At 42.3% G+C, this 144,179-nt stretch overlaps 3 protein-coding genes, 1 long non-coding RNA gene and 1 other non-coding gene across 16 annotated transcripts in view; 3 read left to right on the top strand and 2 right to left on the bottom strand.

Annotated features, from left to right (window-relative positions):
• CRHBP (corticotropin releasing hormone binding protein) overlaps positions 1-6,816 on the top strand; it is a 12,821-nt gene extending 6,005 nt beyond the window's left edge. Inside the window, exons 6-7 of the mRNA XM_070569794.1 lie at positions 2,539-2,656; positions 6,102-6,816. Of these exons, the coding sequence (XP_070425895.1) occupies positions 2,539-2,656; positions 6,102-6,256 (273 nt within the window). The 3' untranslated portion in view covers positions 6,257-6,816. The remainder of the gene's footprint in view (positions 1-2,538; positions 2,657-6,101) is intronic.
• A 42,547-nt stretch (positions 6,817-49,363) lies between these two features.
• On the top strand, positions 49,364-109,775 carry AGGF1 (angiogenic factor with G-patch and FHA domains 1). 3 transcript variants are annotated; one of them, XR_011525715.1, is made up of 17 exons: positions 49,374-49,947; positions 52,428-52,530; positions 53,534-53,736; positions 54,592-54,756; positions 57,143-57,331; positions 60,916-61,243; positions 62,107-62,218; positions 63,304-63,355; positions 67,757-67,858; positions 69,232-69,397; positions 70,541-70,623; positions 73,588-73,715; positions 75,364-75,463; positions 76,714-76,916; positions 106,375-106,467; positions 106,577-106,822; positions 107,369-109,775. XR_011525715.1 is itself a non-coding variant. In XM_008514101.2 (15 exons), exons 1-14 carry the CDS (start codon positions 49,738-49,740, stop codon positions 76,912-76,914), a joined length of 2,142 nt encoding a protein of 713 aa, XP_008512323.1. In that variant the 5' UTR covers positions 49,364-49,737; the 3' UTR covers positions 76,915-76,916; positions 79,308-79,617. The 3 variants fall into 3 exon arrangements, 2 of the variants coding, with proteins under 2 accessions (XP_008512323.1, XP_070427693.1); XM_008514101.2 differs by lacking the exons at positions 106,375-106,467; positions 106,577-106,822; positions 107,369-109,775 and adding an exon at positions 79,308-79,617 and having other exon boundaries at positions 49,364-49,947; XM_070571592.1 differs by lacking the exons at positions 76,714-76,916; positions 106,375-106,467; positions 106,577-106,822; positions 107,369-109,775 and adding an exon at positions 79,308-79,617.
• On the bottom strand, positions 87,016-99,844 carry ZBED3 (zinc finger BED-type containing 3). Of its 8 annotated transcripts, none has more exons than XM_070571594.1 (5): positions 99,568-99,844; positions 97,328-97,383; positions 96,118-96,219; positions 92,435-92,529; positions 87,016-91,747 (listed from the first exon to the last, which is right to left on the bottom strand). In XM_070571594.1, exon 5 carries the CDS (start codon positions 91,733-91,735, stop codon positions 91,064-91,066), a length of 672 nt encoding a protein of 223 aa, XP_070427695.1. In that variant the 5' UTR covers positions 91,736-91,747; positions 92,435-92,529; positions 96,118-96,219; positions 97,328-97,383; positions 99,568-99,844; the 3' UTR covers positions 87,016-91,063. The 8 variants fall into 8 exon arrangements, with proteins under 8 accessions (XP_070427695.1, XP_070427694.1, XP_070427696.1 ...); XM_070571593.1 differs by lacking the exon at positions 99,568-99,844 and adding an exon at positions 99,290-99,380; XM_070571595.1 differs by lacking the exon at positions 99,568-99,844 and adding an exon at positions 98,647-98,779.
• LOC139075455 (small nucleolar RNA SNORA47) lies at positions 94,471-94,608 on the bottom strand. Its single transcript, XR_011525817.1, has one exon. It is a non-coding gene; the product is annotated as a small nucleolar RNA SNORA47 (small nucleolar RNA).
• Positions 109,776-121,055: 11,280 nt separating the features above from the next.
• LOC103547098 (uncharacterized) lies at positions 121,056-131,923 on the top strand. 3 transcript variants are annotated; one of them, XR_543858.2, is made up of 3 exons: positions 121,056-121,419; positions 125,278-125,507; positions 131,351-131,923. It is a non-coding gene; the product is annotated as an uncharacterized lncRNA (long non-coding RNA). The 3 variants fall into 3 exon arrangements; XR_011525717.1 differs by having other exon boundaries at positions 121,065-121,419; positions 125,289-125,507; positions 130,266-131,923; XR_011525716.1 differs by having other exon boundaries at positions 121,123-121,419; positions 130,266-131,923.
• The last annotated feature ends 12,256 nt before the right edge of the window (positions 131,924-144,179 follow it).

The raw sequence follows: 144,179 nt of genomic DNA, 5'->3' as shown, positions 1-144,179 counted from the left end.
TTCCAACAGTGGTGAGTGCCCTACAGAAACTGGGTGCTGTGATAGGCAGCGGCTGGGGATGGACGGGGTGGGGTGGGCTGGGGAGTTACCTGAGATAAGGTGGTCAGGGAAGAAACCTTCTGGGAAGGAGACATTTAAAATGAGACTTGAGTGGTAGATAAGAAGGAGCCAGCAGCCACAAGAGGAACCAGCAGCCACAAGAGGAGCCAGGAACACAGGGAAAAGTATTGTAGAGGCAAGAATGGACTTGGGTTCCAGAAATGGAGAGAAGGCAAAGGAGAGGGGGAGTGGGATGAGACAGCATCAGGGAGATGGGCAGGGCCTGGTGTGGAGAGCCTGGCAGGCTGTATTAAGGAGTTTTTTTGTTTTTGTTTTTTGAGCAAGATTAGCTCTGAGCTAACATCTGCTGCCAATCCTCCTCTTTTTGCTGAGGAAGACTGGCCCTGGGCTAATATCTGTGCCCATCTTCCTCTACTTTATATGTGGGACACCTGCCACAGCATGGCTTGACAAGCGGTGCCATGTCCGCACCCAGGATCCAAACCAGTGGACCCCAGGTGGCCGAAGTGGAACATGCGCACTTAACCGCTGCGCCGCCCGGCCAGCCCCAAGGAGTCTGAGTTTATTCTAAGTGAAGTGGGGGACCACTGAAGGGCTGCAGGAGGGAGGCAACATGATCTGACTTAAATTGCCTTCCATGTGGTGAACGGGCTGTAGGGGCCACAGTGGTGCAAGGAGAGCACCTAGGGCCACTGTCATAGTCTAGGCAAGAGACGCTCATCCAGGCTGAGGCCAGGGAGGCAGAGCCTCAACGAAGAAACCTAGGGGACCGCTGCTGAGGAGCTGAACCCCAGAGATGTCCTTCCATAAGTCAGCTCTGCCATTGTCTCTTCTGCTAACAGCTGAGAGGGTTGGGAAGAGGAGAGAGAGGTCATTGAACGCCGAGGAACAGGTGCACCCACCTTCCTTGTTTCTATGTTTTGTTCCCCTCATTTCAGCTCCTACTTCTTTCCATCCTCTTCCTTCCCACTTCTCTCTCCTGAACCTGCCTTTTCCCTTCACCACCTCCCGCTGAAATTTGGAACCTAAAGAACCAAGTGGAAAGTTTTGTCTTAAGAGATGTTCCCCCTGGACATCCTCTCCTCAGGGGAAAGGCAATTACAAGTTTTTTTCCTTCGCCCCTAAATGGCTTATTCAACTCTTTATTGAGAACATGGGCCCTGTACACCGTGGGCTAATTAACCCTCTGTTTCATCATGTGATGAAATGATGTGTAAATCACCTCAACATAGAACCCAGCACATAGTAGGTGCTTTAAAATATATCTGCCCAGCTTCTTCCTTTCATTAGTCAAATGGTTGCTATTACAATACTTTCTAATTTGTGGTTTAGTTCCAGTTGCATTTCAAGTCTTCCAAGTGTTTGAGTGTGTGTGTTTATGTAAGTGTGTGTTTAGAGTTCTCTGTTTTACATTTTGGTCCTGATGTGGCAGGGTCTGTCTGGTTAACTTCTGAGCACCGTGCCACACTACGTGGGGTCTCTTGATGAGTATGCCTCAGTGAAGGCAAGGGTCACAGGCAAACCTGTTATAGAATGTGTGGGGGTCAGTGCAAAAGGAAAAGGGGGGGGTGCTTATTTAAAACTTATTAAGAATTTCAAGACGGTGACAGCAGAGCATTAAACCAAGCACCAGGCCCTTGTAAGTGTGGGCCCTGTGGACACAGGGGCCCTGCCCGTGAGGCCAGCCCTGATCACAGGAGAAGGGTGGCACTTGGGAGTGAGAGAAGCTGCTTTGTTTGTGTGGGAAAGTGAGGCACAAGGATTGCTGTGGATGAGACAGTGCGGGAAGGGTGAAGGGAAGCAGAAATGGGTGGTTACGGTGGATCACAGAGTCAGAAGGGATTCTTGTTTTAAATAGCTTGGAATGAACTTGCTTTAGTTGGAAGGAGAGTGATGGTGATAACTCTAGCTAACTTGAGCCCCAAATTAGGATTCTCTTCTTTCTTCAATATTCTTATAACTAATCTAAATCTTTATCAGTAGAAATGATAAAGATTGTCCCAACTGCATAAAAAGTCCTTTATAAGGAAGAGGAAAAGAGATGAGTTGAAGGAAAAACTGATGTGAAAGCCCTATTTATAAATACTCTGACTGCATGCATTAAGAAATTCAAATAATTCAGTCTGTATGTCCAAATGATTTAAAAAGCACAGCATTTTCGGATTCAATTTTCATATGTCTTATATGGCGTTTACAGATTCCCATTTCATCATTCCAGTCCTTGAGCTTATAAAAATTTTTAAAAACCGTGCACATACATTTGAAAAAATGATTACTCAACTGATTTAGAAAAGCAATCCTTTGCATTTTTTGCTCTTCTAGAAGTCTTTCAATTTCCGGAGTCCTGGATGTTAAATTAATGGCCCTGCCACGATGTCTAGGGCTGAGTGAGTGAATTCACCAACCTGCCGTTGGTCAAATGGCTTGACTTCCGTGATCGGTTTAAATATATCTTTGTTCGCTGCTTTCTTCCTGTAGAAACCCTCAGCAGGCTGCGGGGGCAAAGGAGACTTTGTGGAGCTGCTGGGAGGAACAGGACTGGACCCTTCAAAGATGATGCCTTTAGCCGATCTCTGCTATCCCTTTCGTGGCCCTGGTGAGAGGTTTCTTTGATCATTATGTGGCTATCTGGATTATTTCCTTAAATAAAACAACTCAAATTTTTTTATACATGGGAAGGCAAGTTCTACCAAAAAAAACTTTAACTTTGCATGTTGAGCCAGTGTGAGGATTTTCCCTGTGAGTCTAGGCGCAGCGTCAAGGATGCGTCTCCACAATGCCCGACGCTGGGAGAGAAACCTGGGAAGTAACAAGGATGCCTGTTTAAGGGTGGCCCTAAGTAAAACCATGAAAAAGACAAGCTTCTTTATTCTGTGCTTTCTCCACCCTCTTGAAGGTCCCTGCTTTCATCCTCGAGCGATTAAAGAGCTTGCTTACTAAGTGAAAACTATGGTTCAAATAGTAGATGTTTCATCGATTAGTAACAGTAAAATAATGAAGTCATATCCTTAAATAACATTTCCCATGTATATGTATATATGTGTGTATTACTGGTAGTAAATAAATTAAAAAGTGATACACTTTATTAGGAATTCTCAGAATTGCTGAATGTCTCCAACTTCTAGCAGCAAAGCCAGCTTCTGAAAGGCCGCTACAAAAACAGAAGGAGGGGCCAGCCCGGTGGTGCAGCGGTTAAGTTTGCACGTTCCACTTCAGTGGCCCAGGGTTCACTGGTTCGAATCCCAGGTGCAGACTTGGCACCGCTTGTCCAGCCATGCTGTGGCAGGCGTCCCACATATAAAGTAGAGGAAGATGGGCACAGATGTTAGCTCAGGGCCAGTCTTCCTCAGCAAAAAGAGGAGGATTGGCAGCAGATGTTAGTTTAGGGCTAATCTTCCTTAAAACACACACACACACAGAAGGAAATTCTGAAATCTACAAGTGGTAGCCTGTGATAAAAGACCAGTTTAGCTCACAGCATGCCAAGCAGAACCGGATCTTCTCTGCTGGGGATCCGTGAGGATTTTCCCTCTGATTATGCTCAGGTGGGGTGAGGGTGGGTGGAAACTACTCACCTCATGACCAAATTAATTAATGAAGCCCAAGGCAGGAGGGAAAGGATTACATAAAATATTTCCATAAAGGTCACTCTCGTACCTGTCCTTCAGAGGCAGGAATCAGAGATTATCTTTAGAGACAAAGATAAAACAGAAGAGGAAGAAGCACAGCCTCTAATCTCATGGCGATTTCTTAGGTAGCCCCTTCCTCTCCTCCCCACAGGTCACTAACCAACCAGGTAACGAAGCTGCAAATCAGACATCCTTTTGATCTGCTGTTACCTGTTCTAATTAAAATGGGTCTGCCCACCAGTATTCTCTCTCCCTGAGCTAATACTGGGTGCTTAATAAGCAAAACATCTCTGAACTGGAATTTAAATGTACAGGTAAACACCGAGGCCTGATATGCAGTCCACTGAGCCCAGATACACCTGTATAAGAAGTTTCAGATGAGATTTGAGGAGGAATGGGCCCAAGGCAAGCTTTCTAATCAAGACAAAGGCAACACACTTCTTTTTGGTTTGTTTTTTTTTAAAGATTTTATTTTTCCTCTTTCTCCCGAAAGCCCCCCGCTACATAGTTGTGTATTTTCAGTTGTGGGTCCTTCTAGTTGTGGCATGTGGGATGCTGCCCCAGCATGGCCTGATGAGCGGTGCCATGTCCCCGCCCAGGATCCGAACCTGTGAAACCCTGGGCCGCCACAGAGGAGCATGCAAACTTAACCACTCAGCCAGGGGACCGGCCCCTAGGCAACAGGTTTCTAAAAACTCACTTTGCTGAAAATTCAGGGATTCTTTTATGCTACTTAACGCTGGAGCCCTGGTTTGGACTGTCAGTGCATGTGCCTTCTCTGGCCTTCTGCACGTGCTCTCTGAGGTCCCGGGTCCTAAGGGAAGGCACCTGTGGGGAGAAGTATTTGAGCTGGGTAAGAGGATTAGGTAAGGACTAAACAACACTCACGCCTTAAAGTTTAGAGAATTGAAGCCAGGGTAATTTGGGTGCTTGAATTATAGGACTTGAATTTGGGAAAACGTAAGACTTGGGCCAAAAAACCACTTTTGCCTAAATTATCTAGATAATTGAAACCAGTCTTAAGATAATTTGAAGGCTTGAATTATATGACTCATTGCTTCCTTTTAGACTTCCTTTTTTTCTCTTATTCACCATGTTTCCATGAGCGCCTCCTACGCTATTCAGACAATGAAGAACCATTAGGGACCCTGCCCTTTCAATTGGATTTTATTAGGAATTATGTCAAAATAGTTAATAAACAATACGCACAGCAGCTAAAGGAAAGAGGGCATGTTATGTACATTGAAGTTCAGAGTAAGATCAGAAAAAGAAGACCGTCCGAATGATTTAAAGAAAATTAAGCTTGGCCCTCCTCATAAAAGCTTAAGCTAGACTCCCTGGTGCTTATATTAAAATAATTATAGGGTTTGTATTTGTTATGTCTCCAAATTAACTTTTCCCTCACTGACTCTGTCTGGCTGTTTCACTTCCTTTAAACCTAGGTGCATGTTGGTGAAGTGCCTGTTCTATAAGGTTAATGCTAGCGTTTCTCAGAATTTAGGCCTTACAGAGACAAAGTGGTGGAAAAGTTGAGAAAATTAAAACAGCAGAACGGATTACTGCCGGCAGATAAATCTTTCCTCAGGAACCAGCTGGAGGCTGGAAAAACAAAAGAAAAGTAATTTTTAGTAAAAACGAGTTTCGGTATCTAACTGCTCAGGCACGTCAGCACTAGATGCTTGTTCCGATAATGAATGAGACTGGATTTAAGAGACGCAAAGCTGTCAAAAGCCGTTCCATGTAAGAAGCAGAGAAAGAATGAGAGAGAAAAGGTGCAGGTGAACGATGGAACAGAAAGGAGTATATTCAGTGCGTATCTAAACCATGCAAATGATTTTTTGTTTATATGTAAAGCAGAATCATTATCTAGGCTCAGAAAATAACAGACAGGTGATGTTTTGGTCTATATGAATGTCCAGGAGTCCATTCCATCCTCTAGCCCTGCCCGCCACAGGCCACTTGCACCGTCAGATGTTATGACAACCAAAACCTGTCCCTGCAAATTCCCCACCTGTCCCTAGGGGGCGGTACTGCCCCCACTGAGAACACAGCTAGAAACGGGTGCTGGGTGGACAGACGGCTCGCCCTCACCTGGCTTTACCGCCAATGCCTTGCAGGTAGAACAAGAAAAGGGCAAGGAGGCATCTTCCTGCCTCTTTCCAGCCAGTTTTATTTGCCTACAGTGTTCTTGCACAGGAAGAGAAAGGCTGAGTTCAGTTTCCTCTTCTACAATTGGTTATCTATCATAATGAAAATGAAAACAAGAACGTTTCACCTGAGGGCAGATGCATGGCTGGAGGATGTGAGAGGAAGAGACATGCCCTCGCTTTCTTTGTGTTTAAATGATCTCACTGACAGAAATGTGTGGTTTCTAACCTGCTGGGAAACTTTTACTTTTTGCCTGAATTATAGCACAAATGAAAATTGGCTGTGACAACACAGTGGTGCGCATGGTCTCCAGCGGAAAACACATCAATCGTGTGACTTTCGAGTACCGCCAGCTGGAGCCATACGAACTGGAAAACCCAAATGGAAACAGTATCCCGGAATTCTGTTTGTCTATCTAGTCTTTGCATAACCAACGCCATGATTTCCATGCTGCTAGCAAAGTGAGTTTTTAATGGCTGTTATATATGATTTTGATGACCAGCTAGTTAAAAGCCAGTCAGTATCCCTGCCTTGAGCATATGTCACACACACACACATGAATTTTTGTACCTTGCTTCTTTTTCACTTATAATATATAAATGACCACATAGCAGGAAATAAGACCCCCTTTGGTAGAAAAACATTTTTCTGTAATTCTTTGGTATGCTATAAATCTGAATTGGTAAGACAAGTGCAAAGCTGTGTGCAATAAAAAAAATTGTCTCAAGGGAAAATACTACAAAGAAATAAAAATGGTGACAGTCATATCAGTTTCATAACGGAAAATGATCGAATGTCTGTGTATACCAAAGTAGTTGCATCTGTTTGTTTATTTTTTGCTTATTATTCTGTTTACAATTGATAATAGTTGTAGCTACTATTTAGTATTTGTAACAACTTGTTTTTAACAAAACTTTATAGCATGGAAAAAATTTTCCATCCACAAATACAAACATGAATAAATATATTCAGAACCTTGGCACCTTGACATTGTGCTTTGTTTTCCCGAGTAGTCCCCTCCTTAGCACCATCAGCAAGTAATGTTCTCATGTGGTACAGAGCCAAATGCTGAACTAAATCATTTTAGACTTCTTAGCACGAGTAGGACTCTGGGCCACCGAGGGAGAATTATTTAGAGCACCGGGGAGCGTTGCAGTGTTTGTACAAACATCACTAACGGACTGGTCCTGACAGGGAAGCAGGATGCAAGAATCCCTCTCCTACTGTCGCCCAAGAAACCAGAATACATGTCTTTGTCACAGTGGGTGTACTGTTCAATAAGGACAGCAAAGACCGTACAACTCTCATGGACCGCAATGTGCAGAAATCTGAGTACTTCTTTGGTACCGAAGGCAGTTTACTGTTGACTGAGCTTTATCCACGTTTGGTTTGAGACGAAGCATGTGGTCTGTAAAAGACACTGGGGCAAAAACTGAGGTCCTGGGCAACAAAGGGAATACTCCTAAATGAACTCTTTAGTGTGTATTAGTGGATGGAAGCTGCAAACTGTGCCATAGTTAATGGCCTGATTATGATTCTGAAAACATATTTAATATAAACTTTGTTTTATAATGGAGTTTACTGGAATCCCATACACCGAGCTTGTTAACAAAATCTGAAAACCAGGCAGAAAGAAAACTACTGATTGAAAGTGATAAAATTACCCAGGATTTAGCACAAATTTTGGCTCTGTAGGTATTTTGGAATGAGTGGACTTTGGCAAATGAATGAATAAATGCCTGAATGGGTGGATGGATGGATGGATGAATGAATGCTGGGATGAATGAATAAATGTGTGAATGGATGTATGTATGTATGAATGAATGCTTGGATGAATGAAGAATTGGCTGAATGGATGGATGTATGATTCCCCATTAGTTATATGAGATGTTGGATTCCTTATTTCATAGAAAATAAATTCTATAAAGTTGAACCCTTTTATCTTTTTCACAGACCCTCTCACAACCTAAATAACATGGTCACTTATATCATTGTCTGAAGTTTCTAGATTTTAACACTCATGATCCCCTCATGCTGAATGGAGAAAATGGGCTGAGGTAAGGGGGCACGTATTTTACCGTGGAAGTTAGGACAACCTGCCTTTATTCCTAAGGGCTATTTTGCAAGCTATCGGTCTCTGCCCTAAAATGGGTAGGACTGTAGCTCCTAGGGTTCCCTCCAACCCTGCCACTCTGCGGTCATTCATCTGTGATGTTTTACTTCAAAGCTCATACTGCACAGTAGCGTACATCCTCTGAGAGGACAGCTACTCCTGTGGGCTGTCCATGACTTGTTCTTTGGAGATCTGTGACTGAGTCTTCATTCCATACAGCTGAGCCCTATCTGTGGGCTCCATGCTGCCCCAGGACAAATCCTGGCCTCAGACAGGAGGCATTTGAACAGCTCTTGTCCAGCATGCTGGTCACGAAGGAGTCACCTCATAAAGAGCGTGTCTTGACTCTCTTCCTGATCCTACACTCATCCTCACTCCTAACTCTGGGTCTTCCAAATACTAGCAGGCGACTCAGGCTCTACCACTGATCACTGGATTCCCAAATTCCTCCTGCCTCCATGTCTGAAATGCTGAGCCATTTTACTCATAGGTTTTATGTCACTGTACCCACCACAGCCTCTGGACACTTTTCTACCTCCTGTACGCCTGCCTCTTCCGCCACGGTCTTCCGGCCTATGGTCTGTGGAATACGGACACTGGTCCGCCAATGACAGTGGACTTCCTCCCAGTGTCTGAAGCAGCGTGTCATCATCCCCAACCTCTTGCTAGTACTGTCAGGGCAGAAATGCTACGTGTGCCCCAAAAGTCATTTCTTCTACCTCCTGAGGAGGCAGCTAGACTACTTTTTCCAAACTCCCTTACAGTTTGGTTATGTGACTGAAGTTTGACTGGAGGAATGTGGGTAGAAACGATGTCCAACCCTCATGTGATCTTCCATACCTTCTTTCTTTTCTCCTGTCTACTGGCAAGATACTGAGGTTCCTCTAGGACTCCAAGGCCACACAAGGAGACAGAGCCATAGGGTACAAGGATCCTGGGTCCCTGAATGCCACAGGGAAGGCTGCCTATGGACCAGGAACTGGACCTTGTGTGAACGAGAAGTAAACTTTTAGTTTCTTAAGCTACTGAGGTGATGAGAATGATGACGATTTTGGCATAGCATTGAGTGTTACTGTAGTTCATACAATGGACGTGTCTGAATCCACTTCTCAGCTATTCTCTAATTTTCCTGTCTGGTTTTGCTGCATTTACCCAGCCAGGCCTGATCTGATTGCCTTCCAGAGAGAAATTTCTCAAATGCACATCTTCGATCTCATGAACGGAGGCTTGAACTGCTATCATTATATCCAACTTTTCCATATTCCTTAAGGAATCTTCTAGTAATAGGGATTCTTAGATTAGATTCCTTGGAAAATCTGATGGACAATAGGTCATCTCCCCCCCCCCCACCAAAAAGCCCATATATGCAAGAACACCCCCACATTTCTGAGAATTCACAGAGCCCTGAAGACCCAGGCAAGCTTTCAGGATAAGAATCCCTGCTCTAGGAATAAAAAATGGATAAAACCACATTTTATACCAGTCTTCTCAAAGTGGTCTGCCCTCTCTTCAATATTAAAAATATTCATTGGTTAATTTGGCTGCAAAGTAAGTTGATAATAACAACTTAATGTTTCTGCTTTCATATTGAACTATTTTGTTTTGCCTTTTACTACGTGAGTTCTTCTGGCCTGCTATGTAGTTTTCCTCAGGGAGGAAATACATTTGACACAGACAAACTTTTGTGACAAAGCTTCTTCCAGATGTCTCCCAACTTCAAACTTTCCTTTCTTGCAATTTTAATAGGGAAGAAACATTGCCAGAGTTTGCCTGCAAAGTAGAATCTTCATGAAAGAAAAATAAAGCTTTCATGGGCAGGATTTACTTTTGGGCATTTTGTTTAAGTGCTCAACACCTGACAGAGAGTTGCGGCTGGACTCCGGTGACAGGGCAATCACGAGGAGGTCTATCTGAATCCGCTCTCATCCGTCAGTGCAGAATTTCAGGAGAGAGAAACACCTTTGTTTGTCCAAATAAGCAGATCGAAGGCCTCGGTTCTGACAGGTCATTTTTAATGATTGCCATCCATTTTTCTCTTTGCATTTAAAAGCTTTTCTTCATGTGTTAAGAGAAACTGTTCAAAGAAGCAGCTGAGATGTGAGCAAGGAAACGTGGGAGAGGGAAAGAAGGCTTGATTCGAGGGTCCGAAAACACCGTGAAAACCAGGGTCTCCAACAGCAAAGCTGTTGTTGGTAGCAATAGTGTGCTCGATCTTTCTGCGGCTGAAAAATTGAAAACGAGGAGTGTCTGTGTTTTAAGGAGACAATTTCAATGCTAGGACGTATAGTCGGATGAGTTAGACAGAACCGCAATCTTTGTAACCAGATGGATTATCAGACATTGGGGTTTCCTAGTAAGAAGATGGACTCCTCCCTGATGACTTCCTTCCCCTCCCCAGGTTTCTAAAGTATACAAGAAAAATGTGTCCTGTGCTATTAATGGTTCAGAAGGAATCAAGTCAGCCAAACGCACGAACAAGGTCGATGGCTGCCTATGTGGTGTGATTTGAAGGACAGCAAAACATCCACTGGACTGAAAATATCACCAAAATTTACCCCCTTAAAATCCTTTTCCTTTCGTTCTTTAAGATGTATTTTTAATTAAGCAAGTAATTCATGAGTCCTTTACTGTTTTAAAAGAGTCAAACCATACGGAGGTAACTAGTTAGTGAAGTAACTTACGAATCAGTAATTAATTTGGCCATATACAGTATTGCTAATCATTATAATGTGACATAGAATTGGCAGGTAAGCTCTGAATAAAGCAGAGTGTGGTAGATGAAATTAAGAGAGTGAGAAGCTGAGAGGGAGACAGACTCAGATGAATGCCCCATCGAGGCTATCAGGAAAGCCAGCAAGGAACTAATGACACCACTGGCTGGCTGAGAGTTTGCAGGGGTAAGCAAATAGAGCTTGCTATGGAGGTGGGGGTGTGGTCAAAGACAAACTCTGTACACTTCCCCAGTATTGCCTAGGACCAGCTCGGAATGTAATCTTGCCTGTGTAGGATGGATGGGACCAGAGATACAGCTTTAGAAATAAGATCTACTCCTGTGAGTACAGGCATCATAATGGAGAGGGAGGAAGCCAGAGACTGGAACCAGACATGAGGTTGAGTTCTGATTCGACTACTAACCCCCCGTGTGTCCTTGAGCAAGTCACTGCACCTCTCTCAGCATCAGCTTCCTCAAGTGTAAGGTATAAACAGGAGCACCTACTCCTTTAATGTGAGAGCTTCCACGAGTGCCAAGCACCATTCTAGGCACATGGCACCTATATAAATATAAATTTATATAGGCTATAAATATGAGTGTCGTTTTCCTGGAAAAGTTGTTTATCAGTCAAGGCTTTGGTAATATAGTTTCATCTTAAATGCTGTAAAGAGGTGTGCTATGTAAAGGAAGTAAGAGGTGGCTCTTCTAAGTGATAAGAATTTATTTGGTGAAAAGAAAATAGCTGATTGTTTTTGTGACATCAAATTGTTGTGTGTGTGTGTGTATATAGAATGTATATATATATACATATAGAATATATATAGAGAGAATATTTATATATATATTGGCCTTACCACTACAGCATTTTCTCATCAGTTCATGAAAATGAGGTGGTCCATTTGCAAGGTTCATAAAATGGTCGCTCCACCTTGCCATCTGCCCAGTGAAGCCAGTCTTCCACCCACCGTGTCTGGGCTTATTAACAAGAGCCTCTACAGTTCTTCCCTCTCCTGCCTTCCTAGTGAAAAACAACTTGCTCACACTGAGTGCCCCTTAAGGGACACTAAAATGCCAGTCCCAGGGTAAAGGCAGGGAGGGGTGAGGCTGGTGGAACTTTCTGTAAGGCTACAGGTTTAAAAAGAAAACAAATAAACCAAAAAACCTCTCTCCAAGATGGACAAACATTAAGAAAATGTTTGGCTTTATTGTTAATTTAAGTAAGAATCAAAGCTAGTATTTATTGAACACTTACCATGGTCCTTGTACTGTTCCACAAACTTCCCATGAGTTAGGACACTTTAACCTATCTCCATCTTGTAGGTGGAGAAACGGAAGCAGAGAGAAATAGAAGGAAGTGGCCTCGAACCACTCAAGAAGCAGCAAAGCCTGGAGGAGACTCCAGCCTCTGACCTCAGCACGCATCCACTTTATCACTGCTCCACGGGCTGCTTTCACAGAGGGTTTCTGCCAGCATAGCAGTGACAGTGAAAGCTTTCTGGTCCTTATTCCTTTACCAAAACACACCATTCAAAGCAATTTAAGGCATTCATGTCTGAGGATATTATAACAAATTAATCCCAATTCCAACTCTCAGAATGGCCAAATGTGATGGCTAATTTTACTTGGTGAACTTGGCAAGGCCATGGTACCCTGATATTTGGTCAAGTACTCATCAGGATGTAGCTGTGAAGGCATTCTTTACATGAGATTAACATTTAAATCAGTAGACTTTGAGTAAAGTAGGTTATCCTCCATGATATGGGTGGGCCTCATCCAATCAGTTGAAGGTCTTAAGAGAAAAAAGACAGAGGTCCCTGAGGAAGAGAGAACATTCTATTGGTTCTGTTTTTCTGGAGAACCCAGACTAACACGCTAAATACTATGAACTAACTTTTTTTTTTTCCTGAAAAATCTTTCCCTTATAGCCAGACATAATGTGCAAAGCAAAGGTGTTGCTAAATTCCCTGTTTACCACTGAAGGGTCTGAGGGGATGATGTCTTTTCTCTCTCCACATAGTCCTGTGTGACCTCCTGGTCACAAGCAGACTGGCTTTCATACACAGGGCACAAAAGGGCAAAGGAACGGATGCCAACAGATTCCTTAGCACCTTCCCCACATCACCTCAGTCCGCTTACCTGAGAACCAGGTGCTGAAGACCGCAAGGCCAAAATAAAACCCAGTTCTCACCCAGAGAAACTATCTCTGAAAAGAAAGTCCAAAATAACAATGGTTGAGAGATGTCATTGTCTCATTTTTAGGAGAAACTGCAGAAAGAACAGCCAACAGTTACACAGAAACTTAAGATTGTGCATACGTCAGTTCAGAGCAATATTCTATTTATAACCCACGCTAATTAAATGTTATCACTTAACATTCATGATTAACAAAGGTTTCCTGGCTATTGTCAAATCTCAAGTGAAAGGCCTTTAGCTTCCTTCATTTCTTCCCCATGAAACCAGTTCCAAAGTCTCCTTCGAAGCAGTGTCTTTAATTGGAAAGCACTTCCTCATGCATGAATGAACAAGGTGTTTCCTCAGGTCATTGATAAAACGTGCTCTATCCAGGACTGCAGAAGCATCTGGCACGTAACTATGTAACAAGACAGGAACAGAACATTATGGGGAAAAAAAACCTCAGAAGATTCATTTTTTTTAAAATGTAATAAATTTAAGAAATGAAGAAAAGAATCAGTAAAATATAAAGCTCAGAGAATGGGCTCAACAGTAGACTGGACCAGCTGAGAAAATCAGTTCTGAAAGAAGTGAGGAGGCAGGAAGGACAGAATGAGATGACGGACAGGCATGGGAGAGGGCCCCTGGATGTCAGGTGTTCAGTTTCTCCTCCCCATAAAAGATGAATATTCTCAGATACTTTGCAGATTTTTTAAATAGTTCTCTTGAAAATTACTGTCTCAGAAGGTAATATCCATAAAGATGCTGTGAAGAACCACTCGCTCGTATGAAGTGAATGTAGGTGAACAAACTTAGTAATTCAGGGTAACCCCTATGCTATGGACCAAATGTTTGTGTCCCCCTCAATTCATATGTGGCATCCTAACCCCTAATGTGATGGTACTGTAGGGGAGGAAGACATTTCCTCTACTCGCTCTGGGTCCTTCTGGCTGGACAACAAATTAAATTCACCTGAGACAGAATAATAGGAGAAAATCAAACAAAGCTTTATAACATGTATACATGGGAGAGGCTCAGGAAAACTGAGCAACTCGCTACCATGGTGGACGTTCTCACCTTAAATACCATCCTCAGCTAAAGACAAAGGAGGATGTATGGGGGGAGTCAGTTATGGGAGATTACCAGAAAAGCACAGTAAACTACAGTAAGGTGCAGACTTAAGTCCTTGCCTTCTGCACTGATAAGAGTTGCTAGAGATAAGGTCATCCCCCTTCTTCCTGGTACAGAGAGGGAGACATCTTTACAGATGGAGATTTCCTTTACAATGTAAATGTCTCCAAACAAAGGGTAACTTCTACTTCTCAGAGTTTCTCTCATGTTTGCAGTTTTTAAAAGTAACCAGCCCGAAATAATCCTCATGCCAAAGAGACATGTCTTGGGGTGGCCAATTCTAGTCCTAGTACTAGTCTAGTACTAGTCTAGTCTAGTACTTTGAGAGGTGACTAGAATTAGCGCTCATATCAAAGAGGCACTTCTGCCGCTTCAGCCACGTGAGGTACAGAGAAAAGATGGCCGTGCAGGAATGGGGCCTCATCAGATGCTGAATCGGCTGGTGTCCTGATCTTGGACTTCCCAGCTTACAGAACTGTGAGAAACAAATGTTTGTTGTTTCTAAGTCACCCAGTTTATGATATTTTGTTATAGCAGCCTGAACGAACTAAGACACTCTCCTGGGCTTGATCGGTCTGCTAATTCCCCTTATAGTCATTTTGTTTTGTTTTTTATTCTTTTTTTTTTTCCCCTGCTTTTTCTCCCAAGATCTCCCCAGTACGTAGTTGTATATTTTAGTTGTGAGTCCTTCTAGTTGTGTGTTTTTTATTCTTAAATAATCCAGTAAAGTACCTCAATTCCACATTTCAGTTCTTTATGTATATAGATTTTAATTGATACTCAAGTTTTTGCCCTAGCACATTCTTTTAGCCCCAGAATTGACCTCATCTCTATACAATAATAAATCTAACATTTGTTCAGTGTTTATTATATACTAAGCATTGTAAAATGGTTTACATATATTATCTCATTTAATCTTACAACAACCCAAAGAGGTTGGTAGTATTATTACCCTCATTTTACAAATTAAGGAACTGAGGAAGAAAGAGGTTAAGACACTTACCCAAGGTCACACAGCTGCTCATCCATGATGGGAAACCAGTCACATGCCTTAGTCAAGGTGACGTCGTGGCAACAAGGACACATCTCCTTCCGAATTGTCAATCGTTCTTTCATTCTACCAGTTTTACAGTCCTGTCTCTCCTCTTCCATTACAACCCATCCTGCTCCATCCTCCCTCCACCCAAATAAAAGAGTCCAAAGTCTGGGAAAAAATACTGAGATAATTCAATGGGTTTGCTTTTATTATTTGCTTTTTAATAGAAGCATGTGGGTCATTTCCCATTTTCATTCGACTATAATTGCAATACATGGCTTGTGGTATATCATATGTCTGGAGGATGAAGTAAAGTCCTTCAGACTTGGTGTTTGGGCTATCTACATGCTTTCGTAACGTTCCTCAGGTCAAGGTTTGGACAAGAAATTCATTGCTGTGATGAATAAGAAGCAACAGCATGACCCTGTGTTCTGGCTAGAAGAGGCAAAGTTTGATTTTGAGCTTGCATTTGGCAGAGTTTCCAAGCAGTATTTCTAGAACAAAAGCCGCCTCCATTTGGTTCTGCTGGAACGTGGTGGCTGATTCCAGACTGGAGTCTCTGAGCTGATGGGGGAGCTCAGAGACAGAGAGATAGGTCTCCCAAACTAGACAGCGCACGAGAGAAACCAGTGGGCCCAATACCTGGCACAGCCTGGAGGCATTTTCTTAAGATAAACTTAGCTTAAATTGCCAGGCCTTCCTCTGACTGCAGAGAACAGTGACCATTTCCCACTTTTTTGGGAAGTCTTATCAGGTTGCCAAGGCTGATGAGAAAAAGTGGTGCCCCAGAAGAGAAACTTGTTGGCAGCTGCTGGTGGTGTTATTATTTAAAGGGAACTCTCTATTTGGCCATGCTTCCTAAACTCTAATGTGAACATGAGTCTCACAGGGCTGTCATCGAAGGTCAGATTCTGATTCCGGGGTGGGAGCTGGGGTTCTGCGTTTCTAACAGCTCCCGGCTGATGCTGACGTCCCAGTCGGTGAACCACGAGGGTGTACAGACCTGTATGGAGGAGGATTACCTCTCAAAGCAGGAAGCTGATGGTTGGTTTATTTGTTTTTGCTTTTCTTGAAGGCTTATGCTTAATTATAAAATCTACCTCACTTTCTTTCCACCTTGTCACTTGTGTTTGGAGCAACACAATGGAAGGAGCAAGCCGTAACTTGTGAACAGCAGCCACATTAATAAAAGAAAGCTCCAGAGGGAAAACCCACGACCAGCCTGTTGCCATGACGCCAGGTTAATGACACTGCGCTGGAAGGGCGATTCTCCCTGGAGTAGGTATCAAGTGACACCATCTTAATTACCCACGGAAAAGACTGCCATTTCCAGCAAACAATTATTTCCTGATCGATCTAGTGTCTTGTTAAGTACATTTTCTGGCTATTTATAACCAAACATCTGATGTGCTTTCTCTAAGGAGAGCCACCTTCTCTGCTATCTCTACGCATCAGCAGCTGCAACTCACACCGCACACAAAAGCTTCTATTCTGAATTGTTTGAAACTCCTCATTAATCGTTACGCTTCTGTGGCTTTTGACTATAGATGGAGAAATGAGAAGGGCACGCAACGTCTCTTCCAGCAACTTGTGTTATGTTTGTGGATAAGGCCTCACTTGGGGGAAGACAAGAGGGTTGTCTCCCGCCCTCTCTGAGGCATCTTCTTGACCTCACCTGCCTGCCGCTCTCCACTCTCCACAGGCCTGCTCACTTCGCTTTCGGTTGTGGCCTAGAAGACCCGTGGACTGCTGTCCCATCTGACGCCTGACAAGACACCTCCCTTCACTAGGTCAGGAGGCCAGTGCAGTCTCACTTCCACTCTTGGTTCTCTCCTTTACTTCCCTCCATGACCGCCACACTGAGTGGAAAATCTTTTCATGAGTGTAGCGGGTTGAACAGTGTCCCCCCAAAGTCTACTCAGAATGGGACTTTATTTGGAACAGAATCTTTGCAGTTGTAATTAGTTAAGACGAGGTCACGCTAATTTAGGATGAGCCCTCAATGTCCTTAGACCAGGAAAGGACACACAGGTACTCAGAGAAGACACAGAGAGGAGAAGACCATGCGACAACGGGGGCAGAGATTGGAGACGCAGTTACAAGCCAAGGAATGCCAAAGATCACCAGCACCCGCCAGAATCTGGGAAGACAAGGAAGGATTCTCCCCTGGAGCCTTTAGACAGCGCGTGGCCGTGATGATAACTTGACTTCGGACTTCTAGCCTCCTGAACTGTGAGAGGATAAATTTCGAGTGTTTGAAGCTGCCCAGTTTGTGGTACTTTTTTTATGGCAACCATAGGAAATCAGTACAATGAGTGAGGGAAATCACTCTCATTAAAAGGTATGCAGGAAAGTATTTAAAAGCGTGTGAAAAAATATGACTACTCCTACTGCCTGAAGAAAAAAGTCTCAGAATGAAGCCCTTCATGAGGCCCCACCGTGTCCTCACCTTGCTCAAATCTCAAGCCTGGGCTTCCCAGGGAAGCATCTTCTTCAAACCTCCACAGTTCGAATCTCCAGCCCCTCTTGGGAAATCCCACACACCACTGTTAGGGACAACTCATGATCGTGGCACCCAGCTGTGATTTTCCTAATTCTGAATTATCCAGCCCAGAATCACACGGCAGGCGAAGGGGCCCCATCGTATGAGCAGTGACCCTGTAGATTATTCAAGATCTCCTACCTGTGGGTGCTGTGGACCTGCTCCTGCATTCTTTTGAGTGTCCATTGGGTGACTCTGGGATGGCAAATGCATGCAACAGCACACACACACGCACACACACCACCGAAGGACAGACACCCATTCTCAGATACAGTACCATCCAGTGGAGGAAAGAAACAGCTATATAACTGCCCCATAATTAGCAAAGCCATGCCCACCTGTAGTGGGCTTAGAACTTTATATGATGTAACCTTCTCATTACTGTTACTGGGTAGATGGAGATAATGGGGGATTTTCACCTTTAAGCAGAGGACAAAAACATGATCCTCACTGGGTATTGCTTGGCGCTGAAAAAAGGGACAGGAAATCCCTTTGGTCATTCTCTATCTCTTAAATCATAACACTTCATTTCTTTGCAGTTAAAAAAACAAAAACAAAACAGAGTTTTGGCACAAAGAATGAAGCCAGCACCCCTTTTGGCTGGTCATAAAACAAGAAAGAAAGGTAAAAAGAGGAAAGGAATTGAATGGAACAGAAAGGAATGGGAAAAAAAGGAAAAGTTGATGTGTGAGTTTGGGCCACAGATGCTGCATCAAAAAGATAAGAAGGCTCAGTTGCTCCCTCTCTCTCTTTGGAATGCTGACGCCTTAGCTGGGTTTTTCCTTCAGAAAAAAAGAATGGCTTTTGACAAGAGGGGTTTGGGGGAGAAAGACCTGCCACTGGTGTTGAGCAGGATTACTTCTCCTGCTTTATCATCAGGAGTGTTTTTGTGTTGTTTGAGCTCAAAATTCATTCAAATAGACTTTCAGAGTTTTCAATTGATTAAGGTGGCTCAGAAAAAAAAAAATTCCTGAGTTTGTGTCTTTCTGCCGTGCGAGTCTTAAACCACTTTAAAAACTTTTCCTTTGTAAGCATAAACAATGCAGGTTGACTACAGATGGATAAGAAAAATAAGTAAGGAAAATAAAAGCTGATAGCATCAATGCAGAAATAACTACTAATATTTTTACTGCTATTGCTTATATTCTTCCTGGCTTTTTCTATATTTACAAATATTACTAATATGTTAAGAAATGGAATCACACTATATTTTCTGCTTTCTAATCTGCTTTTCTCCCTAAATATATTGTGTGAATATCTCCCCTTGTCAATAAATGTGTTTCCATATTTATTTAGTCAATCCTGTGGTGCATTCGCACTGTGTCAACTTAGCTGGAACTACATTTCCCAGAATCCCCTTTCCTGGATGGCTCTTGGTAAGAGTTGGCCACAGAAGTGTATGTGAGTGGAAACTGATGGAAGGTGGAAATGAAGCTGCAGCCATTTTGTTACTTGGTGAAGCATGCAGCTCCCGCACGCCATCACCAGTCTGCTAGCTCACCTCGTCAGTGTGAGGCGACTGACGGCCCACAGCAACTTTGAGTCCTTTGGCATCTCTGAATCCTGAGGTGGTTGTATTTATAGCACCATGTAGACGATCACGAGCTTACCTGGCAGGTTATCTGCATCATTAAGGTTGGAGGTCTTGGAATTCAGTTTGTCATCCTGAGTTTCAGGTTATTCTCACAGATTCCAGTTCATCCTAGCTTCATGTCCATCCTTCTTTCCCAGGTGCTGGGTCTGCCAATTTCAAACCCAAAACCAGAAGCAGAAGTTGCAGGCTTACAGAGATTGCTTAACCGCCTCCCATAATTGCACAATGTCTAATCACTATGTACCACTCATGGTGGTGCTGCTTTTCCTACTGAACAGTGATTGATCCAGAATTTGGTACCAGACGTGGGACATCCTGGTTACCTATCACCGTGTAACAAAACATCCCAACACTTACTGGCTTAAAACAATAATCATCATTTCATTAACTCTCATGATTACTGGGGGTTGGGTATTTGGGAAGTACTTCGTGGGGTGGTTTGGCTTGGTTCTTGCTTTTAGACTTCTGCTAATGATTTTCTCAAGGCCCTTCCAGTTTTGCCAACCACCTAGTCCCAAAGCCAGTGCCCCTTTCTTTAGGCTTTTGTTACGATAGCGCTCAACTTCCAGGCACCAAATTCTCTTCTGGTTATTTACAGCTGCTTTAAAAATCACCCCAGAACAATGACAATCATTTTGTTATTGCTCACAGTTTTGGTGTAAGGATTTGGGGAGCGCTCAGCTGGCACGTTCCGGCTCAGCATCTTCACAGGGTTGCAGTCAGAAGGTTCTGGCTCAGCATCTTCATGGGGCTGCAGTCAGAAGGTGGCTGCAGCTGCGACAGCAGGGGGCTGGTTGGGCATCTCTCTCTTTACCTGTAGCCCCAGGGGCTTTCCATGTGGTCTCTGTGCCTGGGTCTTCTCCCAGCGTGGTGACCTCAGGGCAGTGAGGTCATTTATATGGCTGCTGAAGCCTCCAAGAGCAAGGAGTCCTGTGAATAAGGCAACACCTTTAATGACTTAGCTTATTTTTGCTCCAAGAACTTAATATCCCTCCAAATTTTTTGTTTGACCTCTATCTTTCATAAGTCTAATTATTTTAATTTGCATGTCTTTCATTATTAATGAGGTTAAACCTTTAAAAGCTACTTACTGGTCACATGCATTTTTTTCCTTTTTGAATTGCCTGTTCATTTCTTCTGCCCATTTTTCTATTGCAGTGAAGGTCTTTTCCTTAAAGGTTTTTAAAAACTCTTTATATGCTAATAACACCAAATGTTTGCCATTTATACTGCAGATATTATTCTCCAATATAGTTGTCATCTTTTCCACACTAAAAATTAGGATAAATGCTATATAAAAGGATGTTTACCTGATCTACAAATGTATGTGTATAAAAAGATTTACAAAAATGTATAAAAATAAATTACAGTTAGTTGTAATTTAATAACTTATCTTTAAAGAAAATAATAAAATTTCCTAAAATAAGAACTGTTCCTGGAAATCCATACCTATGAGATAATGGCTCTTGATCCTGGCTGCACTTTAGAATCCTTTGAGGAACTTTCAAAAAGAACCATTCCTGGGCCCCATCCACACCCAAGATTGGTGTGGAGATGCTAATGAGCAACGAGTGTTGAAACCCCTGCTCTGTATGATCAGTCCTGTTGATCAAAGCAGGCTTCCTGTGAGTGAAGATGCCCTTGGGAGCACTTGGAGCAGAGCAGTGCATGTGGGTCTTGTCTTTCCTGGGCTGCTTCTCAGCCAGCCTTCTTATTTAAAGGTTACGAAAAGTCCATTTGCTCATATGTGTCTCCTCTTCTTTCTGCCACCAGCTGCCTGAAATTCCCAATATTATCCTCAGTCCTTAAGGGCTCTTCTCTTAAGAAGGAGGGTATTGTCACTTAGCTAAGGCATCATGTTGCTTGCAAGATTAACACATGGGCTATCTAGTTTCTTGATACTCAAAGTGGCGTTCCGGACCAGCAGACCCTCAGGCCCAACCCCAGACCTAATTAATCAGAATCCACATTGAAATCAAATTCCTAGATGGTTCATGTGCAGGTTAAGGCTGAGAAAGAAGAATCTACAGGGAATTGTCTAGCAGGATGTAAGCTCCTGGAGGACAGGGACCTTGTCTATCTTGTTCTCTGCTGTCACAAGAAAGACTTGTAATATATGCTGAATGATGAATTTGATTATTAAAGGAAGTTAAACATGTTATGTAGTATGAGTCATAGAATATGGGTCAACAGGGCTTTCTTCGGGTGCCACTGTGACAGGCAGAATCATATTCTGGATCTATTGGCTCAATGTAGATGGTATTTACATATGCTAATAGGATGACTTTATAGGATGGCTTAGGTTGCTTGGCACACACACGGTGCTCTAATAACTATAGCGATGTATTACTGCTATTCGTATTTCTTTTAACGCTTCATAAAGGACTTTCGTATTTTACTTCATTTCAGCCCTACAGTGCGTAAGGACTCAGTCAACTCTATGAACCAGGAGAATGTGGGTACCTTCACTTCGTACATGGGCAACCACAAGATGGAAAGATTTGTGGAAGGATTGACAGTGAGTTAACACCAAACTAGAATTTGTGCTCAAAATGCCCAAGTTTCTATAGTGCTGGTTAACCATCTACCACTGAAGGCTCATCTTTAGAACTCAGCGCTGCATAATGCAAATGATGTTCAAACTTCTGCGGGATGAACATGAAAAAATTATAATATGAGAGGTAATAAAACTTTTTAATCTGAAAGCATTTTTCCCCAGTTTTATATACTATTTTTGGTTTTGAGTAACTAATTAACACCTACCGTAAACCCCCAGATGAATACCGGCAATACAGACCTGTAAAGATTTCTTGAAATAAAATTTAAAATAAAATCTTACTAGGTATTCATCAGAGAGCTAACATCTTCCTTTTACAGCTCAATATCCTTGTGAGCTGGGAAAGAGAACACGTTCTATTTTATGGAACTGTCACTTTATTTTTTGCGTCCGGAAATAAACCTTCATTTCTTTTTGACGGCACCCAGAATAATCTCTGATCATGTAATTTACTTCTCAGTTCACCAGAGGATATTTGTAGCGAAGTGAACCTCAGAGATGGATGTTCAGGATAATGTTATGACGTTAAAGGCGAATGAGATAAGAGGCATTTGGAAGGAATTCGTGACAATGTGGTAATCTTTTATAAATGTTTCCTTCCTCACCTATTTTTAGACAGGAATGTCATTAGAGGCATTCAGCTATCTTGTTCAGTAGACTTTATTGTTTAAACCCAAGAGTGGGAACTGTTTCCTAGTTGTCTTCACGTCCCTCGGAATTTTGTATATGACACTGCCTTGCATTTGGTATGAGTTCCACAAATACTTGTTTGATTGAACTACTCAACTGTATCGTGAAACTCCCTGTTTATATTCTCTAGATGAAGACCCCCCAAAAACCTAAAGTGATAATGATAAATACTAAACTCAATCTAGATTCTTAAAACTATCCTCAAATAGATTAAAATGGGAGTGTTATTAAACTGTAAATTTAACTTCTACAAAGTCTGCCCTTAGAGTGAACACCATACGTGCCCTCCCAGCACCATTTTCTCCCTGGAGTTTTCCCCATCCCTCCACTCTTGGTCAAAATAGAAAGACAGTAAATTTGGATGTGGTGAATGGGTCATACACCACAGATATGGATGTGTTTTATCCTAGAAATAAGTGACAAATGTAAGCTAAGTTTTACTTGAAGAGACCTGGAGAGAAAAAACAGTGGCTTCCATACATGGAGAACTTGTAAGTATCAGGTGCTGTACTGAATTCTTTATGAATGACAAACTCCTCTGTTACTGCCTCCCATTTACAGACAAGGACAGATGGGGAAATTGAGACAAAGAACTATAGAGTAGCTCTCCTGAGCTACTGAGTGGCAAAGCTGGGGTTTGAACTCAGGGTGTCGGTCTCCAGAGTAATTTCTCTCTACGCTATGCTGCCTCTCCAAAATGATTGTTAAACTGTCTTTTTCCTGTACAATGAATGAAGGCCTTTTCCATCACCACTTAGAACTAATTTGTCCTGCATCCCATTCTCAGTTCACTGGATAAACTTATTCATAAAACCTGTCATTAAAAACCCTCACCCTTGGGGCCAGCCCAGTGGTGTAGTGGTTGAGTTTGTGCACTCTGCTTTGGTAGCCCGGGGTTCGCAGGTTTGGATCCTGGGCGCAGACCTAGCACGCTCATCAAGCCATGCTGTCGGGGCATCCCACATAAAATAGAGGAAGATGGGTACAGATGTTAGCTCAGTGACAATCTTCCTCAAGCAAAAAGAGGAAGATTGGCAAGAGGTGTTAGCTCAGGGCCAATCTTCCTCATACGCACACACAAAATCCCATCCTAAAATGAATATGGGAAGCAAAGAGTTTAAGGGATTCCAGTAGCAATTAGCTTTCCCAAATACTAGACCTCATTTGACTAGGACTCTGGAAAGCCAAAGGAATGGCACTAAATCAAGTGGGATGCTCCATGGGCTCCCAGACAGATGGTTTCTCTTTCCTGGATCTGTGTCCCTGTCTATGTAACAGGGAATTTGGACTATGTGATGGCTAACATTCCTTCCACGCCTGTACCACTGGCCTCAGCTTATAGCAGTTTTCCAGGGATGTGGGTGGGCACCTGACTCCCCAGGTCTCCATGATATTCATCTGCAATTCCAGGCAGCTCTTGAAGCAAGTGTGAACGACGAAAATGCCAATAAAGCGAAACATATATATGTAGTGACAAAGCAGGACACCATGGATGAAAAGTAATGCAAAGAAATTTCATGAAACCCAAACAAATGGATGGATGATGTAAGCATTTGTTGGTCCTCGTCTGTACGTGAAACGAAACAGGCATTAACATGGAGGACAAAGCCCATTGTAGCCTTTGTCGATGATCCTGAGGAGTACTGGCTCCTACTCTTGAACAGGGCACCATTCTTTTCTATACAGTAAATACCCATAGAGGACGCCCTATGTGCCAGCACTGTTCTAGGTGCTGGGGATAGTGTGTGTCTTATTCTTTTCAGGCCGCCGTGACAAAAATACCACCAGCCAAGAAGCTTACAAACGAAAGAAATTTATTTCTCGGAGTTCTGGAGACTGGGAAGTCCTAGGTCAAGTCAGGCAGATTCCATGTCTGATGAGGCCCATTTCCTGGTTTACAGACACCTTCTTTTCATTATAACCTCACATGTTGGAAGGGGGGAGCTAGCTCTCTGGGATCTCTTTCATATGGGCACTAATGCTGGGCATGGGATGATCTAATCACCTCCCGATGGCCTCACCTCCTACTGCCGTCACCTTAGGGGTTAGGATTTCAACATATGAATTTAGGGGGATGCGAACATTCAGTCCACAGCTGTGTAATAAACAAACGAACAAAGATCCTTGTTGTGGAGCCTATATTCATTCTAGAAGGAGCGCCCCTTTGTCCTTTTTGTTCAGATGCTTCTTTATATTTTTAGTCCTCTTAGTAGGTAACATATGGTAAGTCACATAGAATGAGGCAACAAAGATATTACACCCCAAACGGCCCCCATTCCCTGACCATCCAGCGGCACTGGAGAAGCCAGAGATGGGCTGAGGCCCTGAGGCATCTCCTGTGTGAACTTCTGCGTTGGTCCTGCTTGTGTTCAACTCGGGAGGCTTCTTTCCTCCTAGGACAAAGTGGCCTAGGAATGTAGATTTTTAAAAAAATGATCTAAGATATTTTAAGACCAGGTTGAAAAACAAAACACCAACCCACCTCAGCAGGTGGAAGCTGGGCTTCCTCTTGGTGTTTCTCCTCACAAAGCGATGGCACGTCAGCCGCCTCCCCCTCCCATTCCTGCTCTGTCCTGTCTTCCTCACCCTCTCTTTTTCCTTCCTGCTGCCAAACGGAGGTGACTGTAATAGAGTGTGCAGAGAATAAATAGTCCTCCAGACTTCCCCACTGAAGAGCGGTGGTCAGTGGAGGAATGAAAAGGGAACACTCAGGGGCAGTCGCTGTTCAGGTGGTCCCTCAGTCTCTGAGCTTGCGGCTGAGCTGACTCACTGCCGCCACATCCCACCCCCCACCCCCACCCGCCTCTCTCGGCTGCTTTCCTCCACAAGCTCTGGGAAAGAGCTTCTCAGAGTGCTTTCAAAGTGTGGTGCTTACCCAGTCCGAAGATCTAGAAAACATGCACGGAGCAACACTTCCACTTTCTGTCCCCACACCCTAGGGCAGGGGACCAGGGAGTTTGGAACAGAGGGTTAGGCACGGGAGAGTTCTATTCCTTTTAGCAAGTAAGGAGTGATGCCACCACTCAGCCGCCTACAGGACAGGACTCACAGGGAGGACATTGTAACGCTTCCCTCCCACGCTCCTCTCCTCTGAGGTGTCCACTGTTACCCAGGGCGATAAGCAGCACTGTGTTCCCCAGTTCCTCCTTTAGCTCAACCTAAATTCATCATGTCAGGTCTCATTCCTTCGGACCCCCTTCTGTGTGACGGCAGTGGACCACCTAGGAATTTATTATGGGCGTGGGTGTCAGCAAAACGGGCAAGGATCTGTACTTCCTCATCTGATTACTGTCCAGTCAGGATTCTGAGAATAGACCATGCATCTGTGGGTCAGAGAGCCTGAAGAGGCTGCTATGTGTCAGGTAGTCTGAAAGAATCTTGTTGGAGCTGTAAGGCCAGCCTGGATGTTTGCTCTCGAGAAAAAGAAACATTGGATTTATTCAGGGGTAAGGCAGTTCATTTTCTATTACCAGATGCACGATGTTAGGAAACACGTAAGCTGGTCTCGCAGCAATTCCCAGAGGTAGATTCTGAGGCTTCTCCACAGAATATTTTGATTCCCTAAGTGAGGTAGGACCTGGGAGTCCGCCTCCCTGCACCTTCCAGGTGATTGTCATCAGCAGCAAAGCAGAGAAAAAGTTGATTTCAACCAGTGGTTCTCAAACTGTAGCCTTCGTCAGAATGACCTGAAGGGCTTGGGGTTTTTTTTTTGTTTTTTTTTAGGAAGATTGGCTCTGAGCTAACATCCATGCCCATCTTCCTCTACTTTATATGTAGGATGACTGCCACAGCATGGCTTGACAAGCCGTGCCGTGCCTTGGATCTGAACCTGCGAACCCTGGAACCCCAGGCCGCTGACGCAGACTGCATGAACTTCGCTCTGCCACTGGGCCAGCCCATGAAGGGCTTGTTAAAACACCCTTCCTCTCCAGAGCTTCTGATTTGGTGGGCCTGGATGGGCTTGAAAACCTGCATTTCTAACGAGTTCCCAGGTGACGTTGATGCGGCTGGCCCCGGGACCACACTTTGAGAAGCACAGATTTAAACAACCCAGTTTCCCGAGGTGGGTCCTTTGCCCTGCCAACTCTTTAATTCCTCGATGGGCCTGAGGGTGAGTGGGGCTGACTGGGGCCCCAGGGGAGGGGGGGGGGTCAGGGGGTGTGCTCATTCCGATGGGGACTCAGCAGCAGCTTTCACTGCCCTCTCGCCACAGCTCCCTCCCCTGAAGGGTTTGCAGCAAAGCCTGGGGGGAGCTTCCTGGAGCCAGGAGGGCGGAGTGGGCCTCCCTGTGGTGGTCTGCGTGCTCTGCCTTGCATTTTCTGTACTCCACAGACCTCTATACGGGTCGCTCTTTGCCCACCTATAGCATCATCGTCTTCTTTGTGTTGCCTGCAGTTGTCAGGTGTTCTCAGCAGCAGCTCATTTGCAATACGAGAAAAGATCGTTTAATAAAAGAGTCAGCTTTTAATCAGAGTCTTGACTTGCTAGAACCATTGTGGCATAGTCGCCCTTGAAATCACAGCAGAAGAACTTCCATTATGTTCAAGAATCTTTTAAACATTGGTTCCTGAGGGAAGGGGAACTCTGTACCTAAGGTGGGAAGGAAATTTTCCACCCTGTGCTCTTTTTTACTGTCTGAATTTTAACCTTGAATGAATTCTTAAGAAAATAAATTAATCTCAAAACAAAAACACAAACAAAAACCTCCCTCTAACATTGCACCATAGCATTGACCGGCATAAACAACGTTAATCCAGCTCCTTGTTTTTCTTCAAATTTTTCATTTACTTTTCAATATGGAATATTCATATGGTTCAAAAATTGTTTAAATATATAAAAACATGTACAGTAAAAACAGTGTCCCTCCCACTCTCATCCCCCTTTTCACTGGATTCTTATCCTTCATCTCTATGGCTAACCACCTATATTAGTTTCTGATACATCTTTATAGAATTTTTTATGGAAATACAAATATATGTTGTTGTTTTTCTCCTTTTTACATTAAATATGTCACAGGGCTTGTTCTGTATTAGCATTAGATAACTTCCTCAGTACTTTTACAGCTGCAGAGCATTCCGTTTTTATGGGTATTCCATACTTTATTTCGCTATCCTAGTGGACATTTGGGTTGTTTCCAAACTTTTGTAATTATCTGTTCCTTCCTTTTTTTTTTTTTTAGAAGATTGGCGCCTGAGCTAACAACTGTTGCCAATCTTCCTTTTTTTTCTTCTTCTTCTTTTTCTCCCCAAATCCTCCCAGTACATAGTTGTATATTTTAGTTGTGGGTCCTCCTAGTTGTGGCATGTGGGACGCCGCCTCAGCATGGCCTGATGAGCGGTGCCATGTCAGCGCCCAGGATCTAAACCACCAAAGAGGAGTGCATGACCTTAACCACTTAGCCACGGGCCGGCCCCTATCTGTTCCTTCTTGAAACATTTTTTAAAAAATGTTTTTAGGTCGTACCAGTCTAACTCCTTTGCTGACAAAGGCGGATGAGGTCTTTGCGTGCCCACCATTGCTCTGAGTGCTGGAGAGCCAGGTTCTCTGGGTCCTTGGAATCATTCCACCAAACACCCTGTGCTCATTTATCCCCTTCAGCGCCCATGACCGCCTTATGAGGCAGAAACTTTCTGTATCTCCTTTTTACAGGGGAGAAAACTGAGGCTTAGAAAAGTCGACTATCTTCTTCAAAGTTACGCTTCTAGAAAACGGCAGAACGTGGATTTAAATCCTCATCATCTGACTCCAGAGCAAGGTCCTGGGATTTAATTAATTTAATGTTAGACTCTTACAGCATTTTTCTCTATTTGTATCTACACATTGTTTTTCCAGGAGAAAACAAGGTCCTAATGCTAATTCTCTATGTCTCTGATTTCTGAATGCTAGCCAGGTTCTAAAGGTAACATTCCTCCCACAAGCATTACATTTTCTTAATTTCAAGAGTAAGCAGTGTGTTTGACTCTTAACTCCCTGGGTTGGAGACTGACTGACTCATCTTTGCTTCTACCTCTTCCCAGCCAGCCCCTGGCAGGGCGGGCACTTCATGGTGGCATGGTCCCCTTCTGGCTGAGCATGGATCGGTTTTCTTCTCTCTGCATGCCCCACCATCTGAACGTGTGTCTAGCACTTGGAGCGCTGTAGAGGGAGATGTTACCGTGGCATCTAACCATTCTTACTTTCAAGGACTCTTGGAGAGTGAGAGGCATGATTTTGTTTTTTCAATAACGTTTTACTCACTTTGAACAGTGGTTCTGTGTGATGGGGGAAAAATAGTGGTGATGTTTCCCTGCATATCTAAATTTTCTCCAAAAAATGTGTCCTTTTAACTGAAAGCTCTTTTTCTAGTTTTTTTAATTTTAAAAGAATGCATCTACATGGTAAAAACTCAGTCGATACTGAAAAGCATAAAATGGAAAGTTAAAGTTTCCTTTCCACCCACCCTTCTGGTCAGTCTGTGCCCCCACCCCGGCATTCCATTTCGCAGCCCTTTGACAGTTTCTTGGGTATCCTTTGAGGAATGTTTTCTGTGTATCCAGAGTATATATGAATAACTGTAAAAATTTCCATTTTGGCTCTCTGAGAAATGCAATCTTAGACCAGTTAATTAGGAATAGCCTGATCAGCACTAGTTAGGTAACTGGCCTGACGGACCCCTGCCATCCCCTAAAGGAAAGTAACTTTGCAATAACCAACCCGCTTTTTTGCCTGGCATAACTTCGTTGTCCCACTCCCTTTTGCCTATAAAAGTCTTCTGTTTTGCAGAGCTCCTCAGAGTTCATTTCTGTCTGCTAGATTGGATGCTGCCCAATTCATGAATCACTGAATAGAGCGGTATGATCTTTAAAATTTGCTCAGTTGAATTTTGCTTTTTTATCGGTGGTTTAAGAGGATCTGCAGAAATTGATGCGCAGGCTGGACTGAAGTGGAGGAGAGGTTCCTCCAAGGATGGTAACTAGCAGGTTATTGCCATAATCACAGGTGAGGGCATAAGAAACTAGACTAAAACCATGAGAATGGGGATGGAAAGAAAGGAATTAGAGAAAAATCTGGTAGCTTACATGCCAAAAGGGACTTTGCAGATGTGATTAAGGTTACATACCTTGAGATGGGAGTGTAGCCTGGGTTGTCCAGGTGAGGCCAATGTAATCAATAAGTCCTTAAAAACAGACACTTTCCTGGTTGCGGAGAGAGGAGGATGTGACTTTTTGAATGGTCCGAGAGACGCAGTCTTGCAATGTTGCTGGCTTTGACCGTAGGGGACGGGGGCCACAAGCCCAGGAGTGTGAAAGGTCTCCAGAAGCCGGAAGAGGCAAGGAAATAGATTGGACCCTTGAGTCTCCAGAAAGGAACACAGCCCTGTTGACACCTTGATTTTAATCCAGTGAGACCCATGGTGGACTTCTAACCTACAGAACTGTGAGATAGTACATCTGTGGGTTTTGTTTGTTTGTTTTATTGAGGTTTAATTAATATACAGTGTTATATTAATTTCAGGCGTACCACATAATGACTCAATATTTGTCTATATTGTGAAATGATCACTACAGTAAGTCTAGTTAACATCTGTCACCACACACAGTTACAGAAGTTTTTTCTTGAGATGAGAACTTTTAAGATCTATTCTCTCGGCAACTTTCAAATATGCAATTCAGTATTGTTAACTACAGTCACCATGTTGTACATTACATCCCCATGACTTTTTTATTTTATGGTTGGAAGTTTGTACATTTTGACCCCCATCAACCATTTCACCCACCCCCAACCCCCACCTCTGGCAACCACCAATCTGTTCTCTGTATCTATGAGATTGGTTTTTTGTTTTTTGTTTTTAGAGCCCACATGTAAGTGAGATCATACCATTTGTGTTGTTTTAAGCTATTATGTTTGTGGTAATTTATTACAGCAGCAATAGAAAACTAATATTTGGGGTAAATCTCTGCCTACATTATAAGACATTTCTATTGGCCAACCATCCTCCCACCTCTATATAAGTCAGGTTCAATAGTGACTCGAGGCTAGACCACTGCCTAAAATGCCCTCCCCATTCCCCTTCATTTATTTAAATATTCTCTGTCATTCGGGTCTAGCTGAAGACCTATTTCTTTCAGATTACTCTAATCCCTTCCTTCTAAATATTGTCTGCACTTAATCATTACTTTCCTACCTTGTTTATCAGTTGTTTAAAGTCTTGATGTCTTACTTCCATAATTAGATTTTAGGCCATTGGAGGACAGGGACCATATTTTACATTTTTTGTGTCCTTCCAAATAATGAGAAAACCGCATGTACATAAATGATCAGCCCTTAATAGGTAGTTTTTTAGAAAAACTTTTAAAGTTAAAAAGTTAAAAACCAAATTATTGTCAATTGAAAAATAATCATTGAACTTGATTAAACTATAATGCAATTCAGTGAGAAAACAATCCAACTGTCAAATAACTTTCCCCAAGAAAATACCCACTATAAAGAAAGGCATATCCATGCATATTGTATAGCTTAGTGGCAAGTTAAGCTGTGATTGAAACAGATGAGCTATCTCAGTTGCAAAGAATTGTACTTACTTACAGATGAATAGCCATACTGTACACCGCTTCCTCAACAGCTGGGAAGGAAATCAGCCTGCTTGCCGGGTAGAATGGGCAGGTTTGTTCTTGGTGATTGAATAGTACTCGGCACTATGGGATAAACCCTAGGTGTGCTGCGTTCACAACGCTTAGCTGCTCCTTTGTTCACATCTTCATTCGATTTCATTTCATTCTTTGCAACAGGAAAATTCTACCCTTAGTCAATAGCTACAACTGACATCCGACTCAGTAGGTATTATGCATATCAGAAAATGATCCTAGTCCTGATATTATGTCACAAAATATGTATACATTTAACACTGGCAAAATGATAAAGAGGATTTTTGAACCTGTTAATGGAGGAGAGCAGGATAAGCAATGAGGCAAGCATGGGGTGAGACAAGGATGAGATTATTTGATGTTCTTATAGTATTCTTGGTATTCTGATACACTTATCTGTTAATCCCTGTAGCTGTTTATTTGTAAGAGAACATTCACGATCACAGTCCTTTTGACTCTGATGATTTTGGTAATTATGCCGTTGAGCTCCAAGGACAGAGAAAGGAGGTCTGAAATTGAGCAGAAAAGGTTTATCTCTATATGAAACACTGGATAAGAATGGGAGAGAATGTAGCGTGGGTGCCGCCAAGTAACAACTGGTCCACTGATGGAATGTCAGCGGTGTGATTCCTGGTGAGATCCATGCCTCATCGAAGCCTCTCTCGTTGTCACTGCCTCTTTCTCTTACTCTTTTGGGCACCTAACCAGTTCATCCCAGATGAAGTCCCAAGAAAGAAAACGTTTGTCTTCCTGCTTCCCCATAATTGGTGGCCAGGCTATATTGTCCCTAAGTTAGTCTTCCACGCATCTTTGCAGCTTGTCTGCTAGCCATTGTCCTACTGTTTATGACACATTGGGTGTATTGTTGGGTATAGTGGTTCAAGTGACAAGAAATATATTTTACCCGTTAAATGACAACACATCTACATATTTCCTGATGAACACATAATAGCAGACATTAGCAAGAGCTCTTGCCTGTTTTGATAAGTTTATGCCTAAAACTATTCAGGAGCCTGAGCACAAAGTTGGTAGTTGGTTTAAGTAGAAGACAGGGCTTAGCTCTGCCATCAGAGACCCTCAGCTTGGTTTGGGTGTGGCACTGAAGCCCCCTCCAAAGTGTCTCCTAACAGGCAAATGGGTCACCTCACTCAAGTCCTCTGTTTTGTGATCGTCAGTGTGTCATCAGCAGTCACTAACTCCTGCCGCTGTCTTCCCACCACGTTTTGGTTGTTTATATGAGTGCCTCTACTACTACTGAGATTAAGTCCTTGACGGTAGAGAAGTTGTTACTCTTATTTAGTCTCCCTCAGGACATAGCAAAGATCTATGCACAGAGTAGATAGATAGTAAATATTTGCGGAGTATTTTTTGAGTTAGTAATGGTAGCCAAATTAAGTGATAAATTTCAGATTCCTATAGTACAAGGTATTAGAGGATCTTTTTTTTCATTTCATTCTTTAAAGTTTTATTAATTAATATAAGGTAATTTTAAAACCTAGGAACTATACCCAAGTAAAAATAAAAAGGAAAACTCCCTATCATCTCTCAACTGTATATAACACCCATATATGTGATGATGTTTATCTATCTAGGCTATTTTCTATACGTATGTAAACACAGAAATGGGATCATACTACATACAGTGTTTTGTAATCTGATTTTTTAACTAAAAATATGCAATCTATATGCATTTGAATATAATCAACATATCCGTATATTACCATTTTGACAGCTGCCGAGTATTTCATTGTATAAATATACTTTATAGTTCGACATTTTTATACTTTCAATTTTTGTACCTATGAGGCCAGCTAAGATCTTATATCCTGGCCTCAGCTCTCTTGTTGGCTTGAGGCCCACTCATCAAAGGGCCCTACAATGTCCTGTGTGGCTGTAGCAACCTTTAACTCCATCATGACCTGGCAGAGTTACCTGGTGGCTGGTTGCATAGGGTCTTTTTTGTATACTTAACAAAACTGTGTGGATACAATAAAGAAAATGATATTTATTCATTAAATCTACTTGATTCTTTTGATAAGGAAAATATAACTAAGACTATATTAGAAACTTCAAGATGACCAAGCATGTCCCATGACACTTAGTATTTGAGTAGAATCCATCACCTGTAGAAACCTCTTGGTAGCTTCAAACTCCAGGTCAATTGTAAAGAAACGCTAAACAGGAAACACCAGTAAAGAAACGCTGATGAAAGTGAAATCAGTCAAATGAGTAAGACAAAAAGTGAAGATAACCTCGATACATGGGAATTCATTGGAATGATCAAAAATGTTAATGGTTTCACACTATCTTTCCTTTCCTTTTTTCCCTCTCTTTGAAAATGATCATCGGTTAAATCTGTGTGGCATTTTACATAGAAAAACTTAAAGCCCATTCTATTTTTTTATTTTATTTTTTTCTTTTAGAGATTTTATTTTTCCTTTTTCTCCCCAAAGTCCCCTGTACATAGTTGTATATTTTTAGTTGTGGGTCCTTCTAGTTGTGGCATGTGGGATGCTGCCTCAGCACGGCTTGACGAGCAGTGCCATGTCCGTGCCCAGGATCAGAACCGGCGAAACCCTGGGCCGCTGAAGTAGAGCACGCGAACTTAATCACTTGGCCATGGGGCCGGCCCCTAAAGCCCATTCTAAAGACTTTATTTTTAGTCACTGGCCGATGAAATCCAACTCTGCGGGTTCCCCTCAATGCAGGTAGGCAGGCAGGCCGGAGTGGAGCTGGTGAGTTATGGTCAACAAGTCCTTGCCCACACTGGGTCACCACCCACTTCCTCTTACAGAAAAGCCTGCCCTGTACAGAGAGTGTAGGTGAGGAAATGAGAACTGTGGCAATCGTATGCTGAGAAGGACACATCAGTGTCTTCCTGTTCCTTAACCTAGTCAGAGCACAGCCCCATGTCATCTTCAAACATGGCCTGCCCCAGGCCTCCTGGGTCATATGGGCCTGTGATAGCCAATTATCCAGAGTCCAGTAAGACCATGTCATATGAAACCAAATAAAAGAAATAACCAAGGGTGAAAGAGATTACAAACATTTGGGAATGACACAAAGTGGTTAACAAATCTGTAGAGATCAATGACTCAGACTTTACAAATTAAATTCTATAGGAACATAAAATATTAAAGAAAAGGTCCTGGGTCTCAGATTGCCATGTGTTTCTGACATTTCTAGACCTCGAGCTCAGATGTGAGTACTCAGTCAGTCCAGCGCTCCACGCTGCCACTGTAATTAAGACTAAATGAAGTGAAAAGGCTGCTAACACGTGTATCATAGAAAATGCTATGATTCATTTATCTACGATGGAATTAGAATTCTGGAAATATGCTGCCAATTTCTTTGCCATTAGAGAGGACTGAATTGTACAAAACAAATGCACTGTCTGTTATTTATGACTCAGGTCTAAGATTTTTCTTGGTAAATGAATAAAATTTTTTTTGTGAGGAAGATTTGCCCTGAGCTAACATCCGTTGCCAATCCTCTCCTTTATTATTTCTTTTGCTTGAGGAAGATTAGCCCTGAGCCAACATCTGTGCCAATCTTTCTCTACTTTGTATGTGGGATGCCTCCACAGCATGGCTGGTGAGTGGAATAGCTCCAAATCTGTGAACCCAGGGCCGCCAAAGCGGAGCATGCAGGGCCACAGGGCCAGGGCCAGCCCCCAATAAAATATTTTTATAATTATTAATCTGATATCTGGTGTTCTATAACGGTGAAAAAGAGAAGGTGTTGACATTTTACAATTTGTTGCTGAAAGAAGCCCATAAAATGGAATGTCATTATTTCATTGTTTCTTGATACAGACCCATTGCAATTCCTATACTAACTTTTGTGTGCTGCAATTTAATCAATTTTCAAGCACCGTGGTGTAATTGAATTTATTTATGCATTTCTCAGACCATATTGGAACTTAGAAACATTCTGTGAGTAGCAGGAATCACAATTTTATCTGAGGTTATCTGTGTTGAAGGGCGGCTGAAAGTGCATGGGTTCTGGGTCGGCATCACACTGTGTCACTTGCTTGCTGAATGACCTTAGACAGGTTACCACCCTTCTCCAAGCCTCAGTTTCCTCATGTGCAAAATGGGGATAATTATAGTGTTGGCCTCAAAGGCTTTTTCTTTTAACTTTTTACTTTGAAATGACTGATCCATGAGATGTTGCAAGAATAGCACAGTGAGGTCCCATGTGTCTGTCACCCAGCTTAACCCAGTGGTGACATCTTATGTAACTATAGTGCATGATCAAAACCAGGACATTGCTTGGCACAGTACAATTACCCAGACTATAATTCTTACTCAAATTTCAATTTCTTTTTTTGGTAGGGCTTTGTGTATAATTCTATGGCAATTTATCACATGTACAGATTTGAATAACCACCACACCAATCAAGAGACAAACGTGGATTAAATACAATTAGGCATTGAAAGGGCTTAGCACAAGAGGTAGCATATAGAAAGAACGAATTAAATGTCAGCTATTATGATTATTAGTTGGATGGATTCCGATGATCTTGCTTATTCAACGCTTTCTAATTTCATGAGGTACTTGGCTGGTTGACATAAATACATAGTATTTTAAAAGCTAGAAGCAAACACTTCTATTTAATCATCCTTTAAAATTTTTTCTCTATTTTATGATGCTTTGACATGTTGGGGCCTTGCAGATGTAGGGAGGGGCTGCCGCCTGGAGGGTTAGCTAATTCCTAGAAATAGCAAATGACTTGCCCGTGAGAATGCCTTAGATATGCAAACCATACCCTTATCTGCCTCCTTTCATCAGGCTCCTGAAGTAATTTCCCACCCCGCACACCTGCTCCTTGGCTGTATATCCCCACTGGTTCTCATTGTATTTGGAGTTGAGCCCCATCTCTCTCCTCTATTGCAATGATCTTGAAGCTCCATGTATCCCATAGTCCGTAATAAAGTGTTCTCTTTCTTACCGTGCTAACAAGTGTCAGATTAACTGTTTCTTTAACAAACCCCAGGCCCAGTCTATTCTAGACAGAACAAATGTGTTCTTCCCAGGATTAAGGAAGCCTTGTCAGGGCCTTCTTCCTTGATTGCCTGGGATGGAGGGTGAGGGGACCAAATTAAAGGGAATACTAATTTCTCCCAGTATTTCTGCCATTCCTTAGATGAAGAACAAAGAGAAGAAATCTCATTCTTGATGCAGTAAAATTGGTGCACGGGAAAACTTCATCAGAGTTAAAATAGGACCACGGTTTCCCAGTAATCATTCCATTTATTCAATAGTTAACTTAAATATGGATTCTAAGACGGGGACGTGCTTTTCAGGTAAATGACCTTGCTACTGTTACTGAACCAGATTTGTTTTGTCCACTGCACGATTATACCAATCACCCATATGATGAGTTTGCAAAGAAAAAGGGTTTAATCACAAGGCAGCCAAGTGAGGAGACAGGAGGTCCAATCTCAAAGACCCCTCCCTGAAAAATAGGGCTGTGGATGTGTACGGGATAGAAGAGCGGGTCAGTCTGAAGTGGGACTAGATGACTGGAGGTAAGGAGAGGTGAGGTAATTGATGATCTACATGAGCGTAGGCAAGCTCCATGGCTCCTCTTAGGAGGGACGTTCTCAAAATGGCAGCGTTACCATGACCTGAGGGTGGCTTTAAGTTCCCTGACGTTGTCAAAGGGTCACCTGTAGGTCATCACAGTCCTTGAGTTGATGAGTCGCTGGTCCTAACCTGCCTGAACTGGACAAGGAGTCAACTCTCAGTTCCTGAAAAACTCAAGCACCTGCTGTGATGGTGACCCAGGTGCCAGAGGCGTTATTATAGGGTGGGCTTTCGTAACGTGTTATTCAACTACTGTTGCTAACAGACAGCTAACTGAGGATAGACATAGTAAGGTGGCCCCCGTTTCACTACCACAGCCCCGTGTGTTTCCAATGGCAGAGTGTATCATACGGAGTCCCCATCACCTCCTGCCTGAGCCTGGGCTCCTCCAGGCCAGGAGCGAGGTGGGGCTCAGTGTTGTCCTAAGGATCTGGATGATCAGAACCTCCAGACAATGTTTTGGCCCCCTGGATATACACCACCTACTAGAAGTCAGTTCTTGCACCTGGAAACTTTTGGAAATATCAGTGCTTTATTGCCACCTTCTGGTCAAAATTTGGTCTGTGTTATTTCTGCATGTCGTCCGTTGGTTTCAGTAAAAAGGATCTGAGAAGTCTGTCAGATCAGCAGTTCCACATCCCTAGTGGCAAACAACATGGACAGAGTAGTATATAACTCTTGAGAAGTTTTCCAAGGATGTGCATGCGTATATGTCTACTTATATCAATATCACACACACAAATACTATTCTCAGGCTGTTAGAGAATAAACGGCAGATAATTATAACTTACATTTCCACAAGTGTTTTTAAATAGTTTACAAAATGCTTTCACACTTGATCATTTTATTGACTTGAGAGGAGAGTAGGGATGGTTAATGGAATGATTTTTATAGCAATACCATAAGGAGACAGGTAATTATTAATGAGCCCTTAAACCTCCTTACAGATATTTTGTCCTGTTAATCTTTTTAACCTTTCTAGAACGATTCCATGTATACTTTTCTCATTAACAAGCCCAATTTTGCAGTTAAAATACTGTTTACAAAAGCAACATACACATTTTATGAAAACATCTATTGTGTAGGAAAAAACTTTAGTAATCAAGTAACAAATTTATATACATTAATGCTTCATGCATCACCCTCGGTTTATGGTTCACCATCATGGTGACAACGCTAGCACGTGGAGGACGGATGGCACGCGGTTAAGAGCGCTGCCTCTGCCAGCAGATTGTCTGAATTTGAATCCTACCTCTGAATCTTACTGGCTGTGTTATCTTAAGCAAGTTACTTAATCTCTGGGCTTCAGTCTCCTTACCTGTAAAATGGGGGTGATGATGGTAATAACAGTCCCTATTCCACAGGATTGTGATGAGAATTAAATGAGTTAATATTTATCTGCCAGTGCTTAACATTGTGCCTAGCACATAAGTGAATTATTTCCGTAAAGTAATTAGGACAGTGCCTGACACACAGCAAGCACTACGTAAGCATTTATTAAACAAAACAATAATAGCAATAATTAATATTCACTGCAAACCTACTACGTGCCAGGTTCTATTTAGAACTTTACACACGTTATTGCTTTTCATTCTCCCACCATCCTCTGTGAAGGGTACCGTTCTTTAATCTCCATTTTACAGGTGAGGAAACTGAGACACAGAGTGCTTAGGTGACTTGCCCAAAGTCTTATAGCTGGCATGTAGCAGAGCTGAGATTTAGGTAACCTGTCTCTCTCTGAAAGTTATTTTACTGTCCCACACATTCCCCATTGCATTTAAACCATTTCACTAATTTATCAAGTTAATTCTACACGATTTGATGTCCTCTGTAGTGCTAATGAACCACATAAGCACCCACCTTTGTCTTTCTCTTCTGAGTTTTTGGCAGATATTCAGATGAACCTTAATTTGTTTATAACTATTCTATATGTAGCTACATTGAATGCCAAACGAAATACTTTGACTATATTTAGTAAACATTTGATGATAATAAAGAGGTCATTAGGCTCACAAACATTCTGTCTTTTTTCTTCAGGAGACTGTTTCAACAAATTAGTACCATTACTTTGGTGGTTAAATATTCATTCATTGTGGCCTCACATTAAATCCTCATGAACTAAAGAGAGGTGAGAAGTACATATAGTTCAATAAATGACAGGATCGAGTCCAGGCCCTTCCTTGAAACAACGAGAAGGTAAATATGTATTCCTGTCTTTCTAATGTTTCCTTTGCTTAATTTTAACTTCCTTTCTTATATTCTTAAACATTTTTAATTATTACAAGAGAATTGTCAATAACTAATGCTCTATCCCGGGGAGAAAAGGGCAGGGAGGGAAGGAGAAGGTTCCTCTGGTATCAAGGTAGATTCTTTTAGCAGTCCCCACCCCAGTACGAGTGTGAGATGCTCCCCACACCCACTCCATGGGGAGTCCAGTCCAGCACCCCGTCAGTCCTCTCCTTCTCCTATGGGTTCACGGGTATCTTGGGAGTGTTGTAGCATTGGGCAGCAGAGTGGGGGAGGGGGTTGTTCTGCAAGTCCTCTGGGCAATCAGTAGGGGGGCATGCTGGAGGAATGAAGTCCTTGTGGACCCCAACGGAGGGCAGTTATCAGAGTCCCCTAGTGCAGGTGCTGGAGACATTCCCTTGAATGAAAGCAGGGCAAACTATAGATGATGGCTCTGCTTCCAAGTTCCTGGGCCCTCTATCAATAGGCCTCATGGTGGTCCTTTCTCAGGTCCACTTGCCCAGCTCTTCCAGGGCAATGCGCTCTCTCTCTTCTTACGCAATGTTTCCTGGCTCCCAACCCCGTCCCCAGCCCCCTGCTTCCTCCTTCCTCCATCCCCTTGTTTCCTTCTGGTCTTAAGAGAAAATCTGTCCTTCCTTTAGCTCCTTGCCTTCTCTGAGGATACTCCTTTCTCTTCCCCAAACCCTAATCTTGTGTTTCTTCATGATAGACTGGTGAGCATTAGACTCAGAACCCTTTTCCTTGGTCTTTTTCCTTCAGACTTTTCCAAGAATCGAGGGGAAGATCATACTATATTAATTATATCACTTATAGTTGTTATAATATTTTAACATTATAAATATTAAAACAAATTTAATTAAATAAACCAATCTAAGTATAAAGTGTTAATTTATATATTGTTATATTATTATGCTGACATTAAAGTGGTCGGAACATTCGTGTCTTCCCACACTACCTTGAGTGAATGTCACTGCTCTGGGGAGACGCCCGAGCAAGGGTGAACTGGGGGAAAGGTTCTGTTTTGGTTTCCTAATGAGGAAAGAGTGTTTATTCTGTCCCAGTTGTCTGTTTTGATTTGCTAAAAGAGAATTTGCATTGCTTTTTTTTTTCTTTATATCTAATTAGGGGAACTAAAGACATTGTTGCAAGACTTCCTTTATCCTACTTTCTCTGGTAGTTTTTAGCACTTTTATGCTTTAAACATAATTTCCATTACATTTTTAGACTCATGCTTCTACAGAGTTCCTTGTATTCAATGGATGATATGGTTCTAGTGCTGGTAGTCTCATTTTATAATTATATTTTTGTGTGATTTCCTTAATTATATTAATGCCTGTCTCCTTGTCCAGACTGTAAATGACAATGAACTGAACCTATCTGCACTCACCATTGTACCCCAGAGCCCAGCACCATGCCTGGCACATAGCTAGTGTTCCACAAATGTTTGTCAAACAAATTGATGTTACCCTATTTTGACTCTAAAACCTTTATCAAAGATTTAATGCACATTTTTGAAATAAAGATGAAGAAGAATACTGGGAGGACCATCTTAAAGACATGGGTCTCCTGTGCCTGCAACTCTCTGGTTCTTACCCAGACGATTTATCACACGTGATGGTTTCATCAATTAGTTGTGGCCATCTGGAACAGTTGTGTTGAAGACTATGAGAAGAATTGAAGACTATGAAGTCAATTCTGGGCTCGGTGGAAAGAGTCAAGTGTGGAGTGGCTGCATCCTTGCTGTGTGTATGCTGCTCACACCTCTTGCTGAGAGGCAATGGGACCATGGAGCAATCACACCTCGCCAATGTTTCACATAACGTCTTTCAGCTTGCAAACTCTGAGCTCCACAGTTCTACCCCACTCCAGCCATCTGCTTATAAGTAACTCGAGTCCTCTCATGCGCTTTATGTTCTTTCCATTCAATTCAGCGAGCACATACTGGGAGTGCGCAGGTGGTACTCAGTACACAGGTATACTGTTCACTACACATTTTCTAAAAAGACTTTACTTTTTAGCGCAGTTTTAGGTTCACAGCAAATTTACTACTCATTTGTAAAAGCCTGAATCAAACAGTTATCTGCAAATGTAACAAGTTGCAATTTGCAAATGAACCCACGTAGCATGCATGTGCACACATGCACGCATGCACATTCGGCCTCCTCTTTCCACCATGGTTACAACTTCTTCTGTATGCCACTTCTTGGTTAATATTTATCAAAGGGGAAGGAGAAAAACCAAAAACTTCAAAACACACTAGGAACATTTTCATGTCACACTGGTTGGAAAACGTCCACGAAAAGTTCTTTGCCAAATTCCTAAAAAAAGTTTTAAGATACTAATTGCTGGAGACTTGTCAACTAATTAATGTTTGACTTCTGGAGAAAAGGTTGGTGGATATAAAACTTTCATCTCTGAGCCAACTGGAATGTTTCTTAACTGGAAGTTTTCCTCGGCCAGTCACATAGAGGAAGAACAAAAGATGGTCAAGAAAACTGCCTATTCTCAAATTTTCCATTGATAATTGAAATACCACCAAGAAATCAGAAGTTCTTAGATCTAGTGTTATTTTATTAGCACTCATCAAATGAGTTGAAACTCTTAAAAAGCGTGTTAGAGACCACTGTAGGAAATGCTCTACTCATTTAAAAATTAGGTTATTAAGAATTGCTAAGAGGGGCTGGCCTGATGGCATAGCGGTTAAGTTCATGTGCTCCGCTTTGGTCGCCTGGAGGTCACAGGTTCGGATCCCAGGTGTGGACCTACACACTGCTCATCATGCCATGCTGTGGCAGCGTCCCACATACAAAATGGAGCGAGATTGGTAAGATGTTAGCTCAGTGATAATCTTCCTCACACAAAAACAGGAAGATTGGCAATGGATGTTAGCTCGAGTCCACTCTTCCTCACCAAAAAAATTATTAATAAATAAGTAAATAAATAATATCTTGAAAAAAAATTGCTGGGGCTGGCCCAGTGGCATACCAGTTAAGTTCATGTGCTCTGCTTCAGCGGCCCAGGGTTTGCAGGTTCGGATCCTGGGTGTGGACATAGCGCTGCTTGTCAAGCCACACTGTGGCTTTTATCCCACGTAAAATAGGGAAAGATTGCCACAGATGTTAGCTCAGCAACAATCTTCCTCACCAAAAAAAAAAAAAATTGCTAAGACACCTAACAAAATAGATGAACTAGACTGCATAAAAATGATTATGTCATTTAGGCATTACATTTGGCTCTGTGAACTAGAAATCAAACTATGGTGACTTAATTAAAAGGGGTTTATTTTTCTTACCTAAGAGGAAATCCAGAGGCAGGTAGTTCACAGTATCATCAACATTCCAGGATCCTCCCATCCTTGTGGTTTTCTTTCCTTGGGGTGTGGTGTTCATCTTCATGATTGCCTCATGGTCACAATAAGGCTGTTCCACCTCCAGCAGTTGCACCTCCAGCATAGTGTTGACTCTCCAGGTAGGGAGAATAAGAAGAAAGGGAAGGGGGGCCAGCCCCGTGGCCAAGTGGTTAAGTTCCTGCACTCCGCTTCAGTGGCCCGGGGTTTCATGGGTTCGGATCCTGGGCGCAGACATGGCACCGCTCGTCAGGCCACATTAGAAGGAATCCCACATGCCACAACTAGAAGGACCCACAACTAAGATATACAACTATGTACCGGGGGGATTTGGGGAGAAAAAGCAGGAAAAAAAAGAAGAAGAAGAAGAAAGGGAAGGGAAGGGCAAAGGTAAAAGGCTGAATGTGTCCTTTTTTATTGGAAAGCAACGGCCTTCCCAGGAGACTCGCCTCTAGACTTCTACTCACCCCTCATCAGCCATAACGGTGTCACACAGTCACCCAGCTGCACCAGGGTGAGAAATAGAGACTTCTAGTTAGGTGTATTGTACCATGAACAAAATTTGGGTTCTTTTGTAACGAAGAAGGGAGAATGGCTATTGAGCAGTGTCTTCCACGAAATCACTTTTAAAAATTAAATCCAGAAAGAGTTTAAGTCCCAGGAACTTTGGAGGCAGTGAGAAAATGAATGAATTTAACATTTTGAATAAAGGTTTCTTATAGGGTCAGCTCAGGACAGAGATATTACCTACGTTCTCACCAGTGGGCAATCAGGCATAGTGCAGCAGAGGCTGGGTGAGTGAATTTTAAAGAACCAGCTGGGCACCTTCCCACTTATGCTAGAGGACACCTGAAAGGCACCACCAAGCAATGAACACCCTCCTCGAAAGAATTTAGCAATGATGCGTGATTGCTAATTTTTGTATTTTGTATCCAATTTTAACACTAATGAATTCCTGACCTGAGGGCCAGTTGCATTCAAAGAAGCACCATTCGAATAGGCCAATAACTTTTAAAAAAATCTAAACTTTAACTCGTATCTCTTGGAAACTATTAAGGGGAGTCATTTCATGCTACCCAGTAGCCCCTCTGGCCGCCCTTATTCTCTCCTCTCCTATTTACTCACACATGTTGTTATATTTTACAAAAGTGTCAATCCACAATGGTTTGGAACTCTTTTTTCATGATCCTTCACCACAGAGTTTGAGAAAGTAGTACTAGTCTAAAGCATTGATTTTGCATCTTGAAAACCTAGACTCAGTCCAGTGGAGATAGACTCTCTGTGGAGAGTCAGCAGCATTCTCAATATTAGGGATTTGTGCCCGGGGGAAGGAGGAACCATGGGAAAATTTACAATATAGTAATTTTTTTCACTGGTTATACACTCACAAAGTGAAAGCATAAAATGTAAGTATTTCAGTTGGGGGCGGAGGAGGGGGCTGCCTGGTTTCTTTTGGCTTCGTTCCTTTACCCTCACTGCAGTGTTTCAGTGTTACACCCACCTGTTCTTTCCTTGGGCCTCCAGGGGGAGGAAACAGGTAATGGTCAATTGACCAAAAGTAATATGGGGCAATAAATCAGAACTATATTGAAATGCTATGGCTCCCCAGATATTCTTGCGTGACATCAAGCAGTAGGATTAGATAGGAGAGGTTTGGCTACCCCAGTGGATCCAACATAAATTATGACAGGTAAATGTTCATTAAGCATAGAATTGATGATATTGTAAAAGAAATTGGATATAAATTAGGTTTTATTTAATTGACAATATTCCTCTGTTACGGAACGTAATAATATCTCAGGTACTTGGACTCCGGCCTGCTGAAACTCACAGGCTCCCGGAGCGGCTCTAGACCAGGCTGAGTATCCGTTATTGCTGCATACAAAATACCTCAAAACTCAGTGGCTTCCAACAAACATCATTTATTATTTCTCACAAGCCCAGGGTGAGGTGGAAGCTGGCTGGTCTCCACTGGGATGGTTAACTGTCCGAGGATTTCCTGGAGCCTCTGCTCAAGGCTGGCTGGGCTGGAGTATCTTAGCTGGAACAGATCTGCTCCATGTGTCATTTGTTCTCCTTCTGAGACCAGCAGACATGCCGGGGTATGTCCTTCTCATGACAATGGCAAGAATCCAAGAAAGCAAGCAGAAAGACTAAGGCCTCTTGAGACCTAGGCTGGGAAGTGGCCCACAGTTCTGGCAATCACCTCACTCAACTGGGCACAGCAAACCACACAGCCAGGCCCAGATCCAAAGGCGGAGGGAGATTCTGCCTCTGGTGATGGCAACCACAAAGTCACACGACAACGGATGTGGCTACAGGACACACAAAGAATTGGGCTATTAATATGATTTCCACGCCATCTACTATAAATAACCAAAGGCCTGAAGGGTAAATCAGATTTGGGATTTAGCTGATTCATTGCCTGGAAGAAAAGCGCTCTATTATTGACGAGTGATATATAGAGAGAGTTAAACTCTTCCAAACAAAATCATAAAATCACAGGGAAAGAGAGAGGAAAAGAAACAGATAAGTTAGCAAACAAAGGAAGGGAAGGGGAGGGGCAAAGACAGCAGTGGCCGTGATGGTAAAAGTGGGGAGACCCTGGACCCTGGAGCAGGACTGAAGCGCACGTCAACAGTGAAGAGCACAGAATAATGAAGTCACAGAAATTCTCTCTCTAACTGGAACCATTGTTTTTCAACAGAGATTTCACACAAAAATCCAAATTTCTGGCTTGTCTCGAAAAGTCAGAAGCTCCACGGCACTGGGTCCACATTCCCAGGTAGTTCCACAGCTCTCTGGAACTCCTAGGAGCTGCTTGCTGCCCTGTCTGTGCATTTGCTTTCTCTCTTCAGCCCTTGGAGCCACTTGTGTTCACTTTACACAGTACGAGTCCTACAGCCGGTCTGCTTCTTAAGCTTCAGATGGGCGTCTGGAATGCTCATTACTTACTTAACGTCTGTAATGGATATTCTGCAGGGACCTCAAACTCCATGTTATCAACAAAACCAAAACTAAAGCAGCCCTCTGTCCTCCGTGTAACACTCTTCTCCAGTAGTCCCTACTTCCTTTGTCCAAGCTAGAAACCTATCCTCCACTTAGACTTTTACTTGTCAAATATACTAGAAAATGTGATTTCATTCACAATAAAATGAGTGCCTAGGAAATAACCTTAGAAAGAATGCCCAAGACCTTTTTCAGAAGACATATTAAAATTCTATTAAAGTACAAAAATAAATAGAGCAAAAAAAGAATGTATGTGGACAGGCTATCTTAACATAGTAAAGTTTTATATCAATTCTCCCCAAATAAATCTATACATTCAACGGAATCTTATTAAAAATTCCATTGGATTGTTTGCGTAACTCAACCAACTTATTCTAACATTTATATGGAAAAATAGAGACTCATGAATAAGTCAATTTTGAAAAATAAAAGCAGATTGGGAACTTGTCCTCCCAGATGTTAAGACATACTACAAAGCCCAAGTGATGAAAACAGAATGGTTCTGCATAGGAACAGACTCAGAGACCAACAGGACAGAAGATAGAGCTCAGAAACAGACCCACACATATATGGGAACTTGAGAGATGATAACGGCGGGACTCGAAAGCAACGTAAAGGAGACGGTCTTAAGAAAACTAGGTCATTACGTGAAAAAAATACAGCAGAATCCCTCCAGTTAGAGTAGAGAACTAAATATGAAAGTTAAAATTATAAAGTTAGAGAAGAAAATATGACTCAGAGTGGGGAAAGACTTCACGAATAAGACTTAAAAGCCCAAATCATAAAATATACGAAATAAAATGAAGTTAAATAAAGACTGATTTGACAGCATAGAAATTAAGGATTTCTGTTCAATAAAAGACACCATAGGTGAAATTAATAGATATATGACAGACTGGGAGAAGATATTCACAATATTTAAAACGGATAAAGGATTAATATCTAGATGATAGAACTGCAAAAGAACAACAAAGAAACAGGCAAAAAAGATATGAACAGACAATTCACAGAAGGGAAAGTCCAAATGGCCATTTCAACAAATATATGAAATCCTCCAGTAATCAGAGAAGTGCAAATTAAAATAACAATGAAATATCTCATTACACTCATAAAAATGGTGGAAAGGACCAGAGCTGCTAATCTTGTGTACTGGAGAGGATGAGGAGCACACGGATCTCCCTGTGCATCGCTGGTGAGAGTGTGAAGATGTGCAGCCATTCTGGAAAGCAATCTAGCAAAACACAGTGAACTTGAATGTTTGTCCTGTGAACCAGAGGTCACATGCCTTGTTATATATCCCAGAGAGCTGAATGCACAGGTCAGTAAAGTGGCAGAAACAGTGATTTTCATTGTGGTATCAATTGCTTTAATAGAGATATGGAGGTAACTTAGATGTTGAGGACTAGGGGAACAAATGAATGAAACGTAGCACACATATGCCTTGAAATATTATACGGCACTGAGACACATGGAGAGAGCAACACATACGCATTTTTACAACATCTTTTAACCAAATACTATTTATGTAAAAGAAATGCACATGAACCATCTTTTATAAGGATAGATTTATACTTAAGCACATATACTAGACACGTAAGAATGGGTGCTCCTATTAGTAATGAGGTTATAGAGCCACAGAAAAACAAAAACACGAACCAAAAAACAAACAAAGAGAAGACCCATTCACAGGCCAATGTTGACAATGTGTTGTGAACTAAGGAGTATGATTACAATCTGAGGTACAAAATAATAACTAAGAAAAAACATTACAAAAACAAATTGTCTCAAGTAGTATGCTTTTCAAGGGCACTGGCCCTGCCCACTAAACTAAATACATCTTGATCTGAAAACTAGGTGTGGCAAAGACTGCTACTCACCTGCACAATGTGCATTTTCCCTTTCATCCGTACTTACAGAACCCCTTTATTATTAGGAGGAATAATATGCCCAGCTTAGAAATACATGCATAATTCCCAGCCCCACTTGGAGCAAGGGGTGGGTATTGAGATATAAATCGAAGTCATTGGGTGGGACTATGGGAAAGTTCTTTAGTCCCTTGCCATCTTGTACCATGAATTGACCTGGATGCTGGAAATATGCTCTGAGAACAGCAGAGCAGAAACACAGGTGGAGCATGGGTCTCTGAAGACCTGGTGGAGCCACCATACCAGGTCTGGACAACCCATCTCCAGACTTCTTTACTCTAATAGGATAACCTCCTAATTTGTTTAATAAGCCACTATAGACAAAACTCTGTTACTTGCATGTTAATGTAATTCCTAACTGATCCACAGGGCTTTCTCTTTTTTCTCAAAAAACTGTCACTCTTTTCTTCCAGACTAATGGTCAGAGGTAAGGTACAGACTAGTAGCATGAGAAGGTAGAATTTAGGCTTAAAAGGATTGCCTTTAAGACAAATCAGAGACACTGCTTCAAGCAGCAGCTAATAAGCTTATTTATTCACTTATTCAAACTAGAAATCCTATCTTACAGGTATTTACAGGTAATGTTTATAGAATTTCTTACTCCCCAAAGGTGGAGAAAGTGGGAAATATAGCTTTTATAAAAAAATATTTGGATAAATTCTTGATTGGACTCATAATGCATCAAGGGAAGTCAGAAGTTTTTGGCAATCCCTCTCTACTTCACATCAGGAGGGCCATGCTGTGTGTTCTCACTAAATACACTTTGATGGCTAGAAGTTCACTGTCATCTTGACCAGAGAGTATCTTGTAGAAGGGCCCTTACGGCCTAAGGAATAATGTGTGCAGGATAGAGAGGACAGGTCCCTGCAGGAGCACTCACTGCCTGTGACTAAAGTAGTGGGTGGTACATGGCACAGACGACACACAGCCACCACTGAATGAGGACATTGATAAATGAATGACAAGCAACAGGATATATTGGAGTACATGAAGAAGCCATTTGGTGTAAAACTAATTACTGAACTTGTTTTTCCAAAAATGCTTGTTGTGGCTGTCGAGCATGCATTGTACATGTGCTTTCAGTATTTACTATGTCCCAAAGACAAGAACAGTGCCCTTAAACATAAGGATGTAACTTCCCCTACACTGGGCATTTCCTTAAGGATAAGCATCTCTCCCTAGGATTGGAATTGATTGCTGGCCTGCTGCACTCACCTTGTGACCACCCACCTTAAGACCACCAACTCGCTGTGTTCCCAGAATTGCTGTGCCAGCAAAGCAATCTCGTGACTATTGTAAAAGGGACATTCCAATCATATGTGATACATGCTCTTTGATGGTACATAACCACTCTGTGTACCCCCACTTCTTTGGAGTGCTCCATTGCTTTGTGAAAGGACTCTCCCAGGCTACATGGTCCTCAGAACTGACTCCTAGTAAACTCACCCCAATTTTGATTTACAGATTGGATTATTTGCACTGTCAACATCAAACAGGATTCTTTTCTTTAGCTGTGCTCAGCAAACATTTACAGATTCCTGCGCTCTGACAGGTGCCGTGCTGGGCCTGGGAGAGGAGGATGGGCAAGACGCAGTCGCTGACCATCTCAGATGGCAGGCCCAGCATTCCCAGCTCAGGTTCCAACTCTAATTGACCCTGGTGAAGGAAGGAAGTGTGTTCCGAAGCGGCCCTCCGCAGTTTAAAGGCTGGTGAATAAATGTCAGTTTCACACAGAGGAAACACTGAACCAGAGCATTTTTCTCTCCTGCTGCCACAGAATCTCGCTGCTTATTTGCCCACCAAGGATGCTCCTCTCTGCAAGTCAGACCTAATGAATTTGCTTTCTTTCCCCGGAGGGGCCTACACTCAAGGAATCAGCAGAAGGACTAAGTAAGCAGAGCATCAGAACACTGCGTCCCAGGCCTGGGTGAGCACTATCTCCATAAACCTTGGTAAACCATTACTTGGAGACTCAGTGTTCTCATCCCTAAAACGAGGAGCTAGGAAGTGCGCTCTATGCAAAAAGTTTGAAAACTTTTTGAAAGTCGGCAAGGGCAAACGTCTGAGACCAGAGGCTGCGACCGTGTCCATCACTCCAAAGCTTCAGTAACCGCTTTCACGCCAGCTCTCCACGCCCTTCCACACCGCCCGGCCCGCCGCAGACGTCGGGGACTGCGCGCGTGCACCGTAGAGGCCCCTCTCGCTTCCCGTCGCTTCCCTTTCCGCCTCGGCCCCGCCCAGCCCCATCACTTCCGGTTCAGCCCGGGAACGGCCCGGGCGCTTCCGGGCCCTGTTTCTCTGGCCCGCCCACTTCCCCAACGCTCCCGCGGCTGTCCCGGTCGCTGGAGAGGATAGTTGCCAATAAAGTTTTCCTGTTTCAAAGGCGGGCGATTGGGCAGGGCGCGGCTGTCTGCCCCTTGCTGGTGGCCCGCAGTTCCTCTCGGCTACGGGCAGCGAGCCTCAGGGCGCCATGGCCAGGGGCCGCGGCGGCCGGGTGCGGGTGAGGCCGCCTGTCGCTGCCCGCGCGCTCCCGTGGCTTCTCGGCCCGCCGGCGCCCGCCTCCGCCTGAGCGCAGCCCTCCGCGCCCGCGGGCCTCCTCGCCCGGGCCCATGGCCTCCGAGGCGCCGTCGCCTCCGTTGTCGCCGTCGCCGCCGCCCTCCCCCGAGCCTGAGCTGGCGCAGCTGAGGCGGAAGGTGGAGAAGTTGGAACGCGAGCTGCGGAGCTGCAAGCGGCAGGTGCGGGAGATCGAGAAGCTGCTGCACCACACGGAGCGGCTGTACCAGAGCGCTGAGAGCAACAACCAGGAGCTCCGCACCCAGGTGCGCGCCCCGCAGCCCGGCGAGGCCCCCGAGAGCCTCGCGGGCTCCCCGGCAGGGCCCAGATCGGCCTGATAGGTGCTCGAGAGAAGAAGTTCAGTGCGATTGTAATTCCGAGTAGCTGTGCAGCAAACCTGAGCTCGGCCCCTGGGTTCAGACGAGTGCGTGAGCCGCGCCTACGGCCGGCGTGGCTTGAACGTCAGCGCTCTAGCCCGTTTGTCCTCCTGGCTCGTAACGGCCCCTTGGCACTGGGCGTGTGTGTAATGTTTTGTTCTAGATTACTTCTGAGTTTGTTAAAGCGCTGGACTTGAGTCCGAATCCCGTCACTCACTCTCTGGGTATGTGACCTGATGCCGAGCCTCAGGTGCCCTTAAAATGAGAACACTGGCACCCCGCAGGGGAAGGTGACAGCACCTAAGCGGGAACAAACTGTCTTACAAGCTGTTGAACACTAGGTATGTGTAAGGTTGCTCTGGGCGTGTATCATCTTGAGTTTTCTGGTGGAAGTAGGGAAGATAAAACTTTCTTTGTTAGAGACACTAACCAGCTAAGTTCAATTTCATAAAATACGGTATAGACAGATACTCAAACTATCACACTTTTTTTTTTTTTTACTTTTGGACGGGAGCATAATAAATTTTCCAGCTTGATTTGTTGGGCACTTGCAGCCTGTCCCAGCAGGTTATTTTCACATCGCTATTTATTTCCATTCAACTGTTGGCCAGTCCTTTGGAATATATTGGTACATTTCCTAAAACCACGTGTGTAGGCTGAACACTAAAACGTCATCGAACTTAATGCGTTGTTATCAAATGGTCTATGCAAATAACTGCTGAGTTGCAGTGACTTGGTATGCACGTGTATAAAGTTGTTAACGTTATGACATTGTAGAAAATTTGTGTTTGTTTACTCAACAGCTGGTTCTTGAACACCTACAGTGCTAAGGACTGTGCTAGGACACTGGAGATGGAGTTAAAATATTGTGGGGGGAAGGGGAGCAAAATATGACAGCCTTTTAAAAACCCTTTTATAATTCTAACTTGTTCGAGCACTGCCTGCCATAGAGATCCTAAAAGAAAACATTTTTGCTAATCCTTGAAGAGCCAATGTTTTGCTTATTAGTGGTAATTTGGTGGGCCAATGTGAAAAATTGAAATGTATAGAAATTCTCAGCTCTACAGGCCATAGTGATAACTCCTCCTTGCTCTCTTCCTAGTCAGCCTCCCTGGTGGCCGGTGGAGTTTGGTGGTTGACTGTCATCCTAAATGACTAAATTGTGTTTTTTTCTGGAGCAGTAAAAAGTTGGCTTGAGAACTAAGGGTGAACGAGTAGAAAAACATAGTATGTACAAGCTTTGGAGTCAAAGAACCTTGTCCAAATTACTTTGTCTTTTTAGGTTTCTCACATGTATAGTGGGGATTAGGGCAACTAATTAGTAAGGTGGTTGTAAGAATTAACGAGATGTTATCCAGAGTAGCAAGTATACTGTGTAGCATGTAGCAGATACTGAATAAGTGATCTAGTTCATAGTAATGGTGGTAGTAGGCAGATCCAGAACTGGGCGAGGCAATCAGTAGCCTAGGGCGCAAAATTTAAGGGAGCACTCACCCTCAGGTACAGAGCTTGTACTTGAGTGAAGCTGCAAGTGAGTGCCTCGTTAAATTTTATGCTCTGGCTGCTTTACTTGCTTCCAGCCCTGGTAGTAGCAGATCTGATAACTGATGAAGTACCTAGATAATCTGTATATAATCAGTTTTATCACCTTTCTCGTTTTAAGGTCTCTATATCATTAAAGAAATACTCAGAAGCCTGTTTTTTGGTTAGTTGCATGCTTATAATAGATGTCTCATATTGAGATGCTGTCCGACTGAGGTGTGTTGAGGCTGCTGCTCATCTGCTTGTGGCTATTTTCACACTCTGTAGCTCCAGCCTCGGCGCAGGGAGGTCAGATGCTCCTCCGATGAGGCGTCCATCGTCCCTTCTGCGGTTATTTAGTCGTAAGACTACCATGTGAAAAAAAAAGTACATTAAAGCTTATGAGCGGCTTACTGTATTTAAGTGAACACTTATTTCAGGTGGAGGACACGGAATGCTATTAGATGATTTAGTTCAACGAATAAGAGTTAATACTTTTTTCCTAATTCTTTAGGGAGAACTAACAGATTGAAATATTAGTATAAAATATTCTTATTTGTTAAAGGATTTGTTCACAGAGTCCTATTAATTTACTCAATCTGATTTTTGGAGGGGGTATTTTGAAGTTTAGCAACAGAGTATAAGAATAAAAACATCTCCCCCGCAAAAGTAAAAGGTGAAAGCAAGTCAATTTTAGTATTTTTAGTTTTTCTGAAAAGGAAACTAGCTGCTCTGGGTACTTCTCTAAATCTTTTTCCCAGAAAAGTAGTTATTGTAATTTCAGGAGAATGATGTGTATATTAGATTGCTATATGATTTATTTTTCCTAAAGCCTTGTTTTCTTTTAGGTAGAAGAGCTCAGCAAAATACTCCATTGTGGAAGAAAGGAAGATAATAGCAAGTCTGATGTAGAAGTACAAACAGAGAACCACCCTCCTTGGTCCATCTCAGGTATGCAGCTTGTAGGGACGATAGCCCAAGACTTGCATTCAGATCATGCTAATGTAGAGTTGTCTGTAACTGTCAAATAGGCAAACTAGACACATAGGAGAACTGTTAGAATGTTGCCTTCTTGCCATATGATTTGGTATTTTCAGATAATCCATTAGCTCTTCTGGTGGGAAAGTAGAAAGGTATTGTCATTCCCATAAATACATAATCCTGCTAATGTGTTTTCAGTGGCACATTCACTGAGTAATTTTTGCCGTGCTGTGAGCCATCTACTCTTGTCTGGCCTTCCTTGTGACCAGAGGCATATGTTTCCTTGTTGACGCATTCCACTTGGCATTGTGTTCCGTGCCAGTCTCTTAGGCCTTTATGGGAAGGGTGAGTCCGCTGCCGTGGCCGCATCAGTGGCATTATGTTGTGAGGCAAAATAACTCAGCAACTGAGTTTTATTAAATTGGGACCACAAGAAATCATCCTTCCCATTATTTTTCCTTGTTTTATTCAGTACATAATTTAGCTAAATTGCTAAGCACGGCAATAGTATTAACATTACATATCTGTATGATATATTTTTTAAAAAGTCAGCGTCTTGAGAGAAATTTGACAGAAAAAGCAACCCTTGACACATTGTCTTTATTCCATTATCATTTAATACAAAACAACATTAAGATACGTGGTTGGAAGTTAAGTGTTGCTAATTTTTTTCGACAGAACACAACCTGTCTACCTGTTTTCTTTTTTCCTCTTGCTGTGGAAAATCCAAATCTGCTTACCTTTTTTTTCTTTTTAGCTTGACAGCTACTGAAGGTGACATGAGAATCAAAGACATATATTTCTGCAGATTTATGTGCACCATAAATGTTAATCTGTTAAAATGTGTACAGTTGTAAAAATGTGATTTATTTGCAGTGTGTGCTGTTTTGTGTTCAGTGCCCGTGTTTTGGAATTCAGTCCTTTTTACATACACTATTCTAATGTGGTATCACTTGATTTATTTTTGCTACAGATTATTATTATCAAACATACTATAAAGATGTTAGTCTTCCAGATAAAGTGACTGAGCTCTCAGTTCAGCAAGATCAGAATATTGAACCTTCTACTTTGAATTCTAAAGACCAGTCACAAATAGAAAATGATGCTTACACTGGTACTGATATAACAGAAAATGTTAAATGTGGACAAGAGGACCATTATGCCTCACATTCACAGGTAATAAAATGCTTAACATGAAACTGTTGATGCCCAAGAACATGTCTTTCTTTGTTGTTATTTTATAGAAAAAAGACTTCTTTGTTCCATCAAAACATATACAGGGTTTGTAAACATTGTGTGTATAATTATGCAGTGAGTACAGTTTTTGAGAAACAAAAATTAGAACTTGTTCACGTGTATAATTGTTTTCCTACTCGGTTGTGTTCCAAAAATTTATGATGTATAGTACATAAACTAAAACAAAGAAAATTTGTTAGTATATTTTGACTCAACCAAAACATTTTGGGGCAAGAACCACAATACCATGTTCACAACAAAATTTTTTTAATGCTTCCTTTATGTCCCATGTCCTGCAACTGTTCAGATTTCCCTGAATGTTTTACAAATTTGTTTCTCCAGTTTGGAGCAGGAGCCCAGTAAGGTTCATACGGTACTACTGTTTGATGTGTGATATAGCTCATGTAATCTGTAGCTTTCTTCTCTGTCTCTCTTTTAAATTTTTTTTTCCCTTTGAACCTATAATTATTAGAGAATCTAGATCATTTGTCTTAAAAACTATTTCAGAGTCTGTTTTTTGTGGCTTGCTTTCCTATGGTATCAGGCATTTATTTTTGAGTAATGGTCACTCACTTTTAGTGTCTTTAAAACTGGGTCAAAATTGAATTAACTGATACATTAGTAAATATTTTTAAAAGTGGATCAAATTGTAATTTGTAGCTACCCCTTTCCATTGCAGAAATCGAGGTCTGATTATTTAAAATAGTTTTTAAGTCTATCATTTCAAATTCTGCCAACTTTTAAATTGATATAAGGGAGTTTTTGTTTTACCTGACATGAATGTATCTTACCTAGGAGCCAGCATCTGCATTAGCAACTGAAGACACATCCTTAGAAGGTGCCTCATTAGCTGAAAGTTTGAGAGCTGCTGCAGAAGCTGCTGTGTCACAGACTGGATTCAGTTATGATGAGAGTACTGGGCTGTATTTCGATCACAGCACTGGTTTCTATTATGATTCTGTAAGTATCTCAGAGCTTTTAATACTGTATCGTTGTACACTTAGCTGCTTGATGCCAAATATTAAACCCTCAGCTGAATTAAGAAAAGCAAGGAGCTGCACCTAAAAATTATGTTTGATTCAAAGCTGTTTGACAAGAATAAAGAATTATAAAATAGCTTATGATGCTACACTTCTAGGTTTTTAATTAAATAAGTTAATTGTGATTATTATTTTAGAGTCCAATAACTGTTTATATGTAAACTAACAGAAAAATGTTAGAGCATTTATTAATAAAAGCAGACAACTGCATTGTTGTAAAATGTTTATGAACTAAACTAACATTTTTTTCATAGAATTGATAAGGAAGTGACATTGTTAATTCTAGGCTTGGGGTGAAATTTTTTTTGTTTCAAATAGTTATATCCTTATGAATCCTTTTGAGGCCACAGAGGGAATTTTTTTCTTGAATTCTCATAGCATGTTTATTGTTAGTCCTTGTTTTATATTCTGTGGCTTTTAAACATTTCACTTTTTAAAAATCAATCTGTTAACAGTGAAAACTAGGGAATTCGTGTGGAATCAGAAATGTCATGGACCTCTGACTAGGACAGAACCAGAAAATAAAATTGTTGACTTAAAATACAGTGTTATGGCTGTCAAAGTCTAGTACTTAATTGGATTTTATTCAGGATTTGATGACGATGATGATGGAACTCACATACCCATGTGCCTCAGCCTCAGCGGTCTAGGCATGTGATCTGGTCCTCAGGAGTTAGAGAATGTAGTGCCCAAAGTGGAGCAGATGTTCGTCATTCCAGTTACTGGAACTGTTGCTAACTGATCTAGGGAACATAGTGATAACACTAAGTATCTCAGTTAGATAAGGGGTTTCATTAGCTTGTCGGTTTGTTCTTGGTATACTGGTAATTCCTTTGTAAGGAGAAGGTTTTCTTTCACAGGAGTATGCTAATTGACAATGGTAATTAATACCCAGAAAATTAATGCTTAAACTCTTATTACCAAAGACAGTAGCTATTACTTATTTGGTTTCTAGGAAAAAACACAGTTTTCAAGTAAATGACATTAATCTTCATCATTCTTCTACCTTCCTTCCTGTATCTTTCTTCCTGACATCTCTTCTGGAAATGGTTAGTTACACTCTGCAGGTTATATGTCTTAGTAAATTAGGGACCTCATTGTTTTGGCATTTTTGTTGTTCTAGTTTTCATTTTATTTTAATTAAATAAAAATTTAAAAATATTTTTGGAAATGTCTATATTTTGGACTGAAAGGCATAACAGATTAAAAAAGGTTTGAGTTATAAAAGTTCTCTTATCACTAGAAGTAAAGATTAGAATGCTTCCATTCAGTTTTTTAGTTAAGGGAAGGATAGTGAAAATTCAAAATATTTTTGTAAGAGATCTGCAAAATGGATTAAAGACAATAAATTGCAGTAGTATCAACAGTGAGAAGAACGAGTTACTCCTTTTCAGGAAGTTTTATTTGCTTAATCTCAGTATACATAAGATATTTCCAGGTCTGATCTGCATGGCTTTATGATGTAAATAAAATATAGACTGTTCAGTTAAATCTTGGTTATAGAGTACTGGCCTATAGATATAGGCCTATAGCTAGAGGCCATTACAGTGTCTGTACCTATAGTACAATACCTAGTAAATGCAGATGATTACATAATTTTATCTTTATACTTTTCATCCATAATTTGCCAAAACTCATTTCTGCATGGCTACTTTACACATAAGTCTTACTTAGTTACTTACTGTAGAATTAATTAGTGAAGACAATTGTTTCTCAATTTCTTTATATAGAATGTTATGTTGTAGTATTTATGAGCTTAATTTTACTTTCAAATTTTTCTTCAGGACTTTTAGTCATGAATATTAAAAGGCAAATCTTTGTTTTATGACATTGAGAGGAGTGGTTTGGGGGTTTATACTGCCAAACCATTACTGTGTAGTCATAAAGATAAGGGGTCTGGAGTTGCTTTTATATGCTCACCTTTTTCTGACGTATGCCTTAGTTTTCATGACTTCTGGAAGGTTTCTTGTTATCATTTTTCAGTAATGTATTGAGTCATATGAAATGGCTATTTCTATAGGTAAAAAAATGGTCATATATTGGCAGTTTCATGAGATTCAATTTAATATTTAAATTTATTCATTGTTCCCACTAGGAAAATTAGAGCAGCTATTGAATGGTAAAGTATTTTGGAAAGTTACAAGCATTTTTCATTTTGTTATCTTTATTCATTATCTTCAGAAAGTACCATAGTTCTTATAAGAAACATTTACTGTATTTGAATATATTTGGCATTTCTGTTGTTTATTCTTGTATTGCATTTCATCTTACATGAATAAAACTTACTGTTCTCTTGACTTTGAAAGGAAAATCAACTATATTATGATCCTTCCACTGGAATTTATTACTACTGTGATGTGGAAAGTGGTCGATATCAGTTTCATTCTCGAGTAGATCTGCAACCTTATCAGACTTCTGGTGCAAAACAAAGTAGAGATAAGAAATCGAAGAAGAAAAGAAAGGATCCAGATTCTTCTACAACAAATGAGGAAAAGGTAGGGGCTGGCCTGGTGATGTAGTGGTTAAGTTTGTGTGCTCCACTTCAGCGGCCCGGGGTTCACAGGTTTGGATCCTGGGCATGGACCTACACACCGGTCATAAAGCCATGCTTTGGCACTGTCCCACATACAAAATATAGGAAGATTGGCACAGATCTTAGCTCAGGGACAGTCTTCCTCAAGCAAAAAGAGGAAGATTGGCAACAGATGTTAGCTCAGGCTTGATCTTCTTCACTAAAAACATAAATAAATAAGTAAATAAGGAAAAGGTAACGTCTTCATCATTTTTTAAATTTACATAATGGTGATATCATAATTAAGCCAAAAGTTTTGATGAAGCTGAAAATCCTTCGGTAACTCTGTATTTCAAACATATCCATTAAGATAGCAAGGTATCAGAATCTGTCAAACAAGGAGCAGTCACACGGAGCAAACATGGACTTTTTCACAAATTCTGTCACTAGAAATAGAAAGGATTTCTTAAAGTTTGAAGGAAGTAGATTTAGGGCAGATAAAATACTCATGTTGTCTAATTTAGAAGAAGAACATTCAGACTCTATTGATAAGTTGATGTCAGTGCACAATACACAGTAAAAGAAAAACACTGTTTATAAGTAGACGTAAGTAAAATTCAACTTTCTTAGTCATATTGAGCAATTTCTTACCTATTATGTTAGCAAACATTAAAAAAATCCATTGCTAGCAAATATAGATTAGGTACATAGTCATTAGGAGTGTAAATTGGTATCTGTTTGGAAAATTGATGGCTGTTTATATCAGTAACCATAAAAATGTTCATATTCTTTAACTGGAAAATCTTGTTTTCCTAATTTATTTTTTTAAAAATCCTAAAGAAAGAAAAATGCCTTTGTATAATTATACAACACTATTTATGAGAACAGAAAAAAATTGAGTTCAAATGGCCCACAAGATACTGGGTTAAGAAAATGCTAGCACATTTAATTGACAAAGCATCATTTAGGCCTTAAAGTGGTAGTTTATGAAGATAGGGGAGGGCCGGCTCTGTGGCCAGGTGGTGAAGTTCACATGCTCTGCTGCGGCGGCCCAGGGTTCAGATCCTGGGTGCGGACATGGCGCCGCTCGTCAGGCCACGTTGTGGGCGGTGTCCCACATCCCACAACTGGAAGGACGTGCAACTAAGATATACAACTGTGTACAGGGGTGTTTGGGGAGATAAAGCAGAAAAAAAAAAAAAAGATTGGCAATAGTTGTTAGCCCAGGTACCAATCTAAAAAAAAGAAAGAGGGGAATTTTAAAAATGCTTATGATACAATGTTAAATTTAAAGAAGGAAAATATTTAAAATGTTATCAGTGCTCTTATTTCTACTCCCTAATCAGATAAGGTTAATGGTTTATAGGCAGGAAAGGAGGCTTGTTATATAGCGTTTTGTGAATTGTGGCAATTATTAGATACTTTACTCTTGAAATTTTATGTTTTTCTCTTCTTAACCAAAGAAAAATTTTTAAATGTATAATACTAGTGAAGTTCAAATATAGAATTGGGATTCTGTTGGATTTATTTTCTATTCTGTATTTGATTTGTTGCTATTTCTCTATTATTTTCACTGATAATACTTAGAAGAGTATATGACTAAAATAGTAAAAATGATTTTTCCGTTTGCTTTCAAGACCTCTGTTGTAATGACTCCTAACTGTTACGAGTGGTTGAACTGTTTGAAAGGGTAGGTAGTGAAAGTACACCTCCCTAGCACTGAGAACAGAACACATGGGGGTCTGCAGATGACCTTCTCTGACAGAGTAGAGATTGAAACTTGAAAGCGGTCTGTGGGATTTTGATCCTGCTTAGTTCCCATAACTGCTCATCTTCAGCATCCTTCTTTGAATACATGTGAACTCCAGGACAGGGACTTAAGAAAATCCCTGATGTAATTTTGAGAATTTCCTGGTGATTCTAAAAGGTAGCTGTGAAGCATAGGAGACCAGTTAAGACATCCTCATCTTTTTATTTTTTAAGATACTCTTGAGCCTCACTCTTTGGAAGTGGAGGGTATGTGGAAGGAAGGGAGTCGGGTGAGGAGATTGGAGTAAATAACTTGAAATATGCATTTATGCTTCAATGCCCACATATAGGCCCCCTTTCTCATCTCTTAATGAATATTTAACATTCTGGACTGGCAAATAGTTTTTAAAAAGTTGCATCTCTGACAGTTTCACTCGTTGTTCTCCTCCGTATGTTGTCCTATAAGCAGTAATAATAATAAAATATACAGATTGGAAACTGCTTTTTTTATTAAGTATATATAGATATGGGAATTTTTTGCTATAATTCACAGTGGCCTTTAAAGCTCTTCATAGTTTTTCAGCTCCTTGCCCTTGTTCTTGTCCTTGGTGAGTTTGTATTGCTGGAAGTTTATATAGTTTATCACACTGCGAGTGTTTAGCCAGTCTCTAAATTGAATTTATGTTGCAATTAAAAATGTGTTTAAGATGCTCTCATATTTTATAACATAACAGAAGAACTCACATCATGTTGCTCTAAGGGAGAAAGAAATTTAGAGTGTGTTACAAGTGAAAGGAAAAAGAGGGAAATAACTCTGCTTCTTCTAAGGTTAAAATAATAGATTTATTCATTTGTTGTAAGGCATGCCCACTATACGTGTATAATAAATAGTAGAAAGCTTATGCTAGGTAAGTTGGAATTTCGGAATAAAAAAGATGTAACTGATTCATCTTTACTTTAAACTGTTGTGTATTATCCAACCAACTCTATAAAATACTAAATTTTACAAAACTACTGTTCTGCTACATTAGAATCTTTAAATTCCTGCCGAAATTAAAGCCAATTCTGTATTTTATGTATGTTGACTTGATAATTGGTTAAAAGTTCAAGAAGAAAATTTAGGGTAGCTGTATTCTCTAGGCCTGCGCTGTCCAATAAGGTAGCCGTTAGCTACATGTGGCTGTTGAGCCCTTGAAATGTAGCTGGTCCTAATCAAGATGCTTGTAAGTATAAACTACATTCAGTTTTGAAGACTTAGTACATAAAGTCCATGTGAAATATTTCCTTAGTAAGTATATTGAATAAATGTTAATATTTATATAAATAATAATATTTTGTAAATATTGGGTTAGATAGAATAAAAAAATGAATTTAACCTGCTTTTAACATGGCTACTAGAATGTTTTAAAGTATAAATATGGCTTGCGTTACATTTTTATTGGACAGTATTGGTCTAGGCTGTTGTGTGGTCCAAGCAATATGCAGTGAGGTCCTTGACTGGGACACTTAGGACATTGAGAATAGATAAGGAGAGAACTGGGATAAATTGTAAACATAGTCTACAGTGCTTGGTAATTGATTCCACGTGGTGGGTAAGGTGATGTCAAAGATAACTATGAGATTTTTGATGTGGATGGTAATGTCATTGATCAAGAAAGGAAACATGAGAGGAAGAGAGCGTACAGATAATAGCTATTGTTATTTCGCTGTACATGTATCTTCACTAATTCACTGAAACATTTAGCATTAAATGTTATAAAATGGCCATGTTTAAGATTATTCTCCCCTGTTCCCACCTCCCCACCCACCTCTTTCTAGGATTTGACTTCAGAAGATCAAAAAGCATCCAGTGTTGAACATATAAACTGCAAGGAGGGAGAAGATTTTGCAACTGTGAAGAAGAAGGCCAAAATAGACATTCATTACAAAAATAGTCCCCCCAAATTCACTGTTCCAGTTAGTGGAAAGACTGTAGAATCTCTTAATGAAAACACCTATAATTTGACTTCGTTTAAAGAGGAGAAAATCGTAGAGACTGATAGTGAACCAGAAGAAGGTGAAATTACAGATTCTCAGACCGAGGACAGTTATGATGAAGACATGACCAGTGAAGACAGTGTAACTGCAGAAGATACTGAGGATGAGGGTGAGTAAATAACCGTCATTCAATTTTATGCAAATTACCCAGTCTGGCGGTTGTCAAAGAGCAATGCAGTTACAAATGTTAGTAAGTCATAACGTAGCCGCCGAAGAGTAAACTGATTGTTTTAATGACGTTACTGAAAACTACGAGGGCTACCACTTGGTTGTTTTCAGAGAGTAGAATGTGAATATGTGGTACATACTTGGACCTTAACGTTTCATTGCATGAATGGCTTAGTCAGTAGAACACAATACCGAGTTATCTCCATTCTAATCCTGAAGAATGTATTAAGTCTATTTTAGTGGGTTAGATACTTGTAGTCCACTTTTGTAATTGAGGGGGAAAGAACAAATTGCCTGTAAAAAGTATAGTCCGTGAATTCAGCTACATAAGTATTATAGTAAATCTAATATTATTTCACTTGAGAATATGGAAACATACTTTTAAAACTCAGGATTTCGTATTAGGGAATTGAACTTATTTTGGCCTTATGGAATTTCTCTCACTCTTTTTTAAAAAGTGGACTCAGTTTTTCTAACTTCATATAAAAATGCTTGTTGGCATTTTTTCAAAAAATTTTTTCAAATTTTTTAAAGCCTTAAAAAAAACTGAGTTGATTCTTTTATAATTGTGATAGATACTGAATTTACTGAATACTTTTAGATTGATCCCTTTAAATTGGTAACAGTATTAAGCGTTTCTCAGTGCGTTTGTCATATAGCAGAATTTAAAAGGTGGTTTAAATATAATTAAGATTTTTGATCAATACATTTTTATTTTATGGATGCTTCTTCCTTATCCCTAGACATTTCTAATTTTTTTACATAGCATTTGAATTAATATTTACCCCCTTTTTTCTTTGGCAGATGAAGAAAAAATTTGGCCCCCGTGTATTAGAGTAATTGTTATTAGATCACCAGTCTTGCAGACAGGATCACTTTTTATCATTACAGCTGTAAACCCTGCTACAATTGGAAGGTAAAAATGTTTAATATTACTATATTTATCTATTTGTCTTTTTCCAATGGCTTGTACATTTCTTGAGCAATTATCATGTAATGTGCATGGTGCTTGTTGAATAGACAAAATATGACATCCACGTCCCTCCCTCTCCCACTGAAAAAATATTATTGACACTTAGCTTTTGTCTCTTGCTTTTGAAAATCACTCAAAGTTTGGGACTTCATGGTCCCAAAAGGGGGCTGCATATATAAAGAGGTAAAATCTTGGTGATACCTTCCACAGAGATTTTGTAATTTTCTTACCCTTTGTGCTGGTTCAAATTGCTTACCTAAAGCCAGTATTGGCCTCCTTCTCTGCTGCTTTGCTTTTACTCGTTTGTAATGCATAACCACTTGGTAGAGTTAGGTTTTAATCATGAATTGGATAATTTCCTTTCTTCCTAAAGGGAAAGATAATCATTAATTCAGATTTTATACAATATCTTAATTTTCTTTTCCTGGGGAAGATTCACCCTGAGCTAACATCTGTAGCCAATCTTCCTCTCTGTTTACTTGAGGAAGACTAGCCCTGAGATAACATCTGTGCCAGTCTTCCTCTACTTTGTATGTGGGTCACCGCCACAGCATGGCTGATGAGTGGTGTAAGTCCAAACCCAGCATCTGAACCCATGAAGCTGAGCAGCTGAAGTGGAGTGTGCTGAATGTAACCACTGTGCCACTGGGCCACTGGGCCAGCCCCCTTAGTTTTAAATTCTTGGAGAATATTAGGTTCCTTTTACACATAGTAATGGAAGTGGGAACATAGCATATCTGGAATAAATGATTGACATTAGTACAAAGAATATCTTGTCCCGTTGGATGTTTATTAGCTCAGATAGATGTACTAAAGAATAAAAGTAATTCTGGAACCTCCCTTCAAACAGGAAATTTAGAGCAGGATTTAGGAAATGGGGCTTAGTGTGATAGACTTTCATTGTAGCATGGTCTTTTAAAACAAAAAGCATCATCTTTTTAAACAAATTCTTTCCATGTCACTGTAAGTGCTGCCTCTGTATATGTATGCTTCAAAAATTACTAAAGAAATTTTACTTAACTCTGCAGAGAAAAAGATATGGAGCATACTCTCCGAATCCCCGAAGTTGGTGTCAGTAAGGTGAGTACCTTGAGTTTTCAACTATAGTCCCCTAGATGTGTTTTATAAATCATCATTATGGCAGAAAGCTTAGGGTTTTTCCCAATTAATAGAAAGGTTAATAGTCAGTGTAGTAATGGTAATGAAATCAATGCAGATTTGTTTATTCCACTGCTTAAGAAAATAAAAATTCTTTATCACAATTTGGATAAATTATTTTTATTTTTAATTTCTTTTGGTAAGGAAGATTGTCCCTGAGCTAACATCTGTGCCAATCTTCCTCTGTTTTGTCTGTGGGATGCTGCCTCAGCAGGGCTTGTTGAGCAGGGTGTAGGTCTGTGCCCAGGATCCGAACTCACAAACCCTGGGCTGCCGAAGAGGAGCACGTGAACTTAACCACTATGCCACTGGGCCAGCCCCAAATTATGTTTAATTTTTAATAGTCTGGAGCAGAAGTAGATATTAATTTAAATATTAAAGTAATACCCATTTAACAAATATTTATTGAGTGAAATAAATATGCTAGATATTATGGCAGTTCAAAAATGAATCAGATGTTGATTCAGGCTGGTTTAGCAGACAGTTGCTTTGAGTCCAGAGTATTTTACAACCCAAGAACCATCTATCCTCGTGACCCAGGGCTCTCCATTTACAGCTGTTCTTAGTTGAGCCTCTAATGGTTTCAGGAAAAAGAACAGTTGAGTTTTCAGAACAAACAGTAAGAACCGAGTTGCAACTTAAGTTACAAGTAGAAAAAAACAAAAGGTTTAGCTGCTGACACTCTATATTTCTTTTTCTTTATTTTCTCTAGTTTTCCCCCTCCCTTCTATGGTTGTTATTTTTCCTTTTTTTTTTTTTTTTGGTCTTTTTTTGGTCCTTTCATCATCTCTACTTTGTTTCTATTTAATGGACTACAATATGGATCTAAAGTATATATTTTATGTGGCTTTTTGCCTTTTGGGAATGAAATTTGTTTCCCATTATTAGTTTGAAAATCTAGTTATTTTTACTTTGTTTGGACTCATTCAGAGGGAAGGAAATCCTCTTCACGTGAACTCTGACCAAATTATTTTGCTTTTTTACTTTCCTATGACTTTCCTTTCTTCTACCTCCGAAGAAAACCCAGTCTATGACTTAAAGAGCAACGTCCTTCTCCCAGTCCAATCTGAAATATAGGTAGTTCTCTGGTGTCATTTCTGCTTTTTCTTTCTTTTAAACTAACATGTCCACTGGCAGGGTGAATAATTTGTTAGCTGTGTGAAAGTAGAAAAGAGTTACAGAGGACAAGATAATTTTGAATAATTTAAGTTTGAAGTTCTTTTTTTTTTTTTCCCCCAAAGATTTTAGTTTTTTCCTTTCTCTCCCCAAAGCCTCCCCGGTACATAGTTGTATATTCTTAATTGTGGGTTCTTCTAGTTGTGGCATGTGGGATGCCACCTCAGCGTCGCTCGATGAGTGGTGCCATGTCCACACCCAGGATTCAAACAGACGAAACACTGGGCCACCTGCAGTGGAGCGCGCGAACTTAACCACTCAGCCATGGGGCCGCCTCCAAGTTTGAAGTTCTTTATATGTTAAGAAACAAATTTAAAAGGCAGACTAGGACAGTCAGACAGATATGACAAAATATACGTTCTTTATATTTTAAAAGCTGAAACAAATTCATTTTTTCAAACCCCACTGTGACACCAATAGGTAAATGAGTAAAGAACATAAATAAGCAATGCACAATAGAGGAAATATTGTGATTAAGATATGAAAACCATTCCATCTTTCTAGTAATTTAGGAAATACAAATGAAGCCAAGATGTCAGTTTTCATTCAGCATATTTATTAAATATCACTTCTGTTGGGAGCATAATTTAGAACAGCTCTTTGGAATAAGGTTTCAAATCAAAAGACTTGATCCTATTTAAACTCTTTGATATAGTTATTATTACCCTAAACAATGCAATTGAAAAAAATGTGTGAAGGACATGAAGAGAAAATTTACAGAAGAGGAAACCCAGTGGCTAATAAACATGAGAAAAGTTTCAGCCTCAGTTGTACTCAGAAAATGCCAATTAAAATCACAATGATGAGATTTAATTTTACACCTATTATGCTTGCAAATCTAAAAATTCTAATAATACTGTGTGGATTAAGGCTATATAGACCTGCAAGAATTCCTGTAGACTGCTGTTGGGCATAACAATTGTTACAACCACTTTGGAAAATGATATGGCAGTGTCCAATAAAGTTTAAGATTTGCATATACTATGGCTGAGCAATTTCATTTCTAAGTATATACCCCAGAGAAACATTTTCCTTGTCCACAGGAAGGTGGCATGTTCATAGAAACGTTTTTTCTTTTTGCTGGGAAAGTTTTGCTTGGTAACATCTGTTGCCAATCTTCCTCTCTCTCTTTTGTTCACCTCCCCAAAGTCTAGTACATAGCCGTATATTCTAGTTGTGGGTCCTTCTAGTTCTATGTGAGCCGCCGCCATAGCATGGCTACTGACAGATGAGTGGTGTGGTTCCAAGCCTGGGAACTGAACCCAGACCACTGAAGTGGAGCGTGCCAAACTTTAACCACTAGGCCAGCAGGGCTGGCTCAGAAACATTTTAAATATAGTAAAACCTTGAAAAAACCTGGTTGTCCATCATCAGAAGAATATGTAGATTGTGGTACATCCGTACAATGGATTACCATACAGCAAAATGGCACAACTGTCGACGACAACTGGATGCACCTCACAACATAATGTTAAATAAGCCAAAGAAGCAAAATGAAAGAAATGTATAGAGAGCATGCATTTGTCAGAACTCATCTAATTGTGCATTTAAGACCTATGAATTTCCTTTATATAAATTATGATTCCCATTTATATCAAGTTCCAAACCAGGCAAAATAAACACATTGTTTATGGATACATACACATGTGGTGAAAGTATAAAGAGATGCATTGTGATTAAATAAACATCAGACCTCTGAAGAGGAAGGGTAGGGGTTGGACAGAGTAAGGTACACATTGATGGATGATAATTTTTCTTTTAAATATCTGAGGCAAATACAGCAAAATTTATTAAAGCTGGGTCACAGGTAGACAGATTCAATATATTCTTTTTTGTGTTTGAAACATTTTATATGTTTATGTTTATGAAATTTTTTAAGAATAACTCCATTGAGAGAGAGTTCACATGCCATAGACAACTTACTCATTGAAAGTGTGTAATTTAAGGGTTTTTAGTGTATTCACAGAGTTGTGCAACCATGACCACAACCCATTTTAGAACATTTCATTATTATAAGAAGAAACGCCACTCTCTTAGTGTTCGGTCCCCATTTCCCCCAACTGCTGCAGCCCCAGGCAGCCACCAGTCTGCTTTTGTCCCTGTGGATTTGCCTGTTCTGCACGTTTGATATGAACAGAATCATATGTAGTCTTTCGTAACTAGCTTCTTCACCTGTCATGTCTTCAAGATTCATCCATGTTTTAGCGTATGTCAGTGCTTCATTTCTTTTTGTCACCGAATAATATTCCATTGTATAGATAGACTACATGTAGTATATTCATCACTTGATGGACTTTTGAATTGATTCCGCTTTTTGGCTCTGAGGAATAATGCTGCTATGAACATTTGTGTACAAGTTTTTGTTTGGCTGTATGTTTTAATTTCTCTTGATAGATACCTAGGAGTAGAATTGTTGAGTCATATGGTAACTCTGTTTAACCTTTTGAGGAACTGCCAGACCCCTCCAAAGCAGCTGCACCTTTTTACATTCCCACCAGCAGTGTACTGTTTATGAAATTTTAAATTAAATATTTCTGCAGCTCTTTATCCAACTAAGTAGACATATTGAGTACAGGGCCAGTGTATGTGAGGCACTGTGTTATGTACTGAGTGGTAAACAAAACTGTAGACTAACGTAAGCAATAATTGTCAGCAGCACAGTGACATTCCTATGTGCAGTAACTTCCTGTGGTGTGAGTGTTACAGAGTGCTCTGGAGCAAGGGGGCAGTGATTAGTCCCGAGTATCGAAATACTGGGAAACTTCTCTGAGAAGTTGACCCTGAGTGTTTCAAATACATTTTTGTATTAAGAATTTTTAATGATATGGACAAATACTTACATTAGGTGAAAAAATAATTTCAATTGTATCTATAGTATAATCTCAACTCTCTTACAAAAGTAGAAAAGGTAGGGTACTACATTATTAATGGCAGTTATAGGTGGAATTATAGGTGCTTTTTTCTTTGGTGGGCTCCACATTTCTACCAGAAGCATTGTAATACTTTTGTATTCAGGAAAATAAAGTATTAAAAATAATAAAAATTTATCAGAGACTAAAGTCCATCACATTCTATCAGAGAGAAATTGTTATCTAGGGTTAGAAAATAAGTATACTACTTTATAATTACCTGGTTTCTTTTTTTAAGTTTCATGCAGAAATTCATTTTGACCATGACTTACAAAGTTATGTCCTTGTGGACCAAGGCAGTCAAAATGGCACAATTGTTAACGGAAAACAGATTCTTCAGGTGAGTGTGTATGTACTAATTAATTACTTGCACATTATTATTATTATTATTTTTGCTGAGGAAGATTGGCCCTGAGCTAACATCTCTGCCTGTCTACTTTGTATGTGGGCCTCTTGCCACAGCATGGCTTGATAAGCGGTGGATGGGTCTGCACCTGGGATCTGAACCAGCAAATCCTGGGCGGCCGAAGCGGAGTGTGCAAACTTAAACCACTGTGACACTGGGCTAGCCGCATGCACGTTATTTTTAAAAACCAAACTAAATTTTGTATTTTTTATTTTTTTGGGGGGGTGAGGAAGATTGGCCCTGACCTGACTTCTGTTGCCAATCTTCCTCTTTTTGCTGGAGGAAGATTGTCCCTGAGCTAAAATCTGTGCCAGTCTTCCTCCACTTTGCACGTGGGATGCCGCCACAGCATGGCTTGATGAGAAGTGTGTAGGTCTGCGCCCAGGATCCAAACCCATGAATCACGGGCCACCACGTGGAGCATGGGAACTTAACCACTGCACCACCAGGCCAGCCCCTGATCTAGAGCTTTTTATTCTTGAAGGCCATGGTTATTATACACATTTGGTTTAGATCCGCGTTCAAGCCCAAATGTGTTTTGTGGAAGGAATTCCCAGAAAGGACTAAAAAAAGTATTTAATAAGTGGATACTTGACTGTTGAGTTTGACTTCTAATTATGCATCTATGCCTTACTTTTAGAGAGAAATGCATTTTAAAGCTCTTCAGAGTAAATGTTGTTATAGCAACTTTAGGGGGCCTCCTTTTTTGTGTGTGTATGTTTTTAAAAAAATTGTTTTAATGGAAATGTTGCTCAAGTAGAAACTCCTTGAAGGCAGGGGCTATCTCTGTCCACTTAACTCTTATATCCCCAACATGTGGCAAAGTGCCTGGCACATAAGAAGATAAGATACAGAAGAGAGGGAGGGAGGCCTTATTTTTAGTCTATAAGATTCAGAAATGAAATAAAACTGAATTATCAAGAGAAAGGAAGAGGAAAAGGGGAAATGTGATACGCTTACCTCCTTTACACGTCACCTTTTGACTGTGGTGGTTCTTCGTTTTGGTGATAGATTGTTTGGAGTTTGGGTTGGGTGTTTCTCTGATGGGATTGGACATGGAGATAGGGAGATTAGTGGATTTGAGAATATCAAAATTCTCAGCTCAGTTCAGCTGTCTTCCTCTCCATTGGTAGAACATTATGGATCATCCTCGAGTTGTGGCAGTTTGTGTGTGTGTGTTTGCATGTGTGTGTCTGTCTCACTGAGAAGCATCTCAAATGTTTTTTTGTTCTAATTACTTAGAGTAGACATAAAATAATCATATATAACCTTCCTGGATTTCTGTTTTGTAATTTTTTCCCCTTTAGCCTAAAACTAAATGTGACCCCTATGTACTTGAGCATGGAGATGAAGTGAAAATTGGAGAGACTGTGTTGTCCTTCCACATCCACCCTGGCAGTGAGACCTGTGATGGCTGTGAACCAGGGCAGGTTAGAGCTCACCTTCGTCTTGATAAGAAAGATGAGTCTTTTGGTATGTGAAATGTATTGTCACATGTGGGCATGAAAACTTTTCTCTTTACTTCACTGGAGTGTTCTAATAATATATATGTTAGCTACCAGCTTCATATCTAATTGATACAATACCGTATTGAGATACATTTATATTTTGGTGAATATTATCAAATGAGATGAAGAAATGACATGTATTTGAAATTAGAGGCCTAGGCTAGTATGATTGTAGTTGATTTTTCTGTGTGGTAATTTAGCTGTGCTGTTACAGCATTAGGTTACTTTTTGACCAGGAAAGATAATCATTAGCTCTGTTTTTGCTAATCCAGTTTAGGTGGCTTTTGAAGCAGCCCTGCGGTGGTAGCTAAATGTCTTTCAAAAGAGAAACTGTGACATAATGGTCTCTTAACATCTGTTCACTGATGGGAAGAAGTCATCCACAGTTAAACTCTGTTGTATAATAGCGGTGTAGAGGATAATAGGCAGGATGTTGAGATACTGGTTGACGTGTTTGCTTTCTTCCTTACAGTTTATGTTGATGTATCATTTGCGTGTATGCCCATTTTTTTCTATAATAAATAACACTGTAGGAGTTGCTATCTTGCTTTAAGCCCACTTATCTAAGGCTTTTAAAATTCGAATAGATACTTTAAGAACTAATTTTTTTCATATCAGTTTTTCCCCTAAATACCAAACAACTGTACATGGTCATTGTATATTTTTTTGTGTTATGATACTAGATTGTGAAAGTGAGTATGACACATTACATGATAACGTGAATCTTTGGTTCTGTGATTTTTCTTTTGCACATGCCTATGTTCCTTTGGAAAATTCACTATTTCTGCATTTGGGATTCTATTACAATAGTCATATCAAAAAATTAACATGTTTAGTGTTTCTTTTGGTATCTATACTATAACCTTCCTATAATCTTTGCATTTTGGTTAGTTTCCAAGTAAATTTAGTTACCAACATGCTGAAAGGACATCATCATAACCCAAGATGCTTTTATATTACTGTTTACTGGACCTGTTGGTTAATCTGCAGATGGGACATTAATACTGTTAGTTTTTTAAATTATTAAATAACAGTATTAATTTTATATAAAATTTATCAAATTTAGCATTTTCTTATTTTTTAAACTAAGCTCACTTTTTCCATTTAGTTGGTCCGACACTAAGTAAGGAGGAAAAAGAGTTGGAAAGGAGAAAAGAATTAAAGAAAATACGAGTGAAATATGGTTTGCAGGTAAGGATGTTAAATATTGTTACGTGTGTTAAACTGTGCATCTGGTTTTGAGTAAAAATGCCTTTAGATTTGCACAGTCCATTTTATATATAAAAAGAGCTATTTAGAATGATTTAGAGATTTATGTAATTTCTGTTGTTTATTGTTTACCTCAACAACTGTTGAAGTTGGAGTAGAAAAATGATAATAATACCCTACATTTGAATAGCCATTTCTGGTTTTTAAAAAACTCGTATCGAAATGATATCAGTGAAGAACATAGTTGGAGGACCAATATTTCCTGATTTCAAGACAGCTCATCAACTACAATAATTAAGACAGTATAGTGTAGGCTAAAGATAAACAAATAGGTCGATGGAACAGAATAATGAATGCAGAGATAGACCTAGATAGATGTATATTTGTGTATGTGTGTGTGTATATATATGTATGATTTTCAGCAAAGATGTGAAGGCAATTTGGTGGAGAAAGGATGGTCTTTTCAGCAAATAGTGCTGGAACAATTGGATAGGTGTATGCAAAATCCAAAAGTAGAACTTTGATCCACACCTCGTAACAGATATAACAATGAACTCAAAATGTATCATAGATATAAATTTAAAACCTAAAACTGTAAAACTTCTAGAAGCAAACCTATAAAAAAAATAGGCAAAGATTTTTTAGGTATTTAATACCAAAAGCACAATCCATAAAAGAACAAATTAATAAATTGCACTGTCTCCAAAACTTTGGTTCTTGCAAAGATGCTCTTAAGAGAATGAAAAGATAAGCCACAGACTGGGAAAAATATTTGCAAATCATCTATCTGATAAAAATCATATATCTTGTATCTAGAATATATACAGAACTCTCAAAACTCAGTTAGAAAACAATTCAAAAATGAGCAGAAGATTTGAATAGACACTTCACCAAAGCATGTGTACAGGTGGCAAAGAAACACATGAAAAGATGTTCAGTATCATTAGTCATTAGGGAAATGCAAATTAAACCAGTTAAAAAGAGTGACCATTCCAGGTGTTGGTGGGCACGTGGAGGAACTGGAGGTCTCATACACTGCTGGTGAGAATGTAAAATGGTGCGATTGCTTTGGAAACCAGTTTAGTAGTTTCTTCAAAAGTTAGATGTGCACCTACCATGTGATTCACCATTCTCTTTCGAGATATTTACCTAAGAGAGATGAAAGCATATGTTCACACAAAGACTAGTAAACAAATGTTCATAGCAGCTTTTTTTCTGTTAGCCAAAAACTGGAAAAAACTCACTTGTCCATCAAGCATGGATAAATGAAGTATGATATATATATGTATATGGTCAAATACGGTTTAGCAGTAAAAAAACATGAGCTGATACAGGCTACAAAATGGCTAAATCTCAAAGTAATTATGCTGAGTGAAAGAAAAGCCAAACAAAAAGAGTACGTACTATATATTTCCGTTTATATAAAATTCTAGGAAAGCAAACTAACATATCGTGACAGATCAGTGGTTGTGTGGGTACAGGAGGGGAAGGATTACAAAGAAGGACGAGGATACTTTTGTGGGAGATGGCTATGTTTATTATCTTGATTATGGTGATGGTTTGTTTCAAATCTCAAAAGTATCTAATTGTACACTTTATGTGTAATTTATTGTATGTTAATTATACCTTAATAAGGCTGTAAAAAAATTAACATTTAATCCTATAAGTAGACCATGAAGGTAATTCATATTTCCAGTTTCCATTTGAGAAACTAAGGGTCACCCAGCTACTAAATGACAGAGCTAGATATAGCTAGAATCTAGGTCTTATGTATATTTGTGGAGTTCTTTTTACTCTTCATGAAGATGTGGGAAAAGATGCTCCCAAAATAATGTATTTTTCTGCAAAATTGTATTATTTGTTGTTACTGTTATACTAAGGGAGAGAAATCATAATAGAAAAAAATGTCAAGGGGCTAATTTGAGAGGAAAACAGAAGATATATAAGGAGAGAATAATATATTTTCTCAAAAACTTTAGCTCAATTTTTGTATCTTCTAGGGAGAAAAACCAATTAGAGTTGGTGGTTCTATGTTTTTCTTTGCTGTTTAGAAGCAAAATTAAGTAAAAGCTTCTGTGGTGCTTTTCTTGAGTTGCTCTAGCAGTTCCTGGCATCTTGGTGGATGAATGTCATACTTTTTATATAAAGATCAGCATGTAGTAACATGGGGAAGAGGAGCCTTCTCTGAAGCCCCAAGCTGAATGGACTGCCTCTTCTTTTGTGCTACTGCCACATCTTGTTACACCTTAATGCTGAACCAGTCATACTGGAGCGTGCCAAAGATTTTGTGTTTCCCTTCTAGGATTATAAATGTGTTTGTACTCCATCACCTAGCATGGAGCTTCACACACTCTACATAGTAAATATTTGTTGAGTGACTGATGAATTGTATAAATGGAGTTTTTTTGAAGCAGAAAGCTATTAGTAGTGCCAGGATAAAAGAGTATTTGCTATTTATCCATTTTTTAAAAGGCTTTCTACATTTTTCCCTTCCAAGGAATAGTATCAAACTGTTTAGTCCCTTGGGAACATTCACTTCCTTAGAGAAAAGGAGAAATAGATTTTTTTCCAACCTCAGGGGTTCTGCATATTTCTTTGAATATTGGTAGTTCATATGAGAATGTGAGTACACATCATTAGGTCAAAATATATACTATATTTTCACTATATTCTTACGACTACATATTACAATTTATGATTTATATTCTATATGCAATTTATGTTGTAGTACAACTTGAAATAATATAAACATTTTAAAGAGGATAGAATAAAAATAGCATAGTAAATAATATAATTGTCTTAATTTATATTATGACTTGTTTTAATTCACTGTTTAATACAGACCACATTGAAACATATTTGCTAAGTAAGGCAAATATAAAGACATTACATTTTTATTTATCACTTTTGTTTTCCTCAATGAATATTTTGTGTTTATTTATAAAGAATACGGAATATGAAGATGAAAAGGCACTGAAGAATCCAAAATATAAAGACAGAGCTGGAAAACGTAGGGAGCAGATTGGAAGTGAAGGAACTTTCCAAAGAGATGATGCTCCTGCCTCTGTTCACTCGTAAGCATTACATTTTAGTTGCTTGAAACATTCTTTGTACCATAATCACATTCATAGGGTAATCTGACTTACAGAGTTATATATTCTGTTAGGTAGCCTTTAAAGGAATGGTTCAGAACAAGATAGGAACACTGTATCTATTTATATTTTCTTCTAAGATTAGAATTCCATTGTTCCCTGGAAAATTACTAAGCATAGATGTGAATAGACATACTGAAACACATATATATGCATCGCTAACATTCTAGCCGCCCAGTCAATTGGGCATACTTTTATATACTAGATATCTAGAAGGCTGCGCTAATAAGAAATTGGTATGGACTGGTATTTCGATATCCAGCTACTTTTGTTCTTGTTGACCCTGAAATACTATTTTTCTTCGTTCAGCTCTTTTCTCTTGGTAAAGTAGCATTGATTAACATGAAAAATGTAATTTTGAGGTCTACAGTATGACCGTATTTCTGCATTTAGTCATATGTTAGTTACATTTTTTTTCTCTAGAATGTAAATTCTAGATTTAGTTGAAATTTAAATCTTACATGTGGAACTGACAACTAATTATAAAATTTTGATTAAATATCATATTTTATTGATTCTAAGATACACTACTTGGAAGAGTTTTATAATTACGCATGGCAGCAAATTTTTCTTAATGGTACATAAAATTTGATGCGTCTTACAATTTATGGAGTCAGATTTGATGAAATGTAATATTATGAATTAGATATACTAAGCAACATGACAAATACTTTTTAAAATTTAGTATTTTTGAAATAATTGCTGGAGAATATGAAGATTGCTTTAGAGTTAAATTAGAAGGCAGAAGTAAAAAATGAAACACATTGGTCTGACATTGCTTGGTTGATTGTTATTGAAGAGCTAATTTAACGTATTTTGTAGAACTGAAAAGACAATGTGATAGAACATAAAAATACCCTTAAATTAGCAGAATATAAAATCAGAACAAAATGCAAATAGTGAGTGAGAGGTTTTGTTTCATTTTAACTTTTTTATTGATGTATAACATATATACCAAAAAGTACACAAATACCAGTATCACTGTCAGTTATTGATTATCATAAGATTAACACATTGCAGAATAAACATTTCTTGGCCAAGAAATAGACAATTATCAGTAACGCCAGAAACCTGCCCTCCCAGTGCCCCCTCTTAATCACTCTTCCTTTCTCCTGCCCAAAGGTAACCACTCTCCTGACTTCAACATCAACAGATTAATTTCACTTATTTTTGAATTTTAAATAAGTGGAATAATTCAGTATTTATTTTGTATCTATATTCTTTTTGTCAAACATTATTTTATTAGGTGTATTTTATTTTTACTGCTGTATGATATTCTCTTGTATGAATAAGCCACAGTTTTTCCATTTTACCATTATGGACATCTGGGTTGTTTCTGATTTGTGGTTATTAGATTTGCTGCAGAAACATTCTTGTACGTGTCTTTTTGTGTATGCTTTTCTGTTAAATTGTATACATAGGAGTAGAATTTGTGTATCTTCAACTTTGTTAGGTAATGCCAAATAATTTTCTAAAGTAGTTGTGCCAATTATTTTTAATTCATTAATTGATTATAAATATGACCTAAACGGTCATTAGAAATCAATTGTCATCTTAATTTTCTTTAAAGTGAAATTACTGATAGCAACAAAGGTCGGAAGATGTTGGAGAAGATGGGTTGGAAGAAAGGAGAAGGCCTCGGGAAGGATGGTGGAGGAATGAAAACTCCGGTAAGACTTGTGTGTTATTTCATTCTTAATTCTTACAGCAGATATACATACTGGGTACCTACCACGTGCCGAGCTTTACCTTGAGAGCTAGGAGAATAGAAGCAAGCAAAACCAGGCACGGCTACTGCCTTAATGGCATTCCCAGTTACCAAATGTATGCATGGTTTTATTTTGTTTTAGGAAGCCTCTCAGAGTCTTTTCCTTTATCAAAGCTAGGATAGTAAATATTATTTCCTGAGCCAAAGGTCTTCTGTGTCTTTTACTTGTTTTTAAGGACCTCCTTATTATGCCTGGTACTAAACATTGCAGGAACAGTCACAATGTTACTTTACAAACAGGCAGATTCTGTATTAGCTGGAGAATCTGTTTTAGGTTCAAGAATCAGAGCATGTAACAAGCAATAGAGAATGTCTGGGAAATAGTACAGCGGTTTAATTCTGCAGTCCCAAGGTTCATTGGAGGTTCAGATTATCTTTCACAAAAACCTTACAAGCGAACATGACGAAAGAACTTTCTTGATAATTGCTTGATACCTAAAGAAGTAGTGGATGGATTAGTGTGAGTTTAATGTAAATTTTCTCATTTTCATTGAGGTACAATGGGAAGGACATGGGGATTGTGGTCAGACCTTCGTTAGAGTATGTGTCCTCTCACTCGCCAGCTGTGTGACTGAGGGCAAGTTTCGATTTCTGTTTTCATATGTAAAAATGGGGATGATAACTTTTTTAGGGATGTCATGAGGATAAAGCCCCTAGCATGGTGCCTGACATATATTAGGCACTCAGCAACTGGTAGCTATGGTTCTCAAGATAATGGGAAGTCCTCCCCTACTTTTGTGAAAATAAACAATCGAATTCTCTTTATGATTCTTCATGTTTAACCTACCTGTTCACTTACTTAGGTGAGGCTAGGACAGTACTTTGAAACACATCCATTGCCTTGACTTCTGGTTAGAGTAGGATGACATATTCTGCAGCATCTCCATGAAACTTGGTGGTTGCTATTGAAAGAGCACTCCATTTCCTGTAGAATCAGCTGTACTTAGTGACAGGGAAGACAATGTAGAAAAATGAGTTGAAGTTCCGTGTGTAGTCATGTATGTATTCTTGTATATATGTGATGAATTTGACAGGTTTTCCTTTTGCATCAATGTTTTTCTAAATCAAAATTGAAAAGTATCAGGTTGGACACAACAGATTGCAATGTGTGTAAACGCTCCAGTAAGTGGTCTGCTCCACTTTTGGTAACAGATAGAGCTGCAGCTCCGGCGAACACATGCAGGTTTGGGGACAGGCAAACCATCCTCAGTTGAAGATGCTCACCTTCTCCAAAGCAAGAGCAAAAAGAACTGGGAGAAAGCGCGAGAAAGGTTTGCTGAAAACTTCCCAGAAACTAAACCTCAAAAAGATGCACCAGGGAGCGCGCCTTGGGTGAAAGGGACTACAGAGTGAAGGTCAGTCCTAGGACACAGTTCAAGCTTTTGAAAAAGAGGGTTTGGAAACTTTATTTTATTGCAGACTTTTCCCTCCAAAAGAGTCAGTGGCATGAGGGAACTGTGTCACAGTTTACCCTCTCATGACTCAGCAATGTGTAATAAAGGGTGGTTTGCAGCTTGTAAGAAGCATTTTTTAAAACTAATAAGTAGTGACTGAATCAAGTTACGCTGTGAGTGGACTAACGTTCACAGGGCGTGGATGAGCTTATGAAACTTTATTATTTTATCTTGTCGTTTACAAGACTCGTATAAGCACCTAGCCGTATAAGCAGAATTCATGTAACCACTATGGCTTAAATATGCATTTGTCCTTGTCTCCATGTTCATTATTGTACGATGCACAGCAAAAGAAACATCAGAAGTTTATAAAAACAGTTCTGACTAGGAGCATCCTTGTTTTTGCCCTTTAGAACTTAGATAAAAAATGTTGAGAAAAACATGGGTAGTGGTGCATAAATTTTATCATTCTTGAGATGACCTAAGTAATAGTATTGAAGAACTAATGATCAGGTGACATGTTGTGGAAAATTAGTCTTTCATTGTTTTCTTCTGTGAAGAATCTGTTTATTTGTACTATATATTAAGCATTTGCATTTGGTTTGTTTCATAGCTGAAATATTTAGATATGGACAATTGAGTACGGTATTGAAATATTCAATGTGCTGGCATTTGTAGTTTTGATAAATCCCATTGCTGGCAATGGAGTCGTGCCAGAGAAATCTGATTTCTACTGCAAAAGGATTACCTAGTCAAGGTGTCAAACTCAAGATGTTTATTAAAAATGTCCTGAAATGCAATAAAAACATTATGACATCAGAAGAGTGATTAATTGAACCAGTGATTTAAACACAGTGGTCTGCTTTGAACTCATGACCAGCCCGAGTTTTCCTCTTTCAGTTGCAGAGCAGGAAGAAAGCTCCCGTGGAGCAGGGGAGAGCTGCAGTGCGGCTCCCTGCGTGCAGGTGTCACTGCTCTGCCACTGACCGCTGTGCTATCCCTCGCTGTTCAGCTTTTCTCTCAGCTGTTTGCTGGGAAATTACTGCTGGAACCGACCCTTTCCTGACAGTGAATATGAGCTATAGCTCCCTCATCTACTATAAAAAAATGTCTTCAAGATTTAGAAATAGGAAAGGAAAATTCTGAAAAAAATTATACAGTAGGGAAGATAATTCAGAAAGAAAGTCTACCTGTTGGAATTTCTAGTCCAAATGGTACAGGGTATTTAGGAAGAAAGGGGGACGAGGAAAGAAAAATAAGTTTATTACTAAAGATGAGACATGGCCAAGCAAATTGTCAAGTCCCTGTAGGCCTAAGCTGGGATAACCGCAGGCCCTGTTACTCCAAAGCTGATAAAGTATTCTTCTGTATCCTTCTTGGCCATCTACACACCCTAACACACACACACACACACACACACACACACCATTAGACTTGGAGGCAACAGGAGTATCCTGTATTATTTTTTCTAAAATAGAAAAAATTACTCATGTCAGTGTAGTTCTGATACTGGTGCCCTGTATATAGTTAGTAGACTTTGCTTCTGGTGGATCTCACTCATTGTGGTAGTATACAACTGTCTAGGTAATATTTCTCATTTTTATTACTAGATTGCAGAAAAATTTTTCATTGTTTTTTGTTAAGAAAATGGAAATTTAAAAATGGTGACAGAAATTGAAATATGTGTGATATTTGCATTATTAAAACGCTTTGCAGATGTAAAGTCTCAGGGCTACACTGCATAGTGGTTAAAGCACTGACTAATATCTGGGTCTGTTTCCATCTGTGGAATAAGAATAACACTTATCTCACATGTCTGTCTTCAATAGAAAATGAGAAAATGTATATAAAAGCACTTTGTAAATTGTAAAAGTACAAATGTGAGCTTCTATTTGTTTAGAAGCATAGATGTGAATTATGTACAATTTGGATTACACATAAAATTGTTTTGTGTCTAATATCTTAAATTACAGTTTATTTACAAAGTTTACGTTTATTAATTTAATAGCCTTTATGTGTTTAAGTGGAGCTACAAGTTGCTGAATTTTGCAAAATCTAACATCTTATATTTGTGCCAGAACCATGAGAAACTGGCAAAATTGGGAACAGAAGAAACCATCAATATTGGAGTAAAATAACAGAAATTGTTTTCCAGAATTAAATAGCTAGGAAGCACTTTTTCTCAGAAAGGATTTTTTTTCTTTTTTTTTGCTTTTAAAAGTTTTTACTTCTGATGTTTCCTTCTTACTCTAGTGGTGACATTATGAAAAGCAATGGCTCACCTAAATCAAACACCTTTCAACTTTTCATGTAAAAGATTATTTCTTAATTTGGCACATTTTCAAATTGCAGGCAAAAGAAGATAGAAATCTCAAACAAAGGAATGCAAGAAGTGTCAGAGTCTGTGTACAAAGGCCATCCTGTCAAGTTGCAGGACAGAGGGATGTGCTTGGCAGGGAGCCAGAAAGGCATTTCTGGACCCAACACCTAAAGGTGCTCTCAGGAACAGTTGAAAGTATTTTCCCCATCATCTTGCACTAAGTGTGCTGCTTATTTTTGTAGGGCATTACTTATATCTCTGCTCTGAATCTTTGATCCCCCAACATTTCATTTTGCTTTTTCTGACTTTGAAGTGGAAATACATTTGGATTCTCTAAAATGAGTCAGTGTATGTGTGTGTGTCTGTGTGTATCAGGGCCTAGGCTTTCTCTCTGCCTTTCTGCTCTGTTATTCTCAGTGTTGGCTTATGGCCTTGTGGTTGCAAAAAGGCTGTTGAGACTCCAGTCATCATTTTCATGTCCAAAACAGGAAGCAATGGGAAAGAGCGATGTTTGGGTCAGTCCTCTTTCATCAGGAAAGCAAAAGCTTGCTCAGAAGCTCTCACAGCAACTTCTCCTTGGGGTCCTTAGCCTGCACCTGATCATGTGACTACCCGTAGCTGCTGCAAGGGAAGTGGAGAAGGTGGGCAACAGGATGGCCTCAGTCGGCTTAGGCCAGTCAGGAGCCATCACTGGGGCTGACCATGTTGCTGCTGGGACAGAGGTGGGGTTCAGTGAGCAAGGCAGAAGGAACGGTGGATGTTGAGTGGGCGGGCGACCCAACTGTCCATCACTGGGGACTGGGTGGTTGGTTAGACTGTGATGCAGCCCTGCTGTGTAATATTTTGCAGCCCTGCAAATGAGTAAGCTAGAACTATCTATACTCTGATGGAGAAGAGCATTCTCATTGCAGTGCTGATTTTAAAAAGCAGATTGTAGAAACGTATGTATCGCATAATCCCACTTAAAAAATATATATATAAGGGTATGTATTGAATTGTTAATATTAATCACCCAAGGAGTGAGTGGACTTTCACTTTTCATTATTTCCTTATTTGAACTTTAAAGCAGGTGTAATTGTGTCGTTAGCTCTGTGTATTCACACACATTTACAATAAGTAGGAATGCAACTCCAGGAAGTGGAGAGGCCTTCGGGGCTCAACCCCAGACATTTGACTCTCATGTACCCATTTGCCTTTACCATCTATATACCTGGGACTTCCAGGTTGTTTTAGCCAGGATACATCTCCAACTCAAAGTCACCTTAAAGGCCGCTTTATCGAGGAGTGAACACAGCCTTCTCCAAGTCCGGTCTCTTCCAGTTCACTCTGTCAGCTGGCAGCGTCATCTGTCCAGTCATGCAATCCGGAGCCTAGGAGTCAGCTTCTGTTCCGCTCCTGCCTTCCCCCTGATTTCCAGTGTGTTAAGTCAATTCACTGTCACTACTCCCTGGGACTCTTCCTCTAGCCTCCTAACAGGTCTGCCTGCAGTCCCGCCTTCCTCCTTCCAGTCCATCCACACTGCAGACGAAGTTTCTTCACAGCTCCTGTCTCGTCATCTCTGTTTCAGTCCTCCAGTGGCTTGGCTTCCCGTTACTCTGAGGACAGAACACAAAACCCTAGCCCATAAAACCCCACCTGGTCTAGCCACTGCCACATTTTCCAGTCCTCCTTGTGTCACTCTCCCCCTTCTTCTCTGGGCTGCAGCACGCTGGCCCTCTTTTCAGCTCCTCACACGTGCCGTGCCCTGTCCTCCCAGGGCGCTTGTGTTCTGTTGTGTCTGGGATGCTCTTCCTCCAGACTTTTACCTTCTTCCCTCTGACGTATTCTTTAGACCTCTGCTAATTGCTGCTTCTTCAGGGAGGCCTCCTTTGTCCCCCTAGTCTAATTGCCTTTGATAAATGTTCTTGGAAATCCCTATTTGTTTTGTTTAGACTACTTATTTTGGTTCACAGTTGTATATTAATTTGTGTGATTGGTATGCTAGTTGTCTAGATTCCTAAGTGCCATGTGGGCAAGACCTTGGTTTTGCTCACTTACTGCATTCCTGGTGCCTAGCACCATGCCTGGCATATACACTTGTAGCCTCAAAGTGAAAGAGCACGGTGGGTTTGTAGAACTGCAGGTGCCTTTACGGATAGTTTTATGCAACTGAGGAAACATGCCAGGAACTGAGGCTACGAAGAGGATGTAGAGCAGTGGTTTGCAAATCCTCCACCATGATCCACAGGAAGATGCCAAACTGGTGACTCAAGGGCTCGTGCTGTTTCCAGAATAGGTTTACACTGATCTGGGTTTCAATTCAGTCTTCCAAATAGATTACCTATGAAGAAAGGGTTTCACTGCTTAAAGAAGAGGGCGTGAGGTGGGGAGAGGAACTGAGTCACTTACCCACAGCCATTCTTGCATATTTTGTTAAGAAATTTGGATTTATCTCTTTGACAAGAATTTGTGAAGAATTTTAAGCAAGGAAGGGCACTCATTAGGTTGCTTTATAGCAGAATAACTTGGCTGATTGAAGGGAGGCTGGGTGGAGACTGGCAGATCTCCTTGGAGGGCTTGTTCCATCTGTCACATATTGATTGAGCACCCATAGGTGCTGTGCAGACCTGTGAAGGCAGGGACCTTGTTGTCTTACTCACTGCTGTGTCTTCAGTACCTACCACAGGATTAGGTACTTAGGAGGTGCTCAGTAAGCATTTGTTGATAGGATGGACGGACACACATTCACGGTATGTCAGGCATTGTGGTAGGCACTTAACATAAATCATCTTTATGCCTGCCAGTATTTCATGAATCAGAAAACTGAGGCTTAGAGAGGTTTTTATTTTGCTCAAGGTCAGGAAGCCTGTGTGACAGAGTGGCAGAGGTAGGGTTAAATCTTGATTCTTTTCATCCCAGTGGGACAGTTAAGAGCACAGGCTGAAGAGTCTCACTTACCTAGGTTCAAATGACAGCTCCACCACTCCTGAGCTGAGTGACATTTAAAGATTTATTTAAACTTCTCTACCCTAACGTCATCATGGGGTTGTTGGGGAGTGTAAATGAGATAAAGCCTGTGTGGCACTGAACATATTGTCTGGCGCATAAGAAGCCCTCAAATATTAGCAATTATTAGTAGTATTATGCCATGCTACCAGTGTCAAGGGCACAGTTGTAGGAGTAGAATCCTGGAGTGGAGATGGTGGTTATTGAAGTGAGGGAAGGTGAGGGATGAGGTGAGTGAGTGGATGGTCATCTTCATTCTCCGAGGAGATGATAGGAGATAGGTGTGGACCAGAAGACTGGGTCAGGAGCTGGATCTCTTAATGAATATTGGAGAATGAGCAGCAGACTCGTAGTGAGAAAGACAATGAGAAAGGGTAGAAGGTACTGTAGGTGACCCTCGTTATCCTCGAAGGAGTGGGTTCTGCATGACTTCAGAATTGGAGCCCTCTGGAGACAGGATAGAAAGATCTAGCAGGCCTACCCTGTACCCTGTGGGAGCAGGGAAGCTGCAGGGAGAACTCCAAGAAATAGGAGATTTCAGATCCTTTCACATAAAGATCTTTGAACAGCATGCGTTCGTTCAGCAGAGTCTTGAGGCACTTCGCACAGCCAGGTGCTATTCTAGGCCTGGGGTGCAGCAGTCAACAAACCGGACAAGACGCCCTGCCTTCTTGGAGCTAACATTTATTTTTAGATAGTATTTGGTAGAATGTAAAGGCCAAGTAGTCACGTGAAGGCCTTGATAGTTCCAAAAAGAGTATTAATCCAAAACAGTTTTTGTTCATTTCAAAGTATTTTCAAAAGCCAAAGTTCTTGGGGCAGAGGGCGAGGGAGCAATTTTTTAAAAATTGTTTTCAGATCTGTCCTGAAACCAGACCTTTTTAGGGAAATCTTATAAAGTCTGCCTTCAAAAAACTTTTAGCCGTGTTTTTGAGGGTTTTGGATATGTAGACAACAGCAAAACCTTACTGAGGCTGCAGTCCTTCATTTCATTCTCTCTCTCTTCTGATTACCTGAGAAGAATAGTAACTGCCTGCTCAGACTTTTGGATTTTGTGGTTCTAAATCTGAACAATAAATCATTGAAGAACAAAAAAAAAAAAAAAAAAGGCAACGTGAATCAGGTCACTGGAAATTGGCGTGGATGGGGAACATGTACATCAACCAGTCCCTGGAGGATGGGGAGCAGACACACTCGGGGAGGTTAATGTGAACAGAGGCAGACTGTCTTCTGCCTGCTGAGGGAGAATGCCTTTTCAGAAACTCTCCCAATAAAAAGCTAGCTTTCTTTGTCCACGTAAAAATGCTCTGGTATTTCATTGCCCAGAAAGCAAAAGACACAGAGAAGTTGGTGGAATATTATTAAATGTATTTAAACATGTGACAGTGTGTTACTTAGCTTCCAATTACTGGTAGACTTCAGAGGCCAGGAAGGTTGCCAGCTCATTCACCTGATCATTACTTATCTTGACCAAAGGCCCAGGAGAATATATACTGAAATAATAAAACTTTCATTAACATTTAATGCTTTTCCTTAAAGCCTTCATTTTAATACTGTGAAATCAGATTTCAGAGAATGTCATAATTAAGATTTTCATAAAAGGAAACATTTAATACTATTTAAATATGTAATGACTCCCAGTGCTATCTGAATTCATTCACATCATAAACCCACTAAAATGGGCTTTAATCTCTACTATGACCATGCTCCCTTTACTTAACCTTAGTATACAACACTATCAAGGCCAATTTATGAGCCACACAAAAATAATCATCGTTGCTTTATTGTAACCACACCTGATTAACCAGAAAAGTTAATCTGGTTAATCAGCACCATATTCGCCAGCCTGGGCTCTGAGTAACTGGCAGCTCTTCTAAAAATCTAATTTTTCTTGGAAAGATGGATATTTGCCAACTTAAGGATGTTTTAAAGAATGTGCCAGAGACTCCGAGGGCTACTCTAAAGGAGGAGTTCCAGAAATGTTTTAAGCAGGGAAGCATTTTTGGAACTACTGTATGCTTTCCCAAGGTGACTTCTTTGAAGGGAAAGTACTCAAATGGATAGGTTTTGATATATTGACTTGTAAGGTTGGTCAGATTACTTTGTAGTCACGAGTCGTACTGAGTTTTGACTGGATTTGTGTATTTCGCAAATCAGGCATGAAGTTTATGTTTTGACAGAAAAATATTTCTATCCTGAAGGAAAGTGACTTGGCAAACCTTTGTGGCTGGTGTGCAGCTGCTCTTGGAGATCTCCCCAGGGAACCTGCTTGTTCTGAGCTCCTTTGGATTGGTTTTGAGCTCCCATTCAGAGAAGGAAGAGAAATAGAAGCTGTAGTTACTGAGTTTAAACTACATGTCAGAATTTGCCTAAATAGCTTACTTAGTCCTCATGACGACTCTGTAAGGTATGTGTTGTCCTCATTTTACTGATGAGGAAACTGGGTTTCAGAGGGCTTAAGGTGGTCGCCAAGGTGACAGCTAACACACATGGCTAGCAGCTTAGATTTGAATTCGCATTGGGCTCCAAAGGCGTGATCAGCTCCTCGCAGGTACAAGTCAGCGGGGTCTTAGTCAGTGCACGAATTTACAAAGGTTCTCAGAACTATGGAGGCCTCTTCCCCCCGAGAGGGATCCTTCATACCCAACTTCCAACTTTCTGTCTCAGAAAAGTCTGAGTGCTCCCTGCCCTGGGCAGAGAGACTAAGATATAAGAGGGGAGAGGTTAGGACCTCCAGTAAGGTATTGATTTCTGAGGAAGAGGGGCTTCCCATCAAGCACATGCCTTTCTCACACATGCCCCAGACCGTGCCAGGCAGTATCATGCCTGTGGCAGCAGAATAATACCCCCCAAGATGTCTGTGCTAATCCCTGGGACCTGTCAATATGTCACCAGGCAGGGGAGAATTCAGTTTGCAGATGGAATCAGATTGCTAACCAGCTGACCTGAAGATAAGGAGAGTGTCTTTTAAATGTGGAAGACGGAGGCAGAGTGAGGCAATGTGAGAAGGACTGGCCCTTGCTGGCCTTGAAGATGGAAGGGGCCAGAAGCCAAAGAATGTGGGCAGCCTCTTGAAGCTGGAAAAGGCAAAAAACGCATTCTCTCCTAGAGCCTTTTAGAAAGGAATGCAGCCCTACCAACACTTTGAGATCCATTTCAGACTTCTGACCTGCAGAACTGCAAGGTAATGCCTTTGTGTTGTCTTAAGCCATGAAGTTTCTGGTAATTTGTTAAAGCAGCAATGAGGATACAGAGGCTGACCTTGTCTCCTCTCGGAGAGCTGGCTGGCTTCCCCCAGCACCAGAGGTCGTGGGTGGGAGTAGCCAACACCAGCCCAAGTGTCAGCGAGCACTCAGGCCAGGATCCAGAGGCCCCGGCACCGCTGAAACGTGGGCCGAGAGAGGCCTGGAAGCAAGTGCAGCTGTTTGGCCACAGGTGTTACTGGGATCCGGGGATCAAGCTCCAGCCTGCAATCTGCCACTTCCTAGCTGTGTGGTGTTCAGAGGGTCCCTTCACCTTGCTGAAGTGTGGGGCCTCATTTATTAAATATGGACAGTTACACCTGCCCTGCCTGCAGGGTGTCATGAGGACAAAGAGTAGAGTACGCGAGAGTGTGCTGATTGCTCTGCACACATTTTCATTTCTAGGTAGTGAATCTGATAGTAGTACTGCAGTACTGTGGAAGAAGCTTGCTATACTCCTATTGTTTTTAGTAACAAGCGTACATATGTGACTTTCAACATTTTTTTCTAAGTCTGCAGTCGAGAAAATCCAATTAAACAGAGCAACCGATTCACTCAAAGTTTAGTTGATGTTTCACTATATTTCACATGATCATAGCATATTAGAGCCAAAGGGGAGCAGATTCGGGCTGTGGAAAGGTAAGATGGTCAAACCTTTAGAAAGAGAGTTCCCCGAGGAGTCCACGGCAGCAAAACGAAACAAAATCAAAAGCCCAGCGTTTATGACTCCCTTCTGAGACATGGACAGCTATGTAAAGTAGAAACTCAGCTCAAACCAGCCAACCCTCCCCTTTTCCAGCCTCTAAGGATGATAACTTGGGTGTGTACAGGGCCCCAGCTGTTCTAGGCTCAGTTGTCATTACCCTGCTTTGCCCACACTCCCTCCTCCCTGCCACATGTCAACCGAAAGAAGTGACTGATCACTCTACATCATGGCAGGAGTGGAGGAATTGTGTTCAGGGCAGTCTGGTTCCAGCATCCCATCCACCTCACTAATGCAGTGCATGCATTGCTCTCAAAGGCAGTACCCAGGTAGTCCAAGTAGCAAGCTGTTGCCTAAATCCAGGGAAGCCCTGCGGATGTAGGCAAGGTATGTCACTCACCCATTGGCAGTGACATCTCTCTGTGAGCAGGCTGTGCCACAGCCAGAGAGGCCGATGCAATCCCTGGAACCCACCTGTGCCCACTCAAGTCCCACGGCTTAGCTGACATCGGGCTGCCAGCTCGGCTGGTTGCTCCAGGTAGCCCTCTTGCTTTGCCAGGTGAGTGAGCAGAAGCCCTTAAGGCCAAAGCAGCAGCCTGTCTGTTGAGGCTGGAGGCAGGTGAGCCGCCATAGCCACTGTCTCCTGAGAGTGGACAGGCCACTCTGTTTCTCCTCTGTTAGATGACAGAGTTGGACTGCACAAGGGCTATGTTTCTTTCTAGGATTTTCTGGAAGTGGGGATTACGTCAGTCCTCGTGTTGCAGGTTTTGTTTATTTTAACTAAGGAAGCTGAATGCTAATCGTGAGGAGTTTCCATTTGCAAAATGTAAGTAATTTTATTTTTTATTATAAAAGTATTCATGCTTGGTATAAAAATTATAACAGTACAGAAGTGTATAAAGCTGGAAGTAAAGTATCTCAACTCCCACAGCCAGCACTCAGTCACCAGTCAGGGTAATTGTTCTCCTGCCCCTCAACAGGCAATTGGCGCTCCCCTTAGCCAACCTTCTTGAGGGAGCAGTTAAGACTCTAAAAGTAAATCTTTGCTTATTTTAATGGTTCTAACAATTGATGAAATAGAAGAATAACAGGGGCCAGCCTGATGGTGCAGTGGTTAAGTTCGCATGCTCCGCTTCGGCAGCCCAGGGTTCACAGGTTCAGATCCCAGGTGCAGACCTACACACTGCTCATCAAGCCATGCTGTGGTGGTGTCCCACAGACAAAATAGAGGAAGATTGGCACAGACGTTAGCTCAGCAACAATCTTCCTCAAGGAAAAAAAAAAAAGAAATAACATTTGTAGATTTGTCTTCTTCTGAAAAGTCCAGATTCAGATCTTATAGCCCAACTTACAAATCCACATTAAGTTAGATTTCCATACTTAAGAGAAATAACTTATACTATTATTAGAGTAATGTAAAAATTGCAAAAGACAAATAAACTACATTAAAATACCAATAGCCATTTTACCGAGGTGACAGGACTGTGGGGGAGTTCTTTTTTTTCTGCCATTCTTTGTAGATTGGGGTATTGCTTTCGTGTTACTTGTATAATGAAAAAAGTTGTTTTACGAAAAACACTCCTGATAATGACATGCTGGAATAGTTGATTGAATTCAAACCAAGCAGCCCAATAACCGACACTTACTAAATCTTTGTTGATTAAATAGCTTTAAAAAAAAGTATTACTGCTATTTCCTTTTAGGTTATTTTTCCTATTATGAATTCTACTCAGAACTAAAGATGAATAATTATTAATATAATTATGGGAAAACTAACTTGTAAAAATCTTTAATACATTGAGTGGGTTCAATGCCTCAAATATTTGAGCAGCTATTATCTGCAAAGCACTGTGGGAGTAGAAGGATGAGTAAACTCCATTCCTACCCCCAAAGGCTCAAGGTCTGGTAAGGGCGTCGTACAAGAATCCACAAAGCGTATGCTAGATCCCTGTTCTAAGGTTTGTGAGATACAAAATGCTATGAGTCCAGAGCAGGAAGGAATCCACTAAGTGAGGAATCAAAGCCAGCTTCATGCAGGCCGCTGAGTGTAGGCTTGGTCTCAGAAAATGGGTGGGATCTTTCATACTCAGAATTGAAGGGGTTTTTTAAGTGGAGGGAAGGCAAACAGGCATAGAGGTGCCAAGACCAGGGCACGTCAGGAAGAACAAGGAGTGCAGTCTGGCTGGAGCTTACAGAGTAGGTAGAGGGGACTGGTCAGACTGGCACAGCGTGGGGAGCTTGACTGTCAGGCCACGGAGTCCAAGCTTGTAGATGACGGGTGATCTTGGCGGCTTTTGAGCAGAAAACGTGATATGATCACTGTTGGCTTAGGACAGTTCCTTTGGCCAAGTTGTGTGTTAGGCAGGAGGCAGTGGAGGAAGACAAGGATGGGAAGATGAACCCCAGACGAATGATAAATGGGGCCTGCGCTGGGCAGCTGGCATCAGAGGAAGACAGCTGTGATATTTTGTAGAAATGCACTCAGTAGATCAGGGGCCTAGGATTCAGTGAGACTGGAGTTCAAATCCCACTCTGCTTCTTAGCAGCTGTGTGACTGTGAAGACATTAGTTAGCTCCCCTGGGCCTGACTCTACAAAGTGGGCATAACAGCAGTTACATCCTGGGGTTGCTGCGTGGCAGGCAATTATCCTTGTAAAGCATTTAGCACAGCCCTGGCACATGGTGAATGCTCAGTACATGTCACTGATGGTACTGCCTGGAATTGGAGGAAGGAAACAGCTATCCGCCCGGTGACTGAGTAACAAGGGAGACAGGACAGCTGCTAGGAGCATGGCCTCTGGAGGTGGACACTGGATTTGGATCTCAACTCCACTACTTACCAGCTGTGTGATCTTGTACAAACTACTTACCCCTCCCTACCTCAGTCTCCTTAGCTGTAAAATGGGCATGGTCCTAATCCCTCCCCAGGGAGCTGCTGTGAGAAGAGTGAGACAACACATGTCAGGTGTGCAGCATGTGCCTGATACATTTAAGAGCCCAGGAAATGTTAGTGATTGGGTGAGGGGTGGCGATGGGGAGTGGAACAGCTGTGTCCCTCCCACCTGTAGTGATGGGTTATGCAAGCGGAGGTGAGACATGCAGAGAGGACTGAACATGAAGGACGGCGCCGGGAGAGCACTCGGGGCTGGAGGCAGTCAGGAGTCGCTGGCACCGGAGTGATTAGTGTCGCTCTACAGGCAGACGAGCCAAGAATGAGTGCGTCAGATGGCCTAAGGAAACAATCGGACAAATCCAGAACACAGGACATTCCGTAAGACAGGTGGTCAGGACTCTTCAAAAAGTGTGTCACGGAAAAAAATAGTACAAGAGTTGAACCTTGATTGGACTCTTTTTAAAAAAAGATAAAAAGCCATTCTTGGGACAATTGGGGAGTTTTGATTAAGGACCCTATATTAGAGGCTAGTAGGAAATCGTAAGCATGCAGAAGAATGTGTTTATTATCCCTAGGAGATACACGCTGAAATAGGGATGAAATGTCAGGCATGTATGCGGTGGAGGGCAGAAAAATTAGATGTGGCACAATGTTAACAACTGTTCAGTCTAGGCGGAGGGTCTCTATGAGTACTCATTGTACTAGCCTTTCAGCTTTTCCTGGATGCTTGAAATTTTTCAATATAAAAAAATGAGGAAAAAAAGACCTGAAGAAAAACTGTTTGGGAATGAGTCTACATCAGCAAAAGGAATTCTGTGGAGGAGCAAATTCCACCTACCAAGGGAGAAATTTCAAGAAGGGAGAGCTTGAGCAAAACGAAGGCTGAAAATAAATCACCCCCTTTGGCACTGGGAGATTGTGGCGGCCTCTTAAAGAGTCCAGCGTATTGGGGAAGCTGTGCACGGAGTGAAGGAGGAAAGAATGGCAGCAAGGTCTAGTAACCTCCTTGGACGCTGTTCAGTCGGCAGCATCCAGGCAGGGGGTCTTTCTTTTCAGTATGAGGGAGATGGGTGTTGCTGAGAAAGAGGAGTCTGGGGAAAGGGAGGGAAGGAGACAGAGGAGAGGAGGAGCACCAGGGGAGCAAAGGCCCAGGGAGAGGACCCGGTGGCCTCAGATGGGACGGAGCCTCCTCCTTTGGCCCAGAAATGAGCACTGTGGAGACTTGTGGGGACGGAAGCCCCCACCGCAGTGACCAGAGGTGGAGGTCAAGCCCTGTGGCAGGAGGTGTGAGGCGGGAAGGGGGGAAGCTTACCACAGCTGCCACTGGGTCTGGACGGGAGAGAGGACAGGCAGGGGAGAGAGCGGCTGCACTTGGCATTGCGGGGACTGACAGAGGGCCTCTCTGGGATGGCCCTGAGGAGGCACTCGAGACGGGGAGGCTAACTACTGGCCCCCTTTTCAGAACTTGGTGTTGAGCAGCGACTACCCATTAAAGACTCACTCATCAGGAAACGAGTAACTCTCTTTTGGGTAAACCGCTTTGGCCTCATTTCCATGCACTCTCCACCCTGGGTTGCCCTGCCAGGTGTACAGGCACGTGGTGTGACAGTCTTTGGTGTGTAAGGAAGCGTCCGTCCTTTCGAAGTAACAGGTACAAGGTGGCCACGGCTCCGGGTGATCAGGGTTCACCGGGCTGCTGGAGCGCTCACTTCCGAAGGCGCCCCGAGGAAGGCCACCCCCGCACAGAAGCCCACTAGACGGCGGCTGGAGCTTGGCCCCCGGCACCCCAGAGCAGAAGTGACTTCTGGTTCTGCTCTGGCTCCCCAAGCGCTTCTCAAGGGCCCACATCTGAAGACTGCGATTCGGCGAGGTGGCAGCGGGCCTCGATTCAGCTCCCAGGTGATGCTGGAGACGCTGTCCGCGGAGCGCGCTGGGAAGGGCGCTGGCGTGGGGGTGGAGGGGCAGCTACAGGAGGACCCTGGTCACCAAGCAGCCATCCCGCTCCCCGTCGGGCTCCTCTTTGAGCGGAGTCTGCGGCGGCGCAGCGGCCAAGGCCAAGGCGCCCTCGCGGCGGCTCACCTCCCGCAGCCGCGCCTGCAGCGCCTCCCGCTCGGCCTGCAGCTCCCGGCGCGCCCGGGCCGCCGCGCGCTCCTCCTCCCGCAGCGCCCGCCGCCGGCGCTCCAGGGCGCGCTCGCCCTGCTCCACGGCCGCCTCGCGCCGCGCCAGCTCGCGCTCCCGCAGGCTGCCGCGCACGGCCAGCGCGCCCATCTGCTCCAGCAGGCGCGCCCACTCGCCCTCGGCGGGCGCGGGCGCAGGCGCGGGCGGCGAGCGGCGGGCAGCCTCCTCCAGCGCCCGCCGGTGCGCGCTCTTCAGGTGCTCCCACAGCGCCGGCGCACCCGCCTGGAGGCCCGGCCCGCGGCCCACCTGCTCCCCGCACAGCCGGCAGGTGGCCCAGCGGCCCGCCGCGTGGCCCGGGCGCGCCGGCGCCAGGTGGAAGTAGCCCCAGGCCTCGGAGTAGGGCGCCCCCAGGCGGCCGGCGGGCGCGGGAGCCAGCCCCGGGCACGGGCCGCCCTGCGCCGCCGCCTCGGCCGGCGCGCCGCTCTCGTCCATGGTCCCCGGCGGCTCGCCGCTCCGCATCCTCCGCAGCGCCTGCTCCGCGGGGAAGGGTAAGCACAACGACGACAGCATTACACGCGCGCCCGCGGCTCCCGAGGCTGCCGCCAGCCTGCAGAACCTGCCCCCCGCGACTACGGCTGGAAACCCCGCGGGCACCTCGGGGACCCGGGGCTCTCTGTCAGTATTACCTGTTGATTCCGCGGCAAAATGTCAGCAACGTCTAGCCCTCTTTCCTTAACTAGGAATTCTCTTAGAAATCAAGTGGGTCCCCAGCCAACAAGTACTTAGACTAAAACTGGGCGGCCACGCTTCTCAAATGGAAAGAACTGGCGAAATCAGGGCCGCGTGGCCGCATCGGTTCGCACCAGGCTCCTTTCTCGCCTACGAGTTACTGTCCACGCTCTTCAGAATAAGAGCACTGGGCTCCCTTTTGTATTCTGCTCTCAATGCTGCAGAGCAAACGTTAGAAAGGTGGGGAAAATAAAGCTTTGGGGATGAAAAATTTGTTTCTTAAACTTTAGGGGCAAAAGTGCATTTTTTAAAGTCACCTTTTAAAAAGCTTTCAATGAGGGTGCTTTTTCATGATAAAAATCTTTGTTTTCCTGATTTTAAAGACAATACGCTTATGAGAAAATTGGCAGTACCAAAAGCCATTAAAATGTTTTAGAATATGCCCATTTAGGAAATAGCAATAGACAAAGCAGCTTTCTAAACGTTTACCTTTAAATTAGATGGCGGGCCACGTCCTCATTGCCTCCGGGCTTCCAGCCAACCCAGGTCCTCAGGTAGAAGCTGCAGCATAAGCGTCAGCAGTGCTGGGGGTAAATTCAGAAGACAGGCAGCTGAGCAAGAGGAATTCAATTAACCAGCCTTAAGGACAGATCCTAGAAGTACTGGCTAGGGCCCTGTCCTGGCATTCATTGTTTCAGACCCTCTCATAGGTGCTCAAGTCGTAAAACAAATAAATTAGTTTTCTATACTGCTCATCCCAACTAAATGGGCCCCCCCCCCCCCCATATATTTGCAAGATGAAAGATCGGTCAATACTTTTAATTAAGGAAGAAAAGTAGTAGCTTCTTGCTTTGTCCTACAAAATATCTGTGTTAAAGGGCTCCAAGGCGCCGGCCCGTGGCCCAGTGGTTAAGTTCGCGTGCTCTGCTTCAGTGGCCCAGGGTTTCGCCAGTTTGGATCCTGGGCGCGGACATGGCACCACTCATCAGGCCATGCTGAGGTGGCGTCCTACGTGCCATAACTAGAAGAACCCACAACTAGAATATACACCTGTGTACTGGGGGACCTTGGAGAGAAGAAGAAGAAGAAAAAAAAGATTAGCAAAAGATGTTAGTTCAGGTGCCAATCTTTAAAAAGAAAAAACGAGGATCCCAATGCAATGCCTATCATCACAGTCTTTTCTGTTAGGAAACAGTTTACCACTGATAACCTATCAAACAAGAGGGGGATAGAAAAGGTGAAGTTTATTCTTTAGGAAACAACTTCACAAAGGACCCGATGTGTGATTCTAGACAAATTTGCTTTGAAAGTCTAAAAATAAGAAGAGAACACACGAGAGACTCTTGGAGCTCATCTGAGACCTTATTTCAGGGGAAGATCAAGGCCAAGTTGGGAGAACCATGCACGGTGAGATAGCCAGTGCCCACTCACACTGTCAGCAATGAAATGATAGTTCCAGAATCTCTTTTGTAAATGCAACTAGGAGTGACTGAAGACAAAGATGAGAGCAGGAAAAATAAGTTGCTATAATAATAGTATTTAGTGTAAGCTTTTAATTCAATTGCTAATAATCTTGTTACAGATGCATTACAGTTTTCTAAACCGCAGTATTTTTTTCCCACCAAGCAAGTCCATTCAGGATCAGGCATGACATTTAACATCTCTCTCTCATTTTAAAAAAAGATAACGAATTTACCAGAATCGTGAAAAAAAGACAAGTACCAGGCCTCTTCTAAACAAAACAGCTATTTACATATCTTCTGATGCAACAGGCATTGATTTGAATATGGTTACTTATGATGACCAATTAGTATAAAAGGTCTGTAGAAATTAAAGGCTAGATTTCCCCAGAGCTTTATTAAATAGCTAAAGTCCCCAAAGCAGGAGTGGTGGGACAAGGAGGGGAGTTACAGACCACCTTCAAGGATAATTTTTTTATGGTTAGTAAACCTTTATGGTTAGTCAACAGAACCAGGTTTTAGTCTTAGAAATATTTTTTGTCATCCAACTTTATCTAAAATTTTCTCTACACTGTTTTTTTAGAATTTCATCCCTTCTACATTAGAATTTTATCTTTCCAGAGTTCCTTTTTTTATTACTAGACACACACAAAAGTAGAGAGAACAGTATTACGAATCCCTGTATTTATTTTATGAATTAAAAGAAATTTAGCATTTTTCTATAATATCAAGACTATCGTTTCGCATTCTGATACGCTTTCTTGAGCTGGGGGTTGAAAATTGTACATAAGCTGCGGACTCGCTGACTTGTGCCAAAGTCTGAGTAATCATTACTGATGTGCCCCTAACAGTGCCAGAGGTGGCCAATTACTGTCATGCTTTACCTCCCTGCAAGATGTCTCTGAGTTTCTACAAAATCCGGGATGCCCAGAGGAGTGCCACATACGTGAATGCCATCTGTTAGAAGAGCTAAGCTGGAAACAAGGGCGAGAAGCACTGATTTTGATGTCTTAATCCTTGAGACTTAGTGGAACGCCTCATCTGAGCCAGAGACAAGCAGCATCACAAATGTCGGCCAGCACAGGGCTGCCCCTCCGAGGGCGGCAGAGGGACATCCTCTGCCTCGGCAGGCCTTCACTCTCGGAGGTCTTAACCGGTAGAAGGCAGCACGGTACAGGACTGCCTCACCTTCTCAGTCCTCCACACGCAGCTACATTTTGGCTCGATACACTCTTCTGTTCAAACTCAATATCTAGGGTGACCCACAGTGTGGCCACAAGTCATAACGCCTTCGTAGCCCTGCTAAACAAGCCCTGAGCTCATTTCAACCACCCCTACCGTGCAGAGGGAGAGAAGCCATCTCGGCTTGGAAGAGAAGCTTTAGAATCATCAGCCACCACCCTAACACACAAAGAGCTCTTACAAACTGCCGAGAAAAGGGCAAACAACCCAACAGAAACATGGGCAAGAAATATGAGCAGGCAAGTGACCTAAGAGCAAAATCGGATGGCCAGGAAATTCGTGAAAAGACGCACAGAATCACTTATCTTCAGGGAAGTGCTGTTAAATTAACAGCAAGGTCTCATTTTCAATGCATCACACTAACAAAAATAAAGAGGGCTGCCAGCCAAAGCCAGAAGGGAGGCAGAGAAAAGATGTCCACTAGTGCATTACTAGTGGACATGTGAAGGCTTTTAGGAAAGCAATCTGGCAATTTCTATGAATTAAAAATAGGTCTAATCAGGGATCCCACTCCAGGAAATCTATTCTGTAGAAGTAAAAGTACCAATACGTAAAGTAACGTGTAGTAGGATGTTTGTTACAGTGTTATTTAGAATGGCAAAAAACTGGAGACAGGAGCGCCTATCAGCAGGAGAGTGGCTGGGTAAATAGTGTGTGTTCACATCGGGAATAGTATGCGGCCATGACAAGGAGGGACTGGAGCTATGCCACATGACCTGGAGACAGGAGCGCCTATCAGCAGGAGAGTGGCTGGGTAAATAGTGTGTGTTCACATCGGGAATAGTATGCGGCCATGACAAGGAGGGACTGGAGCTATGCCACGTGACCTGGAGACAGGAGCGCCTATCAGCAGGAGAGTGGCTGGGTAAATAGTGTGTGTTCACATCGGGAATAGTATGCGGCCATGACAAGGAGGGACTGGAGCTATGCCACGTGACCTGGAGGGATTTCTGGAGGAACTGTTCAGGGAGAAAAGCAAGATGCAGAAAAGCATGTATATGTCATCTTACTATTATTTAAATAACATACAGATCTGTACAGGATACATAAAGATTGTAGATGTATGTGGAGGAAGGAGACACACGATGGGTTGAGGGGGTGGCAGCTGACGTGAGAGGAGAAGGGAAGAGGTAAACACAAAGGAGAAGAAATAAGGCACTAAGAAAGCGTGCAGGCCATCCTGGGTGTACATTTAGGTAGAATGTGGATATGGCAGGGTCTACACCTAAATAAAAAGTAATTTTATAAAACAATCCTCAGGCATGTGAGCTCAGGCAGGGCTAGGCAGCCTTAGCGATGGAGACTGGAGGGAACAGTCCCTTGGGGCATAGTGCACTGCCATTGGGCCTGGAGGGGACCCTGAGAGGTCATTCGGTGTCGGGTGGTTCGCTGTGCCCTGCTTGAGCAGAGGGAGATTCTGCATCCACAGGAGATGCAGGATGCATTGGGAGAGCAGCCCACCCCACTCACCTCCTTGGCACAGGGTAGGCACTCAGGGGGCGCTGCATTAAATGAAATGAGCCCAACTTTACGTTTCTTAGCCCCGGCTCACCCGAGTCGCCATGTCTGCATCTGTCAAGGGAAATGATAAAATTATCTGCTTCTAAACAGGTGGCTGAAATCAGATAATGCAAATGATCTCGCTGTTGGACTCTCCAGTGCTATATAAATTCAAGGCATGAACAAAAAGAAGCTACCAGTATTTACTGTTCAAACATGCCCACATTAATATCGTAGTGGCTAAAAGGCACTTATTTTTCTCTTTGACATTCTATTACTCAATAGAGTAGGTAATTTAAATTGGAAGAATTCTCTTGGGCATTTTTTAATACAAAAAGCAAATAAAAAAGAATCACAGATCCACCTCCCAACCCCCAGCCAGATTTATTTTCACTTCCTAAATTGATCTTCATGCAAAATAGGTTGCTCATCACCCAGGTAGAAGATAACAGGGAGGTCTGGTTAGCTGGCGTCCTGTGATAGGCATTTCTTCCTTACCAAATACCCAGCAAAAATGCACATTCGTTAACTGTATGGTTAGCTCACAAGAACAAAATGAAAAATAAGAGCTCTCCTAATTTTTTCCTTAAACAGTTTTTAAACTACCAGAAAAGTGCCAGTGAATGTGATGATTCTGCCGACATCCATCCACTCCTTCATTCAAAGGCTCCTTGTGCACCTGCTCAGGGTTAGGCACGTGCTTCCTGCTGAGGATGCCATGGGAGCAGCGCATAGTCCCTGCCCTGTGGAAGCCCACTGTCTGGTGGAGAGATGCTTCAAGCAATAATTCTGGTGCCTGTGGCAGAGGTCAGAGCAGTGTTCATGCGTGAAGAGTGGGTAGGGGGGCCTCAGGGACCCTAACACAGATAGATGTTCATGCAGACACTCTGCTTCAGCATCGCTCCTTTTCCATCCTGCTCAGGGTACAAAACTGACTAAAACACATTACCACCAGTGCTGACTCCAATAAATAAAGTTCCAATTCTGTAGTTGTATAACTAGGCTTCCAAGCTCGTATTTTAAAGTAAAATTTCTTGAAGCTAAGTAAAAGCACGGCTAGCATGAAATTAATTTAACAGTGGAAATTTTTGAGTCCAATTTCAGGTGGAGAAAAGTAGATTTTAGTTATTTCATGGAAGAGGAGAGAGGAGTGTTGTTGGTACCATGCCTCTGAACTTACCATTGTGAGTTTCATTCTAGTATCCGTTATCTGGAAGGATGATAAGAAGTCTAACTCTGTGGAAGAAAAAAAATGCACATTAATTACCTCTGCATTTGAAATTCTCTGAAGAAGTTTTATTCTTCTAATAGTCTATCAAATTAAAACCCATATTCCTCAATATGATCTCCCTGAATACCAAAATTCAGGGAGAATAAGGGAAGAGATAAAAACCTGGATGAATAATTTGTGTAAATATGGGTATAGACACACACCATATGACTATAACATTGAGAATCATCCTACAAACCACCCACAAAAGTTAATTTTATTTTATACTTACGCTTATACACATACAAAATATCAGGCAGGCCAAAAGCCAAAGAACCAGGCAGTGTTCTCAAAAGGAAATAACAAATGAATTATAGTTCTAACAGTCCTTCTATAGTCCAGGCTAATGTGGATTAATCCAGCAGCTTGAGCCTGGATTTTAGGTGGGAAATTCACACTAATGTGAAATCCACACAGTCTTGTGTGGAAACACTCAAACATTTTCATTTACTTTATCCACTAGTGACTTTAATCAAAACAGAACATAATGATTAAAACAAATAACTAGCCTTGACAACTGAGGGATCAAGGAAACCACAATTCATTCATCTGTTACCTGTGCATCTCTGTTGAAATACTAGTTTACTGCCATGTATTAATCTGTTTATAAACAGATCCAGACAATTGGAAAAATTAGTCAGGAATCACCATGCTGAAGGCTCAGATGAAGTAAAAATGCTTCCAAACTGTGAAGTATGGACCCCCAGGTTAGGGAATAAAGGGTTAACGATGAAAAATTTGGCAAAAGTTTGCATATGAACTGTAAAAAAATGTATTGGACCCACAGCTTATTATCTGGTGAATCAGAGATGTTCTCTAAACGTCATAAGCCAAATTCTTAGATATCTCTACCATTAGCTAAAAGGCTGAGAAACACTCTCTTTCTATTAATGCATTTTTTAAAAATGAAAATTGTGAAGTGTTCTGCCTAAAGTGGACTTTTATTTCAGACCTACATTACTTTATTTAATACATGTTTCCAAAAAGAAGGGTGTTGATCCATTTTATCTTGTAAAATACGTAATTTAATATGAATTAGAAGGACTAAAAGCTGCCCTACTTTGAAGGCTTGTGTACCACGAAGACTTTTTAATTAAGAATTACCTTGTTTGAGCTCTTAGCCTTTTTACACGTTGTTATATACTTTTTACTGTCCGTTGCCTCAAGCTATTTTTGGCCAAAAAAAGTATACAAATAATACATTAATGAAAAGTGCAGAAAATAATTACCCTAATTATGTCAATTTATTAAGCTGTTTCTACACCAGTTTCTCTCAAACACCATATCTTTGTAGTCTTGGCTAAGGAGAAGTTCGAATGCTGGCAGGTACTTATTTTTTTCTTTCAAGGAGGGAAAAATAACTTTGCTGGGTGAGCTCTGGGCGTCTGGTCACTGTAAGCAGTTACAGCCAGCTGCTCCTGTCGGCTCCAGGCGGATGAGAAAATCCTTTTGTTTGAGCACCGCGGCGTGGGGGTGGGGATGCCTGTCGGAGCAGCTGGCTTGCCTTCGGCTCCTCCTCCCCAAAGTGGGGAACAGTAAGAAAGTCTCCGTTAGAGACAGACACGCTCCCGGGCACCCACCCTCTTGCACTGTTCAAAGTCTGCAATAAGGCGACTGTCGTCAAGGCAGAGCGGATGGTTTTCGAGATTCCCGAGTAAGTTTTTTGGGGGAGACGGGAGAGAAGGAGCAAGAAGGAGGTGCTGAAGGAAGTCGCACGGGGCCTCCCGCAGAAGCCGGGTCCCAGCGCATCCTTCGCAGGCGGGACGGGCTGAGCGCGGCGGCTCACCTGCGGCCCCGAGGCCGGCCGCCCCCGCGCCCCCCCGCCGCCGCCCCGCCCGCTCCCCGGGGCCCCCCGGGCGCGCCCGCACTCACCCGGCCCCGGGGCGCGGCGGGGCGGCGGCGCCGCGAGTCGGGACCCCGCAGACATCTTGTCCGGGGCGGAAACCGCGCGGCCCCCTTAAAGACACAGCGCCCAATTCCCGCGTCGGGGAAGCGGGGGAGGGGGGACCGTAACGCGGGGCCGGTCGTTGAGCGGACTGGGGAGTCACTCCTGAACCCTCCCGGCCCACGAGTGACAGACTTGTGTTTGCCCAGGTTTAAAAAGGATGCAGTAGTGGAGTGATTTTAAAAATGTAATCTTTGTTTCGTACCTTTCCATTAACCTTCCAAGACCTGGATTCCCCGTCTGGAGTCTCTGAGTGCAGTTTGCATCCTTCCAGGTTCAAGGTGTGATGGCACGAGTTATTACAAGAAATCCGCCAATCAAGGCCTGCACAGATGAAGATGGGGCTCATTGGTGTTCACTAAAACTCAGAGACGCTGGCCTGGTTATCAGCCAGCTTTTGATAGATCGCGCTGAGGTAACCACGCCGCAACTCAGTGATTCACGGTAACAAAGATTCATTTCTCAAGCAAATTATGTCTGCTGCAGGCAGCTTTGGCTCTGCTCCACCAGTGCCCTTGATTCCAGGCTCCAGGTTCAAAGATCAACCTTTTTGGGACCTGCTCCCGGTGTGCTGGACCCAGCTTTGACGGAGGGGGAGTCCTCATTTGCAGTGTTGGCTATTTCCATGATGTAAATACTCCCACTGTGGCCTATTTCAAGCTACTAACAGTTTAACGAGTGGCTTGCCAAGTTTCTGGAAATGTAACAACCAGCCCTTGTATGACCCTGGCACATGCTGCTCTTAAAGCAGCTGGCATTCTATTGGCCAAAGCCAGTCACATGACAAAACATGCTGTCAATGGGGTTAGAAAGCATACTCCTCTCATAAGGAAGCCTTGCAAGTCCCCTAACAATGGACAGAGATTGTACAATCCTTTTAAAAGGAGGACAGGGAATAACTGGTTACATTAATATAATGCACCTTACATGCTTTGGTTCAAGTAATTTTTTTTTTTTACCTCATTCTTTCTATAGACTAGAATTTCAAAGTCCATTAATGGAATTTCTCCTTACCGTTCCAAGAATGGTTTCAGAAGAAAAAACTGGTCTGGTGTCTTTAAAGGGATCATTTTGCAATGTGAAGCTTAAATATTAGGTTACTACTTCTCTTCTCTCCAAAAAGGACACTTACCAGCTGTGGTCATCTCATTAAAAGAAAAGTAACTAGTGGAAATAAATCAGGGTAAAGCCACCTCTTATTCATGGTTTAATTCATAACAGATTTTTAAAGTTTATTGTATGTAGCAGTCCTTTTAACAAGAGGCTTTATGACTTTGAGTAACTTAAAAATCCATCTGGCTTTAAACTCACCATGTAATGTTGTTCTTGCTAGTGCCATGGAGTAGATTCTGGCTCCTAGGGACTCGCTGTCCAGCAGAGCAGAACGCTCCCCAGTTTCTCTGCGCCATCCTCTCACCTTCCAGCGCTCTATCAGACAATGCTCCTCCACTGCTTTTCAAAGGGTTTTCATGGCCAATTTTTTCAGAATTGAGTGGCCAGGTCCTTCTTCCTAGTCTGTCAGCTCCACTGAGACCTGTCCACCATGGGTGACCCTGCTGGTATTTGGAATACTGGTGGCATAGCTTTCAGCATCACAGCAGCATGCAGCCACCACAGTATGACCACTGACAGATGGGTGGTGTAGTTCCCTGACCGGGAAATGAACCCCGGTCATGAGGTGAGAGCGTGGGATCTTGACCACTAGACTGTTTAATGAGGTCCATGCTATTTTCATTAGTTTATAGAACAATTTTTAGTAAGTGCTGGTTATGGGCAAAGCCCTATCCTAAACCTGAGTAAGAGTCTGGAGATCCAAGAGACCATTCCCGCCCTCAAGAAGGTTATACTCCAGTAAGACAGCAAGACAAATGCAACTCCAGGAAGAAAGTGAAAAATAATGTAAGAGGAAACATTCACGTGCCACGCTGAATTGAGAACAGCTACATCCTATTGAGAGTGGTGGCATTTTTTTTATTGAGGTAACACTGGTTTATAACATTATATAAATTTCAAGTATACATCATTATATTTCAATTTCTGTGTAGACTACATCATGTTCGCCACCCAAAGACTGATTACCATCCGTCACCACACACATGTGCCCTGTCACCCCTTTCGCCCTCCTCCCTCCCCCTTCCCCTAATTTCTGTATCTATGTGTTTGTTTGTTGTTGTTTTTATCTTCTAGAAAGTGGTAGCATTTAACCTAAATAACCTAAATAAGACCTAAAAAGGGGTAGGATTTGGACTCCTGGAATTATGTTTATTATCCTAGCTAGATGTGTTTTGGATTTATTTTTGAAGTCCAGAGAAAAGGAGCCTGTTTTTTCTGTGTTTGATTCCATCCTTATACTTTCTTATAGTCTGAAATCTCTTTCTTGTAGTTCTAAATTAAACTTTAAGTCAAATTATAAAATATATTGCAAACATCTAATAACTCTTCTTCTTTGCCCCACATTCTTTGTTCAAATTTTGGCAAGAAAAAACCTCTTCAGTTCTTATTTTGGTGTGGCAGTTCCCCTGACTTTCATCATGCATTTAACAGTAAATAAATGACACTTAATTTTCATAAAGGGACCTCATTTCCATCCCCTTTCCTAGAAGTTGGCTAAGCATAAGGAGCTGCGTTTCATTGATAATGCAGAATATTTAATTTCCAGATTCTTGATTAAGATTATAGCCTTGAAATCTGCTATCTAATGATCAAAAACACAGCTTGAGAAAACTATTTATGGAGATTGCCTCAAAAACATGAAATGATAGAGCTGTGTACCAGGAACACACTTTTTTGGTACTCCTGTGTGTGCTTTTGGTCTGTAGTTTTCTTGTGATGTTTTGTCTAGTTTTTCTGTCACTGTAATATTGGCCTCATAAAATGACTTGAGAAGTGTTCCTTTCTCTTCTATTTTTTGGAAAAGTTTGTGAAGAATTGGCATTCATAGGGGCTGGCCCCGTGGCCGAGTGGTTAAGTTCGCGCGCTCCGCTGCAGGCGGCCCAGTGTTTCGTTGGTTCGAATCCTGGGCGCGGACATGGCACTGCTCATCAGACCACGCTGAGGCAGCGTCCCACATGCCACAACTAGAAGAACCCACAGCGAAGAATACACAACTATGTACTGGGGGGCTTTGGGGAGAAAAAGGAAAAAATAAAATCTTTAAAAAAAAAAAAAGAATTGGCATTCATTCTTCTTTAAGTGTTTGGTGAAATTCAACAGAGAAGCCATCTGGGCCTGGATTGTTCATTATGGGTACTATTTTAGATTGTTAATTCAACCTCTTCGTTTTGTATAGATCTGTTCAAATTGTCTGTTCCTTCTTGAGTTAGTTTTTGTAGTTTGTATCTTTCTAGGAATTTGACCATTTCATCCAAGTTATCTAATGTTTTGGTATACAGTTGTGCGTAGTATTCCTTTTTGTTTCTGTAAGGTTGGTAGTAATGTCCCCTCTTTCACCTCTGGTTTCCTCTGTGTGCTTCTGATGAACTTTCCATTGGGGTCATACCGTCTGCCTTCAGTGAGGCACCTTGTAGAAATAGCTGCATAAAATTCATTATCAGGGCCAGTGTCACGTTGTCATCAACTACAGTCATCATTGCATCTCACAGTGTTTTTTCTGCAGGACCCAGAGAGAAGACCGTTCTCTGATCCCTCATGCCGTGAAAAGCTCTGCATCCCAGAAGCAAATGGGACCCTTTAATCCTGTGGGCACTGTGGATCATGTAACTGATGGTTTCCCTGCTTTAGCCGCTAGGAAGGATAAGAGTCAAATATGGGATGCCTGCTCTTTTAGTTTCCCAGGGCGGCTGTAACAAATACTAACGACTGAGTGGCTTAAAACAACAGAAATTTATTTTCTCACAGTTCTGGAGGTTAGAAGCCCAAAATGAAGGTGTCAGCAGGGTCATGCTCCCTCCGAAACCTGTAGCAGGGAATCCTTCCTTGCCTCTTGCTAGGTTCCCGTGGCGGCCGGCAGCCCTTGGTTTGCAGCCACATTACTCCAGTCTCTGCCTCTGTTGTCACGTGTTCTCCTTGTGCGTCTGTATCCGGACTTCTCTCTTCATAAAAAGCCACTAGTCATATTGGATTAAGCCCCATTCTAATGACCTCATCTTAACTTGGTTACCTCTGCAAAAACCCTATTTCCAAATGAGGTCACATTCACAAGTACCTGGGGTTGAGAATTCAACCTATCTCTTTTGCGGGGGACACACAATTCAACTCATAATACTTACCTACCAGTTCCACACAGTCAACTTCTCTGGGCCCTAATCTTTTATTTTCCTACCTGTGTTTTCCTTTTGCCCTGATTCCCTGGATTAATGAGTTTTTCTTAATTATGTGCATCTTTGGCAGTGCCTGAAGGAAAGGAGGCAGAAAGGGAGGAGAGAAGGAGGGAGGAAAAGGGGAAAGAGAGAAAGGGAGGGAGGAAGAAAAGTTTGCCAAAAAAAAAAATCAGACGTGGAACTTGGGGAACAGAGTTGCAGGAATGGGGAGTGGGGGCAGGAAGCCGGGCTGGAGAAGGGTTTTTGCTCTGTGGGCTTCATCAGAGCCTTGGAAGTACTCTTCTGGGGGATGAGAGCAGTGGTTTGCAGCTGCCTGCAGCTTAGTGACCTAGAGAAAAGTGGGAAGGTAGTTTGAGGAGCTGAGGATTAGGGGGAGAAGGGCGTGATCTGGCTACTTTTAATACCCACGTTAGCAGACACGGTATGGATCCAGGTTCTGTGGTGCTTGTAAACTTAGACAGTGTTGAGGACCCATGTATGCTAGCTACTGGGGACACAGACCCATAAATCAATGATTTAATGCACACAATCTACCCTGGAGGACACCATCCCATCCCTATAGAATATTATTCCCCAAAAGGCACCTGAGCTGAAACTTTGTAGGCTCTTCTAATGGTCTGTCAGGCTAGCTACTTCTGGATGTGTATATTTATTAGGATCAGCCAAAACTCCTGAATAAACCACCATTTTCCCTTTCAGCTGTTCCTCATCTTAATCCATCACAGGTGGAAATCTTAATCCTGTTGTCACAGCACACCTAGGGTTATCATCACTCCGCTTACCACTAGAAATGGGGTCCTTGTTACCATCTGATGGGCACGTACTCCAGTTCCAGAATCCTGTCCTGAGGCTTCGAGGTTCAGAGTTTCTAGGCTTCTCCTTTCTAGGGCCACTCTGGTACCCACTTTCTTAGCTTGGGTTTCCCCAAATGCTGTGACTATGACAAGAACTGGGATGCAGGCAGTTTGAGAGGTGATCATGGAAGCAAGACTGGGGGAGCAGGGAGAGTGTGAAAGAAATGCATGCCCAAGTGAAAAGGCTTTCTTTTCTTTTTTAACTGTAACTAATTGTGTGGCTTTCAAATAATGTCTTCATTTTATATTTGTAATTACGACAAAGTTTATTCCCACATGGTGAACTGTTTTCAGCCCTCACCTCTAGGCATTTTTCAGACCAACTTCTTCATTTTTTAACTTTGTCATTTTCTGTCCTTTAATGTTAGAAAAATGTTACCATAGACTCTATTACATTGGTTGGCTTTTGGCTTGGAGGCTTATGAAATTTTCTAAACTTATCTCCGAAACTTGACATTTTCACTGTGATTATATATAAGTACAAGTCATTTTTGGCTTGAAACATAGTGACCTAAGCTTGGAGTTTATCCTGGAGGTAGTTTTAAGCAAGAGAATTATATATAGTGAGATTTATATATTAACTATACCACTTTGGGGAGGAATGGGGGACGTGTTTGAGTAAAACAGACTAGAGACAGGTAGACTAGTTGGACAGCTGCATCACTGTGGACCAGAGCCGAGGTTTTTTAAGATTCAACCTGTTCAATATATAGCAGAAAGCAATAAACCAGAGAGCAGATGGGGGACGGAATTGGAATAAGTAACTCCAACGTGGTGTGTGGTTCCCCTGTCTCCCTCATGTCTTTTTCTGGCCTTGGTGTGTGTGAGGAGGCTGAGCCGCTGCTCAGAGGGCAACATCCCATGTAACTCAACCCTAGAGAGTAGCGCTCCCCGGGTGACCTTTCCAGGTCACCAATATGAGAGGGAAACACAGAAAGAAGTGGCTCTCTTCCTATGGGAATTCTCAGAGAGGCATTGGACATCGCTTCCCATTTCTAAGAACTATTGGGAAGAAATAGTACAAGGGTTTACCTCAGCATTGCACCCCTTTTCAGAGCCATCGGTCCCCATCCTGTGTTCTGTTGTGGTTTGTGTGCATCCGTTCATCATAAACCACCACGTGCCCGTTAGTCGACTGTGGCAGGCTTGTGGGTTATCCAGGCAGGGCCCATTGCTGCCATTTCACATTTCCATCTCCTGTGGTTATAAAATGCCTTGTAAAGGCCCATGGTGCACTTTCTGGCTGCTTCACTAGCCCCACGTTTGCAATTTCTGTTAACAAACATACGGTTGAATGGACGGTCAGAATCAAACCCATCAACCACACTAAGGAGGGTTTGTGTCTAAAAGCAAAGACTTCTTTTTGTTTACTGCCGCATCTTAAAGGGAAGAAAGAGAGGGAGGAAAAAACCCAGAAAAGTGACAGCCGGGCGGGCCTTCGTGTCCTTACTCACCCGCCAGAGTCCTTAGCCGAGAGGCTTATGCAGGAGGGGATGTGGAAGTGGTAGGCGACCCTCATGGACAGCCCCATCAGGGTGCTGCTCCATTGCCCGCTTGCTCAAAGTGCTGGGGTGGGGGTTGGGGGTGGCGTCCATGCGGCGTGTTTAAAGGACTCGTGACTGGTTTGAGTGAGCAGCTGCAGGATTCTGTCTCCACAGCTCCGGGGGTCCGTGTCCCCAGCTGTGGTCAGGGTTGATGTGACCTGACCTTGGTGGTCAGACATTCCACACAAGTTTCAGAGGTTCTTACTAACTCCTTTTGCCAAAGGAGAAAGACAAACTGGCACAAAAGAGCTGGTTTGGCTGTTCTCCGAGATAATTATAAAGAGTAACAACAGCAACAAGCCTTTGATTTCCTTTTGTGTCTGTTTTGTGATAGGGGGAAAAGAAAGCATTCCCTGTGTGGCTTGGAAGACAAGCAGGCTTCTGATCCACAGCTCGAGGATTGATCATCCTGCCTCAGAGAAACCAGGTCAGGATGGCTGGCCCAGTGTCTTTGGCTCGGTCTGCTTGGGACGATCCCGCTGCCTGGATTTGTGAATGATGTAGTTAATCCGAAATCTTCCTCTCTCCCCAACCAGACCTTCCTCTCCTTCCTCAAGTCACCACTCTTATGAAGACTTCTTAGACTATAGCAGCTTACAAGGATCTCTCTCTCATCTAAATTTCCCTGGCCTCCGAGTTAGTACCGTGCCTGTACGCATCGTTTCCTGAAAGCCGGCCTTGCCTTCACAGCTCAGCTGTAATGATCTCAGTGGCAGGAATCTGATCTCATATTTTATATATTTTCCCCGTAAAACCCAGCGGAGTGCTGGGTAAATAAAATAGTAAGTCTCAGTAAATACTTGGAGGGGTTGAAAATTCAAACCGTATACTATGCGTCTTATATGAGGTGCTTAGAGTAGTCAGATTCATAAAGACAGGGAGTAGAAAGGTGGGTGCCAGGGGCTGAGGGGAGGGGGGAACGGGGAGTTAGTGTTTAATGGGGACAGAGTTTCAGCTGGAGAGGAGGAACACGTTCTGGAGATGGATGGTGGTGATGGTTGTACAATGATGTGAACTCAATGTACAGTGAACTGCACACTTAAAAAGGGTTAAAATGGTAAATTTGATGTATGTTTTACCACAATAGAAAATATATTCTTAAAAAGGCACATACTGTAGCAATCTGAGGCTCCTCCCTAATTCTACCTTCAGGCGCCCTCCCAGGTCCTGGTGGGCAGAGTCAGTATCTTGTGTGGATGAAATCTTTAGTTTGATGGGCTTGCTGGGCAGGCGCCAGATACTGGGCTCCGCTTCCCACTTCCTAGCTCCATTTTTTAAAAACATGGGAACATTCGCATCAGGCTTTTCGTTTGGATTTGCTTCTGTAGGTCACGCCTACGTGAGAAGGGTTCGGAAGCAGTCCAGCTGAAGACCAAGCAGTGTTGTTGCCCTCAGAGGGGTGGGAAGAGGCTCAGTGATGGTGTCGTCGTGGGCGAATTACTGAAGATTTCAGAGCCTGCGGTGTCGTCGGTTTTGCTTCTCGTCTGTAGAATGGGGATAACAGTACCTCCCTCCGTAGGCTTGTTGTGTGGGGTAAACGAGACGCATCGCACGAGACACCTCGCAGGGTTCCTGAGATGGAGTAGGAGCTGGAAACTATGGCTGTTTATAAATGGTTTTGTGACTTCAGCTTGGATTTGAGAATGAAAGTGGACCACAGGCCCCTGAAACAGCGCCTTCCCTCATGGAACCGAACCCCAGGAGGCGCCAAATCCCTGGGAGGTGCGGAGTTGGTGGCTGGAAGAGGAATCGACTCCAAGAGGTAAAGGTCTAAGGACCGATTGTCCCCACTCAGCTGGACCGCAGCCGCCAGCAGCTACTGGGCCCACGTGGCCCCAGGGTGCTCCCTTTCCTTCATTCAAATTCGAAACATCTGGGGAAGGGCCTCGAGGAAACTCGGATTGGCCAATTCTCTCACCTGTGTGGTCAGGATGCCTGGTTTGGCGCTCTCCCTTGACCATGAGGCTGCAGTGAGGGAAGGCAGTTTTCCGAATGAAGAGGACCTCTGCCTCCTGGAAGAAAGAGAGTGGGGCAAAGAAAAATGATGTGTCCACCCCGAACCGAGCTTCGTGCTCTGGGCAAGCCAAAGAAAAACCGGCTGAGGCCCCTGCCTCGAGGCTCTTGTTCTTTGCTGACTGATGAGCCATTTGCCAGCATTGTCTGTTTTCAGAGAATGGTTGCCTGATGTTCTTTTCGAAGGGAGTTGAGCACCTTGATCTGAAGGTTTTTCAAATTGGCATCTAAAATTATTTGGCCTTGGTTTAATATGGGGAGAACTCATCAGATTGTGAAAATGAAAAATGAAACATATTTGAAATAACCTCAAGGCCACATTAACATTTAATTTGCACTTCCAAACAGAAGCTATTTTTACATCCCTATTTACTAGTATGATATACTGAAGTTATTTTTCCCCATGACTCAATACGATGGGTTTTTTTTCCCCCTTTCTTCAAATAGTTCTCAATTTGAATGTAACACAGAGTTCCCATTTTCCCCATAAATTGCATATTTATAGCACATGGAAATAGCTGGGATGCTGTGTGTCTCTTAAAAGTACTTCTGTATTTGAATTATAGAGAAAATGACTTAATAGGATTCTGAACTTTGGGCAGCCTTGATGCCGCTGGAGCAGAGTAGAGAACAGGACTCGGTGTTCCGGGCCTGGTCCTGCTTGTTTGGAACACCGGCCCCTGAGCCTGCCCCCACTGTGTACGCTCGGCTCCGGGAAGGGTGGGAGGGGAAGGGCACAGGAGCCCTCAGGAGCAGAGCTGCTTCCCCAAAGGCAGTGGGGGTTCAGCTCTGCTGTGTACTGGCTCTGGAGGTCTGCAGTGCTTTCTTAGCCTCTCTGCCTCTTTTGCTTTTTCCTCTCTAAACTGGCATCACAGAAGGAGTTGCATGAGGGTCATGTTAAGAATTGAACAAGGTAACGCGTAGAAACTCACCATAGTGATGGCACGGAGTGAGTCATCAGAAAATGATGGTCCTTGTTGCTGAGTGAGTTCTAAAGCAGGACGGGTGTCTCCTGTCCTTGTACCATTCTCCACCTTCTGGTTTACTCCTTTGGAAGCCTGGCAGCCTCCTGCTGAGGCCAGCTGAGCTCTCTATGGGAGGGGGTGCCCTTCATTCCCCACGGAAAGCTAAGTGGGATCGAGGGTCGGGGAGCGCAGAGCAGGCCCTCCCGCCTGCCTCTGGTCCGCCCTGGTTCACGTGGGCTAGTTTCTCCCCAGCACGGTGAGCCCACATGAGGGCCTGGGAGCCAAGTGCATATTTGCCTGGAGGGTCCTCACATAGTGGAGGCCCCTTTACAACCCTCCGCCCTGGGTGACAATGGGCAGCTAGTTGAGCATTAAGGAACTTGTTTTTTGTTGCTGTTGTTGCTTTTTAAATGAATTTTATGGTATAATTTATGTGCAACAAAATGCTTCCATTTTAAATGTACAGTTTGATGGGTTTTGGAAAATGTGTACACCCATGTAAACACCACCTCAATCCAGATATGGAATATTTCCTTGACCCCCAAAAGTTTCCTTATATCCTGTCCAGTTCATCTCTCCTTCTTCCCACCCCCAGGCAACCACTGAAATGCCTTCTGTTACTATAGAAAAGCTTGCATTTTCTAGAATTTCCTATAAATGGAGTGCGTCAGGCTTCTTGCGTTTCTCATAGTGCTTTTTGTGAGTCGTCTGTGTTGTTGCATGTATCAGTACCCTTCCTTTTTATCACTGAGTTTTATTCCGTTATATAGATATACCACAATTTGTTTATCCATTCCCCTGTTGGTGGACATTCAGGTTATTTCTAGTTTCATATATATTTTCCAAAGTATATTTGCCAAAATATTTTCCAAAGCAGCGTGACGTTTGACACTCCCGCTGGCAGTGTACCCGAGTTCCAGGCGTCCGCACCCTCCCTGGCACTTGGCGTTGTCTGTCTCCTCCGTTTTGGTCATTCTAGTGGGCGTGAAGTGGTATCTCGTTTTGGTTTTAATTTGCATTTTCCTAATGGCTAATGATGTCGAGGTCTTTCCATGTGCTTATTGGTCCTTCATAATCTTCTTTTGTAAAGTGTCTGTTCGAATATTTTCCCTGTATTTTATTGGTTTCTGTCTTCATGGTTGAATTGTATTAGTTCTTTATATATTCTATATACAAGAGTTTTGTCAGATATATCTATTCCAAGTATCTTCTCCTATTCTGTGGTTTCACTTTCATTTTCCTAAGTGTTTTTTTTTTTTTTTAAAGATTTTATTTTTTCCTTTTTCTCCCCAAAGCCCCCCCCCCCCCCGTACATAGTGGTATATTCTTTGTTGTGGGTCCTTTTAGTTGTGGCATGTGGGACGCTGCCTCAGCGTGGCTTGATGAGCAGTGCCATGTCGGCGCCCAGCATTCGAACCAACGAAACACTGGGCCGCCTGCAGCGGAGCATGCAAACTTAACCACTCGGCCACGGGGCCAGCCCCCCACCAAGTGTTTTTTTGATGAGCAAAGTATTAATTTCATAATTATGTAATTTACATAGTTTCATAAAAGCCCAGTTCGCCAATTATATCTTTAATGGTTTATGGTTTTTGTGTCCCAGCTGAGAAATATTTACCTTCACCAAAGTTGCAAAAATTTTCTCTTAGGTTTTCTTCTAGGAGTTTTATAGTTTTCACTTTTATATGTTGTCTATTATATATTTTGAGTGAATTATTGAGTATAGCCAGGTAAGTGTCAATACTTACATTTTTTGAAATGGATATCTAATTGTTCCAGCACCATTTGTTGAAGCATTGTTTTTTCCCATTGAAATGCCTTGTCGCCTTTGTTGAAAAATCACTTGACCATGTATTTATGGGTTTATTTCTGGACTATCTCTGTTCCATTGATCTACATATCTATCCTTTTGCCATTATCACACTGTCTTGATTACTATAGTTATATAGAAAGTCTTCAAATTGCTTTGGTTGTTCTAAGTCATTTTTATTTCCATAAAAAGTTTAGAATCAGCTTGTCAAGTTTAAAAAAAATCTGCTGGAATTTTAATTGTGATTGTGTTCAATCTGTTAATCAATTTGGGGGAGAATTGCTATCTTAGCAATATTGAATCGTCAGCTCCATGAACATGATATATGTCTCTGTTTACTTGTCCTATTTAATTTTTTTAAGCAATGTTTTAGTTTTCAGTGTACAGGTTTTACACATGCTTTGTCAAATTTACTCCGAAGTATGTCATGTTTTTTGATGGCATTGTAAATGGATCTGTATTTTTAATTTCATTTTCCAAATGTTCATTGCTGGTATATAGAAATACAGTTGAATTTATATAGTGACCTTGTATCCTATGACCTTGCGAAATTCAACATATTAGTTCTAGTAGCTTTGTGTATGTGTGTATGTGTGTAGATTCCTTAGGATTTTCTAACACAATGGTGTTACCTATGAAGAAAGATAGTTGTTTTTTTTCCTGTCCGATATCTGTGCCTGTCCTTTCTTTTTCATGGCTTTTTTTTGCAGTGGTTAGAACTTCCAGTACAGTGTTGAAGAGAAGTGGTGAGAGAGGGCGTCTTTGCCTTGTTCACCATCTTAGGGAGAAGTATTCATTCTTTCACCATCAAGTGTGATATTGCCTGCAGGTTCTTTGTAGTTGCCCTAAACTGTAGTCTGCTTTTAATTATTACCATCTTCTGGCAATTCTAAACAATGTCAGTGAGAAAATACTGCCCCCAAATGGTCTTTTGTTGGTCTAAGTTCCAAACAATTACTGAAGATACTGTTGAATTTTATTAATACTTGTATGTAAGCTTCATATTTACACATTTGTATCAATTACCCTTTAGTAGTTGTATTTTTACATGGAAGGTAAGAGAATTCTAGTTATACAGTTGTCCTCCTGTGGCCTCCTGCCCCTCCCACCTCCCCACTGGCTCGTCTGCATGCGTTCTTTGGAGAATAAGTTTGTAACAGATGGAAATCATTCCAGCCTGCTTCAGGTGCAGTGTGTGCCTCCTACCCCAGGATACATGCATTTCTGTGTTTACACAGCAGAGTCCAAATAAACAATTATAGCACAGTGAATGTAAAGATGAAGACACAGAACTTTATTTACTTCAATTCTATTGTCTATATGACTACTGGAGTTTTTATTTGTGTTTAAAATTTAAAACAGTGCAACTCTGAGGTGCAATATTTTTGTTTGGTAAGAGAAAATTTTAATCCATACATGAAATATATTACTGATTTGAGTAATATCCTTAAAATTGAAGTTTATTCATCTTAATTACTATTCTTGTTGTTATGTAATTGTAATATTCATTTTTGTGACAGACCAATAAGTAGATCTAAGTTTTTTTTCCCTTTAAAAATACATTAATGGGGGTGCTGGCCCCGTGGCCAAGCGGTTAAGTTCGCGCGCCCCGCTGCAGGCGGCCCAGGGTTTCGTTGGTTTGAATCCTGGGTGCGGACATGGCACTGCTCATCAAACCACGCTGAGGCAGCGTCCCACATGCCACAACTAGAAGGACCCACAACAACGAATATACAACTATGTACTGGGGGCCTTTGGGGAGAAAAAGGAAAAAAATAAAATCTTTAAAAAAAAATACATTAATGGGGAGCTGGCTTAGTGATGTATTAGTTAAGTTCGCACACTCCACTTTTGTGGCCCAGAGTTCATGGGTTCAGATCCTGGGTGTGGACCTACATACCGTTCATCAAGCCATGCTGTGGCAGCATCCCACATACAAAATGGAGGAAGACTGGCACAGATGTTAGCTCAGGGACAATCTTCCTCAGCAAAACAAAACAAAACATTAATGGAATGAAAAAAATACCCATTCACTACTTTTGCATATTTTTACTGTAATATCTTACTTTTTATTTTTTACTTTTTCGTTTACTGGCAAAATTATATGCACCAAGTTCAATGCAAGAAAGCTTTTATTGTCAGCAATTCTTTTCTGGACATTGTTATTATTCATCTCAGCTCATGATTATTCAGGACCATAATTTTAGTATAGAGGAGGGCAATTTGCTCTGGCGATCGAATGCACTGTCTACACCCCTGGTGAGCCAGGGCCTGTGCACAGCCAGCCCCAGGCGGTTATCAGCCCACAGACCATCCTATGAATCCAAGCATGCTTAGGTTGGTTGCGTATAATTTATTCATCTTTGGGGAGCATTCTGAGTTTTCTTCTAAGGCAGGGGCGCAGATAAGACCGTAGATTAATGGTTAGAAGCCATGAAATGATTTTGTAAAGTTCTGGTCGAAAACCCTGGACTGACAGTCAGGATCTGCCCTCCACCTCCCTGGGGTTGAATGAGGCGATCTCAATGATTTCTTCTGGTTCTGAAATTCTATGATTTTCTTATCCCACTACCGAAACTATAAAGGGTTATTGTTACTGTTGTTGTTGTTTGCATTGATGAACAAAGGAGAGGCCTAGAGACTTCGACCAAGAAGGCAGGAAGGACAGCAAGGTAGTTAAATATTTAAACATTTTCTAAAGGCAAACTGAAGAGCGTTGTCCTCAGGTATTTCAAGGATGCTCACTCCCGTCACTGACAGTGACCTTGCACGTCATTCCCAGGGCTTGGGACCTTTATTAAGTAAACTTGCAGAGGGTAGACTCTGATGGTGGCTAGCCCGTGACATCTCTGCTCTCAGGGCTTCTCCTGGATGCTCAGCTCAAACCCACCCCTGCCTGGGAATTTTCTGTGGCCTTGGACGGCAGAGGCAGAGCCTGTCTTGTTACTGGCAGAGGCAGGAACAATACCAGAGGTCAGAGCCTCTCCAAAGGTGCTCTTGGGTCACTGACATCAGAATCACTTGGAGTCCTTCTAGACTTACAGAATCAGAATCTAAGGGCGCAGCCCAGGATATATGCTGCTTGCCAGTTGATAGAATGCGTTCTGAAGTTTGAGCATCATTCCTATAGAAGGACGGCCAAGAGAGTGAGGATGTGAAATGGTTCAAAGCTGATGCAATAGAAATGAATTACTAAACATATGTCACTGCCTTTGTTATTTCACAATATCTTTTAATTATTGGACGACCAGTGTTTTGTCCTTCAAACTTGTCATCCTGCAAAATCAAGAGATGTTGTTTTAAATAGTATCAAGTGCTGAGGGATAAAATAAAGTGATATGACTGATATGACAAATTGTCAGGTGACATTCATCACATGGAATCCATGACCTGCATGAAAGGTTAGGGAAACTGTAGGTTTCTAATGAGAAAGTCAAGTTTAATTAATTGTGCTCTGATGAATAGATTTGCATTGGGGTTTGGCATCTGAAGCTTAATAGCCAATTACAAAGACTGCCAGTGACTAGGAGGTAATCTGCATCCCCAGTTTCACGTTGGAGATGTCACAGTTGCTGTTTGTTGAAGGACAACATGGCAGAGGGAATAGATACAACCGGAAGTTTTCTAGAGGCATCTCAAGATGGTGCCCTGAGAGTTGGAGGATGGGTCCCAGTTGTCAACCACAGACTGAGATGGACTCAGTAGTTTCAACAGGATGCTGTCCCTGAGCTGACACTTTAGCTGAGTTATTAAAACGACTTTCCAAGAACTTCTGCCTCCAGCTATGAGGGAGTAAGCCGGTCTGGAATTACGTTTTGAACATAAGCAACTAGGAAAATAAACAAAATGTGGGAAATAATTGTTTTTAAACACTGGGACAAGAGTCAAACAAGATTGTGATCCTTGAGAAAAGGAAAACAAATGGGCAGGACCTGCCGTTGCACAGACTTTGTGCTTGCAGGGGGCTGCAAGCCTGTGACTCAGGGCGGGAGACCATGCAGAGGGTGGCAGTCTCACCGAGTCAAGCAGACAGAGATTATAGTCCAAGAAGACCAAGGTAACCATAATTTGCAGGGCAAAGTACCTGAGAGGTGAGAGCTACACGACAAGAGGTCAAGAAATCTTTATGGGAATCCCCTTGAGTCTTTGAATACTAAGCTACTCAGGAATAGGGTGAATTTCCAGAAGTCTGAGCAAGAATAATTTCCGAGGAAAGAACAGTTACGTGAAAGCTGTAAGACGGACAATAACTGGAGTCCACACAGGGCTGGGAATCATTTGAGTTCCCTCCAGCAGGAGTATGTATTCATGTTGAATACACATGAAAGCCAGCAGAAATCCTAGAAAGGCAACACTTTGAAGTGGGGCCAATTATCTCTCAAATAAATGCTATTCTAGACCACAAGAGAAGAGCCTAAAAACATACCTCAAAAGGATCAAACGGGCTAGCCCGGTGGCACAGTGGTTAAGTTTGCACGTTCTGCTTTAGCAGCCCGGGGTTAGCCAGTTCGGATCCCGGGTGTGGACGTGGCACCACTTGTCAGGCCATGCTGTGGTAGGCGTCCCACGTATAAAGTGGAGGAAGATGGGCACGGATGTTAGCTCAGGGCCAGTCTTCCTCAGAAAAAAGAAGAGGAATGGTAGCAGTTAGCTCAGGGCTAATCTTCCTCAAAAAAATGAAAAATCAAACTAGGGGCCGGCCCTGTGGCGTGGTGGTTAAGTTCGGTGTGCTCTGCTATGGCGGCCTGGGTTCAGGGGTTCAGATCCCAGGTGCAGACCCACAGCACTTATCAGCCATGCTTCAGCAGCGACCCACATACAAAATGGAGGAAGTTTGGCACAGATGTTAGCTCAGGGCAAATCTTCCTCAGCGACAACAACAACAACAAAAAGGATCAAACAAGCTTCAACTAAAAGTCCAACAGAAAAAGTCCAATACAAAGATATACAACAAAGTCCAGCACCCAACAACGTAAAATTTGCAATATCCAGAATCCAACATAAAATTAGTAGACATATGAAGAATCAGGAAAATATGAATGATAACCAAGAGAAAAATCAGTCACAAGACCCAGACTCAGAAATGACAGAGACTATGGGATTAGCTGACAAGAATGTTAATACAGCTATTACAAATATGCTCCATACACTCAGGGATGAAGGAAGAACACAAAAATGGTGAGAGGAGAGATGGAAGATTTATAAAGGACTCCACTCGAGCTTCTAGAGATAAAAATAAAATATCCAAAATTAAAAACACACTGGATGGCTATAATGGCAGATTAGACATTGCAGAAGAAAAGAACAGTGAACATAAAGACATAGAAAAAGAAAGTATCCACACAGAAACCCAGAGAGAAAAGACACGAACACAAAGCATCAGTGAGCTATGCAATAATAGCAATGCATACCATGTGTGCATTTGCAGTATCAGAAGGAAAGGGATCCAAAAGAATTTAAGTAGTAGTAGTGAAAAATTTCTCAGTTTTTCACACCTATTAGGATGCCACTATTTTTTTTAAAAGGAAAATAACAGGTGTTGGTGAGGATGTGGGAAAATTGGAAACCTTGTGCTTTGCTGGTGGAAATGTAAGATGGTGCAGCTACTGTGGAAAAGAGTTTGATGATTCCTCGAAAAGTTAAACAGAATAACCATACTGTCCAGCAATTCCACTTCTGGGAATGTACCCCAAAGAACTGAAAGCAGGGACTCAAATGGATACTTGTTTACTAATGTCCATAAAAGCATTATTCATAAAAGCCAGAAGGTTGAAACAGCTCAAATATCAATCAGCGGATGAGTGGATAACCGAAATGTTGGTATAGACATGCAACGGAATATTATTAATCTTTTTAAAGGAATGAAATTCTGAAACATGCTAAAACACGGATGAACCTTGAAAACTATGCTAAGTGAAATAAACTAAATATAAAAGGAAAAATGTCATATGGTTCCACAAACCGTACTAATGAGGAACCTGAAATAGATAAATTCATAAAGACGGAAAGTAGAATAGAGACTACCAGGGGCTGAAGAGAGAAGGGGAATGGGGGGTTATTGGGACCAGAGTTTCAGTTTGAGAAGATGAAAAGTTCTGGAGATGGATGGTGATGATGGTTGCACAACAATGTGAATGCGCTTAATGCTACTGAAAGGTACACTTAGAAATATCTAAAATGGTAAATTTTATGTATGTATATTTTACCACAATAAAACATTTTTTTTGGTTACTCACAGCTGTTCAAGGATAAAATTCATCCTGTTCATGGTTTATCCCATGCTGTATTCACCAGTACAGGTCATTCAATAATGAAGACAGAAGTCAAAGAGCTTGATGGAATTCAGTTATGTAAAGTGGCATCTACGTGTGTTTCCTCCAAACTTTTAAAAACATAAATGCTTGTAGAAATTTAAATTACATTTTGCCTCTATTAATTGCTAAAGAGCACTGTCTGCAATCTGTTGTAAATGAATAAGGAAAAGGAAAAAGTAAGTCTACTCTAATATTTCCACTTGTCTGAGCTTTCTGACTCCTTCCTCTGAACTGTGCCAGGAAAATTCCAGCAACTGAACTTTATTTATTGTAGGCCATTATTTTGTCCAAGCCTCAAGAAACTATCTTTGCCGTGGATAGTGTCCTTGCCAGGACAGCTTAAATCAAGGAAGAGTGCTCCTATGTGACTAAATTCTCTGCTATCCACTCACCACCCTGGTCTGGAGGAACATCCTCCAGATCCACTCCCACTGGCATATCCGGGTTCCTGGTGTACGCGTTAGCCAGACCTTCAATTCCTTCAGGAAGCTTTTTCCTACTGGAGCAGGGATATATTTCCCCACCTGCTTGAGCCCAAACCTGGCTCTGGTCATCCTGGGGCCAGTGAGTGGAGGTAGAGAGCATGTCGAGGAGGACAAGCATCGCCTAGCAAGGCAAGATTCAGCTGAGGTCTTTTCAGGGTCTCCTGGCCAGCCGAGCCTGTTCTCTTCTAGCAGCGGGAAGAAGGCTGGTTCTTTTCTCCTGGAGGATTAAAATCAATCTACCTGACTCAGTATTCCCAGACTTGTCTGCCCTATCCCAGGTCTTGAGATCTTAAACTTTTCCTGTAAGGGCCCTAACTTTGAAAGAGGAGACCTGTCAAGGTTTTGCATTCTGTCTCCTTTTGACTTTGTCACCTTATGACTACACTATTGGCTTAATATTCGAGACAACATTCCCTACACCTGCAGGACATAAAGCTTTTAAGTTTAAAACTTTAGAGACCTTCTAAAGTTCACAGTGTGCTTGAGCTGATTGTTGGCTAACCTAAACCTCTTCTTTTTTCAAGACTTCCAAAGCAGTTCACAAAAGCCAATAAATTCCCCATTCCTTATCGTCATCATTGCCTCTGTATTGTTTAGGTGCACAACTACACGTAACCCAAAGCTCCTGCCTTCCACGTGTAGCTCATCCCAATCCACCCCAGGTGAGAGCCTGAATTGTGTTGCTACTGGCTCTGCACTTACCACAGTGGTGGGGTCCTTATTTCTGTCTACCTGCAACATCCCATCCAAAGGGAGCCCCAAAAGTAGTAATTACTAGACATTTCTGGATTGTCCACGTGTGACTGCCAAGCACAGATCTTGGTGTCAGAGATGCCCTGGAACAAAATCTAGAGGTCCACATCGTGGACTGAGTGCTGTCAGACTACACCTGGGTGGAGCTGGTCCACACCTGCGTGGAACTCGTTGCCTGCAGCAGTGGCTGGCGTCAGTGGCAGGGCCAGGCTGAGAAATGGTACTCAGGAGTTCTGGCAGACCCCGGCCCTGCCTCTAGCCAAGGGTTAGTATACGGAACATTGTCGGCCCATTCTGAGCATTTACTTGAGCCCAAGTAAATTGGAGGTCAATTTCTACATGCATTTGACCAGAACGAGGTCAAAGTATTTGCTTAATCAATTTCCTGACTACTCTTTTATCTGTGTGGTTTTGGTACTGGGTTTGGTCTGAGTCTGAGGACCATGATCACAAATCCATTTCTCAGTGGATTAAAGGAGAAACCAGGCTGGAGATTCCCAAACTTCCAACATCCTTGCCTTCAGCCAGACATTAACCTGATGGCTATTTTATTCACCAACATAGCATTAAACACAGTTTTCAGTGTCAAAACTCTGAATAATTCCCCTGTTCAGTTATTAGATATATGACCTGTTATATGATCCAATACGTCCACATAAAAAATTACCAACATTTTCCCAACCAGTTTATTAATGAAGGTACCTTCTGATTTAAAAAATATCTTCAGTATGGGGAAAAGGAGGACAGGTTCAATTATTGGACTGGCATTATTCTTTTAAAAAGTTATAATTGCTTGAGGACTTTTGAAAACTTTATTATGGACAATTTTAAACATACACAAAGTATAAAGAATGGAATAGCGAATCCCCATGGACCCACCAGCCACCTCTTAGGGGATCTTTACTGAGACTCCAAAGGCATCTAGAATTCTAGGCATCCTTGGCAGGTAGCCGAGATGGCCACTGAAAGAGAAGAGTGTTTTTCTCACTATTCCCATCACAGCTTGAGTGAGTGATCACATTGCCCACCCTGGAAATGGATTTCTTCCCCTCCAGTGGGTTTATTTGCTCATGTTCTCTTTAACCGGAGGGAGTCAAGGCCAGAGACGAGGGAAGGTCTGGCTGTGCCCGCTGGCGGAAGCCACGTCCTCCTGTTTCTCGGTAATTCGCTGGAAATTGGTGTTGATACTTGTCAGAGTTTTATTTAGCTCTGTTCTTCTTCTCCTTCTGCTGGAATATCATTCGTTTTTCTTGGACTGTGGGATACGGTCTGTGACCTTCACACAGGCTCCAGCATTACTGTCTGTGGTATTTCACAGTAAATGAATTGGCATAACGTCACCGACCTTCTGCTCTGTTAGACTCTGCATTTCGATCAGTCTAGGCTGCTCACTGTTTTCCCTCGTAGTTCAGGGAAACCAGAAAAAAATTGCTTTGAAATTGAATTTTTTTTAGTATGTTTTTCTAATGAAACTCTGTGATGGCCTTGATTGTGTTTTTCCAAATCTCCTCCCATCTCTCTTCTGTTTTCACACTGAGACACAGTTTATTTTTCACAGTCTGGAGCCCAGAAAAAACGTGGACCATACTCTATGCTGATCAGAACCCATATGGGCCCCTGGGTTGTGTGTTGGCCGCTGCATTTGAAAGGATATATTGGTAAACTGGAGTGCGTAGGGGAACTGACAGGCCGGTCTGGGAGCAACATACGATGAACAATTAACCACGGAGAAAGCAGACCCAGGGGGACACAGTAGCTGTCTGCAAATGCAGAAGCTGTGTTGAAATCTAACTATGACCAGTGGGGGAAATTAGAGGAAGGCAGATTTCAGCTTATTATACGATTAGAAATGTCCAGCATTTAAACTAGATTGTCTCATAAAGAAATGAATTCTTCTGCCTAGGTGTCAGGTGAATGCCAGACCACATCTCTCAGGAATCTGCTTAAAGAGGGGCTCCCAATAATAGCAGCAAACCTGTCCAGGGCACTTATTTTGTGCCAGGTGCTGTTCGGAGCACCTTTCCTATATTACTGATCTAATCTTCGCAACAGCCCTATGAGATAGGCACTTCGGATCCACAGGTTTTTATCCGGAAGCCTTAAGACCAGATGTGTTTTTTGGGGCTGGCCTCGTGGCCGAGTGGTTAAGTTCGTGCGCTCCGTTGCAGGAGGCCCAGTGTTTCGTTGGTTCGAATCCTGGGCACGGACATGGCACTGCTCATCAAGCCACGCTGAGGCAGCATCCCACATGCCACAACTAGAAGGACCCCACAACGAAGAATATACAACTATGTACCGGGGGGGCTTTGGGGAGAAAAAGGAAAAAAATAAAATGTTTAAAAAAAAAAAAAAAGACCAGATGTGTTTTAAAATTCTTTGGACTTTAGAAAGGTACGTGGCACATCTACCTTGTGTTAGAAAACACCCCCAGGGGACTGTACTCCATAATCCAATCATTAATATTTCTGTGGGGAGGCATGTGAATTTTTACATTAAATAGAATAAGTACCTTTACGTCAATTGGGTTAGATTTTGCTGCCAAATGAGTTCAGATCAGTTCTTCCCACCAAATAAGTTTGGAAATAATTTTAGATTTTTGGATTCTGAATTGTAGATAAGGGAATGTGAACTCATCCTGGTTTATAGATAAAGAACCAGAGGCATAGAGATTAGATAACTTGCTCAAAGACGTACGGCTTCCAAACAGACAGAGGCCACGGTCCAGCGATGCTCTTGACCACTGTGTGTGCTGCCTCCTCTCGTTGAGGAGTTGGGCTAAACCTCCCCAAATGTCTCTTGCAAGTCCAGGAGGCTTTGATTTCCTGACTTCTGACTTCACTCTGCCTACGGCTCTCCCCAGGGAGATGCGGAGATCTGCTCCCAGAGGCCAGGTTGAAGTGAGAGACATCTGGAAAAAGGAGACCTCCTCTTCTACTCCAAGAGGATTGCCTCACAGAAAGCATTTTAGTTTCATTGCCCCTTGACTGCTAGGCAGAGCCAGCTGAAGCCAAGATTGTGGATCTTCCTGGTTCTTCTTTGGTAAGCCTGCCTATTGTATCTTTCACCACCACCTGTTCCCCAGAGCACCTCATGAGTCCCCATGATTCCAGTTTGCTCCCTTTGCACCCAGGCTTGAGGACTGATTTTCCCAGGAAAGGAGTTGACGCCTCTTAACCTTTCTTCTGCCATCTAGACATGGTTTATGGAGTAGTGGGAAGAAAATGGATTTGGACATTCAAACACCTGAGTTTAAGTCCAGATGTGCAAACTTGGGCCAAGCTGCTTGACCCCATTCGTCAGTTTGTAAAATAGGGTAGATAATACCCACGGAGGAATCTGGGTTTTATGGAGCCTGAAGTTTATACTATTTGGGGAAGCCCTTCTTTAAACAAAAGAACATAAAATTGTAAACACAAATTGAGTGGGTACAAAATGTATATTTATTTAGAAATAATGCCCATGGCCACACAAGGGGAAATATGATGGATTGGAAGGTGTAGTGGAAACAGTCATCTTAACAAAAGGCCATTTTTGGGGTAGAATTTACAAAAACATATGACGTGTGTGAACATGTTGCCAGGGCCCCTTCTGAGGTGGTCCATTCAGGGAGGGGTCCTGAAGCTTAAGATTTATTAGCATCATGGGAAGTTTGCTTCTGTATCAACCTCACAGAGTTGTTGAGAATTAAATCATAAGACTAAATATATGCAAACCTGTTTTTTAATCACTAAATACTGTGTAATATTAATCATTATTTTGATGCCTGGAACTGAGCATAAATGTTTATTCAGTAAGTGGCAAAATGGATGAAATTCACTCTCACCAAAGTATTTTACAGGCTTATTGTATTGCCTTTCCCTAGGCCTTTAAAAATTAATCAGAATAATACATGCACATATTTTTACAAAAGAGTCAAATATTGATAAAAGACTTGCAAGAGAAAATAGCAATTCCCATGTCTCACCCTTCATATTTTCTAATTCTACTTTCCAGAGTCAGTACATTTCTTCCATTTTGCTAAATAATATGTTTTATATTGCTTTTTCCTGATTTATCAATGTTGGATATTATCTAGTGACTTTGTATTTCACTTTCTTCTTCCCATTCTCCCAATGTAGTTATGGTACAATTTATTTTATTTTATTTATTTATTTTTTTAAAGATTTTATTTTTTTCCTTTTTCTCCCCAAAGCCCCCAGGTACATAGTTGTATATTCTTAGTTGTGGGTCCTTCTAGTTGTGGTATGTGGGACTCGATGAGCAGTGCCATGTCCGCACCCAGGATTCGAACCAACGAAACCCTGGGCCACCTGCAGCGGAGCGCGCACACTTAACCACTCAGCCACAGGGCCAGCCTCAGTTATGGTACAATTTTTATGACTATCTTAATATGAAATATTATTTACAGCTGAACCATAGTGGACTGTGATATTTCTTTTCGTATACATCTTTTTTATTTTCTTAGAGTTAATAGTTGTGCCGTGTTTTCATTTGCTTAGTTTTTCATTGTACGTATATTGTTTTCCCCACTCTCTACAATAGCGTTTTATATATTTTTTCACACAATTAAATTCTGCACACTACAGAAATCCACGGAGCCCTCTGCTCCAGATTGTTCTCGTTGCTCTCTAGGCAACAATATGGACCTTCCATGTGCTGTCATGCTGGGTATTTCCTTCATCTCTCTCCTACATTGGATTTCCTATTTCCTGTATTCCTCATCTTTCTCTTTCTTGGTTTGTGCCCTCTTCTTGGTGGATCTTATTCTCCAGTAGCTTCCTGAGGAAAGGTAAATGGGAGGTAAGTTAATTGAGACTCTGCATGTCTCAAAATGTCTTTATTATAGTCTTATAATTGACTGATAGTTTAGATGGATATATCATTCAGAATTTGGAAGGCATGCCATTGTCGTCCAGCTTCTGGTCTTGCTCTGAGAAGTTCTGCCATTCTATTCCCAATCTTTTCAACCTGATGACTTTGCCTCTTTGGAGGTGATCTAAAATTCCACAGTAGCGTGTGTGGTAGATTAGGTTACTGCTCAAAAATATTCACTCTTCCTCCTCCCCTCCCACCTGTGTGGGTGGAGTATACTTCCCTGCCCTTTGAGTCTAGCCTTGGCCACTTGACTGACTTTGGCCAATGGGATATCAGCAGGTATGTTGCAAACAGAGGCTTGGAAAGCACTTGTGTGGTTGAGCTTGGTCTCTCATGCTGTGTCGTCAGAAGCAGGGGAACATGCTGATGACTAGCCCACCGGGTCTAGGTGGAGGATGAGTAATACATGGAAGAAAACCAAACAGTCCTAGCCAAGCTCAGCCTAGATCAGCAGAGCTGCACAGCTGAGCCCAGCTGAGCTCTGCCAACCCTCAGCTGATTCACGGATCAGTGGTGATAAATTACTGTGATTTTAACCACTGAGTTTTTGGATGTTTGTCATGTAGCATATTGTGGCAATAGATTTTGGTATCAGTAGTGGGATGGAGACACAAGAAGAACAAGAACTAAGTGGCATTGGTTTGGGGACCGAGTGGTAGGCGCAAGCCAGCTAAACAGGAGCCTGGAAAGAAGATGATGATCTGTGTTATGCAGGGATGAAATATTTTATAAATACTTGGTAACTCGGAAGTTAGAATATGCACCTAAAAATTTGTGGATTTTTCCTGAGAGATCTCCAGACAAAATGATTAAAGTGTGAGCTGGTTGTATTTAGTTGCATGTAATAGGACTACAAGAAAGAGATTAATTCGTAAACAAACCAGCCAGTTTTCAAGGAAAATGTAGATGAAATAGAGAGCCCAGGAATTCTGGGACTTGCTGAGTTTGAAAATAAAACTTTGTCATCTCCAACTGGCTGCTGAGTGGCAAGCCCACTGCACTGGGCGCCTCTGTTCTGGAAGGTTCAGCAGCTGCAGTTCGTCATCACAGGGTTAGACCTGTTCTGGCCATAGGTTTGCCTTCGTTACCCACAGAGCTTCAGCAAGCGCCACTCTCCGGGGGCTCACAGAATGCCTGATCTACAGTCATGGGAACACACAGCGTAGTATTGACCAGGAGATGCACTTTGTGGCAAAGGAATTGTGAGAGGAGGCCTGTGACCATGGGGTCCACTGGTCATGTCGCATACAGCCTCATAAAGCACTGGAATGGTTACTAAGACACAGCTGCAGCTCCAGCTTGGTGACAATACTCTGAAAAGAGGGGGTGCCATCCTTTAGGAAGCACTATACTCATTAAATCGAGTCCTCCATATGGTGCTGTGTCCTCAAGAGGAAGAATACATGGGTCTGGGAATCAGGAGGCGGAAGCAGGAGTGGCCTCGCTTATCATCACTCCTAATTACCCACTCGAGAACTTTATGTTTCTTGTCTCCGCAACTCTGGACTCTGAGGGATTAGAGGTCCTGGTACCCAAATGAGGTGCACTCTTGAGAGGAGACACAGCAGGGGTCCCAGTGAACTATACATTATGGCTGCCATTAGGGCATTTTGGATGCCTTGTAACCAAAGACCAGCAGGTGGAGAGGAGTCATCCTCTTGGCAGAGATCGTTGACCTTGGTCAGCAGGAGGAGGTGGGCCTGCTTACACAGTGGGGTAAGGGGGAATGGGTGTGGGTCCTGAGTGATCCTTGTGGGCACCTGTTTCTACACCATTGCTCAATCTTTGAATGGAAATGGACAACAAATCCTGCCTGAAAAAGATGATTGCTAAGACTCCTCTAGAATGGAGGTTTTGGTCACACCACCAGCTAAGCCACCAAGAGCTGCAGAATTGACAGCCGAGGGGGAGGGGAATTTAGGTGGGATAGTGCAGGTGGGAGAGGATGAGTACAGCTTGTGGCCTCGAGACAACAGCACCACCGAGGGCTATAGGTTGTCCCACTAACTTCCATTTTCTAAGTTTCTCCTCAGGAATAGAGGCCCACAGGAACCATGGAGAACTGGATCTGTGCAGGGCAAGAAATGAACTTGGCAGTCATGGAGGTGCCCTGCTTGGATGTCTCTTTAAGATGATCTGCCCTGGAAAGCGTAGTTGACTGACAGCCCAGCTGCCACACCTCTGGATCCACCACCACGCAGACAAAGGGGCCACATGTCCCTTAGGCAGCTTCCAGCCAATGACTGCATAAGGTGAGGGCTCTAGAGCCAGACTAAGCCTACCTGATGTGGGGCTCCTCTCATGAACATCGTGGGCTCAGAGGCTCCCCTCTGGCCTGGCTGAGGCTGTCTCAGAACTGCGGGCGTCTGAAGCTTTTCCTGCGCAGGTCTGTCTTTCCCCTCGTCTTTCACATGTATCAGACCTGCACTGCGTCTGAAGGTTCTCCCCATCTGCTCTCGCTCTCTATCCCTTCATCCTTCACAGGCGTTTCCCCAAGAAATCTCTGGCATGTCTAATCTCGTCTTGATATCTGCTCAAAGGATCTGAGGATCTGTGTTTTTTGGCAATCGCTAATTGATATGCTATGACTTGGTGTGGTTTTCATTCATTGTGCTGGACACTTGGAGGACCCTTTCAATTGGGGGACTGCAGACTTTCAGTTAGAGGAAATTTTATTTCTTCTTTTCACATTTCTCTTTCTGGAACTCCTATTAGTTGGACCTTCAGGATCAAGCTTTTTCTTTTCTTTTCTTTTCTTTTTTTATGAGGAAGATTGGCCCTGAGCTAACAACTGTGCCACTCTTCGTCTATTTTATGTGGGATGCTGCCACAGCATGGGTTGATGAGCCATGCTAGGTCTGTGCCTGGGATCCAAACCTGTGAACCCTGGGTGGCCAAAGGGAGCCCATGGACTTAACCACTACACCACCAGGCCAGCTCCAGCATCAAGCTTTTAATTTTCACATCTTTTCTCTTCTATTGCCCATATCTTTGTTTTTTTGTTCTACTATCTGGAAGACTTCCTCAACTTTATCATCAACTTTCTATCAATTTTAAAATTTTCTATCAACTTTAAAAATTTCGGTTCTCTTATTCTTTTATATTTTGAGGAAGATTAGCCCTGAGCTAACATCCGCCACCAATCCTCCTCTTTTTGCCGGGGAAGATTGGCCCTGAGCTAACATCTGTGCCCATCTTCCTCAATTTTATGTCGGACACCTGCCACAGCATGGCTTGATAAGTGGTGCATGGGTCCACGCCTGGGATCCGAACCGGCGAACCCTGGGCCACCGAAGCAGAGCACACAAACTTAACTGCTATGCCACCAGGCAGGCCCCTCGGTTCTCTTATTCTTAATTTCCAAGAGCGCATTCTTATTTTCTAATTGTTGATTTTCTATAGTATCCTGTTTTTATTCCAAGAATACACTTTCTATTCTTATCTGAGGATGTTACCTTTACTGTTCTGTCTTTGAAGATTCATTTATTCCCTACGTTGTTCTGCTTCCTCTAAGAGACCTTTCTATTTGTTTTTGTTTGGTTGGTTGGTTAGTAGTTTGGTTTGGTTTTTGTTTCTGCCTTTCACACTGGAAACTTTTCAAATATCTCAAGATTCTTGACTATTTGTTCTTATGTAAGAGTTAGGCACTAACCAGCTAAATGGGAAATCCGTGAGCTTGGGAGGGCCTTGTCACTTCCTGGCTCCACCACGGTGTGTGTGGCAGTAAGCTGGCCTTTTCAGCGGGGGAAACTCAGACGTCAGCATCTATTGGACTTCTCTCTGGGACCATTAATGACTGGAGGGAAGAATCTTCCAGTCTCCTCCTTAAAGGGCATAAGCCTCGCTGCTGGCATTTTGGCTGCTGAGATGAGGAGGATATTTGCATCATTCAATGTTTTATTCTGGAATGCAACCTCCATCATTACTGAAAACTTTCTGGTTCAGTTTTTCCCCAAAAATATATGTAGGGAAGGATTTTTATCACTTTGTTTGGTTTTGTTTGGGTGAGGACCAGATGGTCATTAAATCGATTTTGAACAAATCTCTCTGATTTCAGCTGTCGCCTCACTCCAGCTGTGCGTCAGAGCCTCCCTTTTCAGGGCTTGCGCAGTGATTTCATTCTCTGCAAGTTCTTAGGCTCCACCTTTCTCTCCTAAGCTCAGGCCAGCATCTTCTAGTTACTTTCTGTCTTCATATATTGTGATTTGAGAACAGAAGGGTCCGCTGGTTTCCTCAATGCTGCAGGTGTGTTTCTGTTTCTCCTCTTTCTTGTTTCTTGTTGCTCTTTCTGTTTCTCCACTATCTTAAAACTGAAAGTCTTCCCCAGGCTTTTTCACGTTAAAAGAATAAATGCCTAATTCATGACTAGCTTGCGTAGATTCCCCCAGGAGAGCCTGCCTAGGAGGGTTGGGAGACCCGACAGCGCAGGTGTGCGTGGATCAGCTGGACTGAAAGCCAAGAGCAGGAAGCGTGATCAAGCTGCAGAAGTGTACCTTTCCAAGTGGTCTGTTCAAAAATGGGATGGGAACTGCAGTTGAGTTGAGGGTGGGCTCAGATGTGGAAGAAGGAACAGATGTGAGATGCTCTAGTGTTGATGGGCTGGCCAAGGCCAAGTCAAGGTGGCAGCCGCTTACTTGACTTTCTGTCCACGCTCTTCTTGTGGCCAAGTCAGGCCTGCCTGATGCCCCTGCCTTAGGGAAGACTGCTTCCTTCGTCTCGGTGCCTTAACACAAAGTAAGAAGCACCAGTGGTCAAACGTCCAGTGTCAGCAAGTGCCCTCTGTGTGCCCTGCAGAAAAGGCCTCCTTACCAAAATCTCAAAAAGTCACACTCTTGCTCTAGCTATGAGCTCTGACTTCTTTGCCTTCACATTTTGTGGATCTTGTCCAGTTTGGGCATTTTCCCCGGCAGGAGTTGAATAGGGTGTGGTGGCTGTGGGGTGGTGTGGCTAGAGATTGGTCACCACTGAAGCAAAGGGGAGACTTCAGAGTCTGGGATGGCCAAGGGGGCCGCCAAATCTATACACTATTCTATAGACTAATCAGAGCAAAGGCATATGTTGTGCAGCCCAGAAGTCATTAAAACGAAGGACGGTTGCCCAGCTGGCAGGAAAGACTCCTTCTACTTCCCTAGCACCTTAGGCTGCCCATGTTGATAGCGACCAAATTTTCAAAACTGTGTATTTGAACATCTGGCATGACACGTCCAAGGGCGCTCACGAGGACAGGGAGTCTGCGTATCTGAAGTGGGTACCATCCTTGGAAACCTGGACCCTGGGGGTGCCGTCTCCTCAGCCCTCTCATCCGAAGGCACCTCGGTGATCGCTTGTCCCCACCCTTCCCTAACCCTGTATTCTCTGGCCCTGCTTTTGCATCCTAAGTGGATTAAATTAGAATTTTCCTAGGACAGGTGACACTTTTCCCTTTTGCCCTTCAGTTTTTTTGCCCAATAGCTTGTATATTTTGAGTAGAACAGTTGTGTGAGGATTATCTGCGTGAGAGCCCTTTCCAGAACAAAGTGGTTTTCGGAACAGAGGTAAATGGGCTGCTCTCATTCTGAAGTCTATTGTGGATATTAACAAGATTTCATTTCCCATGAGTTTGTTTACCAAAGACTCTGGTGTGGAATTTATTTAGGAAAAACAAATTACTTTCTAGCTTCTACTTCTTAGCTAAGAGGAATGGAGAGCGATGGTTTAGGAAGCCCCAAATAGGAAAATCTTGTTATTTTTCTGCTTTTAATTGGTCTGTATTTCCCGTTTTTCTATCTACTTTTATTTCCCACAAATCAGCCACATCTTTCCTACTTTGCCCATCCATCAGTCTACAAGACTGTGTAAATATAATTCTTGTTGATTCTTTTAAACATTAACCATAATCCAAAAATAAGTCTTAATACTGCAGTCCTAGCAGAGCAAATTTTAACACTGACCAAAGTGATTTGTTTTTTATTTAGACACTTTGAGCTGAATTCGGAGGGTGAAGTGGTCATAGGTAAAACTAAAAATTAGCTACCCGAAGCTTGCGACAGAGGCAAAGAAATGTCAAGTCATTAATGCAAATAATTCCAGCTTCCTTCTTGGAACCAAGCAGTTCCCAGTAAGTCAACATGTGTCACAATCTGTGTGAAAGACCGGAACACGCTACACCACAGCACGGTTGAAAACCCAGCTGCAAAACATTAAGTCTGAGCACAGAGGCCTTCCGTCCCTGCAAGGCTGGCTTATCTCTGGCTTGAGAGTTGCTAAGCGAAGAGAGAGCACTCTCTGCAGGGAGCCTCGTGGACTGGGCCTCTTTCTCTTCCCCTTCATTTCTCAGACCACTAATGTGAGTGAGGCCACTGCCCACCGCCCACACCTGCTGGCTGACCACAGATGCATGAGCAACCACTCAGCTGAGCCCAGCCCAAGGTGTCCACCCGCAGAGCTCTAATTTGAATCTGTGGTTGTTCTTTGAATCCCCTGAGGGATGGGGTGATTTGTTACACAGCAGTAGATGCTGATACAGTGTGCTCGTCAATCTGAGAATCCCTGTCTCTCCCATTCTTTATTTACCCCTTCCATAACTCCTATTGCATATCCTTTCTGTTATTTATGATTCTGTCCTTTGCGATTCTTAAACTCTCATTCTTTTTTTTTTTTTTCATTTTTATCTCTGTGCTACAGTCTGAGTCATTTCCTTAGTTCCAGTTTCTATATTTTCTACTCGGGTATTAAGTATATCTATTTAGTTTTGACTTTCAATGGCTGTACATTTCACTTATAAAAGAACTATTTGGTCCTTTTCCAAATCTGCCTTTTCTTTTTATATGCTTTGCTATTTTTTATTATATTTTCTATTCCTTCTTTCATTTTGTAAGTCATTTAAAACACACTTATTTTATAGTTATCTGTAGGTTGATCATTTTCTCTACTTCTTGGGGCATTGATTCTCCTGTTAATTTCATGATCTGACCCTCCAGGTGGTTTCCTCCTCTGGTCTGTAATTTTTATTATGAGCTTATTTTTGGCAGGACTTTTTTCCCCTGGGGAAGAACTGTGTGCCTGGGGTTGTCAGATTGTCAACTTTGCTTCTGCTGGAGTCCTAGAGAGATCACCAGTTCTCGACCAGCTTTTGTGTTTCTGCTCAGCTTGGTGTTTCTGTCCCACAGTGAGAATTCAGAACTCATGTCAATATACGGCTCAGGCTTGCTTTCAAGTTTTTGTGGCTGAACTTTGTTTTCACCTATAGCCCGAGGACGCAGGAACTTGTCTGATCCTGTTTTTGCTGACAGCTTAAACCTCAGGAACTCAGATTTGCACAGTGCTCAATTTCAGTTGCCTTCCTTGCTCACAGCAGGGACTAAACATCTTATTGGCCTGCAAGGGTGTAAAACTCCCTGGAAGCCCTAGGGCCTGAGCTGGCCCAAACCCTGCGTAGGCTACAGTGGGTTAGCCCCTACTTCCTGCTCAGCTTCTGAGTTCCCGCTATGTTTCTGGAATCTGGAGAGTTCCCTCTCTTTCTGTCGATTATATCTATAGAACTGTTTTGTCCAGTGTTTCTCTGTAGTAGTGGCTGAGGGGAACTCTTCTGCATCGTCTCAGCCCACTGAATTGCTGGAGGTTCTCTCCTCCGCACATTTGAGATATAATTTTATAATATGAGAGGTAAAATTCACGACAAAGAGAGAATGTTTGTGACTCTGTATATGCTAAATCACAATGCAGAAAAATATACAAAGCAAAATTTGTTAGAAACACAACAGTAATGGAGGTTCTAACTTGCTGCCCTGAGACTTCTCCAAATCAAGAAAGTAAAAACTAAGCACAGCAGAAGGGTCAGAATAATGCTATAAACAAGGTGAGCTTAGTACATATATATCAAACTGAGTAACCTAGAAGCAGTGAAAATACATTTTCTGATGCCTGTTTAACCTTAAAACCCTCGAGAATTTAAATGGCGATGGATGGAGTTGAATTGCTCACGGCTTGTTGCTAAAGGCATTTGCCCCACCTGCTTCACGGAAGGTCATCTGCTTTGGGTTCCTGGTGTGTCCAGGTCAGATTTAAACTCTGTGGGCCACTGGAGCTGTCCTCTGAATCTTCTCCAACTCTGCAGGGTACATCACGGAGCTGCTTTGCTGTGCTGCCATCTGGAGACAGGGTCATATCCGACTTTGGCTATTTCCGTGCAGTCCACGGGTCCTTGAAGCAGGACATTCCACCTTACCAACATCTGACTCATAGAAAACCCATCTGTACACCTACCTGGTGGCCCCTACCCAGAAACTCCTGCTGCCAATACTGTGAGATTTGTTTTGAAACCCTTGTTGCAATATTGCTTGTAATTATGAAAAACTGAAAACAACTGAAATGCCTATCAAAGCAGGAATGGATAAATAAAATGTGGTATATTCACATTATATTATGCTATAAGTTATCATAATATCCATAGTACGTTGTGATATGAATTATAATAACATTCCATTATGTTATGATATGAATTCTTATAAAAGCCATTAGAATGATTAGAGTGGGTTGTACCTATGTGTAACATAATATATCATATGTAAAATATCTCTCTGTATAATGTCAACTCATAGTGTAAGAAAAAAGAAATTTGTAGAATAAAATGTACATTTTTCATTGATATAATTTTTAAACCACATATAAACTATATATTATTTAAGAATACATATGTATGCGTGTCACATTATTACAAACGGACTGGGACATGCAGTCGCGTGTCGCCTAACAATGGGGATGCGTTCTGAGACAGGCATCGTGTGGCAGTTTCGTCGGTGTGGGAGCATCACGGAGTGTACCTGCACGCACCTAGACGGCACAGCCTGCCACTCAACTAGGCTGCGTGGTGCCGATCTCACGGGAGCACTGTTGTACATGCAGTTTGTTGTCAGAATGTCATTAGGAGGCAGGTGACTGTCCACTAAGTTTATGATCATTGCTCCTGGGTATTGGGGTGAAGAAATGGAACTGTGGTTGGGAACGTCACTATTATCTGTTTTATTTAATTTCTTTTGTATAAACAATACTTGAGTCAAATATGCTAAACTGCTGAGTGTCAGTTCTGAGGGGAAACATATACGTGTGCATACATGTTAGTCTTTTTGCATCTTTCTTTTTTTGACAGCTTTCTTGAGGTATAATTGATGTACAGTAAACTACACATACTTAAAGTGTGCAATGATAAATTTTGACAGATGTGTGTACCCGTGAAGCCAGAATCAAGGCAATGAACATTTCCATCACCTCCAGCAGTCTCCTCAGGCCCCTTGGTAATCCATTTCTCCTTCCTCCCTTGAACTTGGGCAACCACCGATTTGCTTCCTATCACTATAGATTGGTTTGCTTTTTCTAGGATTTTATATACATGGGATCCTACTTTTTTTTGTTCTGGCTGCTTTCACTCAGTTTCTCAAAAGAAGAGCAATTTCTCAAAAACAATTTTAAAAATCTTGGAACTACTGAAAATCTGGAGCATATAATCTGTGATTCAGAGCTGGAGGAAGGAGGGGATCTGTGGAAAGCAGGTGCCATGTGGGATAGACTCCCGAGTAGGCAGAACAGACATACCTACTAAATGGCTTCCCTACTCCCCCAAATCTTCCCTCATGTCAACTGTATTTTTTCACTTTCTGACACTGCCTGAAATTGCACAAATGAGAATCTTTTGGATAGTGGAGAGACCCATTTAAAAACAGGCATTATTGAGAAGCCACTCGTGGCAAGCTGTTCAATGGCATGCCTGTCATCCTAACATCCGCCTTACCTTGGCTTCACTCAAGGGGTGGATGCTTGGCTCATGGGAGGGGGGCACGAAGATGTATTGAAGCTTGGGGAATGGGGAATCGGGGAGATCCGAGGAGACAGCACCCTAGGGGACTTCACGCAACGCTAGGATATTGAGAACCAGAACGCTAGGAGAAGGACCTGAAGAGGTGTGAGAAGGCCTGAAAAGAATGAGTGAAGATACCCAAAGTTAAGGGTCACCCGTTTCAAAATGTTCCAATGAGCAGCCTCTGCTGAGAAATGAGGAAGCAATTCTCATTCCATCCTCCTGCCTCTCTTATTCTTAAGATCAGAGAATTCTTATTCTCTAAAGTCAACCTGATAGCACTATTGCTCTGTGACTTAAACTGGCTTTTGTTGGCTGGGCTGGGAGCCCAAGTACCAGATAGAACGTTGTCTCTGTGGAAAAATGTGCCCAAATATCAAATAACTGATCTACAAAGAAAGTTTTGAAACATAACCTGTTATACGCCAGCCAGGGACCCCTTAGGTATATAAATCTTTGTAACAATGAGCTATGTTATAATGGAAATGTTTTCACAGATATAATTCTTAATCTATTGCCAATATCAGTCATTAAAACATCCTGTTCGGTCCCGGGGCCCATAAGTGGAAGATGTTATGGAGAAATTGGAAAGGAGCCAGGGAGACAAAGTAAATGATCAGAGGTTTTGAAAAATAGCCCTTCAGGGAAAGGCCTACATTAGTTCAGAGAAGAGAGGTGTGAGTAGACTGGATATGAGTCTTCAAACTCTAAAGGGATGGTACGTTTCTGATACCAAGTCTTTTTTTCCTGCGTGTCCACAGAGGGTGATATGAGAGAAAATGAGTTCAAACCACAGCAGAAAGGATGTAGGCTAGTCAGGTGTCCCCAACCTGAAGATCAGAACCCACTCTCAAGTCACTAAGCTTCAGTCCCACAGAGGAGCAGGTCATTCTTGAGGTGGTTTGAGCTCTCTGGTCAGTGGCAGGCGAAGTTCCCCCAGACCTGGTCATCTGCCCGTGGTTCTTTGCGTACATTATTATTTGGGAACCTGGTGAGTTCTGCCCAACTACAGAAAATAGTTCAGGGCTGCAAAGAGGGAAAAGCAGGGGGAAAATCCAGACAAGAGAAATCTCAGCCTTCTATCCATCAGGTGACAAAGCTGCTCCGAAGTGCAGGGAGCCATTGGAGTAGGGTGGCATCAGCCCCCTGCACTAGGGGACAGGTGGGCCACATCTCAGGCAGTCCCTGCGGTTCTTGCTGTCAGTGTGTTTTCAGGGGCTGTTGACAAACCAGAAATGCCTCCAGAGGAGAGCGACTGAGATGGAAGCTGGAAACTGGGTCAAATGAGGAGCAGCTGAAGGAACTCCATGTGTTGGCCTTGAAAAGATAAGCCGGGGCGGGATGATAAGACGCTGTTTTCAGATATTTGAAGTGCTGTCGGGTGCAAGAGAGATTGCAACTGTGCTGTGCAGCATGACGCAGAGCCAGGGAGTCCAGGTTGCAGGGACAGAGTTTTCCACGTGGAAGAAGGAAGCGGTTTATAATTATTAGAGATGCTCAAAGCTGATTGCATCGCTGCGGGACGCAGGGAGTCGTGCAAAGACTGGATAGATATCTCACAAGAACATTAGCAGAAGAATTTCAGGATCTTTTTGTTTTTTTTCCTTTTGGTGTCGTTAATCAAGGGAAAGTTCTTGAAGAGTGAGATGACCCAGCATTAAGACTTTTCCTCCGGTGCTCGGGAAAGGCGGCCTTTGCCGTCGGAACCACTAGAGGGAGTCAGGACAGCGGCATCCCAGAGCCGCCATCGGGCTCTTCCTTCAGGCGGCTCCTGAGGCTGGCTCCTGGCTCCTGGCTCCTGCGTTCTGCTGCATGCAAGCCTCCCCGTGAATCTTTCTGGACTGTTCATGTCTGACTAAATTCTTTAATGTCCGAGGGGTTCTGTACGTCCAGGGGCACAACCACTGCCGTTTGTTTAATGCTCGGTTTATTCATTATGTAAATAGATTGAACAGTATCCCTCTAAAAATGTACACTGCTTATACAACTAAAAAGGTGAAAACTTATGAATTTAACAAATGTAACATTTTCCAGACATTTAAACATTAATTTACAAGTTAATTGAATTCTCCTAAAATTGTGATCCTGTATCTGAGTCTTTTAAAGGCTACAAAGGCCTTAAAAAGCAGAAACACACACAAAGAAATCATCTCACTGATTACAACACTCACTATTATATTTAAACTTAAATGGGTATAAAGGACTTACATATTTAAATTTATTTCTCCTTTGTCACTACTGTTATGAGTATTCCTATACTCACCCAAGGATAGGGTATCTTTAGAAAATACGTATTTCTTTACCTTCCTGATGATACAGTAGTTTGCTCAAACTCAAAAGCAAAAAATATCACCCCTGGGTAGCTCAGGTTGGAGGTGCTGGGTTTTGAAATTTCTTAGAAACATATGAAACCTTCCCATGCACTTAAAATTCTAGTAGATCTAATCAATTTAACTTATAAACACAAGTTTATATGTTGGCAACTGAAAGTTGGCACCTGAAAGCATATGCTGCTGAAGCAAACACCTAAAACAGCGGGAGTGACTTTGGTTAGAGGCTGGGAGAGTTTTGAGGGGCATGATGGGGAAAGCCTAAGTTGCCTGGAACAGGCTGTTAGCAGAAATTCAAAATGGGAGGATATTGCCAGGGAGGGCTCAAAAAGAAGTTAGAAACATGTTGTTGGAAACTGGGGGAAGAGGGTTCCTTGTTAGGTAGTAACAGAAAGTTCAGCAAAACTGTCTCCTGCAATTGGTGAAAAGTAGAATACGTAAGTGATGAACTTTGTTATCTTGCTAAGATTTCGAAGCAAAGTGTGGAAGGTGCCACCTAGTTTCTTCTTGCTGCATACTGTAAAATGCAGGAGGAGAGAGGTAAATTGAAGGAAGAACTGGTAAACAAGAAGGAACCAGCACTTGATGACTTTAAAAATTCTCAGTCTCTCCAGATGGCAAAAGATGTTAAAATCAAGAAATAACTTTTGAGCGGGACAGAAAGAGTACAGAATGAAAGGAGGCTGTTAGACCTCCAAAATTCTGCTGGCAGGAGGCAGAATGATAAAACTTCTCAGCTGCAAACATGTGCTACCTTTCATGAAAAAGGAAAGATGACTCAGAGGACAGAACCAAGAGCTACTGTGGGTTATTCCCAGGCCTGGTGTCTGATCAAGGAACTCTGGCAGGAGCTTCCTAGGCTAATTTCAAAACTGCTTTGGACTGGTAACTCCTTTTTACCTTCCATTCACCCTTTTAAATGGAATGTCTCTAACTATTTTACTATATCTGTTCCTCCATTGTGTTGGGTGTGTTGGGAGCCAGATAGCTTATCTTTAGGGTTATAGATTGAGAATGACTATACCCAAAGAACTCATCCATACCCTTAACCTGAGTTAGATGATGAGATTTTAGACTTTGAGCAGATGCTGTAATGGTATGAGGTTCTTGGGGACCTTGGGAGGGAGTAAATGTATTTTTCATGTGGGAGGGACACAAATCATTGGGGACCAGGAGGTGGACCATGATGGACAGACTTTAAGGTAGCTCTTACCTTCCCCAGCTCCGGGTTTCAACCCTCGTGTGAGCGCCTCCTCTTGAGTGTGAATGGGAACTGTCACGTGCTTCTAACTAGTAGAATTTGGCGAAGGCAATGGGATATATGTGATTATGTGTACATGACTACATTGCGTAAGATTGTAGCCATCTCGCTAGGAGACCCCCTCCCTTGCTGGCTTTGAAGGAGCAAGTTGCCCTGTTGTGAACTGCCATAGGGAAAGGGCTGTGCAGCAAGGAGCTGAAAGCAGACTCCAACAAGATTCAGCAAGAAAATGAGGTCCTCAGTCTGACAACCTGCAGGAAGCTGAATGCTCCCGTATAGCTACATGAGCTTGAAGCTGATCTGACCCCAGTCAAACTTTTGAAGTCCGTTGGAGGGAGGATCACAAGCAGGCTAGTATCCCGCGAATGTGAGCCAGAATCCCACAAGGACGGATTGAAACCTGTATTTGTTCTTATTGCCTTTGACCTTGCTGACAAGAAGCTGGGGTCCTTCATCATGGAGCTAAACACATACACCTGGCCCAGGCGTCAGAAAAACTAAAAGAGAATGCAGGGAAGTCGAGCAATGGCAAGGCCAGATGCTGCTTCATGCCAATGAGGAGAGTCAGCAGACCAGCAACAATGTGTGTCAGCTCCACAACGACTCATGCAGGTACCAAAATGTAACATCCACATAAACATAGAGGCTCAAATATTTTTAAACTATTAACAAAGTTGGCATAATTCTCTTATACATTTAGCCTGAAAATTACAAGTCTAATTTGCACTTTCACAGGTTCACTCTGGCTGCCGAGTGGAGTATTCTCTTATATGGTTGGGTTGCACTGTGTTTACACATTCGTCAGTTAACAGAAATTTGGTGGTTCCCCGTTTTCGACTGTTAAGAATAATGCCGCTATAAACAGTCACGTGCAAGTCTTGGTGTGGACGTATGTTTTTCTTTCTCTTGGGTAGATTCCTGGGAGTGGAATCACTAGGTTGATGGTAGATGTCTATTTAACTTTTAGAGAAACTGTCAAACCGTTTTCCAACGTGGCTGTACCATTTTACGTTCCTATCAACAATGCAGCAAGGTTCCAGTTCCTCCACGTCTTCGCCAACACTTGACATCGTCTCTCTTTACATCAGAGCTGTTCCAGTAGGTACACAGTAGAATCTCATCTTGGTTTTAATTTGCATTTCCTTAGTGACTAATGATTTGAGCATCTTGCCACATGCTTATTAGACATTTGTATACCTTCTTGAGTGAAATATCTACTCAAATCTTTTGCCCATTTAAAATTGGGTTGTTTGTCTGATTATTGAGTTGTAAGAGTTTTTATTTCTCCTGTATACAAGTTCTTTATAAGATCTGTGATTCTCTATATTTTTTCTTAGTCTGTAGCTTATTTAAAAAAAATTTTCTTGATTATTTTAAAGTATAAAAGTTTAATTTTGATGATGTCCAATGTATCATTTTTTTCAAGTTTCATATTTTTAGTGTCATATCTAACTCTTTGTTCAACTTATAGTTACCAAGATTTTCTCCTATGTCTTCTTCTAGAGGCTTTATAGTTTGAGCTCTTACATTTAGGCCTATGATACGTTTGAGTCCATTTTTATATATGATGTAAGATAAGGGCCCAACTTCATGTTTTGTGTGTGGATATCCAACAGTCCCAGCACCATTTGCTGAAAAAAGATTATCCATTCCCCCATTGAATTATTTTGGCACCTTTGTTAAAAATCAATTGACCCTAATGTAAGAGTCTATATCTGGAATCTCAGTTCTCATCCATTGACCTATACGTCTATCCTTGTACCAATACCTACTGTATTGATCCATGTAGATTTTGAAATCAGGAAATATAAGTCTTCTAACTTTGCTCTTCTTTTTCAAAATTATTTTGACTATATTTTGCATTTCCGTATAAATTTTAGGGTCAGAGTGTCAATTTCTGCAGAAAAAGCCCGCTGAGGTTTATTTATTTATTTAGTGAGGAAGATTGCTAACATCTGTTGGCAATCATCCTCTATTTTGTTGGGGGATGCCTCCACAGCATGGCTGATGAGTGGAGCAGGTCAATGCCAGCGATCCAAACTGATGAACCCAGGCCGCTGAAGCAGAGCTTTAAGCACTCAGCCATGGAGCCGGCGCCAACCTGCTGAGATTTTGGTAGGGATTGTATTGAATGTATAGATCAATTTGGGGAGAATTTCCATCTAGACAAGATTGAGTCTTCCAATCCATAAATAAGGAATGTCTCTCCATTTATTTGAATCTTCATTAATTTCTCTTAGTAATGTTTCATAGTTTTTAGTGTACAAGTCTTGCACTTTTATTAAATGTATTTCTAAGTATTTTATTTTGTTTATGCTTTGTTAGTAGAATTTTAAACATTTCATTTTGGGGTATGGCATTCCTAGTATAGAAATGCAATTGATTTTAAAATGTTAATCTTGCATGCTGCAACCTTGCTAAACTCCTTTACCAGTTCTAGTCCTTTTGCGTGTGGATTCCTTGGGATTTTCTAGGCACAGGGTAAGGTCATCTATGAAAATAAGCAGTTTTACCTCTCTCTTTGCTGCCGGTCTGCTTTTAGTGAACTATTATAGTTCTTTTCTGTACTGGTCAGACTCTCCCTTGGATCATTGTATTTATTCTTGGCCATCACACATTCCTTAGGGAAACAGAAAAATTAAAAAGATAAAATGGCTATCACTATAATTCCTACACAACCTTTTCAAACATGTAGAGTGGATTCTTCCAGACATTTTTGTTAGAGCATCGTAGCAGAGATCGTGACGTACTGAGCCGCATCCTTCAGCCACCAGATTTCAATGTAGCTGTAGTGAACACTGCCACGCACTTTGTCAGCGTCCATGCAAGCTCATATCACAGTGTCTCCTGCCTTTGCTTTCTAGAAGTCTTGAAAGCCGGCTCAGCTACACGTGGGCACAACCTGTAATTTCAAGGCGGTTAACACCCCCAGGATGGAGGCAGATTTAAACCAATGAGAACAGGATTGCATGAATAAACGGCCCAGCCTTCCCATCCTGCAGGACATAGAATGTGGGACAATTCTAAGGTGCCTTCTACATGGTTCCTCAGAGCCCCCCTATGGGATTGAACCCCAGGTGCCCACGGCTCTAACCCACTCGTTTATTGACTTTTTTCCCTTCCCCCTTTCCTTCACTTCTGTTTCCTAAGATAACCTCCCCCCAAAATTGTCTGCACCCAGATCTTGTTTCAGGGTCTGCTTTCAGAGAAACCTAAGCTAAGGCAGACATCGTATCTGACAAACTGGGGTATGTTCATGGAACAGCCATGGAGAGTGAGGGGGCTGGCAATGACATCATGGAAAAACAGTGAAAAGAGCTGAGGAACTGGGAGAAGACAAAACTTACAGAAATGACCATGGTCATCTTTAAATACCTGGAAAGCATTTATGTGGAAGAGGACCAGGGAGACACCAGCATTAACTGAGTACCTTCTAGGTTGTGGGCTAGAAATGATGTGGCGTGCTAACACATCCCTTATCTTAGTCCGTCCTTACAACAGCCCAGTGAGGTAATGACGGTCTTTCTTTTTCAAATGAGGAAACTGAGGCACAGAGAGTTTAAGGAATTTGCCCAAGGCCCATAGCTAGCAAGTATTAGAACTGGGGTTCAAATCCAGACCTACCTGCCCCCGAGCTTGTGTCTCCCTGCTGTCCTGTGTGTATGGCACTGAAGGGCGAGACTGGGGCAACAGGTAGACATTCTAGGTCTGCAGAATGGTGTTTGTACGAATGCGGAGTGTGATGGAGAGTGTCTAGATGTTCACCAAAGCTGTTTTCTCTTCCTGGGTGCAGAGGGACACTTCACGTCCCAACTTCCTTTACAATTAGACTGGGGCCATGTGACAGGCTTCTGGCAAGTGGGAATGTGCAGATGTGGTACACCTGACATTCTCTCAATCTCTCTCTCTCTTAGCTGGCTGAAAGCAGAGAACCCCACACAGGATTCTGGCAATGTCCTGGGGAATGGCCCAGCCACCAGATAGAAGGTGCATGAATCCACAGGGCATAGGGTAGAAGAGAGCACTCTACGTGTTGACCACGTTGGACGGGGACCTGAGTAATAAATGAACATGCGCTGGATGGAGCCACTGAAGATTTGGGGATTGCTATGTAACTGGCATTCACTAAGAAGCCACGAGCTTCCTGACTCAGGGAGCACACAGGAGTGATTAAATGTTCAACGGTCAAGGCTGTTGTAAAAGAGATTCCTGGGAGAGTGGACCAGATAACTTGTGAAAACAATAGCCCATATTTATTGAGCTATTATAGATCAGACATGTACATGCATTCTCTCATTTAAGTCTACAGTATGCTTTATTATACTCATTTTATACATGAGGAAGGTAAGGCACAGAGAGGTTAGGTAACTTGCCCGAGGTCACACAGTAAGCAAGGGGTATAACCAACTGGCCTTCTTACCCCTTCCAGGTACCTCACTTTTAACCACTACTTTTCACCATCTCTAAAGCAGAAATTATAGTTTGAAGGCTTGGAGACTGGATTGGTTTTGCCCACCCTGGGATTTTTTGTTTTGTTTCTGTTTTAAAATTTCAGCCTATGCTTAAAAATTAAAAGATTTCACATAAAAACCATTTTCCAGTTTCTCTTGGAAATTCAGAAGATCTGGCAAAACTGGCTGGTAGGCCATTATGGCAACAGGCAACTCGAGCCGAGGACTGGCACCCCCTGCAGGTGGGGCGTGAACACGGCCCCTCATTTACGTTGCTGTTTGATTTTGTGAACCGTGAAAGCTTCCACGTAAAGTTCCGTTCTCCCCAGGCTTCGAGCACGGTGTTGGGCATTAACAGGGGCTCAACAGATGTTTAGGAAACAAACGAATAAAAGCAGAACCCGGATTATTTCACCCTCTCCCTCTTCCTCCAGCTCTCTCCTCTGCAACTGGGAGCCTCTGAAGCCGAGTCACTAAACGGTAACACACAAGACTAATTTCTCTCTTGTCCCAAGCAGCCAGGACCCAGGTTACAGGTGCTTCCAAATGCTGAGGCTGGCGTGGGCTCACGCTGACGTTCTCTATCAGCTGAGAATGTTTGCTTCTGTGTAACTAGGTTTGTTCTGAAGAACCGGCCCAAGCTGGGGGCGAGCGGCCAGGCAGCGCCCGACGGTTCTGTCTTAGAGTAGGTTGTGCACAATCGGCTCTTTGTAAAGGCCGTCCAGCAGGGCGCAGGCAGGCAGGCGTGCCCGCTGCCAGCTTTCGAGACTCGCTCATGGCAGTGCTCAAGAGGGACAGCACGATTTTAATCCACCACAGACGGCTGGCCTTACAAGTGGGTGTGTGAGCCTGGAGCAGGGGAAGGTTTTTCCCAGGGTCGTTAGCAAAGCTCACTTGTGGGAGTGCAGGTCTGGGGCACGGCCTGGATCAGCGGCTATGACGCACACAGCGTAAGCCCCAGAAGCTCGCTGATCCACTTAGCAGAACCCAAGCCTGCCCATCCGCACCCCTGCCCGGTCCTCCCAGCCCAGAGCTGGGACAGCACTGCCTTTCCCTGGAGGGCTGGTGTCTTGGCATCAGGAAGGGAGAGAGGAATGCAAGGGCCCTTCCAGGAGGAAAGCTGCTTGTTTGCCTGGAGGACAAAAGGGGGCTCTCCTTCCGCCTTCCCTTCTGAGCCTCCCACCATGCAAGCAAAGTGGTCTGCTTAAAGGGGCAATTTTCAAGCCCAGGCGATTTTGCCTCCAGGGACATTTACTAAGCCTGGAGGCATTTTTGGTGTCAAAAACTTGGAGGGGAGGTGCTGGTGGCATCTAGTGGGAAGAGGCCAGGGATGCTGCTAAACATCCTACAGTGCACAGCACGGTCTCCACAGCAAAGAATTACCCATCCCAAAATATCAGTTGTGCTGAGGTTGAGACCCTTGGCTTCAAGGATAGCTTTTATTACATTTTTAAGCTTCAAAATTATAAAAAAGAATTTATTATTTTATAATCAGGAAAATAAAATATGTTGAACTTCACAAGTATCATCTTTTTTCATTATGTGTAATAACAGTGTAGGCCCATAGTAGGTACTCCAAACCTATTTGACTTGATAAATTCCCAATCCATCTGTATGAGAACCAGATTTGATATTGATATGGATTGTAGCCATATAACTGTTTTCACTGAGAAAGAAACATTTGGTAGTTGAAAAGTTAAATTGTTACATATATCCCTTGAATCAAGAGATCCCAAATTTAGGAATTTCATATTGCTCAAAATGGGAGGCCATGGGGCCAGCCCAGAGGTGCGGTGGTTAAGTTCACACGTTCTACTTCGGCAGCCCGGGGTTCACCGGTTCGGATCCCGGGTGTGGACATGGCACCACTTGGTATACCATGCTGTGGTAGGCATCCCACATATAAAGTAGAGGAAGATGGGCATGGATGTTAGCTCAGGGCCAGTCTTCCTCAGCAAAAAGAGGAGTATTGGCAGTGGATGTTAGCTCTGGGCTAATCTTCCTCAAAAAAAAAAAGGGAGGCCAGGTGGAATCATGACTTGTTTCTGGTACTCCTTGGCACCCGCCAAAATTGCTAGTGGCCGTGTGGGCTTTACTTTTTTTCACGTGACCAGTGGTTTCTTTATGGCGTTATCACCACCTGAAATTCTATCAGATTTTGTTTACTTGTTTTACCGTCTGTTTTCTCTTCTACATGTGAGTTCTCTAAGGGCAAGGACCTTGTTCTTGCTCATTCCCTGGTGTGTCCTCAGTGCCTAGGATGGTGCCTGGCACATGGCATGGGAGGCATTTGATAAATATTTGTTGAGTACGTGAATGGCAGAGCAGAGAGGCCCAGAGACTGAGCGACCTACCTAAGGTCATACTGAGCCCCATGCCTCTAGAGAACTGGCCATATGACCAGGTCTCGGCCCTCTCATTTGGCTGAATCCAGTTCCCCCAACAAATCTATGGTAGGGAGATGCGAGGCATGCTCCCCTATCACCACAGAGCTGCCCTGGGAGACTCAGGAGCACGAGGACACAGTATGGCATCCTCATTTCCCAGACAGGAGGGCCACTGTAGAAGTGACCTTGTGATGTGATACAGAGGGACCAACCTGGTTTGCCTGGGACCAAGGAATTTCCTGGGTGCCAGTCTTTCAGCCTGAAAAGGGGAAAGTCCCAGTTAAGCTGGGATGAATTGGTCACCCCATGTGACAACCACCTTCAGTGAAAATCTCTGGTGCCCTGCGCTGGATACTTCCTCTGGGACACACTGTCAGGTGTCAGGGAATGATGGGCTCCTGGTGGCAGAAGGGAGAGGCTTGAATGATAATTGAGTCCAGAGCTTGTAGACTCATGTCTGCAAGAAGGTGGGAGAAGTGGGGATGATGGCAAATTGGGGAATATTTGTCCCTTGTAAAAGGAAGAGCTGCACTCCACTTGCGGTAAATGTTGACCTGTGGGAACGAGCCCACGTGGCAAGTTGAGCCCGTTTCTCAAGAGAAGCCTGAAGTTTGTGTGTGTGTGTACTTGAGAGAGAGAGAGAAACCTACTGATTTTTTTAAA

Source organism: Equus przewalskii, chromosome 13 (genome assembly GCF_037783145.1).
Source record: "Equus przewalskii isolate Varuska chromosome 13, EquPr2, whole genome shotgun sequence".
Lineage (NCBI taxonomy): Eukaryota > Metazoa > Chordata > Mammalia > Perissodactyla > Equidae > Equus > Equus przewalskii.
The sequence above is the reverse complement of the archived record's forward strand: the minus strand, read 5'-3'. Positions and strand labels throughout refer to the sequence as shown.

Coding starts and splice junctions, on each gene's coding strand:
- AGGF1 (XM_008514101.2), top strand. CDS start 49,738: ATGGCCTCCGAGGCGCCGTCGCCTCCGTTGTCGCCGTCGCCGCCGCCC. Junction 49,948..52,427: donor ACCAGGAGCTCCGCACCCAG/GTGCGCGCCCCG, acceptor GTTTTCTTTTAG/GTAGAAGAGCTCAGCAAAAT. Junction 69,398..70,540: donor TAAGAAAGATGAGTCTTTTG/GTATGTGAAATG, acceptor TTTTCCATTTAG/TTGGTCCGACACTAAGTAAG.
- ZBED3 (XM_070571594.1), bottom strand. CDS start 91,735: ATGCGGAGCGGCGAGCCGCCGGGGACCATGGACGAGAGCGGCGCGCCG.